A 130,727-nucleotide genomic window follows, 5' to 3' on the forward strand; every position below is an offset into this window, starting at 1 on the left:
CAGGACCCTCCCTGTGCCCTTGTGGATTTGCATCCTTACAGTTTGTGAGAAGAGAGGTCTTGGCCACCGGGGCGGGTGGAGAGGGGAAGACAGGGAGGAGAGCAGGGATGGGGTCTCCACAGGGCACAACATTGGCCCTACTGGATGCCCAACCAAGCTGCCTCCGATCACACTGGAGTCTTCCCCATGGGCTCAGACACGCTCTGCGCAGCCACAGCCTGGCACCTCGCCCTCAGCCTGGGAGCCTGGGCTCTCCTGCCCTGGGCTTCTCGGTGCCGCCCAGTGGATCACTCCTGCTCCCCGCAGCCCCCGCTCCACTGCAAGTGCAGAGGAGCTACGGGGGACGGGCCTGGGCCAGTGCTTCCCCCCTCCTCCCCTGGGCACATGGTCCAGGAGCCTGGGCACCCCGGCTTCTAACTGGAAGAACTCAGCGGGCACCGCGTGCTTCCCTCCGCTGCCTCACCTGCCGCCCGCCCCTCCCTGACACCAGGTGGCCCCCAAGCCCACTACAGCTCTGTTGGCCTTGCTTTGGGGCCTGTTCTCAGGAAAGCCCAGACCCAAATAGGTGTTATGGGTGGAATTGTGTCCCTCCAAGTTCATTTTTGAAGCACTAACCCCTACAGCCACCAGCGTGACCATATTTGGAGGTAGGCGCTGCTGTCTGACCGCCTGCCCCTCCCCCAGACTCAAACATGGAAACACTGAGGGCTTTAGGAGGTGCTGGCCTCTGCCAGGTGGGAGGCTCGTCCTCCTGAACCGGACCAGTGACCTCATCAAAGAGGCCTCAGGGAGCTGCCTTGTCCTGCCCCCTGGAAGGAGGCCCCACCCAGCATCCAGGAGCGGCCCTCACCAGCCCCCTAACCGCTGGCACCTTGGTCCTGGACCTCCCCCCCAGAACTGTGAGCCATGAGTGTCTCTTGTTAGAAGCCACCAGGCTATGGTATTTGTCACAGCAGATACTGGGTCTTTAAAGAGAAGATTAAGTTGAAACGCAGTCACTCGTGGCCCTAATCCAGTATGACCTGTGTCCCTGTAAGAAGAGGTCAGACCGTCAAGAGGGAGAACATGGAGATGCAGGGAGCAGGTGTCCACAGGCTGGGAGAATGGCCTAGAGGAAACCCCCTGCTGCACCCTGCTCTTGGACCCTGCCTCTGGACTGGAATGGACAGACGTCTGTCAGTCGTTCAAGGCCCGGGGACTGCGGCTCTTTGTGGATCTTTCTTTCTAAGAGACAGGTCCCCTGTGTTGCCCACTGGCTCCAAGGTCCTGGGCTCAAGGGTCCTCAGCCTCCCCGGAGCTGGGCCTGCACCCTCGCTGGCCGGCTGTGTGCTGTGTTCGGGAGCCCGGGAATCCAGGCCCTGCTCTCCGCTCCCATTCCCATTGCACACGGAGAAGACTGAGGTTACGAAAGGAAAGGATGTCCCCACCGCCCCGCCCCCGCCTGTCACACAGTTAGCAGCGGCAGAGCCCAGGCTCCTCGGGCAGGTGCAAGCTCTGGGCCTGAGGCGCCTGGGCTGGGCCCCCGCGCTCTGCTCTCTGCGCCCCTCTCCCGGGATGAATCTCCAGGCTCCCCGCCTCCTCCCTCAGCCCCTCGCCCCGGGCCCAGGCTCCCTGGTGCTGCAGGATTGAGATTTTCCAGTTCATTCCCTTCCCTCCTCCTTTGAAGGCTCTCCTCCAGCCTCCCTCTCCCTCCTCTCTCTCTCTCTCTCTCTCTCTCTCTCTCTCTCTCTCTGCCCACCCCTTTTAGGCAGCCCCTCCAGGCTCCCTCACCCACCTGCCTCCTTAATGCCTGCTGCAGACCAGTCTCAGAGTGGCTTTGGGGGCTCCTGGAGACCACACCCATGCATCTACAGCTGCCACTGCCCTGGGAGCGGCTCCCATGGGTGCAGAGCATGGTGCTAGGAGCTCTAAGGGTCACCTCGCTGACTCCCACCCCAGACAGTGGTGAGGAGCTGAGGCCCAGAGAGGGAAGGGCTCTGCCCAAGAGGCACAGCCATGAGTGGAGGATGGGATCCTCCTGGGACTCAGGACCAGCCTCTCTCAGGAGGAGCCAAACACAGAGAATGCTATGGAGTCCAAAATGTGGCTAAAGAAAGGCTTTCGCTCAGAGCCGGTTGCGATGGAGGGCAGAGGGCAGGAGTAGGCATGTGCGACCAGATGTCACCGCTCCCGAGGGGCTCTGACCCTCGCCGTGGAGTAAGCCCAGTCCTGCACCCGCCCCACACTCACTCCGGTGTCAGCACCAGCTCCTCAGGAGGCTCTGCAGAGACCCTCAGAGACCCCCACTCCCAGGAGAGTTGCTAGCTGTAGCACCTACTGTGCACCGGGCCCATTGCTGGGCAGGAGCAAGGGAACAGGGAGCCAAACCAGGCCAGAGTGCAGGCAGGAGTGGGCACAGATACACACACTGATCCGCAGCAGATCTAAGTCCCTGACTGTGACGAGGCTGGGACAGAGAGGCACAGGCCAAGGCAGTCAATAATGGGGTGACACCAGTCTAGGGGAGGCTTCCCAGAGGAGTGGCAGGGCTAGGGTTAAGTTAGGGTTAGGTTAGGTTAGGGTTAGGGCTAGGGCTAGGGCTAGGGCTAGGGCTAGGGTTAGGGTTAGGGCTAGGGTTAGGGTTAGGGTTAGTTCTAGGGCTCCGTCTAGGGTTAGGGTTTGGCTTGGGGCTAGGGTTAGGGCTAGGGCTAGGGTTAGGATTAGGCTCAGGTTTAGGCACCGCAGGGACCAGGTATCCAGCCCTCGCCTCCAACCTGGAGGGACCCTGGGGACACCCACTTCATTGATGTGGTTGACAGGTCAGGAAACCGAGGCCGGAGACAGGAAATGCGTGTGATGCGGCTTTGATTCACCTGAAGGGTCTTGAGCACAGGGCTGTGGGGCAGAGTCCCGGCAGACAGGCCTGTCCTGCCCTGTGCTGGGGGCAATCTGCATTGTACTGAGCTCAGGAAAGAGCAAAGAAAGAAAGGAGGGGAGGGGACACCCTGAGGCCAGTGGCAAAGTCCTCCTTTCTGAGCCTTTACTCTGCCAAAGGGGAGAGCTTCAGGGATTAGGGTCAGAGAGGCGGGGTGACCTGCTGGGAGCCGGGCAGCCTGGGCTGTCTGCTCCAGGCCTCGGAGGCAGGGACGGGTCATCTGCTCAGGCTGGGCCCCACCCATCTTCCCCCACAGCCTCCTTTGACCTCCTCCTGGCTGGGCCGGGGGCCCAGGTAGGATCTGGGGGCAGAAGGGCTGCTGGGCGGGGCATCCCCTGGTGATCCTGGGAGGTCTCTGCCCCTCCTCCCGTTCAGTGGAGGGGCCCAAGCTGGGCAGTGCAGGTCACAGGGAGGTCAGGGAGGGAGGAAGGAGCAGAACTGTCCCTGGTACAGGCCACAGGCACCACCATCCTCCCCTCCCCACTCAGGAAGTCCATCTGCTGGACTGGGGGGGGGGGCACTACTGAGGGGACCAGGGCTCACAGCAGGCTCCTTCCAGCCCACTCCAAGGCAGGTCCCAGTCCCTTGTCCCCCAGCACTAAATGCAGGAGCCACCTCTGCACACCCTTGCTGTGCACCCACCTAGCAGGTCCTTGCTCATTCCTCCAGTGCCCTGAGCCCCTGCCCCGGCCAGGCCCCTTGCAGGGCACCAGGGACAGGAGAGAATGAGGTGCCCTGGGTTTTCATCCTCAGGAGGCGCGTGGCCCGAGAGAGAAGAGGGACATTGGTGAGTGGTTATTATAGACGTGGTCAGAGCCGAGATCAGGAGCACGCGGAGCGAGACGCCGTGGTGGCCACGCAGGGGGACCACCGGGCTTCAGGAGGCCAGATCTTTCCAACACCCGAAGCCTGAGCCAGTGGGTGAGGAGGAGCATGGAAGAGTGTCCCAGAGGGAGGGAGCAGTGTGGCCGAAGGCCGCCTCCTGCAGAATACGGCCCCTCCAGGACGCGCAGGGGAGGGCAGGACCCGGTGGGCAGACTAGGCGCAGAGGCTGCAGGCCCTGGGCCAGCCAGGGTGGAGGCAGCAGGGCCACGAGCAGGGTCACAAGTCCAAGGAGAATTGTGGAATGCTCAGCAGGGCCGCCACACCGGGACGTGCACACGGCACCTGGCCGAGGCCCGGGCACCCAGACACTGGCAGGGCGCTTGCAGGCTGGCCCTGGACTCAGCTCCTCACAGACCCGCATCTGCCTGGCCGTTGGCCCTTGGTGCCATCGGCCGGCTGCGTTTACAGAGGAGACGCTGAGGGGACAGGGCCCTGACCCAAGGGCACGGTGACGCACCCCGGGCAATGGATCCTCCTCCTGAGCTTGTGACCACAGGGCTCAGAGGCCCTGGGGAAGGGGGAAGAGGGAGGGACGGTGGCCAATGCAGCCTGACCCAGAGCCCAGCAGCTCTGTTCCTCTGGGGCATTTCCTTTGGTGACCTGAGCTTCCTGCTCGCCCTGCAGGCATAGCCCGCCCAACAGGCTGGGTTGGTCCAGAGAAGCTCCCCATGGAAGGCTCCAGGAGGACCCCGCCTGGCCAGGAGGCCTCGCGCCGCCCCATGGCGCACAGCACAGGGCCACACAGGTTGTCTTTCCTTCCAGACCGTTAGCGCTGGCTCAGAGCTGGGAGGAAGCTGGTGAATCCCGCTGTATCCGTTTCCCGTAGTAGCTATAACTAATTACAGAAAATTTAGTGACTCAAACAACAAATTAATTCTCTTACAGTTGGGAGGTCAGAAGTCCCCAAGTGAGAGTGTCTGCAGGGCATGTGGGAAGTGGGTTTGTTTTTTTCTAGCTTCTAGAGGCCACCTGCCTTCTTTTGGCTTGTGGCCCCATCCTCCTTCTTGAAAGCCCACAGTGTAGAGGGCTTTCTGTCTCCCTGACTGTGACCTTCCTGCCTCTCTCTTACAAGGACCCTTGTGATCATGGTGGGGCCACTCTCCCCAGCCTGACTGTGAGTGCATCTCTAGTGCATCTCTGCCAATCCCAACTGCCACATGCTGCCCAGAACAGGGATGGAAACCAAATTAGTCCATTTTCTGTTGCTATAACAAAAGACCTGAGACTGGATACTTTATAAAGAAAAGAGGATTGTTTAACTCACAGTTTCAGAGGCTGAAAATCCAAGATCAGATGGGCCCATGTGTTCAGCCTCTGGTGAGGGTATCACCATGGCAAGAGCAATTGTAAAAGAGATCACATGGCAAGACGGGAAGCCATAGAGACTCGGCCCAGGCTCACTCCTTCTACAACAATCCCCTCTGCAGGGAACTGAGGAGTGGCTGGAGAACTACAGGAGCCTCTTCTGGGGGCCGTGACCTGTGACCTAATGACCTCCCACAAGGCTTCCCCTCAGCCACCCTGGGACTGGACTTCCCTACCTGAACTTTTGGGGGACCAATGCAAACCATTTCCAAATCACAGCTGGGCCATCACCACTGAGGGGACACAGAGCCCTGGCCAGGGCCTCCTGGGAAGACAACAGGATGCTCCTGGGGTCTCAGGCTCCCTGGGCCCAGACCTGAGTCTGCAGATTTCCCTAGGCCTGACTGTTCTGGGGATCTGCTCCCCAGGGGGGAAGGGGGGCATCCAGGACTGGGACCTGGGGCACCGCCAGGGAGCCGGGAGCAGTGAATTCCTGCTCTGCAAAGTGCCCACTGGCCACCCAGGGCCACTGCTGCTCCCCCTCCGAGCTTCAGGACCCATTTGGAAGATGGGGACACCATGGCCCCTTCCTCCTGGGTCCCGTGGGGCTTTGGGGCAACTTGCTGGGCAGGTGCCGCAGATTGAGAACTCCTCGCCCGGGATCCCAGCACCCTGAGGTCGAGGCAGGAGGACTTCGGGTTTGAAGCCAGCCTTGGCAACTTAGCGAGGCCCTGTCTCAAGATGAAAAAGAATTAGCAAATTCACAAAGTCGTGGCTCAGTGGCCCAGTGCTTGCCCAGGGTGTGCGAGGCCTTGGGCGGGGTCCCCAGTACCTCAAAAAAAAAAAAAGATTTCAGGATCCTGGGCACACAGCCACTCAACAGGGAGGTAGGTGTCCTCCACAGCCCGTCCCTGCCCACATCCTGGAGGGGCCACAGGAGTGGAGCTGCCGCACTCCCGCAGCTCCCAGGTGAGCCCCAAGCCGAGTGCTGTGGCTATGGCACAGCTGCCCTCCCTCAGGCCCCCACCACCCAGGACCCTGGCTTCTGGCTCCTCCCAGCTCCACTGCTAATCTCCCTTCCCTCCCCACCCACTCTCTCTCTGGTGGGTGTGATGTCTGCACCCCAATTTTTGGTGCAGAGCAGGGTCCTTAATCCAGGGTGAGCTATGGATAGCACTCAGTGTGTTGGTGACCAGGGAGCAGGAAGGTGGCCCTCTTCTCACTAGCGGGACTCTGGTTGGCATCTCCCTCCGAAATGGACGTGCCCCGGGAACCCAAGTGGGCGGCACTGCAACTCCCGTGTAAACAGACGGGTGCTCTGTGTTCCCTCAGGGTGGGTGCACTCTCCGCCCGCCACTTCACACCAACCACCAGAGCTTGGTGAAGAGGCACCTTTCTGGCTCTATCACGACTGAGGCTTAAAACATATCTTGATAGCTGTATTCCAAATTACTTGGTTTGCTGCATAATCCTAATGTTTGTTATGCAATTATAAACAAGGCAGGATATGACGTGCCACTAGATGCCCCAGCCATGGGTGGCAAGGTGAAGGTCGAGAGGACCACCCCCCGCCACTGCAGAGAGAGGCCTGGGGAAGAAGCAGGGCCCGCGGGCTTCCCAGAGCACAGCGGAGACTCTAGGGATTGGACGAGCCCTAGCAGGCAGGCGACCAGTGTCCACCAGGGTCAAGTGGGGAAGAGAGTGGCAGCTGGTGGTTGACGAGCTCTTCTCGTTCCCAGCTGGCTGAGGCCACAGGCTGGAGGCCATGTCTTCCCAGGGTCCCTGTGCCACCAAACTCAGATTGAGTAGGAAACCCCAGGAAGAGCCCCTTGGCGGAGGCAAGAAGCAGGCAGAAGCAGCCGCTGCTCAAGACACAGGGCTGCAGAACACTAGCTGGGCAGAGTTCCGGGCTCCTTGGGGACCAAGCAAGAGCCTGACCAGATGTCAAGATCTGGTCATCAGGGGAGTCCTGGTGGGGCCACCCTGGCTCAGTACTGCCCTGGGAAGGGGCTGCCCTCACTCCCACCCAGTCCTAGTACCCCTGGTTCTCTGGAACCTTCCATCAGAGATGCCCCTGCCCCATCTAGGAGCTGGCCTGAGTCCTTTTGGATCAGTGCAGACCTGGGCCAGGCTCAGGGGCAGCGGGAGGAACTCACACTGATGGGTGCCCAGTCCACTTATGGGGCACGTGGGGTCAAGAGCAAACCCGTTGGGATTGTCCTTCATTATGCAGCTATTAGTAGGGCCTCAGAGAAGTAGAGAAATATCAGCTCTGAAACCAGGAGGCCCTGGTTCAAATCCCAGCTTTCTCGTTTCCAGCAGGGTGACCTTGGGCGGGTGATTTGTCCAACACGCTTCCTGACTGTCCCCACCGCCACAGCAATTGGGAAGACTGAATGAACGAACAGTATGTAAATATTGAGAATGCATCAGCTCTTTATGGCCATTTTATTATGAGGATGATCTAGGAGGTGGGGCTGTGACAGTCTGCTCGGTTCCTTGTTTCCTCTTTCAAAAGAATACCACCCCCCAATCTGTAGCTGGGCATATGGCTGCCTGCATAGACTACATTTCCCAACCTCCTGTGCAGGTAAGTGTCGTCACGTGGCCAGGTTCTGACCAATGGAATATCAGCAGAAGTGGTTTGGCCCACTTCCTGGGGCTTTTCTTTAAAAGACGGGATTGCCACCTTTTCTCTTTCTCCTCCTTTGGGAAGTAAGTCCAGGTCCCCTGGGGCCCCACACCAGCCCTGGACAACCTGCACTTACTTGAACGAGAAATAAACCCTTTCTTGTTAAACCACTATAATTCGAGATCCTCTCTCTCTCTCTCTCTCTCTCTCCTTCCAGGGCTGGGAACAGAACCCAGGGCCGAGCCACACCCCCACCCCCAGCTCCTGAATCCTTCTTTACTCAGGCACAGTGAGCAGGAAGCCCTGCCCTGCCCTCCAGGGGCTTCAGCCTTGCTGTGGGGGAGTCGGTACCACGCAAACAAAGAAGGAAGCAGGAGCATTTGGGAGAAGAGCACGAGAAGGGAAGGAGGGGAGGCGCTGGCCACCTGGGAGGATGCTCAGCAGGCGGGCTTCTTGGAAGAAGGGATGACTGAGCACTGAGCAGTGTTGAGATCCCTGCAGAGATCCCCCCAGCCAGGGGCACGGAGGGAGCCCTGCCCGGCCCTGTGGACCTGGGAAAGCCCCTGCCCACCCAGAGCCCAGTGCTCAGCAAGCCCCTGGCGCCCAGTAGGTGCTCCATGGGAGATGGCTGCTTTAGAGGAGAAAGGCAGGAAAAAAAAGAGGGGTGCAGCCTGGTGGGATGCGGGCAGTCTTCCGTCTTCCGAGGGGAGGGATGTTTGGGCTGGGGAGTGGAGGCCGGGGAAGGAGGTGCAGGACAAGGCCGGGGCTCCCCCACCTTCTCCCAGCCCAGCTTTGAATTCCTCCATTGCAGTCTCTGGCCAGTCCATTCAGGGGCTCTGAAATGTAGCTGAGGAGTGGGGACATCCTGGGCTGGCTTGCTCCACCAGGGCCCTGCCCATCCCCTGGCTTCCCCTTCGGCCTGCTCCCTGCCAGCTGCCCTGCCTGCCTCTCCCACTCACAATCCAGCCACACTGGTCAGGTCACTTCCTCCAGGAAGCCTTCCCTGACATCTGTGCCCCCCCCCCCCACAGCTGGACCGGTGGGTCCAGGGCTGCATTGGGCTCAGATGGCAGGTAGTAGGAGCTCAGCTGTCATCTATCTGTTAAGGGAAGAAAGGAGCACGTTAGTCCAGGAAAGATGGGGAACCGGCTGAGAAGCTGGGCCGGGGCGGGGGGTCACCACTCCTGCGTCCTGCTGCTGCCCCAGGTGAGTCCTCCAGGCCCCTCCCCTCACCGTCAGAACTGGCAGTGAGGGTGGACGTGGGAGAGGTGGCTGGGGGCTTCCACCAGAATAATGGGGTTGCGGGAGAAAAACTGGAGCTGTCAGGGAGGGGAGGCTGGAAATCACATCTGGTCCCTCCCCAGGCCACAGCTCCTGCAGGCGCAGGGCCACCAGCAGCGGGCCACCCTGCACCTGCCCAGCCCCTCATCTCCCACTCCCCGGAGGCACAGAGCCCCTCCGGGGCGGCAGGCTGAGCTGGGTGGGGGTGGCAATGCGTGGTGCAGTCTCTGGTGCTGTGTGCACCAGCTCCTGGGAGAGGACACTGAAAGCTGCCCTGAGCCCCGAGGTCACTTTGCTTCTGCATTTAACATACTGAAGCCCCCTCCCTCCCTCCCTCCCTGTGGATAAACAGAGGCCGGAGGGCGCTGAGCCCTCTGGACCTCAGGGGCCCTGGTTGAAGGGAACCCTGGACTGGGGCCCCTCTCAATCCACCCGCTATGGGACCTGGGCTTCCCTGGGCCTCAGTGTCCTCGTCTGGAACTTGCACCTAAAACTTCATCCCCAGCATGAGCTCCCAAGTGCTGGAAGGGCCCAAGAAATCAGCTGGCTCCTGGGCCGAGAGAGGTTCCAGCAGGGCTGCAAGTCATCGCGGGAGATGGGGACAGAGCCCAGGAAGCTGGGGCTCTCTGGGGCTGCCAGGGGTGGAGCCCAGGGGCTGAGGCAGGCAGAGAGCAGGGCGGGGCTGGAGGCGGGACACAGGGACCTGCTGCGTAACCTGAAGTGCCAGGAGGGAAAGAGATGCACTAGGACCCTGGACTCTCTGAGCAGCTGCCCTCGGGGCTGGCCTGTCCCCAAGGCTCCGTAGTGTTTTCAAGCACCATTACTGCAGGGCCCACCCCCCAGCCGTCCATGCCGGGTCACTGGAGGACACCCGCCCTCCAGAGCTCCCTTCTGAGGTTTGTGGCCAGGGAGCCCACAGTATGCACAGCTGCGGGGCTCCCTGGGCCATGGGCTAGGAAGGAGGGCCCAGAGAAGAGGGATCAGGGTTCAGGGAGGTCCACAAGAAATGACCCCCTCAAACCCCCCGGGGATGGCCCAGAGGCCAGGGAGTGAGGATGATGGGAAGGGAGTCCATGGCAGAAGGAACCGCACGTGCTGGGGCCGAGATGGGGCAATATCTGGGGCCGCTGATGTTCTGTCAGGCCGAGGGGCCGAGGGGAAGCGGGCCAGGCCTTGGATGCAGGATCACTGGTTTCCTGGCTCCTGGTCCTTTGGAGGGCTGCAAGGGGACCTCCAGTCCCCTGGTCCCAGGAAGGCTGAGGGGGCCCGCGGCTGCCTTTCAAGTCAGAGTCCCCTCCTCCTCCGGGAGCTGGGACATCAAAGCCAACCCAGGCAGATCCGGTGGCTTAAGGGGCGGGCAGTGCAGGGCCGCTTCGCGGTCCCCTTTCATCCTTGGGTGGGGAGCAGATCTCTGGGAGGCCCTGCGCTTCCCCACGTATCCCCCGCACCCGCGAGTCCCCGCAGGCCGGCAGCGAGAAGACTGAGCCCTGCCAGAGCCGCTGGGCTGTGTGATGTCGCCCCAGCGCCTGACTGTGTCTGGGCCTGGCTTTCCCAGTGCCCACCACCCTGTCCAGGAAACACTAGCACAGGGTCTTGGTGGGGAGAATTTGGGGAAGGCTCCTTTGGGAACATTCTGCGTGCTTTGGATCACTGAAATAGAAAAAGAGAGCTGCCAGTGAGTGGGGGCTCACCTTGGGGCACCTCACCTTCACCCATCCCACCCACCACACCACCTGCAGATCCTTATCCCTGCCTCCCCACCTCTGGGCCTCCACTTCCTAGAACATGGAGGCCAGGCCGGGTGGACTTTGACTGTCTTCCCGCCTTCTTGCAGCCTTGAGTGAACTGGGGGGAGGGCCTTGTCTCCAACATGTGTGACCACAGTCACAAGGACCACAGCTGCCTTCTGTGGTCGACCTGGGACCCTCCCACCTCTCTGCCTGCACTGATCACGGGGTAGATCAGGTCTCCTTTCTCAGGTGAGCAGCCTGGAGCTCAGAGGGGCTGGTGGCTTGCTGAGTCCTGCGGCCAGTGGTGGGAAAGTGCGGTCTGGAGCCAGATCCCTGGGGAGGACGCCCAGGAGCCTCCTGGACCTTCGTGCATCCTGGGTGAGGCTGGCTGGGGATGATGGACGCAGGTGTTGGCAACACTGAGAGCAGCCACCGTGAAAGGCACCCATTCCACAGAGGGGGAGCCAAGGCCTGGGCGCTCACGCTGCCAGCCAAGCACAGAGCTGGGTGCTGACCTGGATATTTTGACTCCAGAGACTTGAGGCTCAGCCACCGCCTCTGGAGTGAGGAGAGCAGGACCCACGCAGGGAACTCCAGCCAGAGGCGCTGGCAGACAGGCAGGACACACAGGTACTGAAGCACACAGGACCGGTGGGGGGTCTCGCTGGAAGTGACTGGGCCAGGTTTGAACGCAGCCTGTGCAGCTCCTAAGGCGCCCCCTCCAGCTTGACTTTAGAGCTTTGGCCAAAGAGCCGCTGTGCAACCTGGGGATGCAGCCCTGGGGGGCTCCCCTGGGCCAGGCCTGACCTGCCGGGAGGGGGCAGTTTTCTCAGATTCCCCCAGGAGACCAGGTGCACCCAGGCTGGAGGGTGGGGTGGTGCCCAGGTATTACCCCAGCTGGAGATTGAAGATCCCCCCTGGAAAACCAGCTGATTGCGGAAGGAAGCCAAATACGGTGAAATGAGCAGGGTCCTTGCCAGAAGCACAGGAGGAGCCCAGAGAACCGTCAAAGGTGGCGCCAGTGCGGGGCCTTGTGGACGGGAAACCGAGGCACAGGGTGCAGCGGGGACAGGCCCATGTCCGAGGCTGCCTCTGGGCCAGGCTGGGTGTCGGGGCCTGTCCAGCCCCGGATCCTGGAGCTCAGGGTCTCCGCACTCCAGGTCCCGCCATCGAGGTCCGGTTCTGAGTGACGTGAGTGCACCCAGAGCCCCGGACTCCTGGCTTCACTGGGCGGCGGGCCTCCCTGAAGAGGCAGGAGGCGGCCTGTGATGTGAGCGGGGTCAGTGGGGCTGACAGAAAGGGCTTCAGGGTGGAGAGGAGGATGTGCCAAGGCCCTGGGCATGAAGGGGCGGGCCAGGCCTGCTGCACAGAGCTGGCCCAGGAGAGAGCGAGGTCAGACGCGGAGGAGGAGGTGGCAGGGTGGCAGGATCCAGGGAGGAGCCTGCTCAGGCTGGTGCTGGCTTGGGGAGGGGGACAAGCAGGGTGTCCAGGCTGCTGGTGTCCAGGAGCTGGGGTGCCCAGGACTTCAGGCCGCAGGAGGAGCTGGCTGAACCTCAGGAGGGGGTGTTGCTGGGAACTGCGCTCCTGGGCTCCTACAGCCAAGGGAGGGAGGGAGATCAAAAGGGAGAATTTGCAAGTTAGATTTACCCTCAATCCATTAAACCACCAAAAGCTGTTGGGAAATGGCATCAGGGTCTGTCTCCACTGCCCGGGAAGCCACTACCTGTCCTCCTGGCTCGCAGGGCTCGCAAGCAGCGGGCCACAGACCCTGCGCTGGCCCTAGCCCGGGCATCTTCCTGCCCTCAGAGGCCTGGCAGGACCAGGGCTCCCCAGATGCTGGCTCTCCTCAGAAGCCTGCTGTGGACGGGACTGGCCGCTCGGCTCCTCCTGGGGAAGCAGCGCTCAGGGGTGAGCCATCGTCCAGGCCTAGGGGTGGAGGAGGGGCACGGAGAGAGCGGGAGGGAGGGAGGGAGGCAGAAGAGAAGGGAAGAGGAGAGAGGAAGGAGGGGAGGGAGGCAGGGAAAAGGAAGGCAGAGGGAGAGGAGGGGAGGAGGCGGAGGGAGGGAAGAAATGAGGCAGGAACAGAGAGGGGAGGGGGAGGCAGGGAGGGGTGGGCGGAGAAGGACAGGCCTGGCAGGCGGGCTGCTGCAGGCTGGCACCACGGGGAGGGCTGACCCACTGTCTGGAGCAGCCCTCACAGCAACACCAGCCCCTACCTGCTGCCTGGCCCTGTGCCAGGGGAGCTCCAGGCGGGTCTCACCTGGGGCTTAGGAAGGATGGGGTTTCAGTCCCCCGCCCAGCCAGGCTCCCAAGGCCCCCAAGCAGGGGCTCAGGGCCCTGTGTGTGTGTGTGTGTGTGTGTGTGTGTGTGTGTGAGGTTAGCTGTGCAGACCTGGGCCAGACTGGCTGGGCTTGGATTCTGGTTAGTCTCTTCCCTGATGCGTCACCTTGGGTAAGTGACCCAACCTCTCTGAGCCTCAATCATGAGAAATAAGTGAATCTGAGAAATGTCACAGCACGGGGTCTGGATTTAGCTGCTAGAACTGTTATTCCCCAAAAGCAGACCGTGGGATTCCTTTAGAAAAGGGCTCTGGACTGGAAGGAGAGTTTGTGTGGATGGGTCTCAGAAGATTCCAGAAGCTTCTGGAATTCCTTGCAAAATGTTGTGTAGGAGGACATTTTCCAGGACAGATGCATCCTGCCCTGCCTCAAGCCCAAGTTCATGCTCACACGACTGTCCCTGGCCCAGGCTAGCAGGGGCAGGGGCAGGTGGGCGTTCTGCTGTCCTGCAGGCCCACCACAGGCTTGAGCACAGTGGGGCAGGGTGCTGGGTGGAACCTGGGGCCTCAGGCAGGCCAGGCAGGGTCTCTGCCACGGCCACATCCCCCTGCCCCAGGGGGGCTATTTTAAGGCTGTGACAACATAGCACCTTGTAGCTCCTGCTCTGGGACCAGGTGACAAGAAAACAGATTTCAAAGGGGTTTTAGATAACAAACACAAAAAATAAGCACTGTGAGCCCAAAGCTGAATCAGGGAACCACAGCCCCAGGCACAGCCCACCAGCTGAGGTCAGCCCTGCCTGGCCACTAGAAGTCCAGGAGCCTCAGCTCAGCACAGCAGTAGCCAGGGTACCTGCCCTGCCCTGGCAGGCCACCTGGTCCCAGCCTGACATCCTAGCCAGGACTCCAGCCAGTTGGGAGGGTCCTTTGCCCAATTCTCACCTACTGAAGTGGGGGCGTCCCACCTGGCACGGGGGAGCGGATATTCTGGGAGTCAGAGCTCTGAGGAGAGTAACAGTGTGGGGTCAGGCACTGGTTTGGCTGTGTGATCCTGGTGCAGTGGTGGCACCTCTCTGTGCCTCCTGTGAAATCATCCCAGACCTCCCCTCGCTCCCTCCACTGAAGCCCTGGCCATGGGGAGGAGGGTGACAGGCACACAGTATCCTACGACGCATCTCCTGCCAAGGCCACGCTCCTGCCGGGGCCACGGGATGCCCACACTTGCCATGTGACACTCTGGGTCCCAGTTTCTCCACCTACACAATGCAGTGACCTTGAGAGAGCCTTTGGAGGCAGGGTGCTGGGTGCAGGAGCAGGCAGTATGTGCGTGAAGTCCCCACGGAAACAGAAAATCTACGCATTGCCCCTAGGTGCGTGGGAGGCCCCTGGAAGGTGCGGGAAAGTGGCTAGGCGCTGGGTCAGGTGGCTGGCCAGGGCCTTCCTCTCCTCGCTGTTCCTGTCTGTGCCCCCCAGTGCCCAGCCCTGTGCTTGTGGGATCTAGAGCAGATGTCCTAGATCCAGGGGGTAGTTTAGAAGTTCTTCTGGGGCTTTGCTGGCACTGAACCCCCCCCTGTACTGGCCACCTCCCAGGGAGGTGCCCTGAGGAGTCTGGGGGCCCCTGACAGGGCTTTGGGGTCATGCAGGACAAAGACCACTCCTTGCTCTCATCTCCAGCCTCGCTCCTGCCCCTGAGGCCCTCTGGGACCCCCGCCAGCCCTCCATGGGCCCCAGTGCACTATGGGTTAGCGTCCAGGTTCAGGGTGGCCACGCAATGTGTGGGGTCCAGGGCAAAATGGAAATGCAGAGTCCCTTGTTCATAAACTACCACAGATTTCAAGGTGGTTGCAGCTGAGCATGAAGCCAGCTCAGGTCCTGCAGCAGGCAGCGTCCATCCGTAGGAACAGCGCCTGGGACAGGAACCCACTGCCTCGCTCACAGCCCAGATACAGTGGTGCTCAAAGACTGCCTGCCCAGAGAAACCGCCTGGGCTTGCCCTCCGGAGATTTAGACTGGCTTCGGGGAGAAGGACACCTTAGCCTCGTGGGAGCTCAGCTGTGTGACACTGGTCAAGCTATTTAACCTCTCTGTGCCTTGGTTTCTCCATCTGGAGGGTTAGTGTCTACTTCCCAGAGTTGTGCCCTCTTTGAAGGGGAGGTAAGCTCTTGGCATGGGAGTGTGTGCGTCGAACCTTCTCGGGCCTTCTTCGCAGCTCCTTAGTGATTTCCGCTGGACCTGAGCGCTGGGTGAGCAGGCCTGGTCCATCTTGCCCTTGTTGAGTCCCAGTTTTCCTAATTAACATGGGGCCACCTGTTCCCATCCCTCCTGTGGAGAGGCTCCCTCTGGACAGTGTGCTTCTGGTCCAGGAGGTCCCTGCAGGAAGGGGATCACTGGATCTCAGTCCCCAGAGCTGGAAGTCTGCTCAGAGCCCAGCGGGGGGCGTCCTGGGAGTTGAGGTCCTCTCAGCTAGGAGAACCTTAGCAGGGCAGTCCTTGAGGGTCCTCCAGCTCCATGGTGGGAGGACAGACAGCTGCTCCTCACAGCCAAGGCTCACTGCCCAGAAAAGTTCCAGTGCCCCAGCGCCACCTGGCCTGGGGTCCTGAGCCCTGATTCCGGCTGACCCGGCAGCACCCAAGGCTGGCTCTGAAGGGCCCGAATGGTCCAGAAGTGAAATGAAATGGGTCACTTGTACGGATGGGCTGCCTGGAGGCGGTGACCCGGGTCTGCAAGGAGAAGTTCCATCCCCTCCCACAGGAGCCCCTGCAAGCTGCAGGCCATCTGCCACTCAGGGCGTATTTGGGAGGTCATGACAGAAAGACCCAGAGAGGCAGAGGGGGACTGAGTGTGCTTCTGTCCAAGCTGGGGAGACACCAGCCTGTCCCCTGCCCTGTCAACAAAACTACCACCCCGTGCCCCCTCCCCCCGAGTTGTGACAGGATGATCTCCTCCCTGGGTCTGGCTCAGTGTCCCACCCTGCTGCTGGCAGAAGGGTTGGGACCCCTCTGGTCTCTCAAAGCCACAGGCTTCCTGCCATAGCGTGGACTACCAGAGTGCATGTCCCCAGCTGACCGCAGGCTCCTGAGGGCAGGCCAGCTGCCTGCACCGGCTGCGAGCCCAGGGCCCCTCACGCATGCGTAGGGGACAGCCATGCTTGTCTTCGTCCACTGCAGTGGCTGTGGCACAGCCCGGTGGCTTCTAAGCAACAGAAATTTATTCTTCACAGTCTGGCGACTGACGTCTGAGATCAGGGCCCACACGGCAGGCTCTGGTGAGTGTCCCCTTGGGACATCTGGCTCCTTGCTGGGTCTTCTCTTGGCCAGCCAGATGGCCGCCCCCTTCAGAGGGCACTCTACTCATTCAGGGGACTCCACCCTCATGACCGATCACTCTCTGGCCCCACCTCCTCAGACCCCCACACTGGGACTAGAACCATAACAGCGCTCCCTGAGCCACCAGCAGATTGACAGTCACTGAGCCCACAGGGCACTCGGTGTCTCTGGAGGCCGCCTGGGGCTGGCCCTACCTGGCTTCCACATCGCCAGAGAGCCCCACTGCCCACCTCCCCCGCTGGCCCTGCCTGGCCTCAGCCTTCCTGGGTCTTCCCTGGGGTCCGCCTGCCCTGGAGGGAAACTTGCAGGCTTCCTGCTCCCACGGACCCCTGGCCCCCGTTCTGCTTGTGGGGTTCCACGTTCTCTCGAATTCCACCTTCTCCTAATAGGTCCTTCTCCCTCCCCGACTCTGTCCTGATTCTCCCTGCCTCTGAAGTACCCTGTATGCTGCAGGCAGGGTCCCCCAGACCGCACCCTGCCCCATGCACCCTGGGAGGCCCCCTGCCCGCAGTGCGTGCAGTGGAGGTGCTGAGTTTGAATGCTGACTCCAACACTCAGTATTGTGTGACCTTGACAAAGAGCTGGACCTCTCTGGGCTGCCATCTCCCCACCAAGTGGCTCTGTTGAGAGCAGCTTCTGAGGCCACTCCTGTGCGTGGCTGGGGGCTTTGTGGCAGGACACCTTGGGGATGGTAGGACTCTAGCTCCTCACAGATCACATGGCGCACAGCCTCTGGGGGATTTAGTTTCCTCATTGGCAAAGGGGACAAAGCAGCCACCCTGCAGGGCACAGAGGCTCTGAGGTGGGAGCACTCTGGAGAAAAGAGCAGCGACTTTCCTGCCACCTCTTCCCCGTGTCAACCCAGTGTCCACCGCCCTCACTGGCCTGGCCCTGGGGCTGCCAGTGCCCAACAATAGGGTCTGGGTGGCAAGGCCTGGGCTCTGGCTGCCCAGAGTTAGGTGGTAGGGGACCAGTGTCACAGGCAGCCTGAGTCTGGGGGAGCAGGAATTTTCCAGCCTTCCTGCAGCCATGCCACTCCCGGGAGCCCAGGCTGGCAGATGGCTAGCCCTGAGCGGAAATGTACCAGTGAAAAAGGCCCTGTTGGAACCCTGGGGGGCTCAGGGTCACCACGAGGGAGGATGAGGGACAGGGCCAACCCCCATTGTAACACTCCACCTGCCCTCCTCACCCCCAGCTGGGTCTCCCCAAGTTCTGGCTCTGCTTGCAGGGGGTCACGTGGCTGGGCAGACAGGTCCCTCCCCAAGCCAGAGACCGGATGGAAGGTATCTGAGGTCTCAGGGTGAAAAGGTGATCCCCAAATATGGGGAACTGGGGTCCCTGAGAGGCCGTGGCTGTGAGAGGGTCTGAAAGCAGGTGCGAGGCCCAGGGCTGCAGGTGTGCACAGGGCGTGTCCGTGGGGCCCACACCAGTGTGCGATGTGTGTGGCTCTGTGAAGGGTGTCTCTGAGGGACGTGTTGCCTCCCTGAATGTCATCGTGGAGTGCCGGTTCCTGCTTGGGCGGTGGGTCGCCCCTGCCCGCGTTGCGCCTCCCTGGCGTGTGCCTTTGGCGGGTGCTTCTGGGGGGGGGGGGTTGCTGTCGCTCGAGGTGGCGTCTGTATGGGTGTGCGTGCGTGCGCGGTGTGCCTGTGGGTGTGGCGCGCGTCCCCGCGTGCGTGTCAGTGTGCCCGCGCGTGTCCCCGCACGTGTGCGCGATCCGTGGGCAGCCGGCCATGCGACCCAGCGTCCTCTGGTTGTAGTCTCACGTCCGGTCAGCGGCGCGGGGCAGGCGGACACCGGCGGGCAGTGGCTGCGGGCCGGGTCCCCTCGCGCCGCGCTGGAGCCCCGCAGAGGCTCCTGGAGAGCACCGGCCGGACCGGCGCTGGGAGCGGCCTCGGCCTCCAGGCTCGGTGCCCTCCGCGCTGCCGCGGCTGAGCAGTTTAGGGTCAGCAGCTTCGACGACAAGGACAACAACAACAAAGCGCGCGGGAGGCAGGGGCGCGCGCCTCCCGGGTCGGGCGGCGGCGCTGCAGGTGCGGCGGAGGGACGCAGCGGGCGGGCGCGCAGGAGGGGAGCGGGCCGCGCAGCCGGCGCCGCGCGAGGGGAAAAGTTTCCGACCCCGAGCGACGGTGAGAAGTTGCGGCCGCGCCGGGCGGCGCCAAAGCCAGGCCAACACTGCCCCCGCGTGGGCGCGCGGGGAGCTGCAGCCGGCGGCCGGCCGGGGAAACTGAGGCGCAGAGCGGGCGCGGAGGGCGGTTCAAGGTCACCGGAGGAGGTGCGGTAGAATCCCGCTCCCCCGGGACCCGCCGGCTCTCCAGGACATTGCATCCTGGGTCATGGAGAAGGGCTGGTGTGAAAGTCCGGGCAGCCAGACGCGGGGAGAGACCTCCCGGGGCCTGAGCCAGATCTGCCAGTTGCCTCTCTTGGAGAGCCAGGCGCCTCTCCATGAAAGGCCAACGACATGCACAACCCATCCGGACCTCAAGGTTACCCACCAGCCGCTGTCCAATCCAAATCCCACCAGAGTAACCCGTTTCCTTTTCAACAAGGTGCCTACGGTGTGTCCCATGACGATTCCTCACTGGCCGCGAGGTGGCGATAAAGACCTGGATCCTGACTAGGACCAGGGGCTGGGGGCAAGGGCAGCTTCAGGGAGAGATGAGGAGCGGGCTAAGGCTCTGTCTGGGGATTGGCACCCAGGTGTATGGGGACGGCAGGGTCAGCACAGCCACCAGATAAATCCGCGCAGCACCTACCACCTTGTCTTTCCCTCTGGAACACTGCACAGGACGCACAGACTGCCCCACACTTGCCCTCTGTGGATCAGGTCACCGTGAACCCACCTGGAAAGGTTCCAAGCTAATGTTTGTCCACACACAGGGCTTTTTTTCCTGGGCTGGGGTCTGGATGTACTTACCCCATAGAGGGAGGTCAACAGAGCAGCCTCTGGCACCAAAGACAGAGTTGGGGAAAAGGGGTGTTATTCTTCACCCCCGGCCCAGAGCATACGTAGCTGGGACCCCTTTCAAGTGTGAGCTGGCCTAGGTCCCCCGAGGCTGCGCTCCAGGCTTGAGGTTGTGCAGGGTCTCCCACTTCCAGAAGGAAGGTTCTGGGAACAAGACCTGACCAAAAGGACTCTATGGCCCCACCTCTCAGCCATCCCTGCTGTGATTCTAGCCTGCTGCTCCCCCAGCCCCGGAACCCTGGAGACCCCAAAGCAGGACCCCAAAGCAGGCACCTGAGAGGCTCGAACTGAGACCTAGTGGCAGATCCCAGCCACCTGGAATGTGCGTTTATTTGTGGGGCAAGGGAGACTCTCCTCACTGCCTGGACTGTGTGCTCCCCTGGGCTGGGGCTCCGGTGGGCATTCACCTCTGAACCTGCTGCAGGATTGTGGGAGGCAGGAGGAGCTGGTAGCCCTTGGGGCGGCCTCGCTTCAGGATGGACTGCAGCACCAAGTTGGGCAGGAAGGACTCCTAGAGTGAGGAGGACCAGCTGGGCGCTGCAGGGACCTCAGGCAAGAGGCAGGGCTGCCTGGGGCCAGCAGGATTCGGACCGTGCCCTAGCCCCCTGCTACAGATGAGGCAACTGAGAGGCGCACAGGCGCCAGGGCCTGCGGGCGCAGCTGGGGCCAGGCCAGCCTGTGAGCTTCGCGCCCACCCCTCCTGCCGCACCTCCAGGGAGACGCAGGAACTGAACACGGTCCCGGCCACTGCGAGCCCCCGCGGTCACACGTGGAGCACTGGGTGGCAGCTGCCAGCAGGTGCTCACCAGCTGTGGCCTCCAGGAGCAGGGCAGTCTGCCCACCTGATCCAGGATGTTGGGGGTATCCAGGGAGTTTCTGAGGGCCCCCCTTTGCCTCTGGGTGGTGGCCCTGGAGGTGAGTGGCCCTGGCAGTCTGTTCTTCATTGAGGCGTCCTCAGAAAGGTAGCCCTGCCGCTCCTGGCGCAGTCTGGGGGAGACAGGAGCTGTGAGCTCTGTGGACCCCAAGTCCGGTCCACCCGAGGCTGGGACCCCAGCCCTCCTGCTGCTAAACGGGGAGGGCTGCAGGGGCAGAGCCCAGTCAGTGCTTGTGAGTCCCCCGCCTTCCCCTAAGCCTCACAGGCGGGGGCGGTCCCAGCACCAGGCGCTGGGCCTGGCTTCCTCCTTGGCCCTGGGGGGCAGGGCTCTGGGCAAATTCTCCAGCCATTTCTGAACGTTCCCGAACGCCTGGTTGGAGACCTCCGGCAGCAGGGTGGTCCTGCTCTTGATGTTGTTCGGGACTGGAGGAGAGAGGGCATCGTGAGTCCTTACCCTAAGGGGACACTGGTACCCCCTTCCCTCCTCCCCCTGGCAGGCAAGGCCGGGCAGAGCCTTGTCTCCATGGCAACCCCAGGCTCCCCAGTGCCTCTGGCTGCTCTAGAGAAGGCTTGGGTTTTACAACTGCTTTGCGTGACTGTTCTGCTGCTACCACCCAAGCTGTGCCCCCAATACCCACACTCTAGCTCCAGCCCCAACAGACCCCCTTTCCTGCAGAGGGAAGGCCGGTCACCCCACCACAGCCATCCCAGAGACAATACTGAGAATCCTGAGGAGAGGCAGGGAGGGGCGTCTCCAAGCTGGGAGCCTTTCCCCATCCCAAAGCCGCCATTCAAGCTGGTCAGGACCCGGAATCCGGCAGTGACTGCCTTGGGATGGACCGGGCTAGTGAGCCCTGGGCCCTGGTGCCCTGAGGTACAGCTACAGCTCCTTGTGGCCAGTGGCCCATACAGAAGTGTCTCCCAACTGCCATTCAGGCTTATCCTGTCCTTGGGTTTCCAGGGACACTCTGGCTTCTATTCCTGGCTTCGATGTCACCTCCGTGAGCCCCTTCTGCTTTGCTTTCCCCATCAAACAACAAGGAGTTGGGTGAAAACCACAGCTTTGGTCTCCAACTTCCTGGGACTCTAAGGAGACTGAATGGGGTCCCTCCTGAACCAGCACATGTCCTAGTCTGTAGGACAACTAACAGTGGAGTTGGGGGCAGCTACTTCCTGAAACTGCACAGAGCCGATGCTCAGGAAATAGCTCCAGGGTGTTGCCCCCAGAAGCCCTGGGCTGGCGGGTGCTGGGAAGAGGCTGGACACACGGAGCAGGTGGACTCCATGATGGTGACTCCAGGGCAAGGGCTTCCTTCTCCCTCCTGCTCCTGCTCCTGCTCCTGCCTCCACCTGAGTGAGCTTCCTGGAAACCGTACCAACTCGGATCATCACAGCCGTCCCCGAGAGCCAAGAGCCAGCTTCTGCCTGGGACCCTGCGCTTGGTGGGTCTGAGATTCTGCTGGACTGTTGGTGCCAGTGTCCCCAGCAGAGAGGTGTCCTCTTCTGGTGGCTTCTGGACCTTTTCCAGGCTGTGTGCAGGAGATGTGTGCCAAGGTGCAATCAGGCGGTCAGAAATCCTTTAGTGGTCGCCAGGCCTGGGCAGCCTTTGTTTCCTGGGTCATTCTGCAGTTGCTCCCTGATGCTACATACCGTGGGACACTCTGCTTGGTCCTTGAAGGTCACCCTGCTGACACCCTCCAGAGAGGACTTCCTCTGCAGGGTCAGTGGCCAGCCCTTGACTCTGGGAGCCCAGATTCACACACAGGCTCTGCCCTCCACACTCCAGGATGTGGAATCTGGAATCCTGGAGCTTTCCATTCTGCCTGCTTACCTGTACAGCGTCGCTCCAAGTAGCGGAGTGTGCTGTCTCGTAGGGTCTCGTCAGCGAATCGGACCCGTAAAGGACAACAGCGCCTGCGGTGCCCCAAGCCTTCCCCAGAGGAGTTGGGGGCTCTGGTCTTGGGGACCTGTGTGTTGTGGAGCCTGAGGAGAGAGCAGTGAGGGCAGTGGGCCGAGTGTGGAGCCCCCCACTCCACTTGACACACATCCCCAGGCCCAGTCTCTCGGTGTGATCCTGGACAGGTGGCCTTGCCCCTTGTCTGTAAGACAAGGTAGCAGAATAGCCCTAGTCACCGCCACTGGCCTTGGCCAAGCATTTCCCACCTGTAGGTCGTGATCCAGTGGAAAACACCCACCAAACCCACACTCCACCCACCAAACCCACACTCCCTCACAGGACATGCCTTTTCTGTCCATTTTGTAGATGAAGAAACTGAGGTGCAGAGACTTTGCAAAGTGTCTAAGGCTACACAGCTGGAAAGCGGTGGATCTGAGATCTGCACCAAGTTAGCAGAAAGGGTCAGAACTCATGCCCAGGCACCAGGTGGTCCTGGGTTTCAATCCTGACTGTTGCGAGCCTCAGTTTCCTCACATGTGAAATGGAATTGTGCACGCCTCAGAATAGCAAAGATGCGGCATAGGTGCAAGAGGATGCCACCAGGCATGGTCTGCTGGCCCAGCAGGAACACCCCCAGGTGGGTGGTGTTCTATGTCTGTCCATCTCAATCAAGCCCTGTCCCATGCACGTGTCCCAAAGCAGACTGCCCTCAGCTCTCCATTCTGCAATTTTCTCCTTTAAATTGTGTATTCTATATTATAGGCACGATAATACCATCCTCATATGAGTTGGATGAGTGTCAAGTGAGGCATCTAATCCAGGGCCTGGCATGGGGTTTGTGCTCGATAAAGTGTATCTGTTATGTTTAAACGTAGCACAAGAGCTAGGCATAGTGGTGCACACCTGTCACCCCAACAACTGGGGAGGCTGAGGCAGGAGGATCACCAGTTCAAGGCCAGCCTCAGCAATTCAGTGAGGCCCTAAGCCTAGTGAGATCCTGTCTCAAAAATACAAAGGGCTGGGATGGGGATGTGGCTCAAGCGGTAGCGTGCTCGCCTGGCATGCACGCGGCCCGGGTTCGATCCTCAGCACCACATACAAACAAAGATGTTGTGTCCGCTGAAAACTGAAAAATAAATATTAAAAAAAAAAAGAAAAAAAAAAAATACAAAGGGCTGGGGGTGTGGCTCAGTGATTAAGTGCCTCTGGGTTCAGTTCCCAGTACAAAAAAAAAAAAAAAGTAATGTGAAATTTATTATTCGTCCACCCATGGCCTGACATCCTCCATGTATTTATGTGTTTGCATCCATTTATCTGACCACATTTTCATGTGGATGCAGAGGGGCTGCTTCTCATTGGCCCACCAAGAGCCAGGCTGCTGGGATGACAAGGACAGTGCCTGGCTGTCTTGGTCAGTGCCTGACAGTGCCTTGGTCGGGACCAAGCTTGTCAACACTTGTGGGCTTTGGAACTCGGCTCTGTGCTGGCCACAGGGCCAGCGAAAGCCCTCCCCAAATCTGCCTGCAGCCTGAGATCGGTGTCTCTGCCTCCATGGAGGGTCTCTGGAGCCTGTTCTGCTGCACTTCAGTGTCCCCCACAGGAAACCTCACACCTGGGAGTTGCTTGAGTATAGGCTCTTGAATGTGCAAGTCTGGACTGTGCCTGCCGAGTTCCACCCATTCTTGGTGGCATCTTGTGAGAAGCTGGTGAATGTGTTTCATTTATGGTCCTACTCTGATCCCTTAGTAGTGTCTGTGTGGAGAACTGGGTCAGGAAGGATTCTGAGGCTGTGATCCCCTAGTGCTGTCTGCCGTGGTCTGTGGGAGGGGTGGGATATGTGGTGTGTCTCTGGGCTGCCTGGACTTTACACTCATCTCTGGCATCCAGGCCCAGGGAAGCTCCTCTGCCAGGCTCTTCTCTTACTTCCCATCTCTTATTTTCTCCACTAATATTTGATACATAGTCAACCCAATAAAAGTTTGAAGAAATGAATAAATGATGGCGGGATGGGGAAAAAGATGGATGGTTTGACGGATGGGCTGTTGGATCGACGCACAGATCTGAAAGGAAAGACTGATCCAAGGGTGAACGCTAGATGAATGATGGGGGCTGGATGAATATGCAGATGGGCATGTCGATTTGTGGAAGGGTCATGACTCAATGAGGGATGGACAGTGTCCAGGATTTACAAGTGAAAGGAAGGATTGTAGAAGGTTATTGTTGATCAACGGATGGAAGGATAGAACCCGGGGAGTTGGTAAATAGATGGCTGGCTGGCTGGCAAGATTCACCAATAGGTTGAGCAGACCTGGTTCATGCATTTGACATGCGCAGGGAAGGGTGAGTGAAAGGGAGGTGGGTATATGAATGAGCTCAAGGATGAATTAGGAATGCATTGTTAAAAGACCTGATTAATAGATGGACACATGGATGGATGGACAGATGGATGGATGGACAGGTGAATGAATGGATAAATTCATGAGTAAAAGACAGGAAGTAAGGGAGGAAAGAAATACCCTTCCACCCCACTCCCTACCACTATCCCGCCTCCCAACTCACTGGTTGGTGTTTCTGCCCGTGGTGATTTGTGATGGATTACCCTTTTGGTGATCCTGGGAAGGTGTCTGATGGAGCAAAATCTTGTTAAAATTGTCGTGGAAGTGCGATGGCTGGCCCCTTGAAGACAAATAGGCCACACCTAGCATGAGTGGTCAGATGGTTAGGGTCTCCCAACCTGTTAAGTATCCATGGCCACCGGGTCCCCACCAAGAAGGTCCCTGACACTTACCACGGGTCTGCGAGATATGGGCAGGTGTGACACTGAGAAGAACCTCGTCTGGGATGGAACAGACGCTTTTGATATTGCCGTGTTGAGGACACTGAGAGCCAGGAGGAGGAAGTGCTTGTGAGCTAGGGGGCAGTCCTTACTAGGAGCCTCTACTTTTATGACCCTGGGGAGACCACAGACCATCAGGGAGGGTCCCGAGACCTCGTGAGATCCTCCGCACCAGCCTTGGAGCAGCGGGGTGGCGAGCCAGGGGCCCAGCCCCCGCCCCCCCAAAACGCCCCCCGCCCGGGCCCCGGCCTCACTCTGCGGCTCGGGCTGCTCGGCACACTCCTGTCGCAACTGGTGCAGGAACTCGCTGAACCTGCTGGGGAGGAACTCCTCCAGCAGCGCGCCCAGAGAGTCCTCCTCGGCCGCGCTCCTCTGGGGGTCCTGGCCCTGCCCGGGCTCGGGGAGCCGCCACGCGGACCCCCAGGACCTGTCGGTCCTGCGCAACGGCGGCAGCAGCAGGGACCTCAGCGCCGCGCGGTCCTGCGCCGCCCGCGAGGTCACGGTGTGCAGGGTGGGCAGGCGCAGCTGGGGGCTCCCGGCACCCGGCCCGGGCTCGCTGTCCCACCCCTGCCACCACGAGGAGGAGGCCCTGGAGGCCTGCGAGACCTCCGCGCGCCCCGCGCCGTAGCCGGCTCGGCGCTCCAGCGAGGGCAGCTTGGGCAGCACCTGGGGTCTCGGCCATTCGCCAGCGCTGGGACACCTCTTGGGCGCCACCTGCTGGGCCCTCCGGACGGGGTGACGCCGAAACATGCTGGGCGCTGAGCTCAGCTCAGGACGTCCTCACGCCACCCTGGGTGGTGGGCGGCGTGCGCATAGGACAGCCCCGGGCGCCCCGGTGGGGCAGTGTGGCTTGGTGGTAATGCCACCGGCTCGGCGACAAAGAGTGGCCTCAGGCTAGAACCCGCTCAGCCCCTAGTTCCCTCACCTGGAAAAGTGGTGACGGCAAGAGTACCCACCTTTTTGGGTTGCTGTGACGTTGACATGAGCAAGTACATGTCCGTCGTTTAGAATAGTGCCAGGCCCAGTTACATACTCAACCAGGGCAGCCGCCATTCTTATTAGGCTCAAAATGACTAGTACTCGGGGTCTTGGTTCCACTCCTCACCTTGGGTGAGCCAATGAATTTCTCCGAGCACTCTCTCGGTGTGCTGCTCCGTGGAACGTGTGTGTGTGTGTGTGTGTGTGTGTGTGTGTGCAGGGCGGGCACCTGTCTCTTTGTGAAATGGCCCGGCGCTCGTAGACAGCACTTAGCATGGTGGAGGCTATTACTGTAAGCGCTCCACTGGGAACCAGGAAACCTGGAACCATCCTGAAAAGAGGAGAGACCCCCTCCCCCAGCAGTCTCCCGATCCCTGTGGTGCATTAGAATACCCCACCGGCACCCCTCCGCAGTGGGAGCTTGCTGAAAATATACTGAATTTCCCCCCATCTCCCACGCCAGATTCCGATTTTGTGTCTGGAGTGGAGCTAAGACAATTTGGGGGGCAGGGGCGTTGGGCATCAACTGGGGCCTCCCACCAAACTACATCCCAAGTCAAGACTCATTTATAACAAACCCCATTCCCTTAGGGAGGCAGAGCCTCAGTCACCCCCTTGGTTCTAATACTGGGGGTCTCCGAGCCTACTCTCTCCCCACCACACCCCACGCCCAGATTGTTGGCAGCCCCAAGCTGTCTCCTAGGTGTCATCACACTCACCCTGCTGGGGATTCTGAGTGAGGCCAGCGAAGTCCCTGAGGTTAGAGCCCTCTAACAAGCTGGTCCTTAGAAGAGTCCATCTTCCCCTGCATAGTCCCTCTGCCAGCCCCTCCCAGCTGCCTCCTGGGCATCTTCAGAGTCATTGTGATCCGCCTGTCCTCACCCATGGCTATTTGAGGAACAGTGGACACTGAAGCCTGGAGACAGAGGGCGGGGCCCTTGTGCCCTGGGTGCCAGGCTGCAGCCACAGGTGGCTTTGGCACTCCTGGTCAGGGCAGCCAGGCCTAAGCAGGGAAGGGAAGGTCTAGAGTCACCCACCCCTTCCACATCCAGGAAACCCAAGTGGGTCATGTTTGGCTGGGTGGCTCCGAAGTGGAAGATCCACCTGGAATGGGAACAGAACATAAGGGGGCCTGGAAACTCAGACAACCAATCTCAAGTCCATGCCTGATTCTTTTTGAGACATGATGCTGAACAAGTTTCTCCCTTCTCAGGGCTCCATGGGAAAACCGACAGGACCGATCTGTGACTCTTGGCTGGGAGAGGGCAGGGAGGAAATTCATGATATTGTACAAGATATGGTTTAGGCAAGTATTTTACAGGCATGTTATAATTTTATAACTTGAAAATGACTGTCATCCAAATTACAGGGCATCCACCTGGAGGAGACATCCGAAAAGATGTACTCCATTTTCTTTTTTCTTTATTTCTTTTGCAGTGCTGGGGATTGAATCCAGGGGCACTGTGCCACTGAACTATATCCCCAGCCCTTTTTATTTTTCAGTTTTGAGACAGGGTCTTGATGAATTGCCAAGGCTGGCCTTGAACTTGAAATCCTCCCTCCTCAGCCTCCTCAGCAGCTTGAATTGCAGGTGTGCGCCACCACACCTAGGCTGTAATCCATTGTTTGTAAAGCTCCTTGGCTAGGTTTGGAGAGGCATGTTTCCTCTGGAAGCTGGAATATCAAGCGGGAGAGACAGAAATGTCTGTATTTATTTAAAAGGTGTGAGATTAAAAAAATGGGCAAAGAACATTAACTAGATGGTTTCTGTGGGAGGCCAACCTTACGGGTGACTGAGTTACACTCCCCAGCTGGGTGCTGAGGCGCTCAGTCACAGAAATGGGTGTGTCTTGCTACAGCCCCATGGGTGAAGCTATGCTCACCTGTTCCTTTGTAATATAACCCCTTGCCCTGTTTAGGATAGAATCTTCCATGGAAGTGCCTTGTGTGTGTCCCCTTCTCTTACTGTGCCCTTGGGTGTGGCCTACCCAGGTGTCAATCAACCTGCTGACAGTGGACATCCTGAAGATAGACTCAGCCCCCTGAAACCTGACCCCTTGCCTCATTTGAATAGCTTCTCCTCAATAAAAGTGGTCAGCGCGTGCTCTAGCTCTCTCTTTCTGCGGACCCTTAAGGTCAGAGGAGCTGTCACAGCTACCCCAAAGAAAAAGGTATTTGTGTCTCTTGTGTGGTTATTTCGTGCAGCCCAGTTAGCCCAGTTTAACTAGAGTGACCCCTGAGCCTTTAGTCGCGAGAACAGAAACCCTGCAGGTTTCTATGCGTCCTCTAACCCTTGCAGTCTGCAAACATTTATTAAGCCACTACTATGTGCTAGGTTTGGAAATTCAGAGATGTGAGAAGCGTTGAGGTCAGGGGGCTGGTTATACCTGGAAATGGCTTGCAGCCTGAGTGTGGAGAAGGGCATTCTCTTCCATTGTCAGGAAATACAGTATGGGTGGATTTTGAGGCATGTGAGAGCTTGGATTAGAGCTACCTCCCAAAAAAAGGATTTTAGACACCTCCAGCAATCAAAATTGCCTAGGATCTGTTCCAGAAACATGGAAAATGAAGCTTGAGAGAGGGGCCCAGACCAGGAGAACCAGGAGTGGCCTAGACTAGAGGGGATCCCCTGAAACATGTACATAAGCAGATTTAGGGGACTTAATGGCAGGTGGGACTTTCAGCACTCCCCACTTTTCATTGCATTAAAGCAAACACACTTTTTAAGCACTTCTTGTGTGCACAGCTGAGAGGAAAGCGTTGTAAATCTAACATCAAGATGTTATTTTGAGGGAAATGAACTTATTAAGATGAATATTGTCATTATAACAGCTACCATTTCCTGAAGGCTGGACGTGCAATATCCCACATGGTGCAATATCATCGGAAGTCTAGTAATTATTACATTCATCTGGCAGAAGAGGAGATTGACGCTGGGAGAGGTTAACAGTGTCTACCTACCTGCAAGTTCACGTTTCCAACACGGAAAGATCCCTCCAAAATTTCTGTGAATGGAGGGTCCTAAGGAAGGTCAACGTTTTTGGAATGGAAAGTCCATGAATTGTTCTGTATATTGGGCTGGCAGGTCCCTGGCACAACCAAGTGTTTTTCTTTTCCTTCTTTTTTTTTTTTTTTATATTTTAAGATGGTAATGGAGATGGGTGAGCACCAGTGGCCCTTCCCCCCCTTTTTTCCCAGTGGAAAACCCCTGTCACTCGTTTTTAAAGTCCAGCCTGGCAGCCTCCGACTAAACTGGAGCACGTGCGGAGGTCGGGGGAGACCAGCGCTGCGGCCTTCAGTCCTTAAGGCGGAGATTTCCTCCCCGCAGGCAAAAGGTTAGGTCCCAGCCCGCGGGACCGGGCGAGCTGGTCGCGGGGCGGGGCTGCGCATGGCTCCGCCCCCGGGCGCCCGGAAGTGACGTGTGCGGACAAAGGCAGCGCGCGCCGCGAGGTGTCGCGTCTGGTGGACCGGCGGAGCTGCGGCTGGCTCTAGGGTCCTCACCGCCGCCCTCACCCGCTCTTCCCAGTCCCCTTCTCCCAGCCCCGGGAGCCCCCGCCCGGGGTGAGTAGCGCGAGGCGGGGCGGAGGGGAGGCGGCCGCCGGGTGCGGGGAGGCCCGGACCCCCAACTGCCTCGGCGCCCTGAGGCCCCGGTCGTCACGTGACCCGGCGCGTGCTGGCCTCGGCCCCACGTGCGTGTCCCCGGGCCGTGCACCGGCCGGACCTGGGCGGGGCACGGGTCGGAGTAGAGGAGGGAAGCCAAGGCCCCAGAGCCCGGGCAGGGTCCCCCCTAGCCTGGCCGAAGCAAGCCCTTCCTCTCGTGAGATCAGCGAGCGCCCACTCGGAGGAGACCGCGAGGAGTCGGCGAGATGCTCGGCTCAGCCCCGCGGAGCCCGGTGCCGGTTGCTTAGGCGTTGCTATCACAGTTAACCCTGGCCCAGCCCCAGCCCGGCCCTGGCGAGCACAGGTGCAGCTAAAAGACAGCTGCCGCCTGGAGCTCTTGAGGCCAAGGTCAGTTGGATTGCGGGGAGGCCGCCATCTCCAAAAGCCCAGGTTCTGCCCACCAGCTGTGTGATCTTTTTCCCTCTGGACCCGAATCTCTCCTGAGTACACTGCAGCCCCTGGTGTCAGAGGCCCTGACGGTGGGCCGGGCCAGGGCAGTGTGGGGAAGGTTGAGGTATGGAACGGTGGCGGTGGCCCGGTGAGATGGGTTGAGCCCAGGGCTTAAAACTGCTCCTGATGTCCTGTTATTTTAATCGCTTTCTTTTGGGTGTTGATTTTTCTGTTTGTCCACTGGGAGGTTGCAGATACCCATGTCAGCTCTAGTGGGGCCAGAGGCATGGGACCTCCAGGCCAGCCTCTTAACTGCTGCAGTGGTTCTGGGCTTATGTGGAAAGGGAGCCCACCCTACCCCTGCTGATTGAAGAGCCATTTTGGAGTCTGCTGCTTGGCCAGCAGTGATCCTTTAAGTATGTTTCCACACATTGCAGCCTATAGGGCATTTCAGTGCATTTTTTTCTTATTTATCTTAATAACTGGCAAAGTTGTCGAGAATCCCATTCCTGATCTTTAAGCTGGGGAGAGAATGTGTGCCCATACTGTGTGGGGTACTTCAAGCTTTTCATATGCAGTCATCACTGCCTTTCTGTAAGGTCTGTGTCACTGTTCCCATTGTATAGATGAAGAAACTGAGGAACAATGGGGTTAAATGTGTTATCTGAGCTTACACAGCCAAAGAGCAATGAATACAGCCAAGATTCAGATCCAGTTCATGTAACTCCATCAGGGCCTTTGTTTTTAAGCACCCCCCCCCTTTTTTTGTTGTTGTTGTTTGTTTTTTGGTACTGGGGATTGAACTCAAGGGCACGTGACCACTGAGCCACATCCCTAGCTCTATTTTGTATTTTATTTAGAGACAGGGTCTCACTGAGTTGCTTAGCTCCTCACTTTTTGCTGAGGCTGGCTTTGAACTCGAGATCCTCCTGCCTCAGCCTCCCATGCCACTGGGATCACAGGCGTGCTTCCTGCTTCCTTTCCTCCCTTCCTCTGCCTTTCTCACATGTCCAGTTACTGTCCCCACAGGTCGAGGGAGCACAGGCTTTCTGTCCTCCAGGCTATCTCAGGCAGGCCTTTGCCTCCTGTTGCTCAGACTTTTTCTTAGGAATACCATATGCAGAGCATGAGGTTATTGCACAGGTCTTCTGGTGACAGTTCAAGCACCATTCTCCTCCCTGAGTCCTGGAAGAATAGAAGCAGCTGGGACAGGTGCCCAGGTGTTTCTCTAAACACTGTGGAATGTGGGAGAGATGGCCACATGCTGCCTGCTGTGGGGCAGACAAGATAAGCAAAGGATTTTCTTCCCTCTGAGCTGGCCCAGAGCCGCTGCCCCAGCCCAGCCCAGCCCAGGCTCTGTAGCTGTGCAGTAGCTCTTCATGGTGCTCTGAAGCAGAGTGTAGGGAGACTTACTTCTGTGCGCCCAACCAACCTTGCTGTTTTCTCTGGCTCCTAGGACTTCCTGCCAACTCATATGGACACTGGAAGGAAGGCCAGGTGTAGACAGGACATGAGGAATCACATTTATTCATGAATCAGCAGCAAATATCAGAGTTAGACTTGCTGTTTCCTGGGCCTAGATGTGCCTCCCCTTGGTGGTTCATTCCTAGAATCTGTGTGCAAATGGGATTCTTGTATATTAGATTATTCAGGGACCTTGACATCGAAAGGAATCATTGTTGTAAGGCTTTTATTAAAACAACAAAAAAAGTTATATTGTCAGTAATAGCTTTCAGTGTTATTAGTTTTCAACAGTCGGACTGTGTAGGATTTTCTTAAAAGTAAAAATGGCTGTAGCCATGTAAAGTCCATGCTTTCATTCACTTGACAGCCAGTGAGTAAATGTCTACCTTGTCCTGAGCACTGGACTGATGATATGTACAAGGTAACGCCCCTGCTCCTAGAAAGCTTGTGCCCTGGGAGGGGAGGCAGAGGGAATGAACTCCCCATTAAGTGTCTGGCACCAATCTTTCTGTCCATTGGCTGAGAAGTGAAGTTTTTACCCCATGTGCTACATAGGGTACCAGAGAAACAGAGCGATAGATCTTGGGGTGTTGCTGTTGCTCTCCAAGGACCTTCCAGTCCAGTGAGGCTCAGATTTGAACATAAAACCAGAAGTTCATTCGCTAGACTACAGGCAGTGGGGCACAGAGTCAGTCCTGCCGAGCCCCGCGCTGAGTGGGAGCTGGGCTGGCCTGGGGTGGAGAGTGACGTGTCCTCCCTAGGGGATTGTGGGGGGGGCTGGAACATGGTTTGTGGTGCCTGTTGGCAGGGGGTAAGCAGCCCACTTGGCCTGGGTCCTCATCCTTGTTGGGCTCCATCCTGCTGTGTGGTGAGTGACATTCGGGCTTGTGACTTTTTTTTAAATATTTATTTTTTAGTTTTAGGTGGACACAGTATCTTTATTTTTATTTTTATGTGGTGTTGAGGATCGAACCCAGTGCCCCGCACATGCCAGACAAGCACACTACCGCTTGAGCCACATCCCCAGCTTGTGATTTCTTTCTGTCAGCTTCAAGGAACAACAGTGCCAGGTGCTTGCCACACCTAGTAGTCTTGAGGATTGGTAGGTCTTGCCACATCACGTCAGGGTTGGAGCAACAGTGCACTCTAGGTAGTGTGCTGCTTTCTTTCTCCAGAGTCACTGCTCCCAGCCCTGGGACGTTGATGTGGGGGCATTGTGATGCAGGGGGAAGGTGCCATATTTAGAACCAAGGGCCCTCCAGCCTGCTGTCTTGAGGGCCCCTCAGTTAGGGTGCAGGGATGGCAGCTGGTCTTGGTTGTGACCCCAGGCTCCGTGCCTCAAGATTGAAGTGGCGGGTCAGACTGTAGGCTGATTCCGGAATCTGAAGGGGGCTTCCAGCAGGCTTCTCCCTGGGCTCTGTGAGCAGGTTCTGTAAAATCATGGATCTTTGGAGAACTGGACCCGCATAGGGCACACAGACCTGATCACCTACGTTCTGGTCCCTTGGTAGGACAGTGTGTGGCCTTGTCTGTGAAGAATTCCCTAATCTGCTGGAGGAGCAGGGTCTGGGATGGAGAGGAGGGTCCCTTCCTTCTCTCAGCAGCCTTGGTGGCCCTGCCTTGCTGCACCCACTGGCTCACTGGCTCACTGGCTCTCTGGACCAGGCTGCCAATGGCTGAGGTAGAAGTGCATTGAGATAGGAGCGTTCTTCTTTTTTTTTTGGTACTGGGGATTAAACCCAGGGGCACTTAACCACTGAGCCACATCCCCAGCCCTTTTTTTTTTTTATTTTGAAACAGGGTCTTGCTAAATTGCTTAGGGCCTCGCTAAGTTGCTGAGGCTGTCTTTGAACTCTTGATCTTCCTGCCTCTGCCTCCTGAGCCGCTGGGATTACAGGCGTGGCTACTGCGTCCAGCTTAGATAGGAGCATTCTTGAGCTGTCTGCATAAGGTGGGTGTGCTGCTTTTGGAAGGTCCTTCAAGTTCAGAATACAGATGTGTATTGGGGACTGGTCACAAACCTGACCAAGGACAGTTTTTTGGCTTTTTTCATGTTTCTTTCCCTTGTCCCCTTTTAGTCTCTGAATGACTTAATGGGGCCCTTTTCTGTTTTCTGACTTCCCTTAAAGCCTCCCTTGGTGTTGGGGCTTTTCTTTTTCTTTTTGGTGATGCCAGGGATCAAGCCTAGGCCCGTGTGCACCAGGCATACACACCACCACTGAGCTCCATCCCTGGCAGCCAGGGTTTTTCTCATAGTTCTGTTTTTGTTTTTGTTTGGTACTGGGGATTGAACCCAGGGGTGCTGTACCATGGAGCTGCGTCCCCAGCCCTCTTATAATTTTTACTTTTATTTTTTGAGATAGATTTTTGCTAAATTGCACAGGCTGGCCTGGAACTTGCAGTCCTCCTGCCTTGGCCTCCTGAGTCACTGGCATGACGGGCAGTGCCAGCTCTCAGTTTTTTTGAGGATTTCCCGAGTTCCACAGGTTGACCCTTCTTTGTTGACCCTGTAGTAATAGGGGTCCGTGGCTTAACTGCTGCTCACTGCAGTCATGTGAAGGTGGGTGGGTAGAACCCCAGAGCCCAGAGCCTTACTGCTTACCTGGAGGATTCAGGTGCTTCCCCTGCCCTCCAGTTTCTGCGCTGGGGCGAGACCCGGCCTCACCATCCAAGTCCACAATACAGATGTGTGTTGGGGACCATCCAAGACCTTATTGCCAGCCTGGTCTCTGCTGCTTTCCCACCCAGTACTTCTCCAGGGGCTCAGCTGGGTGGAGGTTAACCGGCAGTTGGCAGAGTCCTGCCCTCTAGAGCTTTCATTCTAGCCGCGGCTGATAGAAGAGAACAGTGTGATTCCAGATGGAAATACCCTGTAAGGACAGCGAGCCCTGCAGTTAGCCTAGGGTGTTGAAGGAGTCATTTACACAGGCAGCTCAGGGAAGGCCTCTGAGGCGACATCTAGGCCGAGGTCTGCATGGTGGGAAGAGCTGTCGAGTCTTGGTGTTCAGTGAGTGCAGGGCCCCCGACCTCTTCCCTGTGCATCAGATTCCTTGTCTGCACGCTGATGGTGGCAGTACCTGTCCCCTCGGCAGCAAAAAAGGGCTGAGGAGTCATCAGCTGCCCCTGCCATTGTCGTCCTGCTGCTGCTGCTCGTCCTGTGTCAGCTGGCGCCGCCATGCATTTCCCACTTTCCCCTGCCACCCTACAAGGTAGTGCCAGCACACCCCCTTGCCCTCAGTAGACTTGGTTGCTTAGCTTCCTGTTATTGACAGATGAGGCCCAGGCACTTTGCATGCACCTGGGGCCACCATAGCCCAGGCTGGTCCTCCTTCCCAAGCTCTTCTCGGGATTTTCTCCCTCCTTCCCGAGTCATCTGATGGTACACATCATCACTGCCTCTGCTGCTATTGTGTCTGTCCGCATGCAGACATGTCTCTGGGCTGCTGTCCATGCACTGTTCAGGAAGGAGTCTCACATCCTCTGAAGGGGCTGTCATCTGAGGGATGGGAGCAGATTTAGCTGCCTGGGTGTTCTGGATGCCAGCAGGGTCGTGTGGCTCAGAAAGCCTGGATGGCACCTGGCTGGGCTGACTTGCTCCTTGTTCCTCACCCAGGAGGTGTACCCTTGCCAAGTGTGGAGCTTGAGCAGAGCCGGGGCTGGTGACAGCATGACGAGCGAGGTGATAGAAGATGAGAAGCAGTTCTACTCGAAGGCCAAGACATACTGGAAGCAGATCCCACCCACGGTGGACGGCATGCTTGGGGGGTATGGCCACATCTCCAACATCGACCTCAGCAGCTCCCGGAAGTTCCTGCAGAGGTTCCTGAGGGTAGGCAGGTCTGATGTGCACTCCAGGAGGAGACGCTGTGGCTCTGGTGGCACCGGCGGGGCTGCATGGGGAGCCACCTGCACATGAAACACTGCCAGCTCTCTGGTCCCCTATCAGTGCCTGCCACCGAGGCCCTAGAGCTGGGGGGTGGGGGTGCAACTTCTAGATTGTCGACTGTCTCAAGGCTGCAGGCCGGAGCTGATATGCTAGGGGACTCTTAGGTACTGGAATCTAAGAGTCTTCCTTAAGACTCTTCTGTTGCTGGGGACGAGGTGTCCTGTCGTGTCCGTGGGTGCTGGGCTGTGGGTATCGCCTCTTCTGCAGCCTCCTAGTTTCCAGGTCTTGATGCTGCTGCTCCCCACCCCTCTGTGCCGTGCTGGGTGCTCGTGTCTGGAGCCTTCCCTGGGCCTGCTCCCTCTCGCCCCCTCCCTGGCAAGCACTGGAGGGAACCATGCTCTGTCCCAGAGGCCAGGGACCAGAGCCAAGGTGGGGGGCGCTGGCAGCTAGTGTGGCTCAGGAATGTCAAGGGGCCGCTAAATATATCTGTCTGCCGTCCACTCACTATAGACTTGCTTCTTAAAAGGCAAAGTGGGACTTATTGGGGAGGGTCCTGCTGACGCAGGCACGCGGGCCTCACTGCCCGTGGGGTGCAGATTGGGCCAGAGGCCAATGCCACACAGCCTGCATGACATGACACAGCCTGCCACTCATGTTCCATCTTCACTCCATTATTCACCAGTTTTCCCTCTTCCAGTTCCTGTGGGAACCCACTCTTGTTCTCATTTCTGGGGTCTCGGGAATGGGAGTTCAGTGCACCACCCTTCACGTGGAAATGGCTGTTCTCCTTAGAAACATGAGGCCCAGCAAGAGTGTCCCTATGACCAGCTGGTGCCGGGCCCTGACTGCAGTCGGATTCCCAGGCTCAGGAGGAAGGCCCCTTTGCAGTGACAGGGTTCCTGTGAGTTATGCTTGCTCTGCTTTTCAGGAAGGCCCAAACAAGACAGGAACTTCCTGTGCCCTGGACTGTGGAGCTGGCATTGGGAGGATCACCAAGCGGCTGCTTCTGCCACTATTTAAAGTGGTGGATATGGTCGACATGACAGAGGACTTTCTGGCCAAAGCCAAGAGCTACCTGGGGGAAGAAGGCAAGAGGGTGAGGAACTACTTCTGCTGCGGTCTGCAGGACTTCAGGCCGGAGCCGGGCTCTTATGATGTGATCTGGATCCAGTGGGTGATAGGTGAGTATCCCGCAGCCCTCCCTCCTGCCTGCACCTGTCCTGCCACTCAGGCTCCCCGGGCCTGTGAGGAGAGGGCCTCAAGGGCAGGTCTTCTCTCCTAGACTTTGTTTTAATTAAATACCTGCCACCTGTCCAGGGGCAGCTTTTTGAAAAATGTTAAATGGCCAGTGCCTTTCTGCATTCGAGTGAAACTGAGCTTTGTTAAGAGTTTTAGAGTAAGGTAGAGAGTATGACTTGCAGGAGCAGTCCTGCTGATGCCCCAGGTGGGCCTCCTGGCCTAACCTGCCTAGGGTGCTGTGCCTTGGCTGCTGACCCTCGTAGGCAGCACCACCCTGCTGTGGCCCTCTGGGCCTATCCCTCCCTGTACACTGTGTGGACTTCAGGGAAGGTGGTTTCGGGTGCTCCTGCTTCACTTGCCCCTCTGCCTAGTCCTAGCGTAGGAGGGACAGGTGGTGTGGCACGGGTGTCAGGCTGGAGGCACCTTGTCAGCTTCAGTCCCAGCTTCAGGCTTAGGAGACTTCTGAGCTCCAGTGGCTTCTTAAACAAATGGGGCTTAGGATTGTTGAACACAGTGGCTGAAGAATGCTTCCCATGCACTCCACCTCACCCCTGGTGACCGTGCCTTCGCCCTCCACAGGCCACCTGACTGATCAGCATCTGGCCGAGTTCCTACGGCGCTGTAAGCAGGGCCTCCGCCCCAACGGCATCATCGTCATCAAAGACAACATGGCCCAGGAGGGCGTGATCCTGGACGATGTGGACAGCAGCGTATGCCGGGACCTTGATGTGGTCCGCAGGATCATCCGCAGTGCAGGCCTCAATCTCCTGGCTGAGGAGCGACAGGAGAACCTCCCTGACGAGATCTACCATGTCTACAGCTTTGCCCTGAGATGAGCTGCGGTGGCTGGAGAGGCCAGGGACCAGAGCCAAGGTGGGGGGCGCTGGCAGCTAGTGTGGCTCAGGAGTGTCAAGGGGCCGCTAAATATATCTGTCTGCCGTCCACTCACTATAGACTTGCTTCTTAAAAGGCAAAGTGGGACTTATTGGGGAGGGTCCTGCTGACGCAGGCACGCGGGCCTCACTGCCCGTGGGGTGCAGATTGGGCCAGAGGCCAATGCCACACAGCCTGCATGACTCCGGTGCACTTGATGCTCACTTCGTGGGAACTGGTGGTCACTCCACAGGTGCCTGCCTGGTGGGGAGTCGCCCCTAACTTAGTTACAGAGGCCTGGAGGTGTGAAGTAATGTGGTCTTTACCAGGGAAAGCGGGTTGGGCAAAATACTGGCCAGGTGAACCCAGAACGGCACCTGCCAGGTGGAGCCATTTATGGGATGTTCGTGGCCCAGGACCTTTTTGGTGATGAGACCCTGGTATCTTTCTTTTTTTTTTTTTTTAATATTTATTTTTTAGTTTTCGGCGGACACAACATCTTTGTTTGTATGTGGTGCTGAGGATTGAACCCGGGCTGCACGCATGTCAGGCCAGCACGCTGCCGCTTGAGCCACATCCCCAGCCCCATGAGTATATATGATTTTTTCTTTTTGGTGGTACTGGGAATTGAACCCAGGGCCTTGAACATGCTAGGCAAGTGTTCTACGACTGAGCTATGTCCCCAGCAGACCCTGGTATCTTTCATGTCACAACAGCCTGCAGCCAGGGGAGACATCTGGCTGGCCTTCACTGTACTTGGGGGGGTCCTTCATGGCAGGCACTTTCAGACAAAAATAAAAGGACAAATCCCTGTGCTCTGAAGGCCCTCCCCAGGCCAGAGAGGTGCTCTGTGGGGAGTTGTTGCCCCAAGTGCTCTGTCTCCTCCCCTCCCACCCCTTCCTCCTCACTGGCTGCTGCTGGTCCTTGACCCTGAACGAGAAAGGAAGACTAGAATCTTATATAGGACCCTTGAGCGAGGCCAGGAATTTCCGTTTAATTTTGTAATATAAACATACCACGTCAGTCTCAGCTTATTCCCAAAGGCATATACAATGACAACATGACTGGAAGTGACCGTGAGGGATCGATGCTGGGTAGGGCAGGTGGCATCTGGTTTTGGTGGTTGGCTCCCAGCAAGCTACTCAAAACCTGACCCTTAGGAGGGGCTTTTCCCTGGCTTTGCACTCATGATTGCTTCTGGCAGAAGGCATGCTCCCTGAGACCCTGGGTTTGGCACAGTAGAGCACAGCCCTGGTACCCTGGTGAGCAGGGCCACAGGCGACCCAGCCCCTGATGGGGGGAAGCCATCAAGTGTCAGCCACGAGAGTCAGCAGGGGTAGGCCTCGAAGGGCAGCCTGTGGTGGCCTTTGGTGCCTTCTCCCCCAGCTTGCCAAAAGCACTTCTTGAAACAGATCTGGAGTGAAGAGGCATGGGTAGGACCTCAGCTGGGCGGCAGCCACAGCTTCCCTCTAGAAGGTTCTAGTTATGCCTCCACACAGGACAAAGCAGAAGCTGGCAGCTCCAGGGGCTGCCTAGACTGAGTGCTGCCTGGCTCCTGCAGACACCTGGCTCCCCTCCAGCACAGAGGCAGAAACTCAATCCATCTACACAACTATTCTGCCCAGAGTAGACTGAAACTTGGGTTGGGGGCAGGTGCCAGAAAGAAGGGACAGATGTACCTCTCCCACTAGAGCAGTTACCTCACCACTAGAGCGGTCACAGCTATAGGCTTTGTGCTTAGTAAGGTTAAGCCTTACCTCCCAGATCAAAGGACCCTCCCCTGGGGTCACCACAAGTGCCAAGTCTACCAGCAGGTGGGGGTTTAAGTTGTCCAAACCCTGTCCCCTAGTCCAGCACCTGTCAGCTGTCATCCTCTTCTGTACCACTGTGCTCACTGAGCAGGTACCACTTCAGCCTGTCCGGCAGGGGCAGGGCTTTGACCTTCACATCCACAGGCCACGGCTGGAGGTAGAGCCGGATGTACACGCGACACAGGTGCTTGAGGGGTGGGGGGTAGCTTTCCAGCTGCCTCAGTGAGGAGTGCAGGGCCTGGATCTTTTCTGCCAGGCTGCCCACCGGGTGGACATCAAAGTTCTGGGGCAGCTGGAGCCTCTGGGAGTTGGTCACCATGAGGTCCAGGACAGTCTCAGCTTTGCGCAGAAGGTCCACGTGGCTCTCATCTTCTGCACAGCCCGGGTGGGAACAGAGCCTCTCAAAGATGATGTGGAAGCCAGACCAGCAGGACGCGCCGTGGAGGGAGCAATTGTAGGCAGCCCCAGACTCCAGCAGGAAGCGCAGGAGGGGGAAGTGCAGCTTGAAGCTCTTGAGGCAGATATGCGTGAGGGACTCATGGGCAGGGCACTCGCTGGGGTCAGCCCCGTGGGCCAGCAGCAGCTGTGTGACTTGGAAGCAGAATTGGTTGATCATCTGAGCCTCCTCTTTGTCCCCGCCCACGGTCTCGCCAAGCAGGAAGATGATGTAGGTGAACACAGTGTCCCCATCTTTGGTGGTGGCCTTGACATCTGCCCCTGGAAGAGCCATCAGAAAAAAAAGGTGGGAGGATGTCTGCAGCCCTCACCAGGCAGGGAAGGGGGGGAAGCAGAAGCTACTGTGGGTGAGAGGCTGGGCTGGGGCATGGGCAGCCTCACCTCCTTCCAGCAGGAGCCGGATGTTGTCAGTGTTGTGGACCTGCACCCCATCGCTGCTGGCCAAAGCATGCAGCAGAGCAGTCTTCCCTAGAGAGGGACAGGAGGAAGTGGAGGCCAGGGCGCTGAGGTCAGGACAGCCCCACGGGTAGAGGTGGCAACTCTCCACCTCTACCCGTGAGGCTTCAAAAAAGCATCAAAGAACTTTAAAAACTTACCAGGGCTGAGGGGGACAGGCTTCTGGCCATCTTTTTCTACCCACACAAATCTGGAGTAGATTTAGGGGTTTTCTGTACCCCAAGCTGCTGAGGCCAGCTGGGCCTCTCTTCACAGCAAGCCACTATCTCCAGAAGCTGATGCCCATTCCCATCTCCTATAGAAGGGCCTCAGGGCTGGCAGGGGACAATGACTGCACTGCCCCTCCAAAGCCTCTGGACTCCGAGCTACGGCGAGTCAGCAGATCCACCCTGCACCAGTCGTGCCGTGCCACAGCCAGGCTGCCTCCAGCCAACATGCCAGACACCCCCGGGTCACCTGGTTTCCCTCACAAGGTGCCCAGGGCCCAGGCTGTCCCACTTTCCTTTGAGGCACCTACCATGCTTGTCGGCTGCGTTGACATCGGCTCCTAGGTCCAGAAGGCGCTGCAGGCAGGGCAGGCGCTCGGGCTCCTCACTGGCCAGATCCAGGGGGCTGCTCTCATGGATCTGAGCCAAGACAGCACCAGCTGGGTTGGTGTGGGGGCTGTGGGCTGCTTTGGGACCCTGGTGCATTCCCCCTGCGAGGCTGGGCCAGCTCTTACCCGGTCCCTCCGGTTGATGTCAGCCCCGTGGCGCACCAGCAGCTCCACCATGTCAGGCTGGTTTCGGAGAACGGCAATGTGCAAGGCCGTGTAGTAGGTGACAGGGTCTGAAGGCAGACAGCACAGGTCAGTCCTGCATCAGCGAGTTTTCACAGGGTCCAGGGCCTGGCCTTGGAGCCCAGCACCAGCACTCGCCCCAGAAGCCGCAGGACTGGGCCCTCTCAACGTTGTCCTCACCAGGTACTAGAGGGCCCTGGGGGAGATCTGGGGCCACTACTTGACCCGTGTGGGCCTTAGTTTCCTCTTCTATATGACGGGCCATAAAACTGCCCTCCTTTTAGCTCGCTGGGGGAGTCACTCACTGAGTGGCTGCTTCTTGGCTGCTGTGCTAGAGCAGGGCCACAGAGCAGGTTCCTGGGATCCGGCTGAAGGACTTCAAGCCAGACCCTCCTTCCTCAGCAATCCCAGGAGCCCCAGAGCCTCTGAGCCTGTGTCCATGGTGAGGGGAGACAAGCCTGGCCACATCCTGGGTCAGCACAGACCTGCACTTGCTGTCCAAGCAGTCGTGCCCTCTCCTGACTCAGCTGTCCTCAGGGGAAAGCCACAGATGCCAGGAGAACAGTCCCATCACCACCCTCCCCGGCACTTATCAGCCAGAAGCTGCTTCTTGCAGAGACTGACACCCAGCGTGCAGTGTGGCTTATCTGTCACCTACCCCCCCTCCCCCACCCATGGCATAAGCAAAAACACAGGACAGCTCAGAGTGAGTGGCAGGAAATCACCTTCCCTTAGCTCCGGGCACAGTGCCAGCAGCCGCATTTCCACACTAATGGAAGCGGGATTAGGCTGGGAGCTGGCAGGTTTGCTGAATCAATCATGGCAGAGCAGCAGCACACTCGCTGGGGGCAGAGGGAGCAGGAGCTTTTGAAAGCCTGCAGGGGAGTGGGAGGCTATCCAACAGGGGCTTCCCTGGCTCTTCCGGGCTCCAGCTGACCTTCAAAGTTGAGATTGGCCCCATTCCTCAGGAGAACATCAGCTGCCCGCGTCAGCCCCAGCTCAGCCATCTTCAGCAGGGCGTTGCTTACGCCTTCCTGGTAAAAGGGAGAGCGGGCCTTCTTCTCCAGCAGCTCAGTGAGAACGAGGATTCGGCTCTCCTCGCTGGCAGCATAACTGGGCCTGGGGCAGCAAGAGGCAGACCAGCTGAGGCCTGGAACCACGGTGGGACCGGGATGCCCTGCTTAACCACCCATGAAAACGGGACCCTGACAGTGGAGCAGGAAGTCCTTCTTGGGAGGTCTGAAGAGGAGAGAGGCTGGGCTTTCTAATTCGCAGCAGACTCCACCGCCCTGTCTGGGTACACAGCCTCACACTTGGGCTGTTGGGATTGCAGGGAACCTTGGAGTCTGGAAGCCAGAATCATTGACACGCCTTCTTCAGGAAGCCCTCACACTTGGAGACATCCTTTGCTCCCTGAGCTGCAGGATGCCCCCCATGGCTGGCCAGAGTGGTCAGCAGAGGCCCCTTCCCCTGTCACCAGCTGCCCTCCAGCCCAACCCCACCCCAGCTCGCCCACAGCCCTCCGCCCTTACTGGCCAGCACTATTAAGAGCTACATTGGCTTTCCCTAAAAGTTCAGGCAGGGACAGCTCCACGCTTTGCACCCAGCTTTGACAATGTCCCAAACTCCTTCATAAGCTGCCACCTCCTCCTCGGGTGAGGGCTCCCTTCTCGGTATTCCCACTCGCCCTCTCCCTAGTTACACCCATCAGTACCCCTTCAAACCGACTGGCTCAAGGTTCAACTTCACTGCTCCGCAGGATTTTCTCACCCCTTGGCTAGATCCTTGCTCTGCACAGGGGACAGAGCTCCTGGTAAAGGCTGGGGCACCTCAACGGGCCCTGTAAGCTTCACTGCACTGTCCTTGCCCAGCACCACCTCAGAGCTCGGGAAACACCTGCACTTTAGAGAATCTCCTAGCAAACAGCTAAGAGTGTCCCAGCTCCCACCAAAGGTCCTGACTGGACTGAGGTCAAGGCCTGCTCGAAATTCCAACGGACAAGCCCCTGCCCACACGCGGACCCCTTTCCTCTGTACATCGAGCAATTGCTTATGCCTGTCGGCCTCTCTGCAGCCGAAGCACCACCAAGGCTGGGGCCCGTTAGCTCACCCCAAGCGCCCGGCACAGCAGGCCGTGCGTACTGCCCACTCACTCCCCTACACCTTCCCCGCGGCTCACCGAGAGGCCGGTCGCCCACAGAAAAAACAAACGGCCACAACAAGGTCCTCTTCGCCCTGCTCTGGGGGCAGGATGGAGGCCCTCACCGACTGTACCCTGCTTCCCCGCACGGGATGGGGCGCTGGGCGGAGGCCCGCCGACACCCGCCCTGGGGTCTGTCTGCCCTCCCGGGCGCTGCCCGGGAGCACTCTCGCCTCGCCAGGGCTCGGCGCGCAGGAGCTCGCGCTCCGAGCTCGCAACCGCGGCTTCGGCCCGAGGCCCCGCATCTGCCCAAGGACACAGCCGCCCCGCCCGGCCCCGCCCGGCCCCACCCGGCTCGTGATGACCTAGTGGACGCAGCACCGGGTCGGAGCGCCTCACCCGTCCAGGGGCTCCTGCCGCTCGGGGTCCTGGATCCCCAGGGCGCCCAGGATGGCGTCCACCAGCGGCTGGTACTCGAAGATGATCCTGCGGAAGCCGTGCAGGAACGGCATCGCGGCGGCGGGGCGCGCAGCCCGGCTCCTCTCCGCGAGGCCGAGACTCCAGCCGGGCGTGGTACAGCGGCGGCGGGTCCCCCGGGGTTAAAGCGGTCCTGACTCCGCACCGGGCCGAGTCCACCGCCCAGGTCGCCGCTCCGTGCCGGAAGTGATCCGAGCTCTCCCACTTCCGGCCAGCGCCGCTCCGGGAAGCGCGCGCGGCTATAGCGCCCCCTGCGGACTCGGAGGACCGCGGCACGTGCGGGGACGCGACCGGGCGCGGACCCACCGGGAGTGTGCGGGGCGGTGGGGGGGGCGCTCCGCCCAGGGCGGGCCGAACCCGCCGGTCCCGCCCGCGCCGCCCGCCTGCCTTCCCGCCCTTGGCCGCTGGGCGCCCTCCGAGCTCCGCCCGCCGCGCGCCGGCCCCGCCTCGGGTCACGCCTCCCCCGGGCCAGCGGCGGCACCCCGAGCGGCGCGACGAGGACCGCCCTCCGCGCGCCCAGGCGCAGGGGACGGGACCTTTCGTCTGTGCGGCGGCTCCGGCTGCCTGCCTTTTCCGCCCTCCGCCTGGGTGGACTCGGTGGACTCCCGTCTCCTCGTTTGTAGTGACCACTGCCCAAGGTCCCCGCAGGTGTCGGGTGGGTGGGGTCGGCATCTGCCCTCCGGCCGCGTTTGCGCCTCTGCAGCCCCGAGCCCCCCCCCCTCCGCTGAAGCCCACCGGGAAGGGTGCTGGCCTTAAAGGCCCATTTCAAAACAACCCGATTTACCTTTTTTTTAGTTGTAGATGGACACAATACCTTTATTTTGTTTTATTGTATTTATTTCATGTGGAGCTGAGGGTCGACCCAGTGCCCAGTGCGTGCTAGGCAAGCCCTTTGCCACTGAGCTGCAGCCTCAGACCCACAACACCAAAGACAAAACAGACTTCGTCGCCAAAAAATCCGCAGCCCGTCGAAGACCAGCGTTGGGGATCTGATAGGATAAAGGATGCAGTAGGAGCTGGATAATTGCTGGCTATTATTATTGTTAACCAGGTAATGCAGACCATACAAGCTATGGAAACCACATCAGGCCGCCTAAAGGGGCAGGAAGGAGGGGTGTGGGCGGCAGCCCGGTCAAGCCCCTTTAAGACAATGCCCATTTGGGCTACTCAGAAGCAACTGTGGGTCACAGTGGCACCCAGGGCACCTCTGCCTTTGTTTCTCGCCCCAGGAAGGAATGGCTCCTCCCTGAGTGACACAGGAACATTTTGCTCACACAGAAATGGAAGTTTCCAGTTTGTCTTGAAAAATTAGAAGAATCGAGTTCCCAGGTGGCACAGTGAGCGCCCGGGTGGTGCATCTGCTCCAGTGGGCCCCCCTTTCCCATTGGGAGTTGAGATAAACACCCGCCATGCTCTAAGTGCTCCTTCCTCCCACCTCCCCTGAATGCCAAGTTCCAGAATGGCACGCCTGCCCGCCAGGCCCTCTCACTGATCCAGGGTTGTGGCTCCACCACACGGGGGAAGACTGAGCTTGGCCTGGCCTGGGCTGCCCAAGGACACGGGACAGGTACCGGAGAAGCCCCTCGGTGGATGGGGCAGAGCTGGGGGGACAACCTGGCACAGCCCTGCCTCACCCTAGTCTCCTGGGTTGCTGCAGTAAAGTGTGGATCGCATCCCTCGGATTTCTCAGGGGATTGTTTCCAGGACCCTCAAGGACACCAAACCCAGCAGATGCTTAAGGGCCTTAAGTAGAAAGGCATAGTAGTGTTTGCACATGAGCTCTGGCTCCCCCCACACTCTAACCACCCCTAGCTGGGTGGCGTGTGCAAAGCACTGTGGGCTCCATGCCAGTGTCCTAGTGTATTGTTTGGGGATAATATCAAGAAAAAAGTCTGTTTGTGTTTGGTACAGACACAATTGCTTGTTTGATTTTTCAGGGGATTTTTTTTGTTGTTTTGTTTTGTTTTGGGGTACCGGGGATTGAACTCAGGGGCATTCAACCACTGAGTCACATCCCCAGCCCTATTTTTTTTTAATATTTATTTTTTAGTTTTCAGCGGACCCAACATCTTTGTTTGTATGTGGTGCTGAGGATCGAACCCAGGCTACAGGCATGCCAGGCGAGCACGCCACTGCTTGAGCCACATCCCCAGCCCCCCCAGCCCTATTTTGTATTTCCTTTATAACAGGGCCTCACTGAGTTGCTTAGCACATTGCTTTTGCTGAGGCTGGGTTGCAACTTGAGATCCCCCTGTCTCAGCCTCTTGAGAGCCGCTGGTATACAGGTGTGCCTCACCGCACCCAGCTCAACTTTCAGTTTTTGAGGTGCAACCTCACTATGCTGCCTGTACTGGCTTTGACTCTGGGGCTCAAGCATTCTTCCTGCCTGGGCCTCCGGAGTAGCTGAGCCTGCAGGTGCACCCTGCTGCACCTGGCTCACGGATGCAGTTTTTTTCCTGTAAACATTGTCTCTCTCTCTCTCTCTCTCTCTCTCTCTCTCTCTCTCTCTATATATATATATATATATATATATACACGCACGCACACACACACACACACATGCAAGTATTGTGTCCATCTACAACCACATATATACTGTTGTAGATGGTCACAATACTTTTATTTATTCATTTTTAAGTGGTGCTGAGGATCAGACCCAGTGCCTGACGCGTGCTAGGCGAGCGCTCTCCCTCTGAGCCCCAGCCCAGCCCCCTCTAAACATCTTCATTCTGCGCTTGGTCAAAACCATGGGCACAGAACCCACAGATCCAAAGGCAGAGCCATGACAAGCTCGCTGGCCTCGGACAACAGAAATGTGTCCTCTCACAGTTCTGGGCCCAGTCATTCAACCTCAAGGTGTGGGCAGGGTCACGTTTGCTCCAGAGAAGGCCCCGTCTGCCAGCCTCTGGCCACCGGTGGCTGGTGGCAGCAGTCCATGTGGCCTGCATCTCTGTGCCTCCATTCCAATTGCTCCTCCTTTCAAAATGACACCCATCACTGGTCTTGGAGCCCACTCTGATCCTGCAAGACCTCACCTTAACTTGATTACATTTGGAAAAACCTCTTTTTCTAAATAAGGTCACTTTCCAGGTACACGGCTAGGGCTTGAACGTGAGTTTTTAGAGGACAGCACTCGGCACAATCACACCCACTCCATGGTGATGCAGGCGTGGGCCTCTGGTCTCTGGGCCTCAGTTTCCTCCCTATAATTTAATGCCTTTCAACTCTTCATCCTGGAACCTACGAAGAGCTCCTTGATGTCCTGAGGGGCTCTGTCATCAGGGGTCACAGAAAAACTAAGAAGAAGGAACAGAGATTCCCCATGTACTCCCTGGGCCCACACAGCTTCCCCCACCATCAACGTTCCCACCAGGACAGCACATTTGTAGAGAGGGGCTGAGGGATGACAACCGGAGTAGCCATCACAGAGCTGGCTTCTACTTACAGGGCCCTCTCTACGTGCCGGGGACTGTGCTGTGCGCTTAACACACGGGGCTCCTGAAGTCCTAGGCCATGCTGCATCCATTTCACCAATGAGGAGACAGGCTCAGAGAAGTCAGGTGCTTGCCTGACATTGCACAGCTGGGCAGCAACTCCAGCCTAGTCTGCAACCCAGGCTGCAGTCAGACCTCTGGGGCTCAAGTTGTCCCCGGAGTTCCTCTGTCTCTGGGCTGCAGAAGATCTGGCCGTGCAGGAGGGAGGAGCTGACCTCTGTCCTCTCGCAGCCTTGGGTACCACACTGGAGCCAGGCCCCGCTGCCTGCCCGTCATCCAGGCTCCTATCCTTCGAAACTCTGTGCCCCTTGACCTCCCGCCTGTCAGCAAGGGCAACCTTGTTTCCTCCATCTGCCTCCCATTAAGGCTGTGTCGCTCAGGGCTGGATTCAGCTGCAGCCCTTCCCTCTCCTTTCCTCGCCAGAATCCCTCACTGCCTGGCCAAGCCAGCCCCTTCCTGCCACCCAGCTCCAGGGTACCCCAGCTGGATGGGGGTCCTGAGCGCCCACCTGGTGGGGGTGTGGGCCTGCCTCCTACTCCCCAGGAGTCACTCTGACTATCCAACCAACAGGTGGAGTAACCTTAATATATAAAGAATTGTCAAAAATCAATAAGAAGGCAAACACACACACACACACACACATTAGAAACATGGGCAAAAGACACACACAGGTGAGTCACAGGATGAAAAACTGTCAACAAACACAAGAGGCGGTGAGCCTCTCTGGCAGCCCAACAACAACCTTAATAGGCCACAGACGGGACTTCCTACCCCTGAGACCCGTCCCCAGGCACTCGACAAAGCAGGTGACTGAGTGGGAGATTCTATATGATCCCGTGGAGGAGGCGTGTGCTTGGACAGGGATCCTTCCTGAGGTTGAGCTCCAGCTTGGTGTTTCTGGAACCCAGACCTTTGCTCTCCCTTGGTCTTACACATATTTTCTACTTTTTTTCAAACGACTGTGTCTTACCTGGGACTCAAAACCCTACTTCACCGAGGCTGAGAATCGGCCCTGACATGAACTCCAGGGTGGGGCCCAGGTGTGTCCAGCTGTGTCTCCCTCTGTGGCCGCCCTGCCCTGGGCCCTCCCAGCCTGGCTTGGAGCAGCCCGCCTCTGCCCCCAGTGGTGGGAAGAGGAATGGTCACTGACAACAAGGGCAGCCTTAACCTGGGGGCGCCCATGTCCCCTGAGTTAGGTTAGAAGCCCAACACCCATCAGGTCTTTGACTCTCAAGACACCCTGGAGGTAAGGGACCTGGTGTGCAGGCCCAGGAGGGCCAAGGAGAGGGGTGGGCGACCTCGCTCGGTGCCTGGCTCTTGGTTCTCATTTCCTCTCACACTTGCTCTCAAAAGCGCTTGCGTGTACACACACACACACACACACACGCACGCACACGGGCACACACAGGTTCACGCCGACACGCCCACAGATTGCCAGTCTCTTACACACTCACAAGCACACCCGAAGCCCACTCACCATCCCAGACACAGCTGGACTGGTCACTCACACACACCCTGTCGGGACATGTCGCTCTAGGCACCCAGTGTCCCTAGTCCCATCCATGCATCCCCCGTGGCCACTCCCTCCAGGAGGGGTGGTCAGCAGCCAGGCCTGCCCTTTGCCAGACCCTGCAGGTGGCGGGAGGGGAGAAAAGGAAGGGGCCCCCTTTTCTTTCTGTTCCTTCTTTCTTTCGAGCTGCCCATCAAGTGGGTACTGGGGAAACCTAGTCACCACCCCAGGTCTCTCTCTTGTGTGGTGGCCAGCCCCCAGCTCCAGCCCCTCAGAGGGCTGGGGCATCAAGACACAGAGTGGACGGGCTGCGCATCTATCTGAAGTGTGGTCTCAGCCACCGTCCTCCCTCTGCCCCCTTCTCTGGCCCCAGCCCCCCTTCCTTTCCCCTCCTCCTCCCCCACACCCTGACCCCACCCTGACCCCTGACCCTCATGACCCAGAGTGTCACTGGGAAGGTCCAGTTTGCTTGGCCCTATTTGGCCACAGCCCCTGGGCTGGAGGGACAGGGCCCAACTCATGAGCCTCCTCCATGGGCTACGGCGGGGACACAGGCCTGGGCTCTGGCGCTGGAGCTGGTGCCGGCCACTGGGAGGACCTTCCATTCCCCCATTCTGCTGGCTGCCTCAGAAGACCCGGGAGCATTTCCTGCTGAGAAAGCCCCCAGGACTCCATGCTCCCAGTGGCTGCCCTGCCCCCCCCCCCGCCCACCTCCCCTGCTGGCCAGAGCCCCTGCTCCAAGGGACCTAGTCGATGACTGACCCAGACACTGCTGGTGGGTCCTGTGCTTGGTCAGAACCAGGGACTCTGAGACCACGTATGGGCCAGGCCAGGCCTGGTGGAGCCCAGCTCAGAGCCTCCGAGCACTGCCATGGGCCCTGTTCTCTGCCACCCTGAGTCAGACATCAGGCCCCTCCTGGTCCCCCAGCTCTCCCAGGTGAGGAGAGTCCTCAGGGACCCCAGAGGTGCTTGGAGCCCCTTGGACCCTCGTGCTGGACACCACAGGTTCTGGGGCCTAGGCTCAGGCCTGGCCCTCATGCAGCCTCCCTGGGAGGGGGGCCTTGCCTAGATTCTTCCCACTGCAGAAGTCAGGGGTCCTCTTGGGAGCCACACAGGCAGGGGCTCTGCCCATGACCCCAGTCACGGGGAATAGCCCAAGGACATGTCCTTGACCGTCCCGGGAGATCTTCGCCTCTTTTTTGCTGGTCAGCCTGCCTCTTCCTCTCTGGGTCCCGGGAAGCAGATCTGTGTGACCTGGCCAGGGCCTTGCCCTTCTCAGAGCTTTGGACATCCTGCCCCAGGGGGTTGGAAAGGGTGCCAGGAACCCAGCTTGCCCTACCTCTGGCGGGGAAGTAGACCCGGTGTCCTGATTCCAGAGATTCCCCCTTCCCAGAGACCCCTGGGGCACCCAGCTGGCCTCAGTCCTGGCCAGCCACTCCAGAGACAGTCGGGGAGGGGACGGCTCTGCACCTCCAGCCCCGCCCAGCAGGCCCTGCCAAGAGTGGTCAGGAGGACGTGGGCCCTTGGGGAATGGGGAGGGCAGAGGCGGGGGCCAGGGTCCTTTGTGCTCCCCGGGAAGCCCCCCTCCACCCCCGCCGGCCTGTTTGGCAATGCCGACAGCAGGGCAGGAAGGACCCGTCGGCCATCCGTCAGGGAGACAGAGTGGGCCCGAAGGCTGCCGCCTGAGGAGGGGAGCTGGGGAAATCTGATCATTAAGAACCCCTCCTGGCTGTCTGGGGGAACTTAATTAAATTTCTGGAGAGGCTGAGAGGGGGCCACATCTGGAACCAATATGTGGGCTTTGATTTTTTTCCTCCTCTCTCCTTCCCATCTCACTGCTGTAAAGGGGAACAGAGCAGAGCCTCGGAGAGCCACTTCCTCGGGGACAGGATTCCTGGCAGATTGAGAAGGGGAGACAGAGACCAAAACCAAAAAGTGAGACTGCGACAGAGACAGTGCAGGAAGGCAGAGATGGATGGAGACTCGGCGAGGAGGAGGAGGAGGGCGGCCAGGCAGGCGCGGTGGGGTCGGGCCCACTGTAGAGGTGGGGAGAGGAAGTCCCAGAGTCCCCGGGCATCAGCCTTTACAAGCTCCCGTCCTGCTTGGCACACAGGTGGAGCCTCCGGACACTCCCCGGGGGCAGATCCTGCCATTCTCCCCGTTTATAGCTGAGGGGAGGGGACTTGCCCAAGAGGACAGGGCACAGGAGTGGCAGGGCTGGGACTTGAACCTGCGCCTGTCTTGATAGTGTCTAGACATGTGCATGGGCCACTTTGACTGGAGCGACCTCTTTGATGCTCCAGGGAGGGCGGTGTGGGTAGTGGGCCACGAGGGTGCTGGCAGGGCTGTGATAAGCCGGCCTCGCTGGGCGGGCAGCCGAGGAGGAGGTGGGTCCTACTCTGGCAGGAGTTGTCTGGGAGGGGAGGGGATAGCAGAGACCCCCATAGGTGATGGCTAGCGGTGCGGGCTCTCGGTGGGCCTCCATCCCTCAAGATTGAGCCTCAGACAGTGGCCAGGCCTCTCTCTCAGCCAGCTTCCTGCACATGACCCTGTCCCTGGTCTCCAGGGTTACAGGTCCCCTCCCAGTCCTGGACCCACATGCCCAAAGCAGCTCCCACCAGCCAGGCCGCAGGGAGAGAGGTGGACTTGAGCGTGGGTGGCAGCCCCCCAGGGTGCCTCTCCTCCTCCCTGCAGGCCAGTGCCAGCCCGTGCCACTGCTTCAAGGTGGCTTTGGCCCCTGCAGAGACCTCACTGAGGAGGGGCGCTTGTCAGGAGCTACCTGGGGGCCCTGCCCCAACTCCACCCTGCTATGAGTGCAGCCTGGCCAGCCCCACTGGGTCCCCTATGTGGCCCTGGCCCAGCCCAGGGCAGGGAGGGGGAGGACCTTGGTACATTTTTATGGAATGGATGTCCCATGACCTTGGTGCACACAGAACAGTTTCAAAATGCCACTTGAGCAGGGCACCATGGCAACCTTATGATCCCAGTGGTGGGAGAGGGGGGGCTGAGCCAGGAGGACCGTGAGTTCAAGGCCAGCCTCAGGAACTTAGCAAGGCCTAAGCAACTCAGTGAGACCCTGTCTCATCAAAAGGGCTGGGGATGGGGCTCAGTGGTTAAGCACAAAACCAACCAACCAACCAAACAGCGAACCAGGACCCGTCGCCCTGGGCAGGGAAGGCTGGGCGCTCTGGGCGTCCTCCAGAGTGGGTTCTGTGCCCCTGCCCAGGGAGCCCCTCTCTGACACCACCCACCTCCTCGTGGCCCCCATCTTCTCGCTCCCTAATTCTCCATCAAGTATGGCCCAGCGACTTGTCCGCCGGCCTGCCCACAGAGTCTCCCCAGTGCCCCGGCCCACGCAGGCCAGGAAGGCGCTCCATAAAGACGTGTTGACAGAGCCACTAAGCCCTGAATTTAGACGTGGCCCAAGTGGGAGCCCCAGGAGAAGAGGGAGACACAGGGCAGGCCCTGCCTTCCGTCTGCTCTGGTCCAAGGAGCGACAGCGGTGGTGACCGTGGCTCTGCAGCCAGGGCAGGCAGACGAGGTGAGGGCCCCTGCTGCAGCCTGTATGGCCTTGTCCCTACCCACTGGGCAGATGCAGACTGGAGGCTGGGGAGTCTGCGCAGCTGGCCCACAGGTGCCCAGGCAGGGACTGGAACTCAGATCTGTGTCGGCACAGTCATGGGCATAGCCACTGGGCCAGTCTGCCTCCTGGGGCGAGGAGGGAGCCCTTCAGGATCTGGGGAGCCCGAGCAGGGTGGTGGGGTGGGTGGGAGCCTAAGGAGGTGCCTGCCAGGCAGGTGATCCAGGGGGGCAGGGGCGGAGCTGGCCTGGCCACAGGGCCCTGCCAGGGGCCGCTGATCCCACAGGACTGTGTCCCGGTCCGGCCTGACAAGGTGATGATACACAGGATTCTAAATAAATGTCTCTCATTAGGCATGCGTTGTCTGGTGGGAGAAAAATGAAGCCCTGGCCCATGCTGCCTCCCTCTTCCAAAAAAGAGAAAAGGGGAGGGGGGTCCGCTGCTCTGCTGAAAAGGAAATTGCATTAATACAGATTGTTTTATTTAAAAAACCTTGACCTCGACTTCAAAAAGAGTCATCAGGCATCCTCCTTCCCAGAGGCCGCGAGCGATTACGGGAGGCCTGCTCATTTCTCAATGACTTACTGCCCAGGCGGCTGCCCGGGGACCGTGGGAGGGACCGGGCTAATTTAAGGCTCCCTGCAGAAAGGTGTGTAAATCTTTACATGTCTAGAGAAACTTCAGCCGACCACTAAGCCCGGGAAAGGAGAACTGGAAGAGCCCCTCCCCTCCCTTTTTTCCGTTTCTTTTCCCCGTTTGGAACTCTGATCTCTTTGATCATAAAAATGGTTGTATTTCACCCCAAAAATATCAGCGATCAACTAACGAAGGAAGTGGGAGCCCAGGGGGAGTTTCGCCGCCGATTAGACCCCTGGTTTAATTGTTTAGCGCCTGCCTGGGTGGGGCGGCTGTGAACACACCCTGCTGGCCAGGGTTCAAGAGCAAGTTATAAATAATAAGAACCATTAGATCCCCAATTAAGCAGGTGAGCCGAGAGCCTGCCTCCCCCCAGCCCCACCCCTCCTCCGCCCCGGCACCCGTCAGGCACACTCACCCCTCATCCGTGTGCACACCTCAGCCACCACGCAGTAATCACACCAAGATGTGGCTGGTCCCGAGAGGGACCAGCGGCCTCAGGGCTCCAGAGGGCTTTGTGCTGGCCCTGGGTTCCCCCAGGCCTCGCCTGTGCCCCGGCCTCAGGCTCCCTTCCAAGGGAGCAAGGGCAGGAGGGGTCCCGGCAGTTTACCAGGAGAGATCCCCCAGTGCCCTGTGGGTGGGTACCAGGTGGGGGGTCCTCTCTCCTCAGAGCCACCTGGGATAGGAGGGAGTTCTCCACCAAGGGGGGTCCTGGAAGTGGTGTCTGTCCTGCGAACCCACAGGCTACCATTCAGAAGGCGACTTTGCAGGGACAGTGGCTGGGTCCACTGAGTTCAGATCCCTTGCCGGGCTTCGAGGCCTGACCCACTAGGGAGGCTCCAGTGGGCAGTATGTGCTCAATAAATCACCGTGGGTGACTCACCCGGGGTCGTTTCCCACTGGCCTGTCTCCCTGGGAAGACTGCAGGGAGGAGGCTGCCCGGGGTCTAGGAACTAGCCTGGGTGCCAATCTTCACCCCCCCTGACCCCTGCACCAAGGAGGCACTCAACAGCAGCTTGTCCTTTGACCCCAGACCCAGATGCAAGACTGTCCCAGCTGGCTGGGGTCCCAGGAGCCCAGACTTACCTCTGTGCTACCCTGCTGTGGGCATGGCCCACCAAGCGGGCCAGACGTTTCCTGCCACTTGGGCAGTGGGGATACTGACCACTAGCCATCCTGCCAGCCGCTGGCTCACAGAAGAACCATGAATGGCACTCACTATGTGCCTGCTTCTCCTCTGTGAGGCTCCAGGGACACACAGAGGGACGTGAGTACCCCAGAGTTACGCAGGAAGTCCATGGGGCAGCTGCCCTCCAACAGGCCTAGCCCTGAGGAAGGTCTCTCTGGGGCCTTGGCTTGGTCAAAGCCTCTTCTCACAGCTGGAGTGATGTTTGCTGAGTATTTCCACAACTGGTCTTGTGTTAGGATTTTTCTTTGCTTGGACCATTTTGCTCGATTCTCTCAATGCCCCCGAGAGGCAGGTGCTATTACTTCCTCCAACTTACAGAGGAGAAAATTGAAACTCAGAGAGGTTAATGTCATCGTACAAAAGATAAAACAGGAAAACAAAGATCCATACGGAAGAAGGAGAAAGGGAAGCTAGTGCATTGACCTGCCATCTGAACAGAGTCCTCACATTGGCTTTGGGTTTCCTGGTAGCTAAGGCAAAAAGGGAAATGCAATGTGTCCTGTTATTTGGAACTTATTTTTAAAGGATAATTCTTCAAGAGGAGAAGATAACTTCCTAGCCCTAAATTCTCATGGAACAACTTGACGTGATGGTTAGGAGCCTGACAAAACTTAAGGGGACCCAAAGCGTAACCTGCCTGAGCCTCAGTTTCCCTTCCTTGTGTGAGAGTTGGGGAGGCTGTGAGACAAAGGGTAAGTGTAAGTGCTAGGCAAATAGCTGCTTAGGGAAAAGTGACAAGAAAATTCTGACCCTGTTTGGTGCAGATACAATTTTTTTCCCCAGCACTGGGGGTTGAATCCAAGCCTTCCTGAAAGCCCTGTCACCGAGCTCTGTCATCTCTGCACTACCATCCAACTTTTCCTTTAAATATTTTCCATCCCAGGTAGGATCCAGGGACGCGGAGCCCATGGATCTGGAGGGCTGATCGTAGAGTCCTGCAGTGGTCCCTGCGAACCGCGCGCCCCAGCCAGGGACTCCTCGTGGGGAGACCCAGGCTTGGAAAGATCCAGGCAGAGAGCTGACAGAGCCAGAGATCCTGCCCATCAGGCGGGCTCTGCTCTGCTTCCCACAGGGCTGGCCAGGGCCTGGGGTGACCAGGGAGCCCGCTGTGATCACAGCCTGACACAATATTTACAGAATGCTGTGATCTGTCACGGTCACGCCTGGTCACGTCTGAGTTACATCTGCCTGTGGTGTTTATGATCCCCCAGACGCGCAGCAGTGACCACGGTCTCACCAGGACCTTTGTGTGCCGTCCCTGCCCCACGGCCTCCTCCAGACAGCCCCTCGCGTGGGGTCAGGTGAGCCCGGGCTGCGGGAATCCATCTTGTCCTTGTCTCCATCTGTCTGTCTGTCTGTGACAGGGGCCCGGGCCTTGAGTGACTGACTGATGGTCACTCGGAGGTGCAAGGGCTACAGAAGACGCTGATATAGCTCAGTGCAGGACAGAAACAGAACTGTCCCAGGTTAGCCTGTAAACAGACACTTCACCAATAAGAAAAGCAAGTGGCCATTCTGTACCAAAGACACCTTCAGCAATAGTTCAGGATGCACAGATTGGAACACAGAAATGCCCTATGAAATTCAAGGGGAATGATTACAACAGCTCATGCCAGCAAGGAACCCGAGAAGCCCTCAGGAACGGACACGGGTGCAACCTTTTTGGAGGCAATATGGAAAAAGAGCCCAAAGTCTTAAATTTTCTTGCAGAATCTTTGACCCCGTGTGCGGATTTTCTACTTGTTGCTGTAGCATCTTGTCACACAAACTTGGGCCTCATGCATGGTAGGCGAGTGCTGGGCTGCACGCCTCTGTCTTTTGACAATATACGTTTATTACCTTACAGTTCTGGACGCGAGAGGTCCTGGGTGAAAATCAGGGTGCCAGAGGAGGCTCTGGGGTAGGACCTTCTGGAGAAGGCAGAGGAGAATGCTTTTTCCTGCTTCCCCAGTTCCTAGAGGATGCCTGCCTTGATTGTTGGCTTTTAAGATAACATTGGGCTAGGCGAGGTGGTGCACATCCGTAATTGCAGAAGCTCAGGAAGCTGTGGCAGGAGGCTGGTGAGTTCAAAGCCAGCCTCAGGAACTTAGTGAGGCCCTAACAACTCAGTAAGACCCTGGCTCTAAATAAAAAATAAAAAGAGCTAGAGATGTGGCTCAATGGTAAAGCACCCTGGGTTCAATCTCTGGTACCAAAAAAAAGGCATTGGGTCCAGCTGGATAATCCAGAATAACCTCCTTATTTCAGGGTCAACTAATCACAACCTTAATTCATCTGCTTTGACCCATTTCCAGGGTCTAGAGATTCTGATGTCAACATCTTTGGAAGGTCATCCTTTGTCTATCACATCCACATAGTCTATTTCTAGGTATTTATTCTTAAGAAAACAACTGTTGATGCATAACAATAGGGAATAATGTATTCCTAGGCTTTCATTAAAAATAATGGTGAACAAGATTATTTAAAGATACAGAAAGCAGGTTACAAAATGGTTGGTATGATGTACTTCTACTTTTATGACATATACTGTGTTTCTCCATCTCTCTAACTAGAGAGAGATTAAATAAAAATTATTTTAGGTCATTCCTTTTTCTTGTCTTATTGCTTTTTCTAGGCCTCCAATTCAATATTGAATAAATAGGATAATTGTTTCTAATTTCTTTCATTACACCAACTTTTTTTTTTTTTCCTGGTACCGGGGATTGAACTCAGGGGCACTCGACCACTGAGCCACATCTGCAGCCCTATTTTGTATTTTATTTAGAGACAGGGTCTCCCTGAGTTGCTTAGCGCCTCACTATTGCTGAGGCTGGCTTTGAACTCCTGATCCTCCTGTCTCAGCCTCCAGAGCTACTGGGATTACAGGTGTGCACCACCCGCCCAGCACACCAACTTTTTAAAATGTCTTGAATGTCTGCTGTGTGTCAAGAATCTCTGGGAGTGAGATACTAGTATTTTTGTTTTCCTAAGTTTACCTATGCTTTTTAAAATCTCAGTGATATTACTTCTGTAACAACAACAAAATGTTTTTAACACATAAACTTTTGAGATGAAGGCAAGTCAGCATTTTCTTTCAAGATGAGACCCAGGACCCAGCCTCCAGGGAGCAGCAGCTAACCAGAGCAGGATCCCTCTTGGCCCCCCTTCTATTTCCCCATCCCTGCTGCCCAGAGTGGTGCCAGGATCAGTAACCAAAAACTGGGCTCCCGTTGGCCTCCATCCCTGACTCTGGGTGAGCATCTTAGCTGCATCCACACCTCTACAGAAATTAGTTATTTGTTAGGCCTATCCCTTAGGCCCTGTGTCCCTGAGTTCTCACCTCCCTGTTTAAATGACATTGCCTTAGGTATATTTCCAGGCTGAATCAGGGTCTGAAACTCTTGCTCAAGGGCTGAGCTTTGTGACTACAGCTGCAGCCTTGCCCCTCCCTGCCATCCTGTACCACCCTGCCCTCCTCCAAGGATCGGCAAGGTAGTGACGGCTCAGCCTCAGCGCCATTGGCCTGGCTCCTTTTGCACCCCGACTTCACCCACGATGGAGCCGACTCAGGGAAGGCGAGAAGATGACCTATCCAAGGCCACACAGCTAGGGAATGGCAGTGAACTGATTCAAACCCAAATCTCCCCAGCTCCAGAGGGTGAGGCTGGAACGCCCTGCTCTACTTCTTGGAGTAGATGTTCCAAAAATAATCGTCGTGGGGCTCAGGTGCGGCTCAGTGGCAGCATGTGAGAGGCCCTGGCTTCCGTCCCCAGCACTTGCCGAGTGCTCACTAAATACACCTGAGTGTGGCGCCTCCATCAACTCAGGTTGGTACCTGGACCCTAACAGCTCCTTTTGTAGTTGAAACGGAGAAAGAGGCTAAGTAAATTGCTAAAGGTCCACAGCAAGGTCCCGATTTGAACCGAGTGCTGCCGCCCGAGCAGCACCGTCCCCGGGAGATACGGACGTCACCTCTCAACACGCACAGGCCACGGGCAGGTAAGTGGAGGCAGGAAGCCACCGTGGACCCCAGTCCCACCAAGACACTTTAACATGGCCCTTCTCTGCTGAGCCTCGCTGTATTCATCTGTAAAACAAAACAGCTCAGACAATCCTGGTGCTTCTTCCAGCTCTGGAAGCAGCCTTTGCCTTTGCTGCCTCAGTTTCCCATCTGTCACACAAGGAAATTGGACCAAGATGGTGTCTCAGGCCCTTCCGGCACCCCTGGCTGATGTGGGCTGCTCCCCCATGTTGTAGGCCATGAGCCCAGAATTTCACCTGCAGCAGCATCCCCACAATGCCCATAGGTTTTCTTTGTTTTGTTTTGCTTTTTCGGGTACCAGGGATTGAGCCCAGGGTCACTCGACCACTGAGCCACATCCCCAGCCCTAATTTGTATTTTATTTAGAGACAGGGTCTCACTGAGTTGCCTAGCACTTTGCTTTTGCTGAGGCTGGCTTTGAACCCGCAACCTCCTGCCTCAGCCTCCCGAGCTGCTGGGATTACAGCTGTGTGCCATGGCGCCCAGCTGTGCCCATAGGTTTTTAATGTGGCCTGATCTGCAGGGCAGGAGCTGGGCTCAGAGAGGGCTGGTGTCCCATTTAAAGGCACACAGCAGTACACCGTGCCTAGTACACTGGGCTGGAATCTGGTCTCTGACACAAAACTGTTCTGACCCTGGGAAAGCCCCACTTGGGGGCCCTGCACTGTCCTGGGATGAGACCCCCCATTCTGTGGGCTTTCTGGGTGCTCCAGCCAGGCCTCCCCTCCAAACATTCTTCAGGGCTCCACGCGACTCAGTCTCTCAGAAAGTCGTCCAGCCACACACACTGGGTAGAGCTGGGAAGCCCTGGCGTCGGCTGGGCCCCTGCCAGTGCCCTGGGAGAAGGCAGGTGGCCACCTCCTTGCCAGCCTTCTCACTGGGCACTGCTTGGGGCAGATTTCCAAGGACAAAGAGCCCCACCATCTCCAGGCCCACAGCCTACCCTGGCCTGGCTGGCGGGAGGACGGAAGTCCTTTGGGGGCCACTCAGCCTCATCCTGGGGGTGATTCATATGCTACAGAACCAGGCTGCCGGCGGGTCTGGGGATGTGTGTGCAGGGCCTGTTTTCTGCGGGGAGCCCAGAGAGGACATTCCGAAAGGCTCTTGGAGGGTTATTTTTTTCTGGGGATAAGGACTGAGGGACAGGACGGTGAGCAGCAGTCCTGGGGTAGGACCAGTGTCAGCCAGAGAGCTCAGCGTCTCCCTCTGCTCCCTCCGCGGGTCTTTTCTGGGCTCTCCTTAGAAAACAAAAACGAGAGCTGAGACCCAAGCCGGCCCCTCTCTCCCTGTCACCCATCTGTCGGTCTGGCTCTCTGGCTGCCTATCCCCTGTGTGTACACTAGGAATTCTGAAGGGAACCGCTTTGCTCCTAGCTCGGCTTTCCTTGGGGTATCATCCGGTGGGAAACAGGAGCAGTGGGCACAGCCAACATCCCAGCTTTCTGGGGGAGGGAATCTCGGGGCTGGGCGGAGCGAACAAGGTGGTCCAAGTGGACCTTGGATTCTTTCCGTCGGGCGGGGCAGCGCTGGGGGCAGTGGGGGTGGAGCTGGCAATTGGGACATCTTCCCTGTCACCCGTCTCAGAGTCGCCCCCTGCACCTGCGGAGGAGCTTGGAAGGGGGGTGCCAGTCTGTCCTCTCTGACCCCCCCCCGGGCCCCTCGTGCGGGGTTCAAAGAAGCGACCCCGCGGCTCCCCAGACGTGGTGGGGGGTGGGGGTGGGGGCGGCGCTCGGGGCTCCGGGCCCCGCCTCCAGCCGGCTCAGCGACGGACCCTCCCGGCGGCCGGGTGGGGCGAGGGGAGGGAGGAAGGGGCGAGGTCTGCCTCAAGAGGGGCGTGTGGCGGGCGCAGCCCGTCCGGCGACTTGGGCGCGAGCGGCCGGCGGCGGCGAGGGGAGGGCGGACGGTCCGTGCCCCGACGTACGTCAGCGCCGGCCGGGGAGGCGGCGGCGGGACGGCAGAGCGGGCGGACCGGGCGCCGCTCCACCCGCGCCCGTCTCCGCCGGGGCCCCGCGCCCCGGGCCGCCCGCGGCATGGACAGCGCGGCCGCCGCCGCCTTCGCGCTGGACAAGCCGGCGCTGGGCCCGGGACCGCCGCCGCCCGCGCTGGGGCCCGGCGACTGCGCCCAGGCGCGCAAGAACTTCACGGTGAGCCACCTCCTGGACCTGGAGGAGGTGGCGGCCGGGCGGCTGGCGGCGCGGCCCGCGGCCAGGGCCGAAGCGCGCGAGGGCGCGGCGCGGGAGCCGTCCGGGGGCAGCAGCGGCAGCGAGGCGGCGCCGCAGGACGGTGAGTGGCGCGGGCCGGGGCCGCCGAGGGCGTGGGGACCGCGGGACCGGCCCGGGCGGAGTGCGGCGCTGGAGGGAGGCGGCGCTGCGACCCTGGGGCGCGGGACACGCCGCAGCCGGGGCGGGCTGCCGCTGACTGGAGCTCTGGACTAGGGCAAGGGACCTTCGGCTGGAGCCGCCTAAAGTCGTGGGTGTGCGACTTCGGGGAAGGGGCTGCCCTGGCGCCCGGCCCTGGAGGCAGCCCGTGCCTCCTGGGAAGTGGGTGCGATTCAGTCGGTGCCATGTTACTGCTGGAAGACGAGGCCTTGGAGGGGCAGAGCATCGGGGTGGGGCAGCTGGGTTTCCAACTGTCCCCCGTGCCCGCCAACTACTGCCGCAGAGGGTTCCTGGGTGTTGACGCCTGTGTGCCCCCACCCTGCAGTGTGCCCAGGATCGCGTCCTGGGTGGAAGGGCTCAGCCCTAAAGAGCCAGCCGGGCCTCTCTTCCCCTGCAGAGGTTAAAGGTCATCAGGAAGGGGCTTTAAAAACAAACAATCCACCCAAGTGGCTTTTTTCAAAAAGTCACACAGGATCACAGAGTCCCAGTCCTTGGTAAGAAGGGGTGGGGGTGGGGAGAGCAGGAGATGAGGATAAAGCAGCAGCCGTCCCAGCAGGACGGTTCCCTGGAGGCAAGGCAGATTGCCCACAGCTCACCCGGCCTGCCCTGCCCTAGCCCTGGGGGTGGGCTGGCCTGCTGGGGGCTCTGAGCCACCTGGCTTTGTTCTAGTCCCCCACAGGGTCTGCCTACCTTCCCGCCCACCTCTGGGACCCCAGTTCCTACACCAGCCTCTTGGTTCCAGGGGTGCCCAGGCTGGTGGGAGCCTCATTCTCCCATAAGAGGGGGACAGGGACAGTGGAGGTGACTTCAGCCTAGTCTGAAACCCCATCTGGGAGCACGTGTGTCCTTCGGACAGCATCCTGCTGCCTTCCACAGAGCACCTTCCAAGGGCACCCTGCCCCTGCCAGCCTGGTGAGGAGGGGCCACTGGCTGCCCCACAGGGTGTCTTCCCCCCTCCCCCCAGGCACAGGCCTGGCTGCTCCCTCTACCTTCTGGGCTTGGGGTTTAGACCCCTGATGAGAAGGTGGAGGCAAACGGTCCAGTTTGGGCCAGGAGTAAAGCGGGCTCAGGTGGGGAAGGCCATGACAGCCCCAGGACATTGGTGGACCCCCGGGGGCTCTGGCTGGCTCCCCTCAGAGAGGAGAGCAGGGCCTGGTTTTACCAGGGGTGGGAGGGAAGGAAGAAGGGAGGAGAGGAGGGATGGTGGCAGGGTCTGGGCAGGAGGCCGGGCCTTTCCCAGGTGGGGCCCTCAAGGTCTCCCAGGGGAATTCTCCCGGGCATCCAGATGGCTGCTGTCCTCTGGGGATGTGAGCACCTGGATAGGACCACTGAGCTGCTGGGCAGCTGGGTCCATGGTGGGAGTCCTCAGCAGCCCCCTGGGGCCTGACCACCTTCCCCAAGAGCCTATGAGACCTCCTGAGGAGGGGCTTCCTGCACACTGGGGGTGTCTTGAGGGGTCGAGGACATGCCGGGTCCCTGTGGGGTCAGTTGGGACAGTCTGGGCCAGGCTCAAGGAGTTGCTCACCAGCTGGCCTCTGCCTCAGGAGCCACACCCAGATCTGCCCTGGGACTGTGAGGCGGCAGCGGTGAGTCCAGGTCTGCAGACCCAAGTGAAGGGAGGGGACAGGGACAGCTCTCTGTTCATCTCTGGTCATGTGGCTCTTCCCACTGCCATCTGTCAGGGATTCCCACGACCTGAGGGATCCGAAGGCGGGGGACCTTTCTCCTGGTGAGCACAGCATGCACCACTGGACCCTATGAAAGTGGGCATCCAGGGCTGGGGGTGCCAGGACTCCAGACCCCGGGGCAGCACACGTGGGCTGTGGCTGACATTGGCCCATCCTGGGCCCTCCTGAGGCCTCCTACCTGCTGGGAAGTGTGTTTTCCTGTGGCTTCTGGGTTCTCTCCAGGTCCAAAGAGAAAGACTGGCCAAGAAAGAAGCCACAATTCCTCCTAGAAAAGTTGGGATTAGTAGGGAGACGAATGGGCTGGAAATCTGGTAGGTTTTCAACCTGCTGAGTTAGCAGGTTCGAAATTCTGAAAAGTTTTTAAAAATCTTTTGTTTCCTCAAGCCACAAGTAGTACCGCTCATTCCTGCCAATGACTTCCCAAGACCCGTCTTTGCCTCGGGCTGGCCGGGGAGGCTGTGGCTTCACCCGTGACTCAGAACAAACCAGGGTCTCGAGTTCCTCCCAAATCAAACGCTGAGGGCTGTGCGGGCGCTGAGCTATGCCAAGCACGTTAGGAAAATAAACCCTCGTTTGCCGCCTTAGCAGTGACTTACAACAAAAGAACCCACGCTCATCACCAGGGTTTCTCTGAAGCATTCCCTCCTGTGGGCAGGGCGGAAACCAGGACGGGACACACTGGGAAAATCAACAAAGGCCCTGGAGGCGGCAGAACTGAGACCCTGGCCAGTGAGGCCCCAGCCTGCTGCAGGAGGGACCGGGCAGATCCCCCGCGGGTCCACTTTTCAGACATCCAGGATGCTGCTGCGCTGCTTGCAGTCTGAGCCTGGGGTGGCCAGGGCGAGCTGGGGCCCTGGGGTGGGCCACCAAATCCAACAGGGTGATATGGTGGCTAGCCATGGGCCTGCAGGGCCAAGGGAGGGCCTGAGGCACCACTGAATTTGGGAGACAGGCAGACTTGCTTTCAACTTTTTTAGTGGTGATAAAATATGTCTAGCCCAGGCTTTACCAGGTTAACCATTAGCGCGGCACAGATCCTTGGCGTCAGGGACGTTCACACTGCCGTGCAGTGGTCCCCACCTTCCACCCCTAGAACTCTTACGTCTTCCCAGACGGTCACTCCACACCCAACAGGTAACCTCTGCCTCCCCGCCCCGGGTCCCTGGGCCGCTCTACTTTCTATGAATCAGGCCACACTAGGGGGCTCCAATAAGTGGAACCAAACAGTGTTTGTCCCTAGTGCTTGGCACCTCCCTTGGTGTGACTTCTGAGAGGTTCACCCTGGCGCAGGTTGCAGCTGCGGGGTCCTGTGCTGTGTGGGCGTGGCTTTTGCTCATCCCCCTCAGTGGGCGCTTGGGTCTCGCTACCTGTTGTAAGCAGTGCTGGTGCGAAGTGTGCAATTAGCCGCGCACCCCAGCTTCCAATTCTTTGGGGTGTTTCCGGAAGTGGGCTGGCTGGGTCCTGTGGACACTCTCTGTAGTTGTGGTTTTTTTTTTTTTTTTTTTTATTACTAGTTGATAGAGCTTTATTTTATCTCTTTTTATGTGGTGCTGAGAATGAACCCAGTGCCTCACACATGCCGGGCAAGTGCTCACCGCCAGCCCCATCCCCAGCCTCAGCCTCAGCCCCAGCCCCAGCCCCACCCTCAGCCCCAGCCCCAGCCTCAGCCCCAGGCCCAGACCCAGACCCAGCCTCAGCCCCAGACCCAGACCCAGACCCAGACCCATCCCTAGCCCCATCCCATCCCCAGACCCAGACCCAGCTCCAGCCCCAGCCCCAGGCCCAGCCCTCTCTGTAGTTTGAAGGGACCGTAGTTCGGTTCTCACGGCGGACTCTGGGTTGCTCTGCATCTGCAAAAGCCAGCCTGGAGCCGGGAGTGGGCTGAGGGGATGTGAAGCATTCTCTGGAAGCAGGTCTTCCTAGGAGAGTCCTCTCCCCGGCCTCCTCTCCTCCCTGGCCTCCTTCTCTCTCGTTCCTGCTGGGAAACCGAGTCATGCTGCTCAGCCAGAGCTGGCTGAGCCATGGGACACCTGAGGACCGGTCCTGGCTTGTGATGCTGGCTCTACATGTGGCCTTCTCTGGGTCCCACCTGGACATGGGAGATGGCACACAGGTGTTCATGAGACCCTTCCTAATTGGTCACGACCCCACCCGGCCTAGAAGACCGCTCTGTGGTGGCTGAGGTCGTAGCCCAGTGGTGGAGCACTGGCCTGGCCTGAGGGAGGCCCTGGGTTCCATTCTCATCCCGCATAGAAATAAACTAAAGAAAGCCACTCTGTGGCCCGTCCCCTGGGCTTGTGGTGTCCCAGAGCCTGGGCCTGGTGCCTGGACTCTCAAGCAGATGAGGGCGTCTCAGCACAGGCCCCGGGAGTGGGGAGAGGAGGACCTTTGGTGGCAGCCAGTGGCTGGGGCAGTAGTGGGCCTCTCCGTCCCTGTCCGCGGAAGGACACCTGCTGTTTCAGGAGGGTCCTGCCCCTCTCTGCAGCAGACCTGGAGCTGGGCTTGGGGCCTGGCACAGGGGCCTCAGACCACCAACATCCTACAAGGCCTTCCTTTCAGGTAGGCACTCAACAGTCTAGAGCTGTTTCTCCCAGAAGATTCTGGAAGGTACCTCTGGAACACCTGCTTGCCCACACCCTTGAGGCCTAAAAAGAACCCCGAAGTTCAGCGTTGCCATCTGTGAAATGGGAACAAGGGGCATCCCTTATGGAGGAGCCCTGAGTGTAGGGGTACCCAGCCCTGTAGGTGCTCAACAAAGATCTCGTGACAGCTGCTTGAGATGCCCGCAGTGACCCTGCAAATCAGGCCCGGCTGGTGATTATCATCCCTATTTTTTTGAGGCCCAGAGAGGCTAAGTGCCCTGCCCAAGTTCTCACAGCTGGGAAGGGAAGGCTGGGCCTCCGTCTCCTGCGCAGCTCAGTGTCTGGCTGGGGAGGGTGAAGGAGGAGCTGCCCCAGGCTGTGGGGAAACTTCTGAGAGGGGTAGGGAGGTGGGGTGGGCCTTGAGGACCGGCGCCGACTGGGGCTTTCGGGATGGACATTGTGTGCATGGGGCTTTCGGGATGGACATTGTGTGCATGGGGCTTTCGGGATGGACATTGTGTGCATGTACCAGGGGCTTCTGAGCAGCAGAGACCAGGGGCTGGGGTGGCTTGTCCTGGGCAGGGCTGTGAGGTCAGGTTGGACCGGGCAGAACTTGGCATGTTTCATGGTGACCCAAGCCTGAAAGGACAGTGGCCAACCGTGGGTGGAGGCAGACCTGGGGGTTGCTTGGGGGGCCGTGTGTCCCTGAACACACCCCACAGGAGGGGTGACTGTGCACTGCCCTGGGGAGTGAGGGGGAGGGGGGTGGCCATGGTGGGGTCTCCCCCGGGCGCATGGCCAGCAGAGTGCCCACGGTGCGGCCCCCGCCTCCTGCTCCCCGCCGTGCTGGCCCCCACCATCCAAAGCCACCCCGGAGCCCGGGGAGTGCTGAGGCAATGTGACCCAGTGTGCACCCCCAGGCAGGTGCGGGCTGCGTGCGGGGGGGGGGGGGCCGTGCATGCAGCAGCTGGGGGAGGGGCTTCTCCAGGTCCTCTGCAGCCCCGTCTGGGTCACATTGCCTGGCGGGGTGGGGGCTGCCCAGCTTTTGGGGGGTTGGAGGTGACGGAGTGAGGCAAGAGTCCCCACCCCTCACCCTCCGTACACCTGTCTGGACTTGGAGTGCCCAGGAGGGTCCCTGTGGAGCACAGATGGGACAGCCCCCAGCTCCCTGCTCATCCCTCCTCCCTCCCTTCCTTCCTCAGTCATGGCACCTCCTCTGCCCCCAGCGTGGTGGCTCCTGCCAGGAGCTCCCTCTGTGCACAGAGTGGGTGGTTTGAAAGTTTTGCCTACAGGAGCCACTTGTAGCAACTGTCCAGGAAGCTTCCAGAACTGTCATTTCAGAGTGAAGGGGTTCTCAGGCCCGACTCCCGTTAGTTTAAGACACTCTAACCCTGCTTTGCGGTAGGTCGGTGAGAACCCTGTCAAAAGCTGGCATTTGGGAACCACATGTCCCCGACTCCCAGACACGACACACACACCCGCACACACCCCATCCCGAGGCTCCAGTCCGTCCTGGATGATCCCACCCAGGCTCTTGGTGGCCAGGGTGGCCGCAGGCAGCTAGTGGACGAGCAGACGGATTTGCTGTGCGCGGGCCAGGGGTCAAGTGCCTCTTGCGATGTGCTGTAGTGGGGAGCTACAGAGCTTCCTGTTTAGACGGAGGGAGGTTGGGGGTCTCGACAGGCTCCCACACCCAGCAGAGGCGCTGAGACAGGGTGTCCCTCAGCATCCGGCAGTAGGGGAGGTGACATGCGGCAGAAGCAGGTTGCACCATGCCCGTTGGCCTGGCAGGGCAGAGCTGACTCCCAGCTGCCCAGAAAGAGACTGTGCGCCCAGAGGCGCCAGGCACAGCCCCCTGTGGCCCAGCCCAGCAGCCTGGACGCTCAGGCTGTCCTGGGAATGACAAAGCACTGAGCCCGAGTCCTTTCCACATCTGGGAAGCTGTTTGTTCCCAGCCTGGCTCCTGGGGACCACCGTGATGACAGGACATAGTCCGCGTGAGGCCCCTTACGGGTAATGATATCTTTTATTGTGTCCTAAAAATGAAGCAGGCTCTGGAAGATATTATTTTTGGTCTCTTTGTGATCAGTTCTGCTTTTCTGCGTGTGGGATGGGCAGCCGGAAGCCCCAGTCTGGAGGGTCGCTGGGAGGGCTTGGAGGGAGCCCAGAGGCCGTTGCTGGACAGAGGTGGCGCCAGATCGAGGCCTGAAAAGGGCAGGTGCTTAAGGACCTGGAGGCCAGGAAGTATCCACAGAGGGACCCTCCAAGCCACAGCTGAGCAGGTGCTTCTGAGCCTTGAGATGCAGTCAGGGGCCCTCAACTAGGGCTCGGAAATCGGGGCTCCCACTTGGCCTCGGCCGACCCTCCAACCCCGGGCACGCCTCGTTGTTGGGTTGAGCCCAGTGCCCCGTGTGCAAAACAAGAGGGTTGGGCCGTGTGTTTCTGGCCATATTTTATGAGCTTCCACGAATGGCTGCCTTGGAATCACCCAGGGAGCTGGTTGAAGTTTGTGTCCCAGCTCATGACATCAGATTCTGGCTCCAGGGCCTGGACCTCCACATTTAACGGGGCCCCCAATGATTTTTATACCCTGCTGAAGGCTTCCCCAGAGCTGCTGTGCCCCTTCACCTCCATCTTCCCACAGAGGGCTGGCGAGGCTGCCGCAGGGGGCAGAGGTTGGCGAGGCTCAGGAAGCTTCCAGAGGATGGGCTGGAGCCCAGGAGAGGGAGGGAGCTGCTCGGAGGCTGAACCCACCCCCAGACCTGGCTGCAGGAAGCCACCCTGTGGGGTGAGGAGGAACAGCTCTTCTCAGCCACCCACAGCAGTCTCACCCCCTGGTACCCGCCTTCGGAGGCCCAAGGAGTTAGGGAGAAGGGGGTCATTGTCCTTACTCCCCCTACCTGCAGAACTGGGGTCCCTGCCACCATGGCCACTGAAAAGTCCCCTCCTGGCTCCCTGTCCCGCCCCTCGGCCACCCTCACCCTGTTGCCCACTACAGCTCCCACCGGCTCCCCTCCAGGGGTGCCCCTGGGGTGGGCATGCACTGTCCCCAAGGAGACGGCCACTTCTCCTAGCCTGTCTTCTGGCCCCCTCCTCCTGTCCCCTTGTCGGTCCTTCCTGGCCGCGGGTCTCCCCACCCATGGCCTCCCTCCCTGCCGTGGGCGCCGACGTTCACACGCCAGAGATGGCGTTATTAAAAATGACATTTAACCAGGGCTGGAATTACCACGCGGATGGCTGCAAACCTCTGAATCAAAGTGGGAGCCGCCAGGCGGGCGCGCCTGGCCGGGGCCTCGCGGCCTCCCCGCCGCCAGAGCTGTGCACGGGCCTCCCATATAAAACCCCGCCGAGGGCCGAGGTCTTGAAAGCCATGCACCTCCTTTCATTAGACTAACAAATAACACGTAACAGAAAACAGCTGTGAACAGCAGCCCCTAATGCTCTCAAGATGGGGCCGCCGGCGGCCAGTCCAGCCAGTGGGCAGCGGGGCGGGCTTGGTCTGCCCCCACACCAGGGGGCGCGGGCCCTGGGGAGCGCCTGGGAGCCCCTGTCTCCAGGCCTCCTCCTGCACCCGGCAGGCAGGCGCTGGGAGCTCCTTCTCCCCTGTCCTCTGGCTGGGGTGGGGGGGTCTGAGTGCAGGGGAGGGTTCCCCGGGTGGTGGGCTGCACAGCTGGAACCAGAGGCCAGGTTTTGAGTCCCCGCTAGGGCCTGAACCTGCCGAGGCCTTGCTAGGTCCTCCTCTCTGAGTTCCACACTTGGTATAGGAGGAGAATCCTGTCTCTCTCCAAGATTTGGGAGATGATGGATGCAGGGTGCTGGCAGCTGAGCTCGTGAGGAGTGCTGAAAAGGGTGTCTGCTGCCTGATTACAGAGAGGAATCACAAGCTCAGAGAGGCTTAGCAACTTGCCTGAGACCACACAGGCTAAGGCTGTGCATCCCTGCAAAGTGCCCCCCACCGACCCTGTGGCCTTGTAAGCCAGAGAGGCTCTAGCTACGGACATCATTTCAGGTTGGGTGTTGGGAGACTGGGTGCCTCCCCAAAACCAGAAACATGAGCCTCACAGCTCAAACCTGGAGAGGAAGGGCTACGTCCCAGACTGGGGGAAGAAGTCCAGAGAAAACAGCCCAAAGTTGGGAGGAAAGACAAATTGGCACTGTGTTCCATTTCCCTTTGTGATGAAGCCACAGAAAAGGGACCCTTTTGCCTTGTCCTGAGAGCCAGGAACATGAACTCCTCTGCTCCCACCGATATACGCTCTGCTTTCTGGCTCCAAGAAAACTGGACAGGATTCATTCGTCCGCTCATCCACTCAGGGCCCAGGTCTGTTGTCGTGGGCACTGTGCGGGAGACCCGAGGACAGGCGGGCCTGGCCCTGCGGGCGTGGGGCTGCGCTCAGAGCAACATGGCCGCCTGCTCTCAGCTGCGACGTGCTGTGGCCTCTGGCTGGATTCTCTGCAGGTGAGGGAGGGAGGTGAGGCCTTCGCTCTGCTTACAGAGCAGAGGCCCAGAAAGGTGGAGGGACTTGTCCACAGCCCCCAGGTCCACACTGCCCCAGGGGGCCGAGGAGCTCTCCCTGTCCTGCCAGGAATCCAGACCCCACTCTTCCCGGGAGCCACTGAGCGGACGCTGACCCGCGGCACAGTGGGGCAGTGGGCGCGAGAGCTAGGGAGGGGCCGGCTTCAGGAAGCTCCGTTTCCTAGAGAAGTCATGTTCTAATTGAAGGGCAGCCTCGCCCGCAGAGCCAGCCGCCCAGCCACCGCAGCCCGCGGAGGAGAGCGTCCCAAGTTGCTGTTGACAAGAAGTAAAAAGGGACTCTGCTCCGGTTCCACCAGGAAGGACGAGAGAAAGGCAAAGACCTGACAGCAGAGGAGGCTGGCTGTTAGAAGGCGCCTGCTGGTCCAGCAAGCTCATGTCTGGGGGAGCGGACTCGGGGGGCTGCCTTCCCAGGGAATAGAAAGCGGGGGAGGCGCCCTGGGAACACCCCCCCATCCCACATGTTCGTTGAGCACCTACTACATGCCAGTCCTGGCTGGCACTGGAGGAGACGGGGAAGGGCCCGGCTGCTGAGAGCAGACCATGAGGCTCCCACCTGGTCAGGCGTGTTGGGTCCCTTCCTGGAGGAAGTGGAATTGCAGTGGGGACCCAAGGGATGAGTGAAGTGAGGAATGACTGCTCTGGGTGGAGGGGACACATGCAGAGGCTCAGGGGTGGGAAGAAGCGTGGCTGTTCCAGGAGCAGAAGGATCAGGAGAGGGTCCAGCAAGCCCCTTTTGTTCGAGCTTTGCCATTTTCAGGCGCTGGGGCAAAGCTCCAGCTTAGCCAGTGCGAGGCCCTGGGTTCAATCCCCAGCAGCAGAACAATAAATAGCGTAGATTTTCCACGGTTGAGAGCAGTGGAGTCCTTCCTCTGTTGCAGGTGTCTGGAGTGTTTGGATCACCCAGGCCTTCCCCAGGGGCTCTTGAGAGGGCAAGTGTCCCCTGTTCTGTGGGGGCAACAACCATATCCCAGTTTCCCGGGGCCTCCTGGGATGCCCTCGTCTCCACGGGGGACTGATCACAGGCTGCCGCAGCCTATCAGGCCCAGGCCCCTGCTCAGTGGCTCCTGGGGAGAGTGGGGTCTGGATTCCTGGCAGGACAGGGAGAGCTCCTCGGCCCCCTGGGGCAGCGTGGACCTGGGGGCTGTGGACAAGTCCCTCCACCTTTCTGGGAGGCCAAGTCTTGAGTTGGAGAGCCCAGGTGGAGGGAAGGCCCAGGAGCCCTCAGCCAGGGGTGGGCAGGTTCCTGTGCCCCACCTGTGTGGGCCTCACCAGTCCCCTGCACCCATCAGGAGAGTGGGCGGGGTGCAGGAGGGGAAGCCAGCGCCATCCCTGGTAACAAGTGCATGATGCCAGCAGCTCAGCATCAGGGCTGTGGGTCACAGATGCACAAAGACCCAGAGACAGAGTTCCACTAACCAGCAGAGGAGGCCGTCCCAGGCAATCGGCTGCAGACCCCAGGGGACAACGGGTCAGGTGCTCGGGGCAGGGGGACCTGGAAGATGGGTGCAGGTGGCAGGTGCTCTCCTTCATCTCCGTCACCATGATCCTGACAGTGTGGACCATTAATTGTGCTACATGTTTTACTCTCTGTGTGGATCATCTCATTGGACGTCTCCAGCTCCACGAGGTGGCGGTCCTTTGGCCCCGTTTTCCAGCTGAGGCCCAGCAAGTCGGGTTACTCAGTGAGACTCCAGGGCCAGCAGGTCAGGGGCCTTTGTCTGCAGGAATTCTCCACCATGCCGGCCCAGAGCCCAGGACAGTCTCCCTGTGACCTTGCCTCCGTGGGTTCCTTTACGGTGGGCAGCAGAAGATTCCACTGAACTAGAGCAGGGCTTGCTAAACAAGACCAAGCTGTCCTGGATGCAGACAGGCAAGCTGGGACTGCCCCCACTGTCCCCATGCAGCTTGAGGTGACGCGGGCCTAGATAGGACCAGCCCCAGAGAGCTCCTGCAGGTACCCTTAGGGGTACTGTGGGGATTCTGGCCTCAGCCTCCTCCTCACTTGCTGAGCTATTTTGAAACGTGCTCATCTCTCTGATCCTGGAATTTCTCTTCGGCAAGATGGAAGGACCCGGGGCTTGGGCTGTTCAGGGGAGTCCATGAGGTCAGGCAGGTGGGAGCTCAGCTCTGTGCCTACTGGGCCCCCTCCCTGTCCCTCAGGAGGAGGGGCGGATGCAGTTTGGGACTTCCTTCACAGATGGAAAATCTGGGGTGGGAGAAGCTTTCCAGCCACCTCCCCCCGCAGGCAGGGGCACCGAGTTAAGCCAGTGGGCCCCAGCAGCTCCCCTGGGGGCTTTGCTGAAACCTAACTCTACTTTCCCCAAGGGGGACACTGACCAGCCCATTGCCCCCAACGTCACAGGACCCAGACCCCTCTGTCCCTGCCCGGTCTGCCTGGGGACCCCTCTTGGGAGGGACAGTGCTGAATTGCTTCCTCGCTGCCGCTGGACCTGACCGCCACTCCAGAGCGGGAGGAGGCGTCTTGCTTTATTTTCCACGGCACTGACTGTAACCGTGTCTAATTTCATGACAAATACCATCTATAAAACACAGCACAACTATTTTTATAATGTGGTGTTTGAGGTTAAAAATTCAAATTAGAGATTAATTGCAACTTCCAGGAGACCTGGGGGTGAGAGAGCCCAGGGAGAAGGCTGGGACGTTCGGGTGTGCGTCCGGAGGGCTCTCCCCTACCCTCCCAGCCTGGCTAGAGCATGAACACGCATGCGCACTCCACACGCCACCAGTCCTAGGCCCTGCAAAGCTGGCGCAGACGTGCTGTTCGCCTTCTGAGGGAAGCTGATCTGGACCCTGGCTTCCTTCTCTGCCCAGGACCCCATGTTAGTAGCCGTCTGAAGCAGGTTCCCCATGACAAAGCAGCCCTGGGGTTTTGGGAGGCAGATGGCAGAGGAGGGAAATGCCCAGAGCTTGGGGGACAAGAAAAGAAGTGAACAGATCAGGTTTATGGCCGTAGGTGCCAGCTCTCTGCTTCTCCATAAACCCGCCCTCCAAACCAAAACCAGATGGAAATCGAAGTGGTCTGAGGGCGGGAAGACGTGTGGGAAGGGAGGTCTGGTCGGGAGGAGGCAGGATAAGAGAGCCCCATTCTCAGAGAGGCCAAAGGCAGGACGCATCCCCTTTGGCATGCAAGGCCAGCTCGGGGACCCTGGCGGAGGAACTTGAGAGTCCTGGAGGTCTCACTGGCAGCTTCGGGGCTCTCTGGGGAACCACGGAAGAGTTTCCTGTCTTCTTCAAAACGGGGGAAACAGCAATGGACCGGAGAGGGGCCACTCTGGGCACTCGAATTTTCCTCTTTCCACTTTCCCATGAGTATGGACATCCCCGAGGAAGAGGTGTGGTTAGGAGGTGGCAGCTCCGGGGAGTTGCTGGCCAGCTGTCTGTGGCCCGCAAAGGGACCATGGAGTCAGACTGGCTCCGCTGGGCTCCTGGGGCAAGGAGTTTCCCGAGCCTCAGTTTCTTCATCTGTAAGGCAGGGACAATGACAGCACCTACCCAGAAGTGTGGGTTTTGAGGAGGAAGGGGATAGGCGCACTGGGCACATGGCAGGCTCCTCCTGTCCTTATTATTACTGCCTTTGCTATTGTTAGGATCTCGTGGTAGGGGACCCAGAGAGAGGATGAACTGAGGACCCAGCCACACCCCTGGCGGCTGCGGGTCCCCAGGGACCCTCATCTTCCCAGCATAGGGATCAGGAAGTGTCCCAACCCAAACTAGCTCCATATTAAGGCAAAATCTCTGTCCGTCCCACCCCGAGGCGGGGCAGCGAGAGCAGGCGCTGGTCTGTCCCCATTGTCTGTTGGCAAGCTCAGGACCAAGCCAGAGGGGGAGCGCAGGCGGCCTCCACCCGCTCTGGGCAGTGGCTTTGCCCGCTCCCGGGGACTGCTCGGGTATCTGCAGTCCTCCTCAGCCTTTGGCACAGCAGACACACAAAGCCGGGCCTGAGCGCAGGGTCGGGAACAGCCTGAGGGCGGGGCTTTGCCTGTGAGGCCTCCCGCCTCGGCGCGCTGCGCTGAGCCTGCCACACCGTCCTTAAAGTGGCTTCTTTGGGTGATGTCACTGTCCACAGGAGCCCCTGCTGGGACCCGCTTCCTTCCTTTCGAGGTCCCCCACTACAGGCGAAGCACTAGACCAGCAGGACCTTCCTCCTCTTTATAGAAGGCTGTCGAAATCTCCATTTCACAGATGAGAAATGGAGGCTCCTTTATTCAGCGCTTCATGACCCCCTACTAAGCGCAGGCTCCAGACAGACACCCACCAATCGGCTGTCCGAGCCGGGGAGTCCCTCCCACCACCGCGGGCAGAGGCAGCGTCCCACTCCAGAATCCAGAACACCCCACCCTGTCCCTGCTCACCCCACGGCACACGGCTGCAGCTGGCCAGAGCCCCCCAACAGGCCGCACAGATTATCCTGCAAACCTAGCTTGGAGGGGGACCTCTGACCCGCCCATGTGGCCGGGGGTGTGCGAGTAAAGAGGATTCACGAGGCGGGTCCGCAAGTCCCTGGGCGCAGTGCTGGCTGCAGACTAGGGTGGAAAGGGGCTCCTGGAGCAGGGGGCACACTATTCTACTTCTGCCAGAGCGAGGACAAGGAGCTCAGGTGGTGTGCCAGTCAGGGCCGTCACCTAAGACGGATAGAAAACCAGTTGTGGGGGCTGGGGATGTGGCTCAAGCGGTAGCGCGCTCGCCTGGCATGCGTGCGGCCCGGGTTCGATCCTCAGCACCACATACAAACAAAGATGTTGTGTCCGCCGATAGCTAAAAAATAAATATTAAAATTCTCTCTCTCTCTCTCTCTCACTCTTAAAAAAAAAAGAAAAGAAAACCAGTTGTGGGTTGTGGCTCAGTGGTGGAGCGCTTGCCTAGCATGTGGGAGGAACCGGTTCGATTCTCAGCACCCCCATGGGGCTTGGAGACAGACTCACTCACACGAAGCCAAAGAAAAGATGCCAGAAGTCCCAGCAAAAGTCTCCCCATGCCCTGATTGGGCCCCGGCCCACCTCTGAACCGAGAGAAGCTGGGTGCTGATTGGCTGGAGCCCGTGAGGCTGCCCTGGACCCTTGGCCCTGGGGGAGGCTGTTGTCCAAAGGGTCCTGGGAGTGCTGGGGCTCCGTGTGGAAAGGAAGAGTTCCCAGGACAGCCTGGCCCGCTGTGCTTCACGTGCAGCGCCTCACGCAGGCCTCACTGAAGGACCTGCATCAGCCAAGACTCAGAGAGGTCCAGTGACTTTCCCAAGGGCCTTCGGTTGTGAGTGGGGCAGCAGAACTCACTTCAGGACCTCAGTCTCAATCATGACTCAAAGCCACCCCTGTCTGCCCATGAGGTCTGGACAGCTGGCTGGCCTTCTTGGCCTCTCTGTAGTGTCACCGAGGCTGAGGGCATCCATCTATTCAGCCACAGAGCTTGTGAGCCAAGGGGTGCTCAAGGGTGATGACCGAAGCCCTCTAGATGGCCAGGGAGTGTCCCAGCCCTACCTGATTCTGGGGAGGTTGCCCAGGCCTGGGCAGCTGGGCTGGTTGGTTCTTACTAGGCCCAGCACCCTCTTCCAGTAGCAAGGCCCCCCACCATGTTGCCTTGGACACAAATACCCTTGACCCATGGCCAAGAACAGTGATGACATGCCATCTCCCGCACTCAAGATGTCACGAACTATTTTTTTTTTAAAGAGAGAGAGAATTTTTTAATATTTATTTTTTAGTTTGTTTTTGGCCGACACAACATCTCTGTTGGTATGTGGTGCTGAGGATGGAACCCGGGCCGCACGCATGCCAGGCGAGCGCGCTACCGCTTGAGCCACATCCCCAGCCCCACGAACTATTTTTAAATTATACTTCTGCCCTGTAATGTCAAAAACTAGGTTCTAGGCCTTCATTTTCCTGGGCCTTAACCCTTGTGTTCCTAGAGGCTAAAAGGCCGGAGGCTCAGAACCCTTCATCCCTCCACCCCAAGAGTTTACTGAGCACCTGTGGTGCCAGGCACAGGCCAGCTTAATCGCTGATGGCAAGAGCTGGGAGAGGCAGTCATGCCCCAGGCCATTCTGGGCCAGTGAGGGGAGGGTTCTTCACGGAGGGGTAAGAGCAAGACTGGGATATCCACTAGTCAGAAGGGACAGCCTACGCAAAGACAGGAAGTGACCTAGAATCCTCAGGAAGCTGAGGCAGGAGAATGGCAAGTTCCAGGCCAGTCTGAACAATTTAGTGAGACCCTGTCCCAAAATAAACATTTAAAAAGAGGACTGGGGATGTAGCTCAGTGGCAGAGCACCCCTGGGTTCCGTCTCCAGTGCTGCACCAGGAAACCCTCTGAGCTGGTGTGTCTGCATGCTCCAGGCCTTTTCTTTTTAGAGATTTAAGCCAAGGGTGCTTTAGCACGAAGGCACATCCTTGGCCCTTTCTATTTATTTATTTTAATTTTCTTTTAATTTTTTGAGACAAGTTTTCACTAAATTGCTTAGGTCCCGGCTAATTTGCTGAGGCTATACTCAAACCTGTGATCCTCTTGATTGAGCCTCCCGGGTCACTGGGATGACAGGTGTGCGGCACCATGCCCTGCGCTCCTTGGTTCTCGCCCAGGGTGGGAGGAGGGGGACGTCCAGGTGAGCATGAATGAAACACTCACCTGGGCCTGTGCTGGTGCAGGGTGGGCTCCAAGGGTGGGCCCCTTGGTAACATGTGCGTCACCAAGCCAGGGCCTTCTCAGAACGAGGTCCCAGTTCATGAAATTAGGACTGGGGATGTGGCTCAGTGGTAGGGCACTTCCCTGGTGTGGAGAAGGTCTTGGGTTCCATCCTCAACACTGAAAAGGAAAATAAGATTCTTGAAATTAACCCTCCTGCTCCCGCCCCCTCCCCTTCCCTCCAGTGGGGGCCTGGGTGGGCCCAGGGGGGTGGGAATGCTAATGAAATCAGTGGAGCCCAGGTGGGCCACCCGTAGGGGAGAATTATGCAGTCTGCACTTCCTGTTACAGGCTCTTTTCCATATTTGATTGTCTGGGCTGAGGGATAGACACCTGCAGCACAGTCAGAGCGGGGACAGATCTGCTGCCTCAAATGACAGTCGTCTTTGTGGAGCCTGGGAGATGTGGGCTGCTCAGGGCACTCGGGCTCATGGACCAAAGTGGCCTCTGGCTCGGCAGGGAAGAGGGGAGAGGTGCAGAGGGTCAAAGTGGGTCCCATCCCCTGACCATCTTCCAGATGCCATCTCACAGCCCCCGCGTGCCCTGCTGTATGGAGGGGGAATGGAGGCAGAGAGGGAGGAACGGGTTGAAAGAACAGCCTGGCTCCCCTGAGGGTCACTGGACCCAAGGCCATGGGGTCCTGATAACAACCAGGTCGGGAACAGGAAGGCATCGTGGCCCAGCCTGGCTCAGAGCCCAGCTGCGCAGGCCTGGGCAGGCCACGTCCACTCTGAGGGAATGAGACGGGGTGCTGAGGACTCACTGTGTGTCCCTCAGAGGGAGACACTCTGTGCTCCGTGAGGTGAGGGGCTTGTTTAAAGCCATGCCTGGACCCATGAACTGCCCCGGGTCTCTGCCCCTCCTGTCCCCCAAGCACCTGTACTGGCACATCAGACTCATTTTTCTCCCAAGATGCATCATTGACATTGGACAAGGCCTATTTGACTCTGAGAGGCCAGGAAAGCTCATGGAGCCAATTCTGTCACTCTGCCTGCTGTCATTCAAGAGCGTGGGGCCCAGAGAGACACTGAAACCTGGAGCTCACACAGAGTAGGGCCCTTTGGGCAGGGTCTTGTAGGATGAGGAGGAGCACACTGCTTGCCCTCTGCCCCAGTCCACGCATCCCTGCCCTCCTGCCATGTGGCCTAGCATCTTCTCTGTGACCTCAGCCTTCTCCTTCATAGAATGGGGTGGACAGCGCCTGCTCTGCGCTTGGAATCATAGTTTGTGGCCTTTTCAGTCTGGGTGTCAGTCACCAGTTTCACATGGGCTCATGGCTTGGGTGCTGGTGTCAGGACACAGGGAGACACTGTGTACCCTCTAACACATGCCTGTCTCCTCTCTGGGGCTCTCCTCTTTCAGGCCTTCCTGCGCCCTCCATCCCCAGCTCCCAACTCCCAAAGTGCTTGTGTCTCCAGCAAGAGCCTGCCTGCTTCCTTGGGGACCCAGAGCCTGGCCCTGGGGACTGGATGACCTCAGGCCAGTCATCATGGCTCCCCCATCTGTAAAAGGGGGATGATAGTACTTATCTCCCAGGACAGTGCCAGACCTTGGTGGGCGGGCACCTTTGGCTCTGGGGACTGCTCCTCGCAAGCTGGCAGGAGCCACTGTGTGTCCTCCTCCCCTTCCTTGCAGGGCTCACTACCTTACAGTCATCACCTGTAACCACCTTGTAGGTGGGTCTCCATTTTGCAGGTAAAAAGCAGGCTCATTTTGGGTAGACGTCCATGGCCACAGGGCTGGAGCTGGCCTCGAGGCCTGTGTGGCACCGGCCATGCACTTGGTGTTCTGCACCCCTGGCCTCCACCCTGGCTGAGGGCTGACTGGAGAGCTTTCAGTGAGGCCTGGTGGGTCCTGCCCCAAACCAGCTCAGTGGGACTCTCAGGGGTGGGGCCCAGGGGCTGGCATCCAATTAAGCTCCACCCCTACCCTGCCTGACCCCTGCACTGTGCAGCTGGGGCTGAGGACACTGGAGGCCTTGCAGCCACTGTCCCTTCCCTCCTCCCTGCCCTCTCCTTCTCCTCTATTGTGGGATATGTGCACTCCTGTCCTGAGAGTCAGCTTAAAAGGTGGGGCCGGTTTTCTCCAGGTTGACTTTTTTCAGGCTTCAGGGGTTAAAGTAAGTGGCCCACACCTGTCATCCCAGCAGTTTAGGAGGCTGGGGCAGGAGGATCACAAGTTCAAAGCCAGCCTCAGCAACTTAGTGAGGCCCTAATCAACTCAGTGAGACCCTGTCTCAAGATAAAATCCAAAAAAAGGGCTGTGGATGTGGCTCAGTGCTTAAATGCCCCTGGGTTCAATCCCTGGTGCAAACTTAATAAATAAATAGAATTGGATGGGCCACTGTGTGTTTATCCACTCACCTACCCGAGGTCATCTTGGTTGCTTCCAAGTTGGGCAATTTGAAAAAAGCTGCTGTGAACAGCCGTGGGCAGTTCTCATGCCCACATTTTTCAGCTCATGTGAGTCAATACATGTAGGGTCTGCTTAGCTTCCTAAGAAACTGCCAGACTTTCTTCCAAGTCTAAGGTCTCTCCCCACCAGCAACAGATGCACATTTGGCCAATTGTCAGTGTTCTGGACCTTGGCCATTCTGATGGGCGCATCGTGGTGTCTTGTTTTAAGTCCATTCCCCAGTGATATATGACATGGACCATCTTTTGTATGCTCATGTGCCATCTGTAGATCTTTGGTGAAGTGTCTGCTCAGGTCTTTTGCCCATTTTTTAACCAGGTTGTTTATCATTTTTGTAAAAAAAAAAAAATGGTAGATAGTCTTTTTCTCTCTCTCTTCCTCCTCCTCCTCCTTCTTTCTCTTCTAGGTAAATAGTATTTTTTTTAAATTTTTTTTGTAGTTGTAGATAGACTGAATGCTTTTATTTTATTTGTTTATTTTTATGTGGTGCTGAGGATTCAACATAGTGCCTCACACATGCTAGGCAAGCGCTCTGCCACTGAACTACAGCCCCAGCCCAGTAAATAGTATTTTTTAAAAATTAATTGAGCTCTTGGGGCAAAGCTTGCCTCATCACAATCTGACTATAGGTATTTATCTACAGAGCTGCTCTGCTGTCTGTATTTTAAATATGTTAGAAAATTTTTCTTGCTATCACCAAGGCTGTGGACAAGGGTTTGCCTCCTGGCAATGCCAGATAGTTGTGGATTTATTCCCTTTAAAAAGTGGAACTGATGATAGGGTTATGGCTCAGGGGTAGAGCACCTGCCTAATATGCATGAGGCACTGGGTTCAATCCCCAGCACCACATTTAAAAAAAAAAAAGCTAAATAAAGGTATTGTATCCATCTACAATACAACTAAAAATGTTATAAAAAGCAGAACTGAACATAGTTTGAACGCACTTCTATGACTGGTGCAGGACCTCCCCAAATGCATGAATGCATGTACTGGGGGGCCCAGGGATAGGGCGAGGGTGGCTGCAGTACCCTCTGGTTCATCTCCTGGAGTCTCTCTGCAGCCCAGGGAGAACTCAACACTGCCCAGGCAGGTGGCCAGGCCTGGCTAAGGCCAGAGCTCATGAATGTCCAGGGTCGTCCTGGATATTCTGGGGGATCCCCTCCTCCCCCAGCCCATGAGTGTGGACACACCTGCAGTTGGCACATCCTCAGAGCTTCCTGGCTAAGGAGGACAGAGGGAGGCCATGGAGTGGGTGTCAGGCAAAGGGACAGAGTTAAATGACCAGAAATTGCCACAGGGTTCTCTCTAGTGCAGATGAGAACCTGCTTTGGGGAGCCAGGCTGCCTGGTAGAGTGGGCTTCCTTCCAGACCCTCTGCCACCTGCCTGTAGCCCCACTGGACCAACTTGCTTGTTTGGTTTGGTTTTACCCCAGAGCTTTGTTTTGTCTCTCTCCTCCCGGGCTGAGGGCAAGAGCCTGCTTCACCACCTAGGGAGAGCTGGGTGGGGAGCCCCTCAAGGCTGGAGCCCCCCTTTTTGGACCCCTGCATCCTTTGTGGGGTGTGGGGAGCAAGGGCCCCACCAGCTCAGAATATTTAACATGGGGCTTGGCTGGAAAGCAAAAGGAGCCTCTCGGCGGGTGGCAGACGCAGGGCGGCAGACGCAGGGCTTGGGCCGGAGCTTTTCCAAAGTGCAGTTTTGTTCTAAAACCCAGCATTTCTGACAGCGCAAGTTAACGAGCCCCCAAGTGAATTCAGAGAGTATTAATGGGAAAGTTCTACCCAGAACTTCACTGCTCAGGGGAAAAAAAAAAAAGGCTCTTACCCTACTTTAAGGGCGAGTGTGGCCCTTTGATGTGGACCTGTATCTTATCAAGCCCCCTCTGAGGAGGGGGAGCTAGTGTAACCTGGAGCCTGCAGATGGCCTGCAATTGGCCAGGCACATGCTCCCCCAGAGGGGCTGGTGGGCCATGCACCACCGAGGCGCATCCAGCACTCACACGAGTGTGAAGGACAGCTCCTGAGGAGCACAGTCCCCTTTCCCCAACAGCCACCCAGGCCCTTGAAGGACAGAAAGGCTCCGAATGTGCCCTCGGCTTCCAGCTCTGGTGTGGGGTGAGATCTGCCATAAGTGGAGGCCTTGCAGTCAGTCCTGCCTGTCAAGGGAAAGGAGTCACCCACATTCCTGAGTGCCCCGGGAGGCCACACTCCCCAGGCAGGTACTGGGATAGGAGGACTTCTGCTAAGGGATCAAAAGGACCCTGAGAAAGGGGAGTGGAGGAGGGGTGCCCTGGTGAGGGTCCACATTGCTGCCGGCGGGGGTGACTTCGGGCTCCAGGTGCACGGTTAGCAGTGGAGGAGCGGGCACTCATCCAGGATCCACGGGGCCCCGGGTGGCGTCTGGAGGCCCACAGCCCAGCTGAGTGCCCGATCTGCTGCCTTTCCAGCCATGGACCTGCGGCTGTGACCGCCCTCCCCCGCCTCACTTCCCCGGCCTGTCCAGCTGGGATGGCGAGTGGAGTCCGTCACGGAGCCCGTCCAGCCCGTGGCCTTGGGTGGCACGGCCGTGGGAACTGCCCCTCGGTACTGGGGGCCGGAGTCCCCTGCGCTTTGCTCAGGGAGAGGGAGGGCGGCGGGGCGGGCGCAGAGGGGGCGCCGGGCGGGCAGGCGGCGCCCGTCCTGTCGGTCCCGGCCACGGCCACTCCCAGGGCGGCGGGCCGCGCGGGCTGGGCGCGCCGGGCTATTAACGTCTGTGTGTCTGGGCCGCGGGTCTGCGGCGAGGCAGGCGCCAGGGGCTCGCCTGGAACCAGATGTGCCGCGGCGCCGCTCTGGCCACCACCGGCGCGGCGCGCTCGCACGCACGGGCTGGCGCGCACATGGCCCGGCGGCGGCTGGCGCGGGGCGCGGCACCCACCCCCGGCCTCGCGACCCCGGCCCGGAGGGCGGGGCAAGGGACCCCCGCCCTCGAGGGCAGCGGGCGGCGGGACGCCGGTTCCCGGGGCAGTGCCCTCGCCCGCGGCCTGTCCCCGAGGGAAGGGACGGAAGGGTGGGCGCCCGGAGCCCAGCCCCCCTCCGGGCTGGGGGCTCCGCGTCCCCCAAGTTTGTTTTCTTAAGTTTGCGCGTAAGATCTTTCTAAGCTCTGAGTCAGGGCCTCCCCTCCGCCGGCCTCGCTGGCCACCAGAAAGGCCCGGAGGGCGGGGAAGCCGGCGGCTGCGGAAGGGGCTTCAGGCACAAGACGCCCATTGAGGCCCTTCCCAGCCTGGCGCCAAATCTGCATCAGCCACGGGAGGGACCCCAGCCCCAGCTGTCGGTCACCACCGTGACTCCCGACACCGCCCCCCGCAGCCCTGGGTGCTCTGCTCCTCCGGATCAGCCCCTTCAAGTCTCTGGGGCCCCATGCTGACCTGGTGGGCTCCCGTGCCCTGGCGGGGGTGACCCTTCCGGGCAGGGGAGGTTAGGAAGAAGCCCAGGGCGTGGATGAGGAGGGGCACTTATGTCCATCTCCATGGAGGCCACATGGAGCGTAAAGAAGAGGCCAGGCCTGAGGAGAAGGCCTCGCAGGCCCTCAGGGTAGGGAGCACCCCTTGGCTTGCAGCCAGGACCCTGCCTGGGAGAAGAGTGGGCCACAGGAAGTAGTGAAAACCAGCCCTGCCCGCCTCCTTGTCTGAACCGGGCCTGGGGGGGGGGGGGAGCTGTCGGCCTCACACACCAACAGGCCGGGGGTGGGCAGGCCCGCACTATCTGCAGGGGCCCAGCACCTGACCGGCAGCCAGCTGCCATTCCATCAGCCAGTATATGGCAAGTCTGGGACCTGAGTCTGGAATCTGGCTCCAAGGGACACGCTGACAGCTACGGTGACTAAGGTGTATGTGACTGATCATGTGTATTTGTCCTTCTAGTTCTCACAACTGCCCCAGGAGGAGATGTGGTTGTTACCCCCATTTTCTAGCTGGGAAGACTGAGGATGTGAGAGGCTGTAGGAGAGGGTGCAGCCGTGGAGGAGGGACTCAGAGCCCCAGCCTGACTCTGGCATCCATAGCTCCTGCCATTGGGCTGGTGGGCACCCCTGTCCTGGCGGTTTTGCATGTAAGAACCCGGAAGTGCTGGAGAGGAGTGTGTTGGAAAGACTTCCTCTGAAGCAGGTGGGGTATTGAACACCACCCCCATCCTTCCCCCCCAGAAAGCTTTAGAACTGAGGCAGCCCCCAGTGTTTACAGCAGACAGGAGCTGGGAGGAACCTTAGTGTCCAAGGGGAGGGGAATGTCTGGCTCAGCAGTCCTGGTCTCCCCGTGGCTGTGAAGATGGCAGGGGGCTGAGGGTGGATGGAGTGAGCTTCCAGCCACCCGCAGGGAGAAGCCTCACCACACTGAATCAGCTCCATAAAATGGCGAGGTAATATCAATCCCCCCAGCCTGAACACACACAACAGCGATGTTACCTGAACACTTACAGGGTGCCAAGTGTTGTCAAATACCAGTTTAGATACCAGTCTCCACTTACAGTGAGGACTCTGAGGCTCAGAAAGGTAAAGCCACTTGTTCACAGATCTCATGTAGCTGGCATGTGATGCCAGCTATTGAATGCAGTTATTTTCAGGAAAGCAAAGTGTGGTTGGACAGGTTGTCCACTGCACAACTGTAGGGGGCACCCAGCACACTGTAGTCTATTGGAATGACAATCTTAAAGTTGGGCAGTGCACGAACTGTGTGATCATACACCTTGTCTTTAGGTGTGTCTGATCTCACTCCCAGATTCTCAATCCATGCCCCATGTGAAAGAGACGATCATAGTTATACACACTGTAAGTACCTGGATACATGTGGACACAGGACCTAAAGTCTGGAAAATAAACAAATAAACAGTATGGTAGCATGTATAGCTACCTCACCTTACAAATGTCCTTCGGTGATGGTCTTTGTGGTCGTCATCATCCCCCAACTCCCCTTTAAAAAAAGAAGAAGCCAGGCACAGTGGTGCACGCCTGACCCCACCAACTTGGGAGGCTGAGGCAGGAGGATCACAAGTTCAAGACCAGCCTCAGCAAGTTAGTGAGGCCCTGAGCAACTTAGCAAAACCCTGCCTCAAAATAAAAAATAAAAGGCACTGGGGATGTGGCTCAGTGGCAAACATCCCTGAGTTCAGTCCCAGTACCAAGAAAGAAGAGAAGAGCGAGCGGGGGAGGGGGACAGCCTATTTAGGCAGCTCTGGCCTGTGGAACCTTCTGTGGTGATGGACGCGTTCCCCATCTGCAGTGTTCATCCTGCCAGCCACTGGCCACATGTGGCTCTTGAGGCCTTGAAATGCAGCTCGTGAGACCCAGGAATGGGATTTACATCTTCATTTTAATCCATGAAAGTTCAAGTTGAGGTGGCTGCGTGTAGCCTGCAGCTGCCAAGAGGCACAGGGCAGACCTGGAGCCCCGACCACTGTCCACCCCTCTGAGCCGTGTCCTTCCCAGAGGGCTGCACTGAAGGTCCTGGTTCCAAAACTTGCAGGTGCTGGAGAGTCTGCTGCAGATCCTCAGCTGGCCCCTCGGGACGGGAATGTCCCTTTACAACAAGTAGAATTCCAAAGCAGATGGTCAGTGGCTGATTCCAGATTCTGAGAAATCCAGATCTGGGATCTTCCCTTGCACTGGGAGCTCCTGTGTGTCCAGGGGCAGGCAGTCCCCAGAGTCAGGGCTGAAGCTGCTTTGAGAGAGCAAAGTGGTCCCGGAGTCCCCAGTGCTGCCCCTTCACAGTCTAAACCCAGCAGAACTGGGGGACCACGGCGAGCAGAGTTAGGGCCCACTGTGCCGGGAATCCTCCAGAGTCAGGGTTGGCTGTTGTGAGAGGGCTTGATTGGGAACGTGTTCGAGGTGCTGGAGACCCCAGGGCCTGGCTCTGATCCCCCACCCCTGGAGGCAGTCCTGGGCTGACAGTAGCTGGGATGGACACAGGTGCTCACCTGCCCCCACCCAGCAGGGAGCACCAGCCTGGGGACCGTGGGCACCACGCTCTGCTTGTTCAGGTAGAGGGAGAGGGTCAACTGAGCCCCAGAAATTGGGCCTGTCTCTGCTGCCTGTCAACAGCAGCCTTGGTCACCCTGGGCTGGAAACGGCGATTCCAAGAAGGGCTTCCCCCAGCCACTCTGGGCACAGGGAGTTTGGACATAAACCCCCATTTGGCCCCTCCTGTCAGTGTGACCTGGTTAGTTACTTTCCCACTCTGATATCCCTTGTCCCCACTGTGAGCTTGGCTCAGAACCGAGCCCTCTGCATCCTGGAAAGCAGGGCTTTATGACCCAGGCCCAAGCGCACGGTAAAAGCTGAGCTGATGGAAGAAAGGCAAAAAAAAAGCGTGGGGAAGAAGAGATCCTGTCCTCACCACAGACCCCCCCACCCCCAGGGCTGCAGGGGCAGGAGCCCTGAGACAGCCCTGGAGCTCGGCCGAGCTGAGCCTCACACACAGTTTCCAGCCTGCCCGGAACCCACAACTGGGTCAGGAAAATCTCCAGCATTGCTTCAAGTTCAGCCTTGGGGAGGGCAGCACTGTCCCCAGCCACAGTCAGGGTGGGTGCCACCAGCCTGGGAAGAAGGAGCTGTGGTGCACCTGGGGACCCTGCGGTGGGGCAAGGGCAGAGGCACAGGAAAAAGGACTCCCCACCGGCTGACTTGAGAGAGGGTGGGTGGGCAGGATTCTCGGATCGCTGCCCCTGGGCGTCACCTGCAGACTTCTTGCACACCTGTGCTTGCCTGGGGAGGGGTCGGTGGTGTTCCTTGGGGTCCTCGAGGGGTTCAGGGTTGAGTAGGGGAAGTGCCAAAGAGCCGGGGGGAGGGATTTTGAGATGAAGGTGCGTGTGAAGCACCATCATGTTCATCGCTCTTAGGAAGATCCTGGACCCAGCCCCACTGCCAGAGACGGGGTTACAGACGCTGCTCCTGCTGCCATGGACACGCGGGAAGCCCAGGACTTAAGAGGGGAGATGTCCCTGGGTGCAGTGGGGCACACCTGTAATCCCAGTGTCTGGGGGTGGAGGTGGGGGTGGGCTGAGGCAGGAGGATCAAGTTCAAGGTCAGCTTTAGCAATTTAGTGAGGCCCTAAATAACTTAGTGAGACCCTGTCTTAAAATAAAAATAAGGAGCAGTGGTTCAATGCCCCTGGGTTTAATCCCAGTACCAAAAAAAAGGAGGGGGGCTCTGTTGTCTAAGGGCACCCAGGGCCCAGTTTTTCTCATCCTCAGATACTCTGGGGAGGCGCTTCTGCTGTTTGGGTGGGCGGCTGGGTCAGCATCCGCCCTGGAAGCCTGGGAACAGAAGTGGGAGGGGAGGACAGTGAGCGTCCCCGGGCATCAGACTTAGTGAACAGAACCTGGGGTCCCACTATCCTGCTGGGAGCCCTTGGCCAAGTCACGTGCCCTCCGTGCCTCCATCTCCCCATCTGCAAAATGAGGGGCTTTGATGGGCGACCTCTAAGGTCCCTCCAGGCTCCGAGGATGAGAACAGCAGGCTGGGGATCCCAGCGCGGTTTGCAGGTTTGTTTCCAAACCAAGCCTCCCGTGAACCTGGAATAGCTGTGTGTCCAGCCCAGACTCCCCAGCTGGCTGCAGGCTTTGAGAGGCCCAGGGCCCCCCACAGGAGAGGAAGCCCCGAGCAGCAAGCTCGTCCTGGGCAGGCAATGGTTACCCGGCAGCTCTCCCGAAGATACCAGCCCCTTATTAAAATGTAGGTTTTTACAATGAATTTGGCATTTGGCCACCAACCTTAGATTAAAACCAGACAGGACCCCCTCTCAGAGTAGATTTGGGGCAGAGGGCTGCTCCTCTTCCTCCGGGAAGACCCCCCAACTCCCACCCCTCCCGTACCCCAACTCCAGCCGGTGCCCCACTCTCTGGAGCTTGGTTTTGGGGTCTTGGGAGTGGAATGTGACCAGAGGAGCCTGGGACTTTGAGTCCCTGGCTCTTGGTGCCCTGAGGGAGGTGGCCTGGGGACCGAGCAACTCCACGGGGTTCCTGCTGGGCACTGGGAGCCCCAGGATCGGGGCAGGCCAGCTGCATCTGGCTTTGCCTTCCTGGCCCCTTTTTTTTTTGTGCCTGAGAACTGGACACCAATGTCCCTGCTCCCCACTGGGGCTTCATGACCTTCATGACCCCATTTCCTACGGTTCCTGGGCTTTGGAATTTTGGGCCTGACCCACCTAGGGCTTTCCTGAGTAAGCTGCTGCAGCCCGGCCACCAGCTCCCAAAGACCCTTGGCAGAGCCTCCGGGGCTCTGCACCTTCCCCGGCTTCGCGGGCTCCCCGACACCTCTCCCCGCGGCACCTCAACAGCAGTGATTCAGGGGGTGCCGATCCTCTGCTGACCCCAGGCTCCCCTCAGCCCCCTACTTTAAAATAACGACTTCATTGAGATACACTCTGTCCCTCGAGCATGTCACCCGCGGCCGTCGGGTGGGTTTCAGCCGTGAGTCCCCCAGCTGAGAGGCTCACACGCTGAAGGAAACCCGTGCCCTTCAGCAGCCGCCCGCTGCCGCCCGCCCTGGTGGCCACTGATCTGCGTTGTCCCTGCCTCTCTGCTTACTCTGGACATTTCTTTCTTTCTTTTCTGTGGTGCTAGAGATCAAACCCAGGCTTGCGGGCCGGGCTCTGTGCGGTTTTCCCAGCCCTGTTCTGGACCTTCCCCATAAAGGGGTCCCTATGGTATGTGGGCTTTGGGACCGGCGTCCCCTTCACAGCTGAATAATATTCCATTGTGTGGTCAGGCCACGCCCACCTGTCAGCTGATGTAGGGTGGTTCCCACTTACTAATGCCTGGTGGAGGTTTGTTTATGGAAGTCTGTGGGGATGTGTTTCATTTCTCTTGGGGAAACACCTGGGGGTGGAATTGCGGTAACTCTGTTTCACATTTTGCTGAAGCTTCTAGACTGTTTTCCAAAGTGGATGAACCATTTTCATTCCCAGCAGCAGTGTGGGTTCCTGCCCCTGCTGGGTGTGCCGTCTTGACTGCAGCCCTCCCCGGGGGTGGGTGAGACACTGTGGGTGGATCTGAACTGTTTGCTGGAATCTGCCTATTTCTTCCTTCCCGTTTTCTTTGTTGTACTGAGGATGGAATCCAGGGCGGCGCACGTACTAGCCAACCTCTGCCACTGAGCCCCATCCCAGCTCTTTTCACCTGTATTTTGACACAGGGTTCTTGCTCGGTTGCTGAGGCTGGCCTTGAACTTGAGATCCTCCAGGCCTGGGCCTCGATGGCCCCTAGGAGGAGCCTGGCCTGCAGGAGGACAGGCGCTGCAGTCCCCCGGGCCCCCCTCCACTCCTGGCCCGTTCCTTCAACACTAACACACATTCACGGAGAGCCTACCTGTCCCCGGCCCTAGGGTGGGTTTCAAGGACACAGTAAGTTCCAGTTCCTGCTGACCCAGCGACCCCAGGCTTACCCTCCAGTGGGCCAGAGGTGAGGTGGGGGCAGGGCGGGGCCTCTGGGAGCCTAGGAGGCTTCCTGGAGGAGGCCACGTCTCTGCCGGAGTGAAGGTGAGCCTGGGCAGGAGATCCTGTGGGCTCGGGATCAGTGTGGCAGAGGCAGGGGCCACACGGGAGGCTGCCGTCCTGGGATGGCCTGAGACTACCCAGGGCCAGGGCTGGCTCCACCCATGGCTGACTGGCCCATGGAGGCTCCCCATGCAGACCCGACCAGACGACCAGAGCTGCCCTCCTGCCTACGCCTGGCCCCCAGTGTCGGCCGGTGACCACACCGACTCCTGGCCCCTGCTTGGGATGCGGGCTGGGATGGGGCTGGAAGCCCCTAGTGCCCTTCCCCACAGGGTCAGGACCCCATTTCTCTCCCTCCTACTTCCTTCTGTCCTGCTTCCAAGTGTATTGAGGCCAACACTGGGCCAGGCCTGGTCAGCCTGCCACGCCCCCAGCACAGCCCCCCAGGCCTTTGAGCCTGGGAACAGTGGCACTGCCGTGGGCACCCCTCCAGCACCCCTGAGCGCCTGGGGAGACGTGGGGAGGAGGCCCTGCCCGCGCGCTGCGCTGTGCTGCGCTCTTGGTTCAGAGCCCCCCGGTCTGGCCTGGGCTGTGCCCTTGGCTGCTTGGCCTGTGGGCCTCGGTTTCTCCCAGGAAACCTGAGCCAGGAGCCTCAAGCTGGGCCCTGTTATTCCCGTTTTCAGGTGCAATTCCAGGGAACGGTGAAAGGGTCACGCGTGGCCACTCTGCTAGTGACTGACCTAAGATCCAAACCTGGAACCTGGCCCCTCCTTGACCACTGAGCGCGGCCCCTCTGGGTCGCACTCCAAGCGAAGGAGGGGGTTTCAAGCTTTTTCCGAGCCCTTCTCCCAGGACCCCTCAAAGGAACCCAGGTGTCCTCCAGGGAAGCCCTGGGGGGCGGAAGCTCGCCCCCCCTTCCTGCCCGTGACTTTCCCTGGCCATAAACATTTCTGCAGCTCAAGCGCCTCCATCGAAGGCCCAGTGTTAATTTGTTAAATCCACATCAAGGTCCCAAGGACCCTTTGTTTATTTTTGTGATCCTGTTGGCAGAGACCACGTGGGGGTGGGGTTTGCTTATTTGGTCAGAATAAATGCTAATTAATAAAAATCATTTATTTGGGTTGGAGCTCTCCGCAGCCCCGGGGTCAGGCGCAAACTGACTATTTGCAGCAAAAACAAACAGAGAGTGTCTCTCGACAGCTTGAGAAAGGCAGCAACAGAGGGGCTGAGTTTATTTGTCTTACGAAGAATTTGCAGTTAATTCCCTCCAGACTATTTAGACCCTTAAAATACACGGAATAAGGAAAACTGGGTGCGGGGAGTGCGCCATCATTTGGTCAGAGCAGAGCGTGGCCCACAGTCGGCCCAAGAAACAGTGTGAGTGGAGTAACAATGGCAGAGGCCCGCACAGTCTTCTCGCTGTCATAGGACAGGGCCGATGTGACTTGGGTTAAGGGAGAGAGCACAGGCTTCCCCCTCCTGAGAGTGCTTGCCTTGTCACTCCTCACCCCTAGCCCCGTCCTGTCCTGTCCCACCCGGCACAACAGCATGGGGACTGCCCTGGGGACCGAGGCAGGGGTCTCCGCTTTGTTCTGAAAGTCGGGAAAAGCAAAAGGCTTATAGAACAGAAGGGAATCGGGGCTCAGCCCCGCCAGGACAGGGGAGGCCGCCAACCCCCCATGTGGGAAAAGCGGGAGAAGGCAGAGGCTGAGGGCAGAGGCCCGGAGGCCTGAGGCTCAGAGGGGATTTGTTTATTTTCAAAATGCTGCAGCCCAAGCTGGAGTCCCCTGGGGCATCCCCACGCCCACCAGGAGGTGGCTCAGGAACTCCTGGTAACAAGTATCCGGCCCATTCATCCCCTGGAGGCAGACGCACCAGGGCCCTCTGGCTGGGGCCAAGCCGTGGGCTGGACTGCTGGGCCTCCGTCCTCACGGCCTCCACTCTGCCTCCCCCCTCTGCGGGAGCTGCACCCAGTCCTCCACCAGGGGCCTGGGCTCGAGGAACGCCCTGTCCTGGGGTCCCACGGAGCACAGCTCTGAGGGCACGCGGGGACATCAGGCAGGGACCAAGCCTGCAGCAGCCAGCTCAGGCAAGCTCCTGGCGGTGACGAGCCACTGTCCCCGAAGCTCCTGCAGTGGGGGCTTCCTGTGGATGGGGCTGCACAGGGCTGGCGCCTCTGCTGGGCATTTCTGCACCCAGGAGATGATGTCACCTTGACCTCGGGCTCTGAGAGCTGAGATCGTGGGGAGACAGACCCCGGCGCCTGGGAGCAGGGTGGCGGGAGCAGAGACCCTGCAGAGATGGGCTCCTTGCAGCGGCCGTGGATCCAACCCGCGGGTGCCCTCGGTGAGGCTCTCGGGATTGTTTCCCTGGGGTGCAAGGCTCACAGGGCAGGTGTGGGGAGACATGGGTGGGAGATGTGGAGCGGGGCACAGGCCACTTTTGGGCAGGCACCTCCCCTCACAGCTGTCCTTGGGGACCGCAGGGAGCTGGCTTGAGACCTACTGGGGACCCCAGCAGGGTAGGGGGCTCTGTGCTGGTCAGGGGGCAGCAAAAGCCACCCTTTGCGTGAGGGCGTTGGCTCCAAGTGGCCGCCCCTTCACTGCAGGGTGGCACTGCTTGCCCCAGCAGCCACTCGGAGACGCCGGGGCTGAGGATGGTTTTCCTTTAAACACCCCCAGTTTTGGGTTGCTCAGAAACTTCCCGAAAAAGTCTCCTTTTTTGGCTGAAATGCCTCCTGTGCTGGGCGTGTGCCCAAGCAGCACTGCCCCAAGGAGGGCGGAAGTCAGCTCCGGGTGGCTGGCGTTCCGGAAGCTTCCATCACTGCCTTCGCCCTTGGACTCGCGGGTTTTCAGCGGCGGCCGAGCTGCGGGGTGTAGGGTTTCCGTCCAGCGGTGGTGCAGAGACTCGCGGGCACCGGACTTTCTCGTCCGTCTTCGCCTCCCCTTTGAGGCTAGGGGTGAGGAGTGACAAGGCAGGCAGGCTCAGGGGACAAGGCCAGCTCACGCGGGCCCCTCGGTGCTCCCTCTCCCCGCCTCTGCTTGTGCAAACAAGCGCCTGTCACCCCCCACCCAGGGCCTCTCAGCCTGGGCGCCATAGGCATTTTGAAGTAGATAATCCCTTGAAGTGGGAGCCTGTCCTGTGTTGCAGGGTATTTAGGAACAGATGAGGTGCCAAGTGGGATCCATCGCCAGGCCTGGAATGTTCTAGAAGCTCAGTGAACCACTGCACAAAAGTCCAGCCTTGTGCAAAGAACATAGCCTGTTCCCCCCACCCCCTTCTACCTGCTAGGCAAGCCTCTGCTCTGAGCTGTCCCCAGCCCCGCATGATGTTCTTTGATGGAGGAAAGTGTCACCAGGGAAACAGAAAATACAAGGTACGGCTGAACTGCGGTCAGAACAGGCCCCGCCCCACGGGTCAGAGCAGATGAGCACAGGCCGTGGGGGACTTGGCCACATCCAGCGTTTACTCACTGGCCCAGAAATTCCACGCCTAGGAACCTGTCCCAAATATGCACTGGCAGAAATAGAAGAGGCTGTTTGGACAAGGCTATTTCTTGCGGCATTCCTTAAGTTTCAAAATGCTGGAAACACGCCAAGTGCCCGTCAGGAGGGCTCTGGCTGAATAAGGCACAGTGCAGCCGCACACAGAGGAGAGGACGGAAGGGCTTCTAAGCCCGGGAAGAAAGGATGCAGGGTGACTCGTTAGCTGGGGATGAACAGTGCCTGCCTGTTTTCTATTATCAGAAAGACAGAGAAGCCGGGCATGGTGATGCGCACACCTGTGATTCCAGCAGCTCGGAGGCTGAGGCAGGAGGATTGTGAGCCTCAGCAACTTAGCAAGGCCCTAAGCACCTTAGCGAGACCCTGTCTCAAAATAAAAAAGAAGAGCTAAGGAAGGATGTGGCTCACTGGTTCAGCGCCCCTGGGTTCAATCCCCAGGATCAAAAAAAAAAAAGAAAAAGAAAACAGTACACATATTTTACTATCCTTGGAAAAAGCAATCCAGGAAATGCAGCAAAGACTGATTAAAGAAATGATTCCTACAGGCGGGGAGAGGGGACAAGAGGGAAAATACATTTTGGGAAAATGATTTTTTTGCTGTGCTGAGATGGAAAGGTGTCCAGAGTGCTGTTGGACAAGGACAGACGCGGCAGAGCGCCAGCGAGCCCGCCGGATCTGTACCTGTCAGGTTTTAACATTTCTGTCATCTGCCAAACGGTGGGGCGGTGACGGGGACAGGGGAGCACTTTGCACCACTCCCCCCAACCCCTGTGCTGGTTGACTCTTACCGGGACACGCAGTGATATTACTTTGCTATTAAAATACACATTTTAAATGAGAAAATCGGACGTAGGAGGAATTGTGCCGAACTGCGAGGCGTTGGCCCAGGCGCAGGGTGAGCGAGCAGATGGACAGGGCTCTGTGGGGTGCGGGCGATCAGGGGGGCTCCCTGGAGGAAGGGACGGTCAGCTGGGTCTGGGGGGACTTCTCTCCAGGATAAAATTTAAATGTGGAAAGAGTCACTGAACATCCCCTCCCTCGGAGAGGACAAAGTGGCTGACCTTGTGCTTTCCCAGGGCTGTGCAGAATCCCCCCTACAGAGCTGCTCAATCTGCACCAAGGCTGAGCCGGGTCAGCCAGCTCCTTGCTGGGATTCACAGGCTGTCTCTGCTGGCCCTCTTGTGCCTTGCCTGGGCATCCTCCCCCATGCCGGTCTGTAGGCTCTTGCGCATCCTTCAATCCAGTTCAAGAACATCTCTCACTGGGTGTAATGGTGCACACCTGTGATCCCAGCAACTAGGGAGGCTGAGGCAGGAGGATCCCAAGTTGAGGCCAGCCTCTGCAACTCAATAAGACCCTGTCCGTGGTAAAGTGCCTCTGGGTTCAGTCCCAGTACTGGAAAACAAAAGAAAGACACCCTCCAAGGCCCTCCCCTGACCCCTCCTCAGGGCCTCCCAGGGCTGTGCATGCTCACCCCTGGCACTGTGTGTCTGGATCCCAGCCGATGAGCCAATGACGCCAATCGCCAGTACCCCCCGACACAAGGTGGGGCTCAGCACCCCCAAGGCTGCTCCCACAGCTGGTTTGGTTTGGGGAGCAGGATGAGGATCCTGGTGCCAGACTCCAGGGTTCAAATCCGTCCCCTACCAGTGACTTCAGGGGGCCCTTGAACTTGGGCCAGAGACCTCAGCCTCCACATGTTCCCTCCCCCTCTGCAAATCACAAGTGATGAGGCCCACAGCACCCGCCTCAGGTTCCTGTGGACATCCATGACCTGGGGGCTAGTGACCACATGCCCCGGGTCCTCACCACCTTGGCCCCTGCAGCTCTTTACCATTTATTTATTATTATTATTATTATTATTATTATTATTATTATTCAATGACAGATGTGGAGGGAGAGCTTACTGTGCCCCAGAGCTGGGCCAGGCACTGGGGTCAATCAGGTGTCTCCTGGGCCCTGCTTGACCAGGTCACTTGTCCCTGATGGGCTCTTGCTGTGGCCCCAATTAGTTTGCTCAGACTGGGCTCCGCAGGCAGGGCCTGGCTGCTGCTGGTCACCATTACACCGGGGCCTGCCACTTGGTAGGTGCTCAGGAAATGCAGCTGAAGAATGGACAGATGGGTGGACGGAAGCGCAGGAAACAGGGAGAAGGTTGGAGGCTGTCCCAGCCCCAGAGGGCGGCCAGGATGGGCAGTGCACACCGTGGGCCTCTCGCCCCTCTGCTGACCCTTTCGGCCTCTCCACAGGCGAGTGTCCCAGCCCCGGGCGAGGTGGCGCCGCCAAGCGTAAGAAGAAGCAGCGGCGGAACCGCACCACGTTCAACAGCAGCCAGCTGCAGGCGCTGGAGCGCGTGTTCGAGCGCACGCACTACCCCGACGCCTTCGTGCGCGAGGAGCTCGCCCGGCGCGTCAACCTCAGCGAGGCGCGCGTCCAGGTGAGCATGACCCCTTAGGGGGCACCAGGGAGAGCCGCCTGAAGCGCACTAAGCCACCGCTCACCCAGGGTTATGCAGTTGCCAAGGGGCGCCGGGTGTTTAAGAGCAGGAGGGCTGGAGTTCAAATCCAAACCTTGCTACTTAACTAGCTGTGTGATCTTAGGCAAGTTATTTACCCTCTCTGTGCTTTCATTCCTCCATGCAAAATAAACACACGGGTCTATTTTGTAGGGGTCTATGACAGTTGAGGGAGTTAATATTTTTGTAAAGTGCTCAGAACAGTGCCTGACAAGGACTTTAATAAGTAAAAGCCACTTGAAGTTTGCAGCTTTACCTGCACCAGCTGAGCTGGGCGTTCAGGTGCACCCCCTCTCCTTCAGCTTCGGGCTCAGCTCAGCCTCCTCACTCACCCACCCAGCGGGTGCCTCTTGTCGTCCCTATTTCCAGAGGTGGAAGCAGGCGGCAGGGCGGGCACACACCCAGGTCCACGACCCCAGCCCCTCCGGCTGCCCTGCTGCCACTCACCGCACCTCCCGCCCCAGGTCTGGTTCCAGAACCGCCGCGCCAAGTTCCGCCGGAACGAGCGGGCCATGCTGGCCACGCGCTCCGCCTCGCTGCTCAAGTCCTACGGCCAGGAGACGGCCGTCGAGCAGCCGGTGGCCCCACGGCCCACCACCCTGAGCGCCGATTACCTCTCCTGGCCGGCGTCGTCCCCTTACAGGTGAGATGGGGCCCTTGGGGCTGGACGGGGGCTGCGGGGCTCCCATGGGGCACTTAGGGCCCAGACCCCCTTGGGGACCTGAGGGCTTGGCCCCACCAAGTGGCCTGCCTGTGCGCGTGTGTGCCCTCGTGAGCGTGCGTGTGGCTGTTAAGAGAATGCACACACCTGGGTGTGAGGCGCGGGCGAGAGCCCAGCCTGGGTGTCAGGGGCGTGTGCGTCTACGTGCCCACCGCGGGTCCAGGAAGAGGGGATGCCAGGTCTCCAGCACGCTGTGTCCACTCTCCAGGTGAGAAGTTGAGGCTGGGAGAACTGAAGGAATGGCCTTCCTGTCCCATGGTCCTGGCTGGGCCCAGAGTCAAGTTCTAGGATAGTTTTTTTTTTTTTTTTCCCTTCAAATTAAAAGGGGTCTGCAGTGAACTGGCAGAAAGAGAGAGAAGCTGGGGCCAGGCCCCGGGGCGCAGGCTGGCAGGGGCACCACTGGCCGTGGTCTGGGTGAGCAGCCCTGCTGCGGTGGCCTGGGAGACAGTGGCTGGGCTTGCGAGACCCCATCCACACCGCTCTCCCTCACCTGGGCCTGAGGGACCACCAAGGGCGCCCTGTGACACAGGCCCCACGGGGCCAGGCCCAGAGCTGGCTTAGGGACAGAGGTGCCCCGGGGACTGTTCTTGGGAGGGTCAGCAAGGAACGTCCACAAATAAAAGGCTCTTTAGACCCAGCGTCCTCCCAGGTGTTTCTGACCCCTGCCTCCTTCCCAAGTCCTGCAGCCCAGCCCTGCGCCCCAGGCACAGGCCCCGGCAGAGCAGGCTGGGGGACAAGGTGACCCGAGGCAGCAGGCCAGCTTCACTGACCCCTGTGTTTCCTGTCCCCCTAGCTCGGTGCCACCCTACAGCCCTGGGGGCTCAGGCCCCACCACCCCAGGGGTCAACATGGCCAACAGCATAGCCAGCCTCCGCCTCAAGGCCAAGGAGTTCAGCCTGCACCACAGCCAGGTGCCCACTGTGAACTGACAGGCAGGGACCCAGCGGCCCTGGCCCGACACAGGAAAGAGGACAGCTGGACAGGAAGTGGCCCTCCTGTCCCTGTGCCCAGGGCTGGCCAGCGCTCCTACCCACATCTCCAGCCTGGACTCCTGAGCCCAGAAGGCCCCGGGGCACCCAGAGTGCGGCTCGGCGCGTCTGTCGGCAGCGGCTGGAGACTGCCACCCTGGCCCGCAACGGGCTGGGCTGGACAGCGGGACGGGAGCCCGCCAAGGACCTCGATTACTTTGTGTATTAAAACCAAAAGGCTTTGTCTTTAAGAAATAAAACCATTTTTTTTTAAGCTCCAAAAGGTCGTGGGAGGGTGGATAAGGGGATCTGGGACCCTTCTCTGGCCTGCAGCAGTCACAGGGCCACCCTGGGCCTGGCTCAGACCAGCCGTCTCCGAGGCACACTCACACAGTCCCTTGGAACGTCGTCCACAGTCACCCTGCAGGGCCCACGGCTGGGGGCTGGGGTAGGGGACAGAAATCTGCCCTGGGCTTCATCTCCCGTTCTGAACCCTAAGGGACCCTTGCTGTGTGACGGGGCGGGGGCACCTCCACTCTATGCTGGGACAGGATAGACAGCCACTGATTTCTGAGTGGCTGGATGGAGTGCGGGCGATGCTGGATTAGGTTCCCCTCTTCCTGGGACACCGAGGCATGGGACAGCTGTCCCCCCCAAACCCATTCACAAACAATAACTGGAGGTGGCAGAGGACACACGTGCCACCAGTGACACTGCTTAGGAGGGACCTGCATAATCTGGGTGGCCAGAGTGGACGGAGGCTGCCCCACCTCCTGCCGGCTCTTCTGGGTGCTCACCCTCCAGGGGAGGTGCAGACCCCAGCCCAGCCCAGGGGCACTGGACGATCTGCACCCGGGAGCCTCAGGTTCAGACCCCAGCCCTGGGGTGGGGACACAGCCCGTGATACCTGGATGGGGGGAACACGATGAGCAGATTTGCCATATCTACCCAAAAGTGCTAGCCGTGGGCCCCAACTTCTAGATGGCCTCAAGCAGGCAAAGCCTCGATGCTATTGCAGAACATGTCGGCCGTCTCCCCTCAGCCGACACCCCACACACCTTTGTTTTGGTGCTAGGGACAGAACCCAGGGCCCCGCGTGTGCTCAGTAAGTGCTCTGCCACCGAGCTATGCCTCCAGCCCTGAAGTCCTCGATTCTGTTTGAGACGTCTGTAGCCACACTGAGGGACCTGGGGACCTCCCATCCCTGCGGCCCCGACACACCCTTCATTTGCTCCCCATACTCCATCTGCAGTTGGGCCATGGGGACCTGGCTCCGGTGGCTTGAGCGTGGCCCCTTCAGAGGAGCAGGGTCAGTGGGCAGCTGTGGCAGGAGGCTCCTCGGAGGCAGGAGAGCCTGGGCTCCAGGACACCTGGCGAGGCCCAGAGCTCGATGGCGACGCCTCCCGTCCTCCTGCCTCTCCGCCCCTCCTCACACCTTGAAGCTCCGTGAAGAGTGGGGCTGGGGCTACTGGCCAGAGATGGGCTCCCACAGGTGGGGCCTGAAAGGTGGGTCCCAGGAGCGCCAGCCTTGGGGAGGGTCAGGGCCGGTTCCAGGGCAGCCCAGGGCCACTGGACCGCGGAGACATCCACCCCGCACCCTCCCCGGTGCTGCGGGAAACAAGCTTGCCTTGCCTGGAGGACACGGAGGACAGAGCCTCACACCCTGCTGAGCTAGGTGGCAGTCACTGCAGGTCCTGGGCACCCTCCCCGCGTCCCTTCCCATAAGGCCAAGGGCCCCAGGCCCCGTCCAGGTGGGCGGAACCCACACTCTGTCTGCCTGCCTTTGCCTGTTGGCCAGGTGAGGCTGGGAGGGGACATTGTGTGTGTCCACTTTTATGTGTTATGTGAACTCAGGAGGGAGGGGGAGGGTCACAGAAGTGAGGGTCACAGAGACAAAACTCTTGCAGAAACACAAACCAGAGAAACCAAGGCCAGAGTTTCTGGCTCCGTGACCTTGAGCCACGTACTGTTCCAGGACCTGGTTCCCTCCTGTGAAGTGGATGATCTCAGAGGCCACCGCCCAGGGTTGTGGGCCCCCGACCTGGGCCATCTGTGGGCACAGCAGTTCCTTACAGTGGAGGAGGACAGAATGAGGGGTGGGGTTGAAAGGGGTCAAAATCTCCTGCCCTGGCATGAAAAGGCACTCTCCCTGACCAGGAAACCCTGCGCCCGGCCCAGGGCTCCCCCAGGTTCCCTCTGTCCCACCCCACTCCTGGGGAACCCAACAGAGGGACTAAAACCAGACCGGTGCCTCTGGCTCCTGCGCTCCTGGTGTCCACCACTGGAGGGCGCTGCGGGGCCGCAAAGCGGGGCTGGCCGCAGGCTCCTTCAGGGCCGGGGTAGGAGCCCCACAGCATTTTGGAAACGTTGCAACAGCCATGTAAATGTTCGCCCAGTCATTCCTCCTCTGAGCCCGCATTGAGCTGTAACCCAAAGCAGGGAAAAGCAACGCGCACAGGGCGTTTTCCAACTACTTATAAGTGCGAGGTAAAAAATCTGGGAAGCCACAAACCAAACATAAATGGCTTAAATTACATGGTGTTCACAGTCCACTCATCTGCACATTATTATAATGACTTCATAGAAAAATAAAGCTATCCAAAATAATGCAGGTCACTGAGCTTTTTTTCTTTTTCTCTTCTTTTTCCGTTGATCTTGGTCTCCCGAGTTGCTGGGATCATAGGCAAACACCCCAGCCTCTGAGGGTGGTCCCCCTTTTAAGCTGCAAGTGCTGGAAAGAGTGTGTTGGAGAACCTCGGAATTCTTAGTTCACATCTTGGAAGGGGATTGGGTGGAAGTTAGAATACGAGGTGAGGAATGGGCACCTCAAGGTCAGAAAGGGGCCAGGGAAAGACTGTGTGGTGGGCAAAGTGCTAAGAAGGTCCCGTGTTCCGCCCCCAGTCACCCCATCTTAGGATCCCTGTCCTGGAGTATGAGTGGAGACCAAGGCTTGCTTCCACCTAACAGAGGGTGGCAAGGGGAAGGGACCTTTCAGGTGTGATTAGGCTCCATCATCAGTCGCCTTTGACTTAATCAAAAGTGAAATTGCCCTGGGTGGGCCTGTACTAATCAGGTGAGTCCTTTAGTAGATGAGTGGGTCCCTCCTGAAAGAGCTAGGGCAGATACACCCTCCTGCTGACCTTGAAGAAGCAAGCAGCCATGCATGATCTCAGTTAGGAGCCCAGGGCCTCACTCTCACCACCACAAGGAACCCAATCTGGCGACAATACAAATGCACTGGAGACCTTAGATGGAACCTCAGGTGGGTGAGGCTCCGAGGGCACCTTGAGACCCTGAGCAGAAAGACCCAGCTGAGCCCAGTCTCCTGGCTGAGACGCTGGGAGATCCCACGTGTTGTTTACACTGATAAGTTTGTGACTCAGCAGTGGGAAGTGGTCCTGAGCAGGGATGGGCCTGTAAGCCCCATCAAGGTCACAGCCAGAAACTCCGCCTTGGATTCTCTGGTTTGGGTGTTTGCAGGAGTTGTCTCTGGGACCTCCCCTCTGAGGCCCTCCCCGCCCTCCTTTACTTCATATAACACATAAAAGCCGACACACACAGGGCGCCCTCCGCCTGCCTCGGGAGAGACCAGCCCCCTGTCCCCCTGCAGACGGTCCGGCTGCCCTAGATCTCAGCTTGACTGTGTCGCCCCCCTGCCTAGAGCCTGCCTTGGCTCCCCAGGTCACAATCCTGCTCCTCCCACCCCAGCATCGCTGCCAGTCAGCCCTGGCGACTCAGCACCTCTGCCCATCCACTGTGCCCGCTCCTCTGGGGCCTGACCAGCAATGTCCTCCCACCAACCCTCTCCAGCAAGAAGCCCTCCCTGTGAGCGCTCCAGGGTCATGGTGACTTAAAACACCCAGGTCAATTCTAGATGTCAGCAGATCTAACTTTAATGTCATTATTTTCTATTTGGAAAATAGAAAGAAATGCCTCCTAGTTCTTTGCATTGGATGTCCACACTTGAAATTCCCTGCTGGGAAGGCACGGTGGCCACACCTGTGATCCCAACAGCTCAGGAGGCTGAGGAAGGAGGATGGAGAGTTCAAAGCCAGCCTCAGCCAGAGTGAGGTGCTAAGCAACTCATTGAGCCCCCGTCTCTACATAATACAAAATAGGGCTAGGGGGGAAAAGAGGGGGCTGGGGATGTGGCTCAGTGGTCCAAGTGCCCATGAGTTGAAGCCCCAGGACTCCCCCAGAATTAAAGTCCCTTCACCGAGCAGACTTAGCCCCCACACACACATCTAGGGGCAGTTGCCACCAGGAAGCGGACCCTCCCCAGCAGGGTGAGGACCCTCCCCTAGGCTCCCACCCCAATCAGGGTGCTCAGCACTTGGTGCTGTCTGTTCTGCCCCCCACCCACTGGAGTGGGACAGGGCTGCCCATGTGAGATGAATGAGGGGGTGCCTGGGGGGCTGCGAGGCCACCTTGTGTGACAGATGCCCCTGCTCCCAGCACATGGCAGGCTCTGAGGAGGGCTCCGGCCCCCACAGCCAGCAGGGAAAACCAACATACAAATGCCCAGTGGCACCTGGACTGTCCCTGCCAGGGCTGTGCCTGCCCCCCCCCAGCACATCCTGGCTCAGGGAGATTGGCCAGGTCACCTCTCCACGTCCTCACCTAAAAGGCAGAAATGTCCTCCTGGAATTGTTTTAAGGAGGAGGCGAGTGGGCGGAGGGCCGTGTCCAGCCTAGACCCGGGCCTTCTCTCCAGATGCGGCCCCGCAGCTCAGGAGCAGAGGCTCCATCTCACCACCAGGGGTCAGTGTTGCCCAGGCCCAGCTCCACGGCACCAGGACCAGCCTGTCTTCTGTGGAGGCCAGGGTCCCCCAGCCAGGGAGCCACCCGCAGCCAGGCAGCGCGGCAGGACAGGGAGAGCGCAGCGCCACAGCCTAGAGGTTCAGAACCTGGGTAGAGCAGACCCGGTCCCTCAAGGTATCTGCCTCCCGGGATCCTCCGTGTCCTGCAGCTAATGACATAGGGCCATGAGGTGGCAGGTGACCTGGTCAGGGCAGAGTGAGGATTCCTGAACCCCAGACCAAGCGCCACCTCACCTGCCCTGGGCAGGGAGGAAGGACGGTCGCTGGCTTGGAGTGGCCCACTTGCTGTGTGACCCAGTCAGGAGGTCTCCGTGCCAGAGATCATGTCCTGCCAGATTGGCCCCGGACACCCAGCAAGCTGCAGTACCAGGCCAGAGGGACAGCGGCAGACGCTAGGAACAGCCAACAGGAAAGGGCAAGAGGCGGTGGCCACAGGTTCGGACAGTACTGTTTAATGATCAAAAACCACCACACAACCAAGACAGAAACCTAGGACACACACACACACACACACACACGGATCCCCACAGGGTTGGAGGCTCACAGTGGAAGGACACCTGGCCGCCCCAGCCCAATCTCTGGAGGGGACGGCTCCTCCCAGGCCTGGCCACCCTGGGACCCTCTTGGCAGCTGTTGTAACACACAGAGGGTGGGTCTTGCTCCAGACCAGCTGGGCAGGGGCTCTGGGATGGCTCCACACTGCAGCCCTGGACTGGACGATGGCAGGTGCAGGCACCCTGAAGGGTGTCCCCTCTCGTCGCTCGGGGAGGGGGCAGGAGCGGGTCACTGCTGTTGCTGAACAGGATTTTCTACCAACCCTGCCATGGGCCACTTCACCCAGGAGCCCACAAGGCTGCACCAGACACACTCACACGCAGGGCTCACAGGCCACCAGCTCAGGGGTCCACACCCCCAGCAGGGGCCGTGGGAGCCAGGACCCGGAGCCCATCACCATCTGGAAGGGACACCAGGTCCCCAGGGACAGTCACAGCGGCTCTTGCCCATGGTCTGGTGGCCGAGGAGGACTCAGCTGCTGGTCACAGGTGGCGGGCTGCTTCCCAGAGGATCTGCAGGGCCATGGAGACGCAGGGCAGCTGGGCCAGGGTGTAGGACACGGAGCGGATGGGTGCCCGCAGCTGGCCCAGGTAGGCCCAGGTGTGCACCAGGCGGCCGAGGAGGAAGACGAGGAAGTGTGCCCAGGCCACCACAGGGTGCGGCCCTAGGAAGGAGTAGACCAGGCCCAGGAAGAGGAAGGGGTAGATGGTCTCCATGTCGTTCCGGTGCGCTCTGGGGAGGAAAGGGGGGTGGTCAGCCGGGCGTCAGCGCGGGGGACACTGTCTTCTGAGACTGTCAGGGAGGCTGGGACTTTGAGGGGTTCCAGACACTCGGGCCACCCCAAGGCCAGGACAAGGCCGAGTGAGAGGGACAGTGGCTGCTTGCTTCTGTCCGAGACAACCAAGCCCTGTGACAGGCCAGGGGGTGGCATACCACAGCCTGGGGCTTGTGGGGACCTGGCCCCTGCCACTCGCCCATCGTCTCTCTGGCCCTTGGACACCAGGCAGGAAAAGCAGGGTAAGAGCTGGGGCTCTGGCCTCCATGGGGTCGGCCTCCCTCCCCTCCCCTCTCCACAGGAACTGAGTCAGACCCGCGCCGCCCCCTGAGTGCAGGCTCCGTCCCTGCGCCTGGCTGTCTCCTGCTCTGAAATCTAAGAGCCACCTCCTCAGGGGTGAGGACAACAGGATGGGGCTGGGCTGACTGGATGCAGCCCAGCCCCAGGGCCCGGGCACGCCTGCCTTGCACTGTACGTGTGGCCGATGGGCTGCCCAGACCCTGCCATAAGTACATGGCCAAGAAAGAAGAGGCCCCCTGCCCGCCAGCCCTGGCTCACTCTCCATGAACCCTGGTGACAGTCAGCTTTCCCTTTGGAGGGTGGGGAGGCCGTGTTCCAAGCAAATTCCCAAAGCCATAGTGACCACGTGGGATGTTCAAATAAACAGGACCCCAGTGCCCTAGCTGTGACCCCCAAGACAGGCCGCGGGTACGTTTCATGGGGACTCTGCTGGAACAGACGCCCCTTCCCAAGCCTGCCAGCTGGATGCACCTCAGCAGCAACTCTGGGTCACCAGGCCAGGCCCAGCCCAGCAGCCCCTGCATGGTGATGGACTTGGAGGCCACCTCTTCCCCACACTGGCAAGAGGAGTCTTAGACAAAGGCCACAGCATGCTGCCTGACCAGAAGAAAAGCAGGCAGAGCAGGGGAGGGAAGAAGACATTTGCGTTGAGCCTTAAGGGTAGGAAGCTGGCCAGGCAAGAGAAGAACATTTTGCCTAGCACTTGCAAAGGCCCTGGGGTAGGAATAAGCAACAAGCATTCACAGGACAGAAAAGTGACCCTGTGCTAGAATGTGCTGCAGGGGGCGGAGGGAGGCAGATGACAGTGGGTGATAGGCTTGCAGAGCAGGACACTGTTCTGAGTGTATGGAGCCTTCCTGAGCCCAGCAGGGGCTGGGTCTTTCTCAGGATGCGGCAGCTGGCCTCTGTCTCCCTGAGACCAACACCGGCCTTCTTTCTCCTTTTATCGTGATCCTTGACCTTGCAACCCAGCCATGAGGAAAGCAAGTCTGCAGCTGGGTGGGTCAGGTGTCCCTCACCATGGGGAGCCTGCTGTCCCCCACACCAAGGAGGGAGCTGGGGTGCATCCTGGGGGTGCACAGGGAGGAGGCAGCCAAGGCCTGCAGCCACGGCTGGTCCCCAAACAAGTCCCTTACCCTGCTTGGGAGTCATGAAGGAAATGATGGGTTTTTCCCAAAATCACTGCACCTAGGACACAGTCCACCAGAATCTGCCACCTATGGGTGGGAGGGACACCCTTGGAAACCCCAGTGAGCTAAGCATGTCTGAAAACAAGGTCTGCTGCCAGTGACCACAGTCAGTGCCACCAGGAGACCCTTGTGAATTGCATATCCGTTTCTGAAAAGCATAACTAGGCCCGGTGCAGTGGTGCACACCTGCAATCCCAGCCTGGGGAGGCTGAGGCAGGAGGATCACAAGTTCGAGGTTAGCAAGGCCCCAGGCAACTCAGAAAGACCCTCACTGAGGATGTGGCTCGGTGGTTAAGCACCCCTGGGCTCGATCCCCGCCCTCCCTCCCCACCCCCCATCAAAAAATGTCCCACTGGGGGAGACGCTTATCCATCCAGAGGCCAGTTCTTCGGGCAGAAAAGCCAACAGGGCCAAGAGCGAGGGGCCCGCAGACCCCGGTGTGGGGAGGCAGCAGGGCCCTGCAGATCCCTGGGAACCCGAGCTGCCTCCCAGCCCAGCCACTGGGCACCCCCAGGAGGCAGGTCCCCGGTGGGAGAGGGGGCGGGCGTGGAGGCCGCTCTGACTCTGGACCTCGGCAGCCTGCCCTCCCTCCCTCCCTGTCCGGCCTCAAACCGCAGCAGGGCCCCCGGGAGGCCACCGTGGAGCCAGGACAGGGAGCAAGGGGAGACCAGGGCCCTCCACCTCCGCCCGCAGGATCGCGGTGGAGACGGTGGAGACGCGGAGGGAGTCACGTAGGGAGACGCAGGCGGAATGTGTCATCCCAATAACAAGGCTTCTAAGCTAAGTCACCAAAGGCCACGAGATGGGACATGCAGGGCTCCGCAGCACGGCCCGCCCCCGCCCTCAGCAGCAGCTGGACACAGAGCCCTTCACTGCAACAGGTGACTGCGGTGGGGAGCGGTCTGGCCAGTGCCGCGGGTCACTCAGAGTCCCCCTTCGGCTCCCCTAACCCTTTCCTGGAGCTCAGCTGCCTGGTGACCAGGGGGTCAGTCCGCTCAGCCCTGCCCAGGGCTTCTTTGTGCGGATGCTGCTGAGCTGCAAGAGGCGACACCACCTACGTGCACCTTAGGTTGCCAGGGTAGTCACCACCATCACCACCGCCGCCGCTGCCGCCCGGGCTGGACACAGCTGCCAGCCCCCGTCTGGGTTTTGCCACACTCCTGATGGCCTGGGCCGCCCAGGCCAAGTGGATAAAGAGCATCTCTGCTCAGCGGGGGCCTCCAGTGCCGCTGCGGAACCCACCGCTGCCGCCTCAGGCAAGTCTGCCTCTCTGGGACTGAGTCCGCCACCACAAAGTGACCCCCTCAGTAACGTCTAGGGGACTTCCAGGCTGACATTTTGGGGTCCAATGCCCTGACAAACCTGTTCTCTTCAATTAAAACTACACATTCCTGCCGGGTGCAGTGGTGAACTCCTGTAATCCCAGTGGCTGGGGAGGCTGAGGCCCAAGGATCACAAGTTCAAAGCCAGCCTCAGCAACGTAGTGAGGCCCTGTCTCAAAATGAAACATAAAAAGGGCCGGGGACTGGCTCAGTGGTTCAGGGCTCCTGAGTTGGACCCCTGATACCAAACAATCAACAGCAAAAGCCACCAAAACCGAAACTACTCCTTCAGCCAAATGCAGTGGCACGCGCCTATAACCCCAGCAGCTCGGGAGGGGGCAGCAGAAGGATCACTAGTTAGTTGGAGGCCAGCCTGGAAACAAACCAGTTCCAATTCCCAGACCCACCAATAAAATAGAGTTCAATGCTCACCATTCTTCTCAGGGGCCACCTGGAAAGCCACATTGCACCAGGCACAGCGGCACACGCTGGTCATGCCAACAACTCAAGAGGGCAAGGCAAGAGGACCTCTACTTCATGGCCAGCCTGGGGAGACCTTATCTCAAAATAATTAAAAGAAGGGGAGGTAGAGCCCAGTGGTTACGTGCCTACCCCTCGCCAGGAAGTGTGGACCGTGTCATGGGAAGACAGTGGCCTGGACAGTGGCCTTTTAAACCTGCTCCCTGCTGTCTCCCGGGGCCAGGCTGAGCTGTGGCTCCCGGTGAGCTACTCTGCAAGGCCAGTTTGAACCCCAAGAACCAGGACCCAGCGCTTTCCAGAGCGGGCGGTTGGGAGGCCTCCTGCGTGCATCAGAACCCTCGGTCTAATGTGTAACTTGCCACTGCCTCGGGCTCCTTCTTGGGCTCAGCCAGGAGTGGCAGACACGGGCTCTTAGTTCTGCACCCTCAAGTCCCCAGGCTGCTCCAGAAAGTCAGGTGGCAGGAGGAGCCCGGGGATCCAGGTGCCACCTGTGCAGAGTAGCTCCCCAATACATCAGTGAATGGATATAAAGCATGATTAGAGAAGCGGTCCTCATAATGTGCCAGCTTGAATCTCAGCACTTAACATCAGCACTAGATGACAGGTCCTTTTGTTGAAAACACTCAGCCCACACAGGCCTCTAGTCTCTCCCAGACACGTCTTGCCACCCAGGACCAGCCACAACACGTCCTCTCGATAGCTGCCTAGACCTCTCATCTCTTCCCTCCCCAGGGCCCAGAGAGTCCCCAGGGATGAGGGTGGCACAAGGGTCAGCAATGTGGGGCCAGGTGTGGGGAAAGCATGCAAAGTCTTCAGCATAGTAGGTGCTCATTAAATGGCGGATGGATGGATGGGAGCTCAGATGGAAGGTTGTATACCATAGTTCTGTTAGAAAGGGTAGGACAGCAATGGACTTCACTTCCTATGACACATCTCTGTAATTTGTTAAAACCACAAGTGTGTATACTGTTGTCAATGGCTAAGAAAAACATAAGGAAAAAACCCACAGACTTTCTTTGCAGAAGAAAAGTTCCTATTATTAAAGTGATGGCATTCTGCCCATTTCCGCCTGTGACGCATGGGGACGTGCTGGGACCTGTGTGATGGTTTGTCTCCTGTCTCACCCCTGTCCAACTACTCCTCAGTCACTCCCTCTGTCCCACAGAGGTGTGACTACCTCTCTTGCCTGCTGGTGAGAAGTACCGGGCAGAAACTGCTACAGACTCCCATAATCACCCTAACCCTAACCCTGCTTAGGTGAACTTATTCTGGGCAGGAATTTTACCCAGGTCCCCACATCTTTTTTTTTTAAGCTAGAGATTGAACCCAGGGCACTTAACCACTGAGCCACATCCCCAGCCCTTTTTACTTTTTATTTTGAGACAGGGTCTCACTAAGTTGCTGAGGAAGATAGTGGCCTTGCAATCCTCCTGCCTCAGCCTCCTGAACCACTGGGGCTACAAGCCCGTGCCCCATGCCCAGCACACAGCCTCTTTTAAAGAATCATTTTGCAAGTACTAGTTACTGACATGGAAAGTGCTCATGAAAGAACTTTCCCTGTAAAAGATCAGGACCCCAATGGTGTTGACAGAATTTTATGAACAATATTTGCACATAGAAGACAAAAGATGAAAAGTCAACAGTGCTAGAATTGAATGGTTTCCCTGTCTCTTTGTATTCTCAGTAATATCCAAATTTTCCACAATGAGTAGTTCTGAGTTTTATGATAAGGAAAAAAACCTTTTTTCTGGGGAATGTTAAGCATCCAAAAAAAAAAAATGTTTACCTTCCTTCAGAATAAAAGAAATGCAAACTGAAGTGGCACCCCTCGCGTTGGCAGGGATCCACCATCAAACAGGACGACCCGCTGCGTGGGCAGGGGTTGCCAGGACGGGATTTATGCGCATGCGCAACGCTTTCTACACCTGCAGTTTTGCGCACAGGTGCTCGTGGAGGAAGACAAGGTGCCCTGCGCTCTGTTCACCATGGAGGAGGACAGAGCCAGAGGCCCCTCGGAGGGGAGCTGGTCAGCCTTATCAGATCAGTGCACCATTCTGAGGTGACCAAAGAGGCCCCTCTGTGAGTCTCCGGGAAACACCTCTGTGCTCGGGACTCGGCCCTGGAGAGCAGCGACGAGGCTCCCGGGGAGGACACGGGGCGGGCCCTGCGGGGCAGACGGGGCACACCTGGAGGCCGGGGCACACCTGGAGGCCGGGTGGGAGGGAGACTACATTTCTCTGAACATCCTTTGCTAACTTTGGAGTTGAGACATGAGCATGTATTTTTTTTCCCAAGATTAATTAGAAATTAAATCAGCGGATGGATTAAAGCTGTCAGAGGGAGGAAGGAACGCAGAGACCTCAGCCTCCCGGAATCCCGAGGTGCTGAGGGGACCTGAAGGACAGGCTGTGTGGGGCCAGGCCGGGGTCGAGGGTACTTGCCTGAGACAACGCTCCACGTCAGGGTCGCTTCGGCAGAACTGGAGGCCACCGTGTCTCAGGGCATCTTCGGGGTTGGCGAAAGCCTGAAACACCAGCCAAGAACCATCATCAGGGGGACAGCCAGGCACCGGTCTGTTTTGCTCATGGACAGAGTTCCCAGGGACACAGCAGTGGCGCAGTCACCCCACCCCCCAACTCAGCCAGCAACCATGAGCTCCTCCTCAGCAGAGAGGAAGGAGAGGAGGGGCAAGGAATGGAAAGGAAGAGAAGCAGACTTGGCCTTGGGAATGTTCACAGGGGACCTGAGACTCTGGGGTCAGAGATGGGACAGTGGGACAGTAGTGGTATTATTAAGGCTGAGGCTGGGTGGATACCCTGACACTAACCAGGTGCAGGGAGGGCTGGAGCAACCACATTCAAGGCAGAAGTCACAGTGTGTGCAAAGGCCCTGAGGCTGGAAGAAATTGAGCAGTTTTGTAGAACAGCAAACCAGTTTGGTTGAAGCAGAGAGAGCAAGGGACAGGGGCCCAAGATAAAGTCACAGAGGACACCAGAGGTCCTGAAGCTGTAACTTTGGTCCATTTTATGCTTTGAATACAGCCCTTGCTGCTCCGCCACTGGCCTTTTTAAAATGAGACCTTTCTTTCTCTTCCTTTCTCCGTGCTCTTCCCTAATCTCAGGGGACACAGGGTCACCTTTCTTCCCCATCCTAGGCAGAGTTATGGGGCCTGGGGCACACACCCACCACAGGAACCAAGTCATCCAGACTTTGGGGATGGCACCAGATCTCAGAAATGAACAGCTCCCAAATTAACAAGCGAGTCCTAACTCTGGACAGAGAACGCGGGGAATTCAGCTTTGAGTCCCCTCTTTGAAAGCCCCCTGTTCCTGCTGATGGGCAGAATCACAGTCTCTGGGACAGGAGACCCCTGTGCTTCTCCTTTACTAGCAAAGCAGTAAAACTTCTTTTTCCTTCTTCTCAGAATCCTGTTTAGTTATTGGATTGGCATGTGGATGAGGATGGAGCTTTTGGGATCAGCACCAACACAGAGAGATTCCCTGGGGCTGGGGACACATGGTAGCAGGTCAAGCCCTTTGAAATTTCTAAGTTGCAAAATAATTAAAAGTTAAATTAAAAAAAAAAATTCCCCAAGCAGTTCAGGGGCTGGGTGTGGCTGGGGTGGGGGAGGTCCTTGCCTGGCAGGGAGAGGCTAAGCCCAGTAAACAGCAGCAGGAGGCGGCTCCTGATCCTCCCTGTGCCTCAACTTCCTCCTCAGGAAGCTCAGAAGGAAACAGAGCTCCAGGTGGCGGGCGTGGGCAGAGGCCCCACAGGAGAAGGGCGCCCAGGGAAGGTCAGTCTTTCTCACTGGAGAGCAGAGACGTCCGACCACATACAGGTCATTGAAGGCCCTGTCACACTGTCCCCACTGGCCCCCAGGCAAACAAAATCAACCCTGCAGATCTAGCAGCACAAACAGCAGACCCTGAATCTCAGCAGCAGGTTTCTAACTGCTCACCTGTACCAAACCCACCCTCTGGCTCAGGCTCCCCCCAGGGTGGGTTTGTCCTTCCCAGTGGGCCTGCCCCTGCCCTGCCCCCGCCCTGCCTGGCCCCAGGCAAACCAGGCTCATCAGGAGGATGACAGCTCCCCTGCTCTCTGCGGGTCCTTAAGTCAATGTATCATGGACTCTGAAAGTCCCAGGCAGAGTCCTGGGTCCCCAACACCTTTCTAAGGGTCTCTGCATTCGCAGGTGCGGGCCTCTGGAGCCCATGGCCACAGGTTGTTCTTCTGGCCAATGTGGTTCAAAGACAAGTAGGCCTGGCCAGGGGCCAGCTGCCCTGCTGACCAGAAGCCCAGGGGGTCGGATGTCCTGGCTCTAGTGGAGCCAGAGGCCTGCCTCTGGACGCTCTCCCAGTGACCCCTGGCTGCTGGGGTTCTCAGAGTCAGTTACTAGTAAATCACGAGGACCACCGTCTGGGAGGCTCTGCTCTGTGCAGGGAGCTACCTCCCCAGCTTGCGCCGGGGCCCAGGCTGCCTCTGTCAGCTCTGCTCCGTGCTCTGCCCCAGGTCCTTCAGCGCAGAAATGAGAGGGGCGCTTGGCCTTGAGGAGCTGCCACCCCAGCCCAGGCCGCCCCTTGGGTGGTTTCCTCCTGCCTGGCTCTGCTGCTCAGAGGCCCGGAAAGGGTCACCTCCGCCCTTCTCTGAGTTCACCTGTTTGAAAGGAGACTTCTGGGCCTGTGTGGGGGCACAGGCCTGCAATCCCAGCCAGGGAGGCTGAGGCAAGAGGGTAATGAGTTCAAAGCCAGCCTCAGCCACTCAGCAAGGCCCTGCCTCGAAATAAGAAAAAGAATTGGGGTGCAGCTCAGTGGTCAAGCACCCTTGGGTTCAGTCCCTGGTAGCAAAAAAAGAAAAAAAAAAGGAAACCACTCTGCCTGCTGTTCAGAACCACAGTGCCAAGACTGAGCTCAGGACCCAGGCACCTGGGTGTGGGATGTGATGTCTCCTCTCCCAGCCCAGAAAAGTCAGGTGGAAGTGGCTCCTCCCCAGGGCCCCCAGTGCTGTGGTGGGGAGTCCCGTTCAGCTCTGCAACCCCGACCCCAGGAAGGACTGTGGGTGAGGCAGCGCCCCTGCCCCATGCATGCCTGCACTCCAAGTCCTAGGCAGGTCAAGGTGGAGAACCAGTGGACTCCGGGAGGCCTGTTGTGGGCAGCACCTCTGCCTTTAATCTTGCCTGTGCTGCTCCAGGGGTTCACGGGGACCCCCGCCCCCAGGGCCCACCCACACACAAGCCAGAGGCAGCCTCCCTTGCACTTCATGAAAGGAGTCCTCTATCTATTGTACCTGGGCCCCGAATGCACAGGTGCCGGACTCTGGGGTCTAACAGGTTGCTGCAGACCCGCGGGGGCGGCAGGGGCCCTCCTGCCAGCCCTGGCCCAGCTCCTCATCATTATTTTGAATCAGGGACTTGGCTTAAGGGAGATTTCTTCCCCAAACACCCCGGTGGCGGGGGCCGGTGGCGGGGGCCAACCTGGCCTCGGGAGCCTGCGGCGGGCCTGGAGAGCTGCGGAGCGGGAATTCAGCTTAATTTCTCGGCCTCCTATTTTGCGGGTCTCCACTCCACCCAGACACTGGGTCTCACTGCCGGGAAGCCACCAGATCGGACAGGAGCTTTGGGCTGTCCGAATCCCCAGCTGCGCCTTCCGGGACGTGCCAAGTCCCAACCTGGCAGCCCGGCAAGTCGGCGGGCTGCTCGCCCCGGGATCCTCCAGGGCGGGAGGGCGCAGCTCCAGGCCACTCACGCGCTGGCCCACCGCACACCTTGGCCACGACTCCTTGATGCCGCACTTTCCCCAGCGCAGCGAGAGGGACCGCCAGCGAGCCCAGGGCGGGGGCCCCCGGGCGGCACGTACCTTCTTCCGCAGCCTCACTTGGCCTGTGATGACCGCCACCACGTACATCTTGATGACCAGCAGCGTGCTGCAGAGCAGGAAGGCCGGCAGAGTCGGCCCGCTCACCGTCGTCAGGCTTGGGGTAGGCATCGCGGCCAGCTGGCGGGAGCTCCGGCTCGGGTCGGCGCGACCGTGGGTCTGAGCGTCGGGGCAGAGCAGCCTGCAGCAATAAGAAGGAGGCGGGCGGGTGAGGGGCGGGGCTGCCTCCGGCCCCGCCCGCCCCGCCCCACCCCGCCCCTCGGCGGGCCCCCTCCTCCCAGGAGACCAAAGACAACTCGTGCGCGCAGATGCTTCCAAAGCTGAGCGCAGGGCGCGCCCACCCCCAGTCCTGGCTCAGGACCCTGCTCCCAGGCGAGCCCTGGAGCACTTTCCAATCAGCTTCTGGTCTCCTCTGGGACATGGGCGTGCCCCACGCACAGCCCACCTCCGGGGCTGCAGCGAGGCGACCCCCTGGCAGCGTCTGCACCTGTGGAACCTGTTGCCGACCCGTTCCACCTGCCCAAGGGTCGCGGCAGGCAGTGCGTGAGAACCAGGCCCCACACTCGCCCCAACGCTGGAACCACAGCCCCCAAACACGGACGTGACTGCGGGGAAAAGTCCTTCCATAAACACCCCGTCCACATTCCCATACCCCAAACTGGCAAATATGTCACCTGGCGTGGCAGAAGGGACTCTGTAGATGGGACTCCATAAGGATCTCAAGACTCTAGGGCTGTCTGGATGCGTTCAGTGCCACCCCAGGCCCTTCTGGGGGGGGTGTTAGAATTGTCAGAAGCAAAGTGGGATGGACAGAGGAGGGGAAAGGGCAGATGGGCTCTGGGGAGGCCTGAGCTGCTGGCTTCCAAGCTGAAGGAGGGCCCCAGAGCCATCTTCCTGTGGAAGGTGGAAAGGTTCTACTCATTTGTTGATTTATTTAGAACTGGGGATTTGAACCCAGGGATGCTCTACAACTCAGCCACATCCTCAACCTTTTTTATTTTTTATTTTGAGACAAGGTCTCACTAAGTTGCTGAGGCTGGCCTGCCGCAGTCTGGCTGGGCACAAATGACGGAGCCACCACACAGTCTGTAGGTTCAAACAGCAACTCTTTATTTCTGAACTCTACACACACGCTTTCCGGGAACACACTCCCTCCACCGGGCTCCGCATGCCAATTCTCCCGGAACCCCTTGGGAACCCCTTGGGAACCCCTTGAGAAGTCAATGGGAACTCCAAAGTAGCAGGCGCCCAAGGCAGCAAGATCCGCCCTAAACCCAGCAGGATCCGCCCTAATCCCGGAGCCACCCTATTCCAGAGGATCCGCCCTAATCCCAGAACCGCCCTAATCCCAGAGCAGGGTCACCTTTCAACCATTCCCTCTAGCAAAATGCCAGGCATTCATTCCGACTAAACTGTGGCTCTCAACACCGGCCTCCAATATGTGATCCTCCTGCCTCAGCCTCCTGAGTCGCTGAGACCACAGGCATACATCACCACACCTGGCTTAGAATCTGCAAAGGTGAGGACACAGATTGCTCCTCCCTGGAGCCCCTAGAAGGGACATGGCCTTGCCAATGCCTTGATCTTAGCCCTGTGAGACTTATTTCTGACCCCCAGAATTCAGGACAATACTTGGTATAGTTTTCAGCCTGGTGACTTGTATGGCAGCCATGGGAGCCGCATGTCACACCTGTCTTTGTCAGAACCTAGTTTTCTAGGAGACTCTTTCCTGAAAAGCCTTCAGCTCCTCATTAGAAAGCATGGACAGTCAGTGACTAGGATTCTCTGAGTCCCTCACCTGCTGGTCCCGCTCCTTCCCTGAGGCCTTGGCCATGGCCTTCTCCAGGTTCCCGCTCATGTCACTTTGCTGACACTTTAGGAGGTGCCCAGGGAAGAAGGAAGGAGAAAAATCAGTCTCTCATGCTGCTCCACTCTCCCTCCCAAGCCAGTCCTTGAGGACAGCACTGGCCAGATGGACAGCAGGACCAGTCTGCCCTGGGCCCTAAAGCAGCAGAGAGCAAGGGAATGGCCGGCCTGAGCCAAGCTCAGCTGGCACTAGATCCCAGAGCCAGCCCTTTGCCGCAGCTGTGTGGTCTCGGGTGAGCAGATTCCCTCTCTGATCTGGTTCTCTGGGTTGTAAAACGCAGGTGAACGTCAGTTATTTCCCACAAACATTTTGGAAATTCAAAGGAATCGTCTACCCAGCCTCATTAGTAAGTACCAGGCACACAGTAGATCCTGCTTCATTCTGAGCCTCTGAGCCTCCATTTCCTCCTCCTTAAACTAGGGATACTAGTCCCTGTCCAGCCAGCTTGTCAGGAGGAGGACTGTTGGAAAGCCCCAGCCTGCGGCTGGGGGTGGGGTGCTCCTCGCCTGCTCACCAGGTGCCAAGGATTTCTTTATCTGGACAAAAGATGCACTTGATAAACTGAAAGCCCAAAACATGAATTGCCAGGCCAGGCTGTCCCACCCCACTAGATAAATGGGAGGTCACCCTCAGGGACAGGACAAGGCAAGCAGGGGATGTCCTGACACACAGCTCATTCCTGGCTGCATGTCACAGGGGTCCTGTGAGCGTTCCTTGTCACTGTTTTCTTCTGAGCACAGAGGGTGCCTGCCTTTCTTGGGCCCAGCGGGGGGGCCCTGCTGAGGGTGGCCGTCTCCTCATCTGAAAGCTTATTTGGTGGGGCACAGAGTCACACACCTGCATTCCCAGCAGCTGTGGAGGCTGAGGCAGGAGGATGGCACATTTGAGGCGAACCTCAGCAAGACCCTGTCTCAAACAATAAAAAGCTCTGGCATCCAGGCGCGGTGGTGCACACCGTAACCCCACTGGTCCAAGGGGCTGAGGCAGGAGGATCACAAGTTCAAAGCCAGCCTCAGCAACTTAGTGAGGCCCTAAGCAACTCAGTGAGACCCTGTCTCTAAATAAAAAATAAAAAGGGCTGGGGATGTGGCTCAGTGGTACAACTGGGTTCAATCCCCAGAACCAAAAAAAAAAAAAAATGGCTCAGTTTTAGGGGCAGGGTGCAGCTCAAGGGTAGAGTACACACAGGCCCTGGGTTCCATCCTCAGCATCACACAAAAGGAAAATAAATAAAGAAGAAAGAGCTCAATTGTGAGGTTACCTTGAGCCCAGAGCGAGAGGGGTTTTTCAGGGAAATTCTCCTGACTGCGGTATGTGACTCTGGGGTAGACATGCTTCCTGTCCTCTGCTGAATGAACTGGCAAGCAAGGGCCTGGCAGGGAGGATAACCCTCCTCTGATCTCTGGCCAGGAATTTCAGTCAATGGAAGCAGCTACCCGTGTTTTGGGAGGCGGTGGTGACGGCGGTGACGGAGAGGTTGCTTCTCTCAGTTTCGCTTTCTTTGCTTTTAGGGGGTGGGTGTCCCCTGCCAAGCTGGGAGACGGAGGCAGGGAAATGAGGGTGAGAGAAGCTTCTGGAAGCACTTCAGATGCTGGTGACGCAGGGGGACACGGACATAAAATTCCCCCCGCCGTGTTTTCAGCTTGGCGCCGGGCCGCATTTTCTTCTAAACCCACGGGAAGTTCTCCCCGTCACGATCCTGCAACCCTAGGCAAAGAAGGGTCCTTGTGTGGAAGCGGCCGTGGCCCCATGGCCCATCCCAGCTCCCTGGGGGGCATTTCCTGAGGATCAGAAAGCCCCTCTCCACGAGGGCTGAGGCTGGGCCTGGGGACATCAGAGGAGGAAGCGGCCCCACCTCGGCCACCGGCTCCTGATCTCCGACTGCTGCTGGGCTTTCCGTGCCCAGTGATGAGAAAGAGAAACCGACAGGGGCCAAAGTGACCTTTCAAGTGTGACCTGTGCTGGAGTGGACCCTGCCCCAACTCGTGGCCACAGAGGAGACCCTGCCAACAGCTCAGAGGGTTGCTGCCCCAGGCTGCTCAGCCCTCCTGGGTGGAGGCCCGCCAGGAGAGGCCCTGGACTCCCTCAAGATGAAGAATTCAGGGAAAGGCCGGTGCTCCGTGGGTCGGCCCCCCTCTCTCTTCCCTTCTTCTGCAAGAAGGTAGCCTCTTCAAGGAACTGGGGACACTCTGGTGGGTTTCCAAACAGTGACCCCTCAGAAGGGCCTCCATTAGCCGGTGGCCATGGGACCCAAGCCCCTCCATCAGTGTCTGGCCACAGTGGCTGGTCCAAGAAGGGCCAGTGGAGACCCTGCCTGGAGGTTTCTATGTCGACATGGGTAGAGAGGCCCTGGGCTCTGAAGCGGGCTGTGAATGGCTTTGGTCTGAAGGGAACCTGTGTCCAGGAGAAGAGGAGGCCCCGGCCTCTGACTCACCCAGGCCCAGAAGTCTAGGACTTTCCTTTTTTGCTTAAAAATAAATAAATAAGTAAAATCAGTCAAATTACATCCTATTTTCCCCCACACTTTGCCATGGCTCCAGCTCGGGCAGTCCCAGTCCAAGTCTGGCCCTGGCCCCGGGCCCATCCCATCTGGTCTCCGTTTTCTCTCTGCAGGCCGCCTCCACTGTCTCCCAGCCACACTGTCCTCTCAAGAAGGCCACAGTCCTGCCTCTGGGCCTTGCCTCTGGCTGGTCCCTGTGCCTGGCCTTCTCTTCCCCAGGGACCCTCTGGGCCGACCCCTGATCTCCTTCAAGTCTTCCCTTCAACCTGACCTTGTCCAGGGGCTCTGGTCACCTGATCAGTTCTGAGGAGGCCCTGGGGCCTTTCGTGCCCCTGATTTGCTGGATTTCCATAGCTCTCAGCTCCCAGGCCAAGGCTTGAATTCTCTGGACCCTCCCTGCCCACCAGCTGTTTAGGGCAGGGACCTGGTTCACTGATGAACCAGCAAGGACTAGGACCAAGCTGACCGGTGGCCACAGCTGAAGAAGCTGATTTGGTTTGGATTTCTGTCCCTCAGAACCAAAAGAATCTAGACTGAGATAAGAGACACTTCTACTTTTCTTCTAGGAGATTGGCCCTGCCTACTTCCTGGAATGCCTGCCAGGGGGGGGCCTGGCTGCACCTCTGCTGGGGAGAGGGCAGGAAGAGGCCCGTGTGTCTCGAGTGGGGCAGGGTGACGGTCAGGCTGGCATGGGAGCCGGATAACGGGGGCCTGGCCCCAGAACACCTGCCCTTGTAATCCTTCAGTTAGATATGAAAGCTGAGGTGCCCTGTGACAGCGCGAACACCCAGCCGGGCAGCATCAGAGGCGGACGCCCGTTGACGGGCACAAGTGGTTAGAGCAGGAAGCTGCCCATCAGTGAACCACCCGGTCCCTGGCACCTACTCCCAAGGTGACACCCCACCTACAGACAGTAGCCACCAGGAGGAAGGACTTCCCGATCCTGCCTCTACACAGATGAACCCCGAGAACAAGGTGCCAAGGGAAGGAAGACAGACAGGAGGCCACGTAATATAGGATTCCATTTATATGAACTGTCCAGAGCGGAAGATCCACAGTCAGGGGTGGGTGGGGGCAGGTGGGTGGGGGTGCCTTGCCGGGGTTTCTTCTGGGAGGATGGCAAGTTCTGGAAATGGACAGTGGTGCCGAGTGCACACTGGTGGGGCTGCACTAATAACACTGAGCTGTGCTATTGCTAATGTTGCAGTGCTGGGGATTGAACCCAGGGCCTTGCACATGTTAGGCAAGCGCTCTACCATTGAGCTACACTGACAGTCTCCAAATGGTAACTTTCAAGTGGTTAGTTCTATGTTACGGAGAAAAGAGAACTGGGTACAGTGACACACACCTGTAATCCCAGCGACTCAGGAGGCTGAGGCAGGAGGATCACAAGTTTGAGGCCAGCCTCAGCAATTTAGTGAGATTCTCAGCATTTAGTGAGACCCTGTCTCAAAATGAAAACTAAAAGGGACTGGGAATGCGGCTCAGTGGTAAAGAGCCTCCACGTTCAATCCCCAGTACCTGTCCCCCATCCCCCAAAAAGAGAAGAGCCGGGCCTCTGTCCTGTGCGTGGCTGTACTGGCGGCGCCTGGCGTGGTGTGTGCGCACAGCCGCACTCAGTCAATATTTACGGAAGGCCGGCCACTTGAATGCGTGGGTGAAGTGCTGCTCAGTTCCTAGCTGACTGTCCTCCTCTCCTGTTTCAGGAGATACAAACACACTTGTGTCTGCGCCAGGCTCTGACCACAGCGGCCCTTGATGGAGGCCTTCTGCTGCTCCTGGCCTCCAGGTCTCTGCTCCTGTCACTGCTGATGCCTAGAGCGGAGGCCACAGCTCCCCCGCACCCCGCAGGACCCCGCTGACTGCAGAGGTGAATGGGAGCAGGGTGGAGAAATGTCGTCTCAGCACAAACTGCGGCCAAGACATTTCCAGGGCTGCTGCTGTCACCCTGAGAGTGGCTTTAGGCGAGCAGCTCAAGCATCAAGGGGCACACGCAGTGGAGGCTCACACGTGCACCGCCCTCGGATGCCGTTCCCCAGGGGCCCTGGCGCAGATGGGCCATTCCTATGTGCGGCTCTTGGACACATCAGGGACCCATTTCCTGGGAAGCCCTGCGGGGAGCCTCGCATTCCTCACGTTGGGCTGGCCAGGCCGCTGGGACAGCTGGCCAGGGTTTTCAGACACTCGGAAGGCCGGGAGCCCCTCCTGCTTCCCCAGCAGGCTCCAAAGGCACCACCCCTCCCCCACGGGGACTCTGTCACGAGACTGTATTTTATGACTGTTTCTTACTAATCCCCCAAATATGCCAGATGTTGACATGTTTAGGGGGCGAGATGTGAGCTTCCTCGACTTCTGACTCAAGGGTCTTTTTATTTTTTTGTACCAGGGACTAGCCCCAGGGGCACATAACCACTGAGCCACATCCCTAGCCTGTTTTTTATATTTTATTTAGAGACAGTTGCTGAGGCTGGCTTTGAACTCACAATCCTCCGGCCTTGGCCTCCAGAGCCGCTGGGATTACAGGCGGGCACCGCTGTGCCCAGTAACACAAGGGTCTTCTATGTAACTCACGGATGGTCCAGCTCAGCCTCAGCCTTGCTGGGCACCGGAAGCTCCCTGTCAGTTATAGCAGGAGCAGCCATAGCCACCACCATCTGTCCTGTGAGCCAGTGCCCTAAGAGGGGCTGAGTTCCACCCAGCCGGGGACCCGGTCCTCGCCCAGCCCTGCAGGGTATCCTCAGGCCATTTCACAGGTGGAGGAGACCCAGGGCTCCTAAACCACACACCTCCTAAACCACACCTCATCTCCCAGGGCAGATAACCTAGTGTTAGTTCTCAAAGCTAGGCTGTCCCAAGCAGGAGCCCCCACCCTTACCCCCAGGCGGGCTGAGGTTGGAATTCCAGCCGGCCGGCCGTTCCCTTCTTGCACAACAGTTTAGTCGTTCACAATTCCTTCCTATGCAGAGCTGGATCTACTTTTGAGGGCCAAGAACACACCCTCTCCCCCACCCCCACTGCCCTTCAGAACTGGAGGACACCACTGGGCCCACCCTCATCTCATCTGGCAGGACACACAGCCACCACCCCATCCGCTGGGATCTCATTTTCCGGCCCCACAACTGGATCATCTCAGTTCATAAAAAGCCCTTCTACTGGGGCATACATACCCCATGTGCCACCGACCCATTTAGGACCAGAGGGGGACCAGCATCCCTTGCTGCTATAAGCAGGAAGAGTAGTGACTCCAAGCAGTTCTGGCCACAGGAAAAAAAACGAAATGCAATGCCCTTTGTGCAAAAGTTATGGAGAATTTCAGAACAGGGACAGTCACATGGGATCCCACAAAGTGTGATGTTACATTCCCATAATCCCAGCAATTTGGGAGGCTGAGGCAGGAGGATCACAAGTTCAAGGCCTGGGCAATTTATGGAGACCCTTGCTGGGATTATAGATAGCGCCACCATGCCGGGCAATCCTTTTTAAATAGTGCTTACATAATGCCTACTATGTCCTGGAAATCATTGTGTGGACTGAGGTCGGTGTTATTATTTCCATTTTGCAGATGAGAAAACAGCTGTAGAGTCCTTGTGTACCTTACGCAGCTCCGTACTTAGTAAGCACTGGGGGTTCTTGCTGTATGACAGTCCTCTGGAGGAAGAACTCCCAGCACTATTCATTCAGTCTTCAAAGAGGATTCCAGAGGCTGGGGGCAGAGTGGGGAGCACATGTCATACAGTGATCGCAAGTGGAGTATTCAAATCCGGATCCGTAGGCCAGGCCCCGTGGTGCACGCCTGTAATCCCAGCAGAGGCCGGAGGATTGAGAGTTCAAAGCCAGCCTCAGCAACTTAGTGAGGCCCTAAGCAACTCAATGAACCCCTGTCTCTAAGTAAAATACAAAACAGGGCTGGGGATGTAGCTCAGTGGTCTAGTGCCCCTGAGTTCAATCCCCAGTACCAAAAAAAAAAAATCAAAAAAAAAAAAAATCAAGATCCATCCATTGGCCCACCCCGCGCTGTGAGCCCTTTGCAATCCAGCCTTGCCAGTGAACCCAGATGGCCTGCTTCTAGTAAGCTGCAAGTGTCTCCTAAAGGGGTACATCCAAGTCCTAACCTCCACACCTGTGAATCCACCTCACTCGGAAACAGGGTGAAAAGCCAGCCTCTACCTCAGAGCAAAGCCTGTCCAAGGAAGCGGGCGGTTGTGACCCTTGCCCTTGGAAAGACCCCCAGAGCACTCCTAGGCATATACCCACCCTCTGAGTTGTTTATCTATAAATAACAGGAGAGATCTGTGGAGTCAGGTGTCCCTGACTCAGTCAGGCTAGGTGAGGACCCATAGCAGCCCCCTAGCAGCCACCAATCAGCATGAGACAGGGAAAATACCTGGGATGCCAGATGACCCTCCCAGTAGTTTATGGTGGTTGATAATGTGTTGGGAAACCAGGTTGTTCAGCACTTACACCCCTCATGGCCTAAACCAATCAAACGAATCCCCCTCTTGTACTAGCCAACCACCTTTACCCAACTTGTTCCCACCAGTGAATGTGCTGATCATGTTTTAGAGTTGTTTTATGATTTTTCCCACATGTGTGATGATTTGCTAAGAGATGCTATGATGTATGTAAAGTCCCTGCCTTCCCCAAAAAGTGTATAAAACTGCTGCAAACCCTGGGCTCTGGCCTCTCAGGGTCACCAGTTGCTGTGCTAGCTGGCAATAAATGCCTCTTTGCGGCTGACACTGATCTCGGTCTTGGGTGGTCTTTTGGGGGTCCCAAATTCAAGCATAATAAGGGCCCGTATTAGGTAGGGTTCCCTGGGGAGAGACCCGACAGGAGATGCACGTGTCCCCGCATCATACAGCCTCCCACGTGGAAGGACTCTTGGTGATTCATAGTTGGCTCCTGGTTAGGGCCCGGGAGTCGTAGGATCTGCCCAGCAAGCTCAGGCCCAGGAGGGAAAAGCTCCGTCCTGCCTCCTCCGCCTCCGCTCCAGGCCTCAGTGGACCCACGGAGGCTGGTACTGGAGAGGGCGCTCTGTGCCACGGAGGGGAGCGGTCTCCTCTGGAAGGACCTCACGGACACACAGCAGGCTTGACCTGGCCCGCTGCACCCGCCAAGTCCACGCATGAAATCAACCACCAAAAATCCACCCGGGTCCGCCAGGCACAGGCCTCCTAACCTCCCCTCAGCTCCTAGGAAGGTGAAGGTGCAGCCCCACTAAGTGCCTAACCACCACCGTCCCGCCGGAGGCGGACACCCTGCCCCTTCCAGAAGAGGATGTGAGGCTGGAGTGACCTCCCTTTTCCCTCCACGTTGCTTAGCCTCAACCCTGAGACTAGGATCAGAACAGGTGGCACCACGGGAGAACAGGAGGGGAGAAAACAAGGGCCCGCAGGGACAGGCACTCAGAGCCCTGGGAAGGGGCGCTCACAACAGTGGCCGTGTCTGTTTCCAACTGGTCACGGGCTGGAGCTGGTATTTAAGATACATAGCACATAAGTTTAGATACGTTACATAAGTGTATAGATATATATATAAATTTGGGGGGGTACTAGGATTGAACCCAGGGATACTCTACCATCGAACTATAGGCACAACCCTATTTTTCTTTAAGAGAGGGTCTTGTAAGTTACTGAAGCTGACCTTGAACTTGTGGTCCTCCTGCTAGGTAGGATCATAGCCATGCACTATCATACTCAGTCAAGGGTGATCACGGTGGGCCTCTTTTGGGTCGTGGTTCAGCCAACCAGTCCACCAAACAGCAAGAGCCCTTTCTAAGGCCCTGAGTTGAGCTGATGAATGCAGATCCCTGCCCCGAAAGCCTGTGGGTGTGGGTGTGGGTGTGTTCCCTGGAAGGCACGAGTTGAAAAGGTAATCCCCAAAGCCATATAATAATGGCATTTGCAGGTGAGGCCTTTGAGAGATGACTGGGTCGTAGGGTTCTTGTCCTGGTTAGTGGTTTAATCCACTCAGGGGGTAATGGGTTCCGGAGGGAGTGGCTTGCTTACCGAAGGAGCTTTCTCTGGCAGCTGCTTTCATCTGGCCATGTGAGATCCAGCACCACCGCTGCAGAGAGTCTCCAACAGCACCAAGTCCCTCACCAGATGTGCCCTTTCCCTTGAACTTCCCCAGCCTCTACAACTCTAAGACATAAACTTCTTCTCTTCATAAATTACTCAGCCTCAGGGATTCTGTTATAGCACCCGAGAACAGATTAAGACCGAATCAATGTCAATATAGAACATCCGATCCTTTATGTTCCTTCAATGTTTTTACACATGTACCCAGAAATCTATCTATTTCTAAGTAGAAAACTCAAGGAGTTCTTTTGGAGTATAACATACCTTCTCACCCTAAACCTGCTGAGGGTGTTGTGAGAACCTCTGATTTACAACCCATAAGACTTGCAATGGACATCTGAAACAGAGGTTGTAGTCTCGTGAGCCTGTCCTAACTTCAGGAAGTTAGTATCAAAATTTCTTGGTGTGGAAAATCCGTGTATTTGGTGTCAGAAGTGTTAAGCAGCAGTGGCGGTGGTGGGTGGTTCTTTTATCAATATATTATTTTCAAGTGCAATCAATGTTTTTAAATTGATGAGATATTTCACATGTCCTTCATAGTAGGCCTTGAATCCAGCGTGGACTTTACACTCGCAGCCTTTCTCAACTGGACTCAATACGCTTGGGGAGCCAGTGCCCACACCTGACCTGCAGTGGCTTCATGGACAGCACAGTTGCACACAGAGGCAAGGATAATGTGGCCTGCCTTTCGCTGGCTAATACAGTGCTCCAGGACTTATGCTTCTCTGGTTTCCTACTGTTTTCGGACACCTGACACAGAGTTCCCAGAGGCGACTGGACTCGGATGAAGCACCTGCTATTGGCTCATATCTCAAGACCAAGGAGTTACTGCTGTCTATGTTGTGAGCTGGTGTTGAGTGAGCTGGCCTTAAAGACCTACTCCGGCAAATCCAAATTATTGTTGAAAAAAACATAAAAAACTCTTCTGGCCTGTGATCACAAAGCCAGAGTAGAGGTTAAGCTTTACGGTCTGAAAAGTGCTTATTTTCTGTGACTGCCTCACCATGACATCTTCTCACTACATTTTTGGAGTAGGGGAAACTGAGGCCTGGAAAGGCTGAGTAACCTGCCAGTGATGAGCTCATCAGCTGAGAAGCAGGAAGGAACCCAAGTCCCCAGCCACAGCGGGACAGTCAGGTACTATTGCCTCCCGCCTCCACCCAGCTTAGCTGGAAGCTATGGATGCTGAGGGTGCTACTGGGATTTTTTGTTTGCTTGCTTGCTTTGTTTTAGTGCTGGAGATTGAACCCAGGGGTGCTTTCCCACTGAGCTACCTCCCTAGTCCTTTTTACTTTTTATTTTGAGACAGGGTCTCACTAAGTGGCTAAGGTTGGCCTTGAACTTGCCATCCTCCTACTTCAGCCACCAGAGTAGCTGAGGTTACAGGCAAGTGCCATCACACACACGAGTGCTTATTGCTATTTCAAGTGAGATCCAATCAGGTCAGTCTAATTCCTGGGGCAAAACTTTCATTCACAGGACAAGCTCTTAGCGGTTCCAACCAGCTCACAGGGGCAGGAAATGAGTGTGCTGACGGCATTTACTCTGGGAGATTCAACAAATGCACAACAGCAGCCCCCTGGACACTCGAGGAAGTTAACTCATCTGTGCATGACCCTGAATCTGCCATCAGGCCAGCACAGCCCCCAGAGGACGCAGCTTTTCACGGAGTTACGCAACCCAAGCCCTCTGCCTCGGGAGATTAGCGCCCACACTAATCTTTGCCACCACTCCCGGGACAGCGCATGCCCAGCAGACCTGACCTGAGGCCCAGGAGGGTGCCACTGGTACTAACGCGGTGCAACCAGGCGAGGAACTCGGAGGGGAAAGGGGGGCTTTGGGTGCTCCCCGGACCTGGTAGGTGGAAGAAGTCAAGGGGTGTACTGGACACGGCCCTGAATTCGGACCCCTCCTGGGTCCCTGTGAGGGGTCCTCATCCACTATCCACACATCTCCCCCAAAGAAGCAACCCCAGGCCCACGTGGTGGCCCCGGGGCGCCTCATCCTGTTTGTCACCATGGCCACAGCTGATTGGACAGCACAGAGCACCTGACCACAGGCAGCCAATGACGAGGCTAGCCAGCAGCCAATGAAATCAAGAGGCCGGTGACCACGCCCCCAGGTCCCGGGGTGTGAATGGAAGATGCCCAGCGAGGTACCCAGGCACACGGAGAGGGGGCTGAGCTCGCGGCTGGGCACAGCTTCCGGCCGCAGGAGCTGCGCCAAGAACACAGACGCCCAGGGGTGACAAAATGCCTCTTGGGACATCACTTCAGCTCCTAAGCGGGCCTAGTCTCCTCGCCTGTCTGTGCCCCCTCCCCCCGCCCCCCGCAAGGCTTTGGACCCTGAGCAAGTGTCCTCTGCACACCTCCACCCCAGGCAGGGCGCACAAACCAGAGCTCCACAAACCAGGCCACTTTGCTGGGCTCGGTCACCTGCTCTATTGGGTGCTTGGGTTCATGGGAAGGTGAGGACTCCCAAAGCCCACCCGGGACCTTACTTGTCCTCTGGGTATTGCAGGGTTTGAGAACATTCTCTGCACATGCAGTCGCCCCCATACCCCACTCCACCACCACGGACACCTCCTCGCTTTCGCCTCGCCCCAGGAGCCTGGTCATCCCTGGCACAGTGTCACAGTATTGACCCCATGAACCCCTGGCCACCTGCAGCCCTCTCCTCACCACCTGTGTCCTGCCAGCCTGTTCTCCAGGCATGACTCTGGCAACATGAATACCTCTGGGGCCACAGGTGGTCACTGTTCAGCATGTTGGTAGCAGTAACTGAGAGAAGCAGCCAACCAGCACCCTGAGCGGGGTCAGACCTAGAGGTGAGCAGACACAGGTGACTTCCAGCCAAGCAGAAGGCCAGAGAGGATAAGCCTTACCCCCAGGACAGGGTGGCCAAGAGTCACAACTTCACCTTGGGCTGGCACTGCAAGTTGGGCAAGAAAACCAAGGGTACCGAAAAGCACCCCTCATAGACAGTGTTGATGAGGGTGATGATAGCTACCTGGCAGACACCGTGCCCCGTGCCCTGTGAACTTTAGCTCATTGTCTCCTGGTAGCAGTTTTAGAGATGAGGAAACTGAGGTTGGGAGTGAGGAGACTAGCCCACGGCTGTGCCAAACTTCAGGGAGATAGAGATACGTCCTCTGGTGCCAGTGAAAAGACTCTTGGGTCTTTTCCAGCGGAGGACTTGGCTGAGAAGGGGCTGGTGCCCAGTGCCGGGTGTGGGAGACCTGTCCAGCTGACTTCCCATGGGGGTCCCAGCTGGACCCTCTGACCTGGCCCAGCATGTCTGGTTTCCAGTGGGGTCCCAGGCTGCTGTCTCGGGACTGGTGCATTAGAATCGTCTTCTCAGGCCAGAGCACAGGCTCGGGGAGGGGATCCCCCATGAGATTGAGGTCAGGGTGAGGAAGTGGACCCAATAGGACTTGTCACTCGACCCACAGACCCAGGCACAAAGACGGCCGGGGGGTCCTAGCAGCCCTGACCCTCCCATCTCCTCAGCAGCAGCCCACCCTGGAATCTGGCTTTCTGCCTGTGAACTGCAGCGATCTTAAAGGAAATGGTGCTTCTCTCTGGCGGAGAGCTGGACTCCCAGCCCCACCCAGGTTGAGGCGCACACCTGAAGCTCCTGGAAATAGCAGGTGCTGGCCAGGAAGGAGGGAAAGTCCTTGGGAAGCCAGAGAGCAGGGGCCCGGAGAACAGGCACCAGGTGGGGGCTGGAGCTGCCAGCAGAAGGTGCCCAGGGGGCAGTGGGACCCCCACTCTGCACCCTAGGCCAGCCTTGGCCCTCCCTCTTGCCTCTCACCCCATCCCCAGCTATCTCTGCCTGAGGTCATCAGGCTGTGACTTCAGCGATGTCACTGGCGCCCGGGCCAGCTTGAAATGAGGGGGCTCCGGGCTCCAGCTTTCTCCTCTCTCCGGCATGACTCAGCGGGGAGGACCAGGCTGCGGCCAGGCTCTCCGTTTTTACGAAATTGCTTTCCTCACTCAAACCACAGACCCTGGGCAGGGGGTGCTGCTCTGCCTCTGAGCCCAAGGAAGGTCAGGGTTCAGACCAATGCCAGGGGGTGGCCACAGGGCAGGGAAGCTCCTCCAGACGCCCCTGCGCAGCACACCGGTCCACCCAGAGCTCCTGTCCTTCCTTCTCCTCCCCTTCTTGTCTCCTCCTCCTTTTCCTCTTCTCCAGCCACAACAGTGACCTCAGAACCAAATTCAGCTGGTCATGATGGCACACAGCAGCTTTCCAAACGCTAGCTACATTTCTGAAAAAGAAAGCCTGCAACAGGGCCTCCACTATGGGGAGCAGGTCAAGTAGGCAAGAGTCGGGGTCCCGTGTCAGACAACCCAGGGTGTGTCCCCGCACCACCACATGTCACCTTTGCAACAAGGGACCAGTGATATCCCCATGGCTCTTCCACTCCTCCATCTGGGCTGTGGCTCAGGGTGCAGGCAGGAGGGGGGCTCGTCACGGTCAGGACCAGCCGGAGCCGGAGGGGAGCAGGCCCCGAGGGAGCTGGCCCTCTCCTGAGGGAACCTTCAGGGAGACTCAGGCAGGGCCTGGTCTCTGGGTGCTGGCAGGGTAGGGACAGTGGGACTCAGGAAAGAGGGGACAAGGAGGAGTCTGGCAGTGTTATCCAGAGAGATGTGACAGAACCTGAGAAAGATCCAAAATGAAGAGCTGACAGCCTCAGTGACAGGGGCGGTCAGGTGCTACAGACGGGAGTGAGAAGACCACACAGCGGACCCCTCTCTAGTACCCACCAGAGAGGCCGGGGAGGAAAGAAAGGTATCAACTGGGACAGGACATGAGGGAACTTCTGGGTGCTAAGAAATTACTGTGTCTCCATCTGGGTGTAGTTATAAGGACATCTACTTAGCTAAAAAGTGAATTTAAGGTTTGCAGAGTTTATTTTATTTTGTTTGTTTAGGTTTGGTGCCAGGTACTGAACCCAGGGGCACCTAACCACTGAGTTACATCTCCAGCCCTTTCTACTTTTTATTTTAAGACCAGGCCTCATTAACTTGCTGAGGCTAGCTTTTTTTTTTTCTTTTAATTTTTTAATATTTATTTATTTTTAATTTTTTAATATTTATTTATTTTTTAACTTTTTAATATTTATTTTTCAAGTATCGGCGGACACAACATCTTTGTTTGTATGTGGTGCTGAGGATCGAACCCGGGCCGCACGCATGCCAGGCGAGTGCGCTACCACTTGAGCCACATCCCCAGCCCCTGAGGCTAGCTTTGAACTTGGGATCTTCCTGCCTCAGCCTCTCAAGTCACTGGAATTACAGGTGTCCACCAATGCACCAGGCAAGATTTCTGCACTTGAAGCTGGGTGTGAAGGTGCATGTCAGTAATCTCAGCAACTTGGGAGGCTGAGGGAGGAGGACCACAAAGTTTGAGGTCAGCCTTGGCAACCTAATGAGATCCTGTGTCAAGACAAAAAAAATAAGTGGTAGAATGCCCCTGGATTCAATTCCCAATACAGTTTAAAAATATTGCACATTTTACTGTATGTAAATTATGCCTCAAAAAATAACACCTCAGTGCCCAGGTCTCTCACTTAAACAAACAAGGGGCCATTAACTGTGACAGGAAGCTTGGAAGAACCACTGACTTGGGAGGTGTGTGAGTCCGTTTTCTGTTGGAATAACAAAATACCCAAGACTGGGTAAGTTATAAAGAAGAGAGGTTTATTTAGCTCAGGTTCTGGAGGCAGGAAGTCCAGGAACATGGCAAGGCTGTCATCTGGGGAGGACTTCCTGAGCCTCAGAGCATGATGGACGACATCGCGTGTGGCCAGACAGACAGCAAGCATGGCTTTCATAACAAAGCCACTCCCACTCGACCCATCATTCCCTTAATCCCTGACCCTTTAATCCACTCGTGGATTAGTCCACTCTGGAGGGACTTCATGCCCCACAGCTTCCCCAAGTCTCATCTCTCAAATCCACTGGCAGGTGACTCTGGGGAAACACATCACATTTGGGGGACGCATTCAGACCACAGAAGGAGGAAAGACCGAGAGTTCAGTTGGTGCTAATCAGCTGTTGGGTATCAAAGCGTCCCCAGGGCATGGCCCAGGACAAACATTGCTGAGATGATCCGCTTTGTGCAACCACAAGTAGGCTCTCTGGATCAAATGATAAGCCTGTCTTTAAGACCTTTGATTGACATTGCCAACAACCACTGGCCCATTTACACTCCTTTTTTTTTTTTTTTTTTGGTATCCGGGATTGAACTCAGGGGCACTTAACCACTGAGCCAATTCCCCAGCCCTATTTTGTATTTTATTTAGAGACAAGAGTCTCGCTGACTTCCTTAGGGCCTCACTAAGTTGCTGAGGTTGGCTTTGACTTTGCGATCCTCCTGTCTCAGCCACCCAAGCCCTGGGGTTACAGTTGTGCGCCACCATGTCTGGTGTTATGCCAGATTCGTGGGACCCCAATAGACCTCCAGGAGCAGAATCCGATGCAATCACACAAGAGTCTGTATTGCAAGCTCGAGCCTGGACTCACAACCGTTCCCGACGCAGTGGTCCCAGGGAGTGAGTTGAGGTCCTTTGTCCAGTGAGATTTTATAGGTTTGGGGGGATACTCTATGCATCCCAACATCACACAGCAAATCATTCCACACCGCGGGAAAGTCAAACAACAACTCTTAGCATCGATTAAACACATTCACTGGCGGGAACAATTTGGGTAGGAGTGATTGGTTAATATAAGAGGGGGGTTCGTTTGAACTGATTGGTTTAGGCCACGAGGGGTGTATGTGCTAAACTACATGGTTTCCCAGCATGTTATCAACCACCATAAACTACTGGGGGGTCATCTGGCATCCTAGGTATTTTCCCTGTCCCATGCTGATTGGAGGTTGCTATGGGGTTGCTGTGGGTCCTCACCTAGCCTGACTGAGTCAGGGACACCTGGCGCCTGAAGACCTCTCCTGTTATGTGCAGACAAACAACTCTGCAGGGTGGGTATGTGCCTAGGAGTGCTCTGTGGGTTTTTCCAAGGACAAGGGTCACGCCCCCTTCCTTGGGACAGGCCTTGAGGTAGAAGCTGCTGTTATTTATTTATCTATTTATTTTTTTAAAGAGAGAGAGAGAATTTTTTTTAATATTTATTTTTCAGTTTTCGGCGGACACAACATCTTTGTTTGTATGTGGTGCTGAGGATCGAACCCGGGCCGCACGCATGCCAGGCGAGTGCGCTACCGCTTGAGCCACATCCCCAGCCCTATTTATTTATTTTTAAAAATGGAGTCTCCTCAGTTTCTCACTGGCTCTATTTACACTTCCAATAGCACTCACCCATGAGTTCATCCATTCGCTTTCTGCTGGCCTCGTCCAGGGCACTCAGGACAGGCAAGGAAGACAGGGGGCTGCTGCTGGGTCCTCCCCGGGAGCTTACCCTCTGGGTAGGAGGCAGTGGAGGAAGAGGGGCCTCTTCTTCAGAGGGGTCTTTCCAACCCTGAGAAGAGGCCCACACTGAAAGCCTTGCCCACAACCACGGCCAGTGACCGAGGACCAGCCGCAGCTGCTCCCTCTTCTGATTTTGGTACTGGGGACTGAACCCAGGGCTTTACCATCGAGCTGCACCCTGAGCCCGTTCAGTTTTTATTTTGGGACAGGGCCTTCCTAAATTTCGCAGGCTGGCCTTGAACTTGAGATCCTCCTGCCTCCTGAAGCACTGGGCTCATAAGTGTGCACCCCCATGCCTGGCTCAACAAATGGGTTTTCAAGATCACTCTGGGGTTGTGGTAAGACAGGAATTGGGGGGCAGCGTGATTCCAGTGCTGTCTTCCCCAGGAATTCGCATTTCTCTCCTAAATCTGCACATGGGTTTTGACAGCTGCCTAAACAAAAGAAGTGTGGCTTTAGTCTGCAAAAGCCAGTGTGGCCTCGGGTCCCAAGTACTGATTCACTCTCAAGAAGATAGGTGGCATTCTGCTCCCCAGAAAGGCAGTGCACCCCAGGCGTATGTGACCCACAGGGTGGCCCAGGGAAGGTGTGTGTGGCAAGAGACCCACCCCCACACTGAACACACCCTAGGAAGCCCGTCAAGAAAAGACAGAGAAGCCAGGCACCTTGGCTCACGCCAGTAATCCAGCCACTTCAGGAGGCTGAGGCAGGAGGATCCCAAATTCAAGGCCAGCCTTAGAAATTTAGCAAGGCCTTATGGAAGTTAGAACCTGTCTCAAAAAAATGTAAAAAGGGGTAGGGATGTGGCTCAATGGTGGAGCTCTTGTCTGGCATGCACAGGGCCCTGGGCTCAATTCCCAGGGTGGGGGGGATGACAGAGGGGGAGGGGGAGAGGAGCAGGAATGTCCCCAGAGGGCTCTGTAAACCCAGAGACAGAGCTGCCGCAGGGGAAGTCAAGGTTGTGCACTCCTACTGAGTCCCAGGACCTGAAGGAGTTTTCTAGCAAAGTGGAACCTCTGGGACAAGGGACGCACATCAAGGCCAGCCTCAGCGACTCAGAAAGGCCCTAAGCAACTTAGTGAGACCCTGTCTCAACAAATGAAAAGGCCTGTGGATGTCACTCCATGATATCCTGAGTTTAATCTAGGGTTAAAAAAAAAAAAGAGTCTAACCTGGAGTCTTGGAGGACAGAGCCCAGCCCACAGCAGGTGGAGGTGTGTCTGCCCTGCGGGTCCCCAGCCTCTCAGCGAGGGCCAAGCTCCACATTGGCTTCCAAGCCTCGTCTGAGAGTCACCCACTGCCGCATGGGCCAGGCATGAAGGCAGCTTGGGGCTCAGTGGGAACAGGCAGCTGGGGTCTCTGGCCTGGTAGTGCTGCTGGCTCCTGTCACGCCCTGTCACAGGAAGAGGGGAGGCACAAGGCAGAAGCCAGAGAGGCCCATCCTGCCCGGGACCAGCCCTGACGTCCTGCAGGCCCTGTTCCCAGACAGTCAGATGCCAGAACTCCAGCCCAGGGACTCTTACTTTTCCTATCATGACACCTCTTAAGACTAGGGTTAGTTAATAATTTTTGAGTTCATGACTTCTGCTCCCCCTAAGCCCACCGCCTAGTGTTCGGGGGAGCGAGGGGCCCTCATGACCCTCTAGGTGGGTCTGCCATCCCCATTCTAGCTGAGGCTGGCCTGTGGTCAAGGGGCTCATCTCCACGTGGTGACAAGGACCCTCAACCCAAATCCACGGTTTCCTTCCTTCTTCCTTTCTTTCTTTTGAGGCACTGGAAATTGAACCCCTACCGCGGAGCCACACCCCAGCCCATTTTATTTTTCATTTTGAGACAGGGTTTCGCTAAATTGCTGAGGCTGGACTTGAACTTGCAATCCCCCTGCCTCAGCCTCCGGAGTTACTGAGATCATGGGTGTGCACCGCCACACCCAGGTCACTGTGTCACTTCTTAAAAACAAAAACAAACAAAAAACTACAGCTTCTCTCTCCCCCTCTCCCCGTCCCCTCCCCGCATCAGCTGAAGACTAAAGGGACCACCCCACCCACAGCTGCCCACTGTCTGAGAGGAAGAGCTGGGAGGAGGGACACCTGGCCAGTCATAGCACCCTCTCAGGGG

The 130,727-nt window shown here is 58.2% G+C and overlaps 5 protein-coding genes, 1 long non-coding RNA gene and 1 other non-coding gene across 16 annotated transcripts; 2 read left to right on the forward strand and 5 right to left on the reverse strand.

Annotated features, from left to right (window-relative positions):
- Window positions 1-19,669: 19,669 nt before the first annotated feature.
- On the reverse strand, window positions 19,670-25,670 carry CUNH9orf50 (chromosome unknown C9orf50 homolog). The gene is made up of 6 exons (XM_046451784.2): window positions 25,175-25,670; window positions 24,873-24,963; window positions 24,644-24,760; window positions 22,019-22,170; window positions 20,451-20,610; window positions 19,670-20,300 (listed from the first exon to the last, which is right to left on the reverse strand). The coding sequence occupies exons 1-6, from the start codon at window positions 25,668-25,670 to the stop codon at window positions 19,922-19,924; spliced, it is 1,395 nt and encodes a 464-aa protein (XP_046307740.1). The 3' UTR covers window positions 19,670-19,921.
- A 1,526-nt stretch (window positions 25,671-27,196) lies between these two features.
- On the reverse strand, window positions 27,197-29,327 carry LOC131424449 (uncharacterized). The gene is made up of 2 exons (XR_009227466.1): window positions 28,860-29,327; window positions 27,197-27,572 (listed from the first exon to the last, which is right to left on the reverse strand). It is a non-coding gene; the product is annotated as an uncharacterized LOC131424449 (long non-coding RNA).
- Window positions 29,313-37,485, forward strand: Ntmt1 (N-terminal Xaa-Pro-Lys N-methyltransferase 1). Of its 8 annotated transcripts, none has more exons than XM_046451988.2 (5): window positions 29,315-29,459; window positions 33,213-33,363; window positions 35,026-35,177; window positions 36,231-36,479; window positions 37,117-37,485. In XM_046451988.2, exons 3-5 carry the CDS (start codon window positions 35,102-35,104, stop codon window positions 37,371-37,373), a joined length of 582 nt encoding a protein of 193 aa, XP_046307944.1. In that variant the 5' UTR covers window positions 29,315-29,459; window positions 33,213-33,363; window positions 35,026-35,101; the 3' UTR covers window positions 37,374-37,485. The 8 variants fall into 8 exon arrangements, with proteins under 8 accessions (XP_046307940.1, XP_046307943.1, XP_046307944.1 ...); XM_046451985.2 differs by having other exon boundaries at window positions 29,316-29,459; window positions 35,026-35,241; window positions 36,227-36,479; XM_058581837.1 differs by lacking the exon at window positions 29,315-29,459 and adding an exon at window positions 29,548-29,906 and having other exon boundaries at window positions 35,026-35,241; window positions 36,227-36,479.
- Window positions 37,486-38,366: 881 nt separating this feature from the next.
- Asb6 (ankyrin repeat and SOCS box containing 6) lies at window positions 38,367-43,807 on the reverse strand. Of its 3 annotated transcripts, none has more exons than XM_046451964.2 (6): window positions 43,450-43,771; window positions 41,849-42,030; window positions 40,855-40,961; window positions 40,651-40,759; window positions 40,059-40,145; window positions 38,367-39,938 (listed from the first exon to the last, which is right to left on the reverse strand). In XM_046451964.2, the coding sequence occupies exons 1-6, from the start codon at window positions 43,560-43,562 to the stop codon at window positions 39,271-39,273; spliced, it is 1,266 nt and encodes a 421-aa protein (XP_046307920.1). In that variant the 5' UTR covers window positions 43,563-43,771; the 3' UTR covers window positions 38,367-39,270. The 3 variants fall into 3 exon arrangements, with proteins under 3 accessions (XP_046307920.1, XP_058437819.1, XP_046307921.1); XM_058581836.1 differs by lacking the exon at window positions 43,450-43,771 and adding an exon at window positions 43,090-43,382; XM_046451965.2 differs by lacking the exon at window positions 40,651-40,759 and having other exon boundaries at window positions 39,834-39,938; window positions 43,450-43,807.
- A 16,179-nt stretch (window positions 43,808-59,986) lies between these two features.
- On the forward strand, window positions 59,987-96,947 carry Prrx2 (paired related homeobox 2). Its single transcript, XM_046451880.2, has 4 exons — window positions 59,987-60,239; window positions 93,462-93,649; window positions 94,192-94,370; window positions 95,242-96,947. Exons 1-4 carry the CDS (start codon window positions 59,987-59,989, stop codon window positions 95,375-95,377), a joined length of 756 nt encoding a protein of 251 aa, XP_046307836.1. The 3' UTR covers window positions 95,378-96,947.
- Window positions 96,948-100,665: 3,718 nt separating this feature from the next.
- Ptges (prostaglandin E synthase) lies at window positions 100,666-110,896 on the reverse strand. The gene is made up of 3 exons (XM_046451824.2): window positions 110,710-110,896; window positions 107,299-107,381; window positions 100,666-101,522 (listed from the first exon to the last, which is right to left on the reverse strand). The coding sequence occupies exons 1-3, from the start codon at window positions 110,836-110,838 to the stop codon at window positions 101,273-101,275; spliced, it is 462 nt and encodes a 153-aa protein (XP_046307780.1). The 5' UTR covers window positions 110,839-110,896; the 3' UTR covers window positions 100,666-101,272.
- Window positions 110,897-116,293: 5,397 nt separating this feature from the next.
- Trnav-aac (transfer RNA valine (anticodon AAC)) lies at window positions 116,294-116,367 on the reverse strand. The gene has a single exon. It is a non-coding gene; the product is annotated as a tRNA-Val (tRNA).
- Between the last annotated feature and the right edge of the window lie 14,360 nt (window positions 116,368-130,727).

Source organism: Marmota monax, unplaced genomic scaffold (assembly GCF_021218885.2).
Source record: "Marmota monax isolate L192 unplaced genomic scaffold, Marmota_monax_Labrador192_F-V1.1 WCK01_AAM20220418_F8-fsc00020, whole genome shotgun sequence".
Taxonomy (NCBI): domain Eukaryota; kingdom Metazoa; phylum Chordata; class Mammalia; order Rodentia; family Sciuridae; genus Marmota; species Marmota monax.

Bases quoted from the DNA above. Each gene is read 5' to 3' on its own strand.
- Prrx2 (XM_046451880.2), top strand. From the start codon at position 59,987: ATGGACAGCGCGGCCGCCGCCGCCTTCGCGCTGGACAAGCCGGCGCTG. The intron at 60,240-93,461 runs GTGAGTGGCGCG...GCCTCTCCACAG, and splicing joins CGAGGCGGCGCCGCAGGACG to GCGAGTGTCCCAGCCCCGGG. The intron at 93,650-94,191 runs GTGAGCATGACC...CTCCCGCCCCAG, and splicing joins TCAGCGAGGCGCGCGTCCAG to GTCTGGTTCCAGAACCGCCG.
- Asb6 (XM_058581836.1), bottom strand. From the start codon at position 43,355: ATGCGGGGCCTCGGGCCGAAGCCGCGGTTGCGAGCTCGGAGCGCGAGC. The intron at 42,031-43,089 runs GTGAGCCGCGGG...TTGCTGCCCCAG, and splicing joins TGTGGGCGACCGGCCTCTCG to GCCCAGTTATGCTGCCAGCG. The intron at 40,962-41,848 runs GTCAGCTGGAGC...GTCTGCCTTCAG, and splicing joins GGCCAATCTCAACTTTGAAG to ACCCTGTCACCTACTACACG.
- Ptges (XM_046451824.2), bottom strand. From the start codon at position 110,838: ATGCCTACCCCAAGCCTGACGACGGTGAGCGGGCCGACTCTGCCGGCC. The intron at 107,382-110,709 runs GTACGTGCCGCC...CTGGTGTTTCAG, and splicing joins AAGTGAGGCTGCGGAAGAAG to GCTTTCGCCAACCCCGAAGA. The intron at 101,523-107,298 runs GCAAGTACCCTC...TTTCCTCCCCAG, and splicing joins GACGTGGAGCGTTGTCTCAG to AGCGCACCGGAACGACATGG.
- Ntmt1 (XM_046451984.1), top strand. From the start codon at position 35,080: ATGACGAGCGAGGTGATAGAAGATGAGAAGCAGTTCTACTCGAAGGCC. The intron at 35,242-36,226 runs GTAGGCAGGTCT...TCTGCTTTTCAG, and splicing joins TCCTGCAGAGGTTCCTGAGG to GAAGGCCCAAACAAGACAGG. The intron at 36,480-37,116 runs GTGAGTATCCCG...CGCCCTCCACAG, and splicing joins CTGGATCCAGTGGGTGATAG to GCCACCTGACTGATCAGCAT.
- CUNH9orf50 (XM_046451784.2), bottom strand. From the start codon at position 25,670: ATGTTTCGGCGTCACCCCGTCCGGAGGGCCCAGCAGGTGGCGCCCAAG. The intron at 22,171-24,643 runs GTGAGTTGGGAG...CTCTCTCCTCAG, and splicing joins ACGGGCAGAAACACCAACCA to GCTCCACAACACACAGGTCC. The intron at 20,611-22,018 runs GTAAGCAGGCAG...TCTCTCCTCCAG, and splicing joins CTTGGAGCGACGCTGTACAG to TCCCGAACAACATCAAGAGC.